Genomic DNA, 117,182 nt, shown 5'->3' with positions numbered 1-117,182 from the left:
GCTACGCTGTTCAGAGAAGACTCCCACACAACAGGTGTCGCTGTTAACAAGCATTTCTGATTCTTACAAACAGTCCCTTTAGTATATTAGGGAGGAGACCTGATCACCAGGGCTTAAATCAAATACAATGAGTGTCCAAATCATTTGCATATCTTTTGATATCGTGGGAGAATATGCAAACTCCATACAGCTGGACAGGTGGATCTCCACCTGTCTCTGTGAGGCTGCAGTGCTAATCATTAATCACTGAGCCACTGTGCCGCCCTGAAGTCGACGGGGTACATGAGGGAGGAAGGGTGGAGGTAGGATGGAGGGAGGGTGGACAGAAGGAGGAGGGATGAAAAGAGAGGAGGTGAGGTGGATGGAAGAGAGAGGTGAGGGGGGGAAGAAGTGGGAGCTACTGGTGTCAACACCCAGCAGCCTTCTCCAACCGACTGTTGCCGTCACGACTCTCTTTCATCTACGCTTTCTCCCTCTTCTCTTTCTTTAACACCTCCTTGTTGAGCATTCTGGTTTTCAACTCTTCCAGTTGTGTCTGTCTATCCTCTGTTTCCCTCCTGCGAAAGAAGAAACCCCACGTCTTCTTCTTCTTGCTCAGTTTGAGACAGAGATCCTCCAGGACCTTGTTCTCGCCATGTACCTGGCTGAACTCCGTCTCCCTGCGTTGTTGTTGTTGGGCCAGGTCGTGGTTCTTGTCCTCCACGACTTTTAATTTCATCTCCCGGCGTTGATGTTTTCCGGCCAGGTCGTTGATCTCATCCTGCAGCTTGTTGAACTCTGTCTCCCGGCGTTCATGTTTTCCCGCCAGGTCCGTGTTCTCATCCCGCAGCTTATTGACTTCCGTCTCCAACTCTGTGTTCTTGGCCAGCTCCTTTTGGAACCTTGATTCCAAAACTGGCATGTCCAAAGGGAATTTGACCACCAGTTTTATATTCTCAATCTCCACCTGATGTTTTAAGGCCAGATAGCTGTTCTCATCCCGCAGCTTGTTGACCTCCATTTCTTGGCGTTGATGTTTTAAGGCCAGATCGTTGATCTCATCCCGCAGCTTGTTGACCTCCGTCTCCCGGCGTTGATGTTTTGCGGCCAAGTCCTTGTTCTCATCCCGCAGCTTGTTGACTTCCGTCTCCAACTCTCTGTTCTTGTCCATCTCCTTTTGGAACCTTGATTCCTCACACCATTCAAGCAGCTCCTCGTACTCCTGGTTCAGGAGCTGGTAGGTTTCATTCTTCAGTTTAAGAGCTTCCTTGACTCGGGAGATTTCTGCCGCCGGGTCCTTGTTCTCCTGCAGCTTGTTGACCTCCGTCTCCTGGCGTTGATGTTTTAAGGCCAGATCGTTGATCTCATCCCGGAGCATGTTGACCTCTGTCTCCCGGCGTTGATGTTTTGCGGCCAGGTCCTTATTCTCATGCTGCAGCTTGTTGACTTCCGTCTCCAACTCTCTGTTCTTGGCCATCTCCTTTTGGAACCTTGAGTCCTCACACCATTCAAGCAACTCCTCATACTCCTGGTTCTGGAGCTGGCAGGTTTCATTCTTGAGTTGAAGAGCTCCCTTGAGTCGGGAGATTTCTGCCGCCTGCTGTGTTTTGATCACAAATCCTGTTGATGAGGTCGTTGTTGGCCTTGAGGGTCATGTTGACAAGGTCCTCGTTGGCCCTGGGGGTAATGTTGATGAGGTCCTCGTTGGCTCTGAGGGTGCTGTTGATGAGGTCCTCGTTGGCTCTGAGGGGCTTGTTGGCGAGGTCCTCGTTGGCCCTGAGGGGCTGTTTGGCAAGGTCCTCGTTGGCCCTGAGGGGCCTGTTGGCGAGGTCCTCGTTGGGTCTCAGGGTCCTGCCGATGAGTTTCATGTTCGCTCTGAAGACCGCCAACAAGCTTTTGTTTTTTCTCCTTTGCATCCAGCCATTCCAGCCACTGCTCTTTCCGCTTATTGACCTCCGTCTCCTGGCGTTGATATTTTAAGGCCAGGTCGTTGATCTCATCCCGGAGCTTGTTGACCTCCGTCTCCCGGCGTTGATGTTTTGTGGCCAGGTCCTTATTCTCATCCCGCAGCTCGTTGACTTCCATCTCCAACTCTCTGTTCTTGGCCATCTCCTTTTGGAACCTTGATTCCTCACACCATGCAAGCAGCTCCTCGTAGGTTTCATTCTTCAGTTGAAGAGCTTCCTTGAGTCTGGAGATTTCTGCCGCCTGCTGTGAGATGATCTCAAGGTCTTGTTGATGAGGTCCAGGTTGGCCCTGAGGGTCATGTTGACGAGGTCCTTGCTGGACCTGAGGGAAATGCTGACAAGGTCCCCGATGTCCCTGAGGGTCCTGATGGCGAGGTCCTCGTTGTACCTGAGGGTAATGTTGGCGAGGTCCTTGTTGGCGTTGAGGGTCATAGTGATGAGGTCCTCGTTGGCCCTGAGGGGCTTGTTGGCGAGGTCCTCGTTGGCCCTGAGGGGCTGTTTGGCGAGGTCCTCGTTGTCCCTGAGGGGCCTGTTGGCGAGGTCCTCGTTGGGCCTCAGGGTCCTGCCGATGAGGTTCATGTTCGCTCTGAAGACCGCCAACAAGCTTTTGTTTTTTCTCCTTTGCATCCAGCCATTCCAGCCACTGCTCTGCATTTGGATGTTCCATCCTGTAGCAGACTAGAGATGTACAAAGCAGACTGTGGATAATGAGAGACAAAAAACAATGAATAACATTATTATATAACAGAATAAAATAGATAATGAAATAGGTAAATTAAATAATATGGTGGTTGTGGTAATCAGATTATGGTACTGTTTACATACTGACCTCTGACTTTCAGGCAAATTATAATTAACATATTTTTCACATTTCTTAAATAAACAATAAGTTCTCAATGTAATGTCTGTAAATGCGTACATAGATATTATTGGCTGAAAATGATTGTGATGATTACACACACACACACAGACTGAGAGACAGTTACACAACTCTACACACACATTTGCAAATAGTTATGCTCCAATAACGGCCCCGTACCGATCTTCATGAATAAAATCTCTTGTGTTCACATGGAACACACTGCAATATACTGCTTATACTCAAATATAGAAACACAAAGATACTGTAATTATATACTTACACTAGTCGTTTAGACACGTTAGGTCAACAGAGGTTGTAGATCAGACTGTAGTCTATTAAAGACTATGGTCTGTGGTGGATCAGACTGTAGTGGTTTAAAGACTATGGTCTGTTGTGGATCAGACTGTAGTCTATTAAAGGCTATGGTCTGTTGTAGATCAGACTGTAGTGGTTTAAAGACTATGGTCTGTTGTAGATCAGACTGTAGTGCTTTAAAGACTATGACAGAAACAGAAATAACAATTTATGTTAAATTTTATCAATTTGTATGGCTACATTTACTTTTATTTTATTTTTCTGCATTTTTTGCTAATTTTAATGACATATTTATGTATTTATTTATCGAGTCATTTATACGTGTAATTTTTATTTTGGCAAGTTCCGTCCTCCACACTTTTGAGGTTTGAAACTGTTGACGTTTCAAAGACGGAGGCATCAGGAAATTCAATCAGAGTTGTAAACGACGACTCACTCCGTCTCCTTTACCGGGTGTCAAAATTTAAAGGACTTGTTAGCTAAATAAATAACAGGAAAAGAGAGATAACTACCCGCTGATTCTACTATTAGATTATTATTATTTCGGTTTAGGCTTGGGAAATACAAATTTAGAAAGACTGGTGTGTTACAAACTGGATACCAGGACATTTCCAGAACAAAGTCTTACAAAAGAGGAGAAACGAGATGGAGTTTGACCTTGATTTTTATTGCTGCTATAATCTGGGCATTATCACATTAATTGGTCAAAATGATCCAAAATCAAGGATCATATTCAGAGGCATGTCTGTGTGTTTTTGTTAGGTGTTGTTTTATTCAAACTATTGCATGAACATTTGTCTTTATCAGAAACAATATTACTAGAATAGAAAAAAATATTACTATTATCAAGCATCTGTCATGTGTACATTTCTGCTTTACATGATTCATTTGATTCCCTCCTGGTTTTAGTCTTTATGCTAAGCTCGGCTAAACGCATCCCAGACCAACTCTGTACTGGACACAGAAATGAAAGTGATATCCATCTTCTCATATGACTGAGCGTTTTTATATATTCAGTTAACCAAAGAGAATAATGTGATGAAATCATATTGTCAGATAGATATGTCCTTGGTGATCACTGGAATTGTAATCAAGCAAAGTGCAGTTATTTGTAATTGTACCATTATACGTATAATGAATGAAGACTATAAAGGACAAGACCTTACATGAAGGTTTGAACTGGCAAATAGAGTCCAGGATCGTTTTTATGTATCCTTATGCTTTTACATATGGAATAAAAGTGTGTGGTTCACTAATATTGTTTGTCTCGGGTCCTTTTTATTGACATTTTCTCAGATCTGGTTCAGCCACGGGTAATAAAATCAGTTATTGTGGAATTGTCAATATTACACTGGTTCTCTGTGAGATGTCTTTAATATAAAGTGGGGAAAAAAAGTTCGGAAACTTGTTATGTGTTTGGTGGATTATTTCTCTGTTGTTACAATGCTAATTGGCTTTGTATTTTACATCGTTGGAAAGCCTGTTTATTTACCTTCACAATGATGTCCAACTTGTAAGGATCATGCATTTGTGGGATGAGCAGCACAGCTGATTATGTGGGTAGCGCCCAAGAAAAATTTGCCAAAATGCTCTGCCGATGGTAAACAGTGTATTCTCCTGTTGGAATTGACTCAGTAACAGGGAAAAAACAAGACATATTGTCTATTTTACACTTTATTCATTTAATACACCGTCAGGAGCCTCTGTAGCGGTTGGAAGATCCATACGCAGCCACAACAGCCTGGTCACACGTTGCTGTGGGGTGGCGTTCCATTCCTCAACCAGGATTCATTGCAGGTCAGCCAGCGTGGTTGTGTTGGTTACTCTAACACGTACAGCACGCCCAAGCTGATCCCACAAGTGTTGAATTGGGTTGAGGTCTGGACTCTTGGCAGGCCGTTCCATTCTCTCTACTCCCACATTGTGGAGGTAGTCTGTGATGACCCTGGCTCCGTGGGGGCGAGCGTTGTCATCTTGGAGGATGAAGTTAGGTCCCAGATTGTGGAGATATGGGATCACCACTGGCTTTTATTTCCTGATAGCAAAAGAGTATTACATGTTCTTAAAAGAAAACAACACAGTTTGAACCCTCAAGACTGGGGCTTTTGCACAATTCAATCATGCAGATCTAATAATATCTAAAATACAACTTTTTAAGGGGATTAAATGTACATGCAAGTGTCTTGTCTGACCATTGTAAAGAAACATTTTGCACATAGAAACGGGAAGAAATAATGCAGGCCTGCTGTCTTGGACACAGGTTAATTCTACATTGCCGATAAAAAGAGATATATGCTGCATAATAGAGCAATGGGAAATGTATAGTGTGTTAAATATAACAGATGAAGAGAAGGGATTTTTCGTTGTCACAAAGGGGCCACATAATGTATGTCAATAAATGCATATTACTCCAGCACACTAGGTGATGCTAATCAAGCCCCCAGGAAGTGTGCCGGTCGACGATCCCGACTTTCATAGTGTCCAAATTAACCTGCAACTTCCGTGTCAGTCACGTGATGCACTGGACCCAAAAAGACTTTTTCCCATAGACTTACAGTGGGAAAGAGACGTCTGTAACTCAGCAGATCTTTTTTTTTAGGTGAATCAACTTCCCAGTAAGAACGCCTAAACAGCCCTTATTTCAAAAATTTAGTTTTTAAAGTTATAAAATGAACTAATAGCTGAATCCAGAGTTATTTTCCTCGGCATAATGAACGCGCATCAGACCTACGAGACTGCGCCACCCTGCGCGCTCATGTGACATATCCGAGTTCTGTCTAAGGCCTATGGAAAGGAGGCTGGGTCACGCGTCATATCTTTGGGGGTAAAACACAAAATCTGGTCTGCACTCGCTGAAATTGAGCCAATTCCAACGCAGGACCGCAGCTTCAGTTACACTGCGCATGTGTTATACCCAAAGAGCCATGTCCGCCCGTGACCCAGCCTCCGTTCCATAGGCCTCGGTTCTGCCCATGGATGTATTAAAAGAACGGTTCTGCCCAATGTGTTTACCGCAAAGATATGACGCGTTGATGACGCGTGACCCAGCCTCCTTTCCATAGGTCTCGGTTCTGCCCGTTTCTGCCTGCCAGTTTCCTGCTAGCTGTTTACGGCTGTAATAATGGATATATTGGCTGTAATTCATCACTTTTATTGTCTTGTAATACACCCATAGGCTGTATGATGTAAGCCTGTGCCGTGAATGTATTCATGCATTCCGTTAATGTAACGTACGTTTACTAACATCTCCGTTCCCAAACAACCGGGTAGTAACCAGTGAACGTGCTTGCTATATAATGAATTCTTACCATCTTTTAATTGAAATATAAATATAATGTAGAGCAATGGTTCTAGCTTTATTAACAGTTAATTATGGAGGACAGAACTTGCCTAAATCAGATAAAAATGAATAAATAACTCAATAAATAAATCACTCAATTTTTATGCCCAGCTCGTTCGAGAGCATAACAAAAAAGGGAAGTCCACACAGTAACAGTTTAAATATGCAAATAAGTTCTTTAAAGATAAATTTAACTGAAGCAAAATGATGTCAATAAGGGTGTAGAGTCAGTATTGAGGTGTGGGTGATGGGTGCTGTGAAACTATAGTGCTAACCTAAGATACCTTTAACATAAGGGATAACTAAATATAAGCAAAACCACAAAAAAAAAAACAAGCTGGGAGCCTGCAAGGCACCAGCCTTCCATGAGGGAGAGAGCGAGAGGCCATCTTGAGGCAATCAGGGGAACTGACAGAGGCAAACAGGCAGGCCAAGACAGAATCATACTGACAAGGCCGTAGCACAATAAATAAAAAAAAAAAGAATAATAAAAAAAAGAAAATAATAAAAGAAAATAAAAATAAAAAATATGCCATAAAATGTAGGAAAATAATATTACAAATAAATGTAGCCATTAATTAATTGATAAAACGAGAATGTGAATTTATTTGTCTGTTTTAATTTGCTCTTTTATTTATTTGTTTGTGTATTAATTTCCTTATTTATTCACTCTTGTTTATTTTTTCCTTTTATGTATTCATGTATTTATTTTTTAATGTATTTCTTTATTTTTGCACTTATTTTTTATTTTTATTTTTAAATGTATGTATGTATTTATGCTTTTACTGGCAGCCCCCTCATTTGCATAATGAGGCAGACAGGCACAAAGAATTGTATGAGGAAAAGAATACAGAAATAAATAAGTTTGTTGAAATAAATAAAATGTAAAAATGAAATGCAAAGGGAACATTATGCTGACATAAATAAATAAAGTAATTAATTAATTTAAAAATAAAAATAAAAATGAGTGCATGAATAAATAAATATAATAAAAACTTCAAGAACAAATTAATAAATAAAATAGAAATAAACAAAATATATATTAAAATACCTAAAAAATTAACAACGACCAAAAAATAAATAAATAAAAGGGAAAATTAAATAGAAGAGTAAATAAACAAATAAGTAAATAAATATATGAATAAATAAATAAATAAATAAAGGCGCAAATTAAACAGATATATCAATTTATGTGAAATCTTATCAAGTAATTAATAGCTACATTTATTTTTAATGCTGCATTTAATGACATTTATTTATTTCTCAAGTCATTTATTTATTTATTCATTCTTTTTGGCAGGTTCCGTCCTCCATACTTCTGTAGATATCAGAGTAAATATTATTTTCTTATCCTTTTTAAAGAGGTGAAATTAAATATGTTTCTAGAATTATTTGGAGACCAAATGAAAAAAATTTAGAGTGAAACATCATCCTTGAACTCGTCATCAGTCAACTCACACAATAATGGTCCACCTCATGTATTCAACACATATACCAGTGTTTCACATTCAGAAAGAAAATATGTTTACAACTGTCTGTTAATAATCAAATGTTATTAACGGTAAATAATGATAATATTAAAAATAATCATAAGCCCGTCAGTGATGAAGGTCACATGGTTTTTCCTGCAGAATATAATTATTTATTACAGAACCAGCTCTTAAAATATAATCTTTTATTATGTCACTTTGATTATTTTGTTGATCAGCTTCAGCTTCTATATCATAACTTAAACAGCTACCAGTACTTCTACTTTAAAGTCACCGAAATACAATAATGTATTTACACTGTATGTGTTTACTCAGAGTGGCAGACACATTGAACTTTTGGCAAAAATCTGAGCACCAGCAGAAAACCATATATTATTGAATATTTATTTTTATTATTGATATTTATTCATATATTTGGACTGAGGGAGAAACCTGAACAACAGGGGGAAAACTCCATGATTGATTGTATGTGATTGATTTAGGTAGTGTCAACTCACTTGACACTCTAAACTTATGAACAATTAGTTAGAGGGACTGTTTGTAACTTCTTACATGTATGAATGTATATCTTTGGGGGTAAAACACAAAATCTGGTCTGCATTCGCCGAGATTGAGCCGATTCCAACACGCGACCGCAGCTTCAGTTACACTGCGCATGTGTTATACCCAAATAGCCACGTCCGCCCGTGACCCAGCCTCCGTTCCATAGGCCTTGGTTCTGCCCATGGATGTATTAAAAGAACGGTTTTGCCCAATGTGTTTACCCCAAAGATATGACGCGTTGATGACGTGTGACCCAGCCTCCTTTCCATAGGTCTCGGTTCTGCCCGGTTCTGCCTGCCAGTTTCCTGCTAGCTGTTTGCGGCTGTCATAGTGGATATATTGGCTGTAAATCATCACTTTTATTGTCTTATAATACACCCATAGGCTGTATGATGTAAGCCTGTGCCGTGAATGTATTCATGTCCAGCTTGTTCAAGAGCATAACGAATAAGGGAAGTGCACACAGTAACAGTTTAAATATGCAAATGAGTTTATTAAAGATAATTTAACTGAAGCAAAATTAAGTGGTGAGGCCAATCTCCTAATGAGAGGGGAGGGGCCAGGCAATCAGGGGAACTGACTGAGGCAAACAGACAGGCCAAGACAGAATCATACTGACAAGGCTGTCCCACAATAAATAAAAAAAAAAACAATAATAAAAAAATAAATAAAGAATAAAAAATAAAAAAATAAATATTCCATTAAATGTAGCAAAGTAACATTACAAATAAATGTAGCCATTATTTAATTGATAAAATGTGAATGTGAATTTGTTTGTCTTTTTTAATTTGTTCTTTTATTTATTTGTTTATGTATTAATTTCCTTATTTATTCACTCTTCTGTTTATTTTTCCCTTTTATGAATTCATTTATTTATTTTTTAATGTATGTATTTATGCATTTACTGGCAGCTCCATCATTTGCATAATGAGGCAGACATGCAAAAAGAAATGTCAAAAGAAATGTATGAATGAAAAGAATACAGAAATAAATAAGTTTGGTGAAATAAATAAAATGGAAAAAATTATATGGAAAAGGAAAAATGATGCAGACATTAATAAATAAAGTAATTAATGAATTTAAAAATAGAAATAAAAAATTAGTGCATGAATAAATAAATGTAATAAAAACTTCAAGAACAAATTAATAAATAAAATAGAAACAAAAAAAATATTTTAAAATACATTAAAAATTAACAACGACCAAAACATAAATAAATAAAAGGGAAAATTAAATAGAAGAGTAAATAAATAAATAAGTAAATAAATATATGAATAAATAAATGAATAAATAACTAAAGGAGCAAATTAAAACAGATATATCAATTTATGTGACATTTTATCAATTAATTAATGGCTACATTTATTTTTAATGTTGCATTTAATGACATATTTATTTATTTCTCAAGTCATTTATTTATTTATTCATTCTTTTTGGCAGGTTCCGTCCTCCATACTTCTGTAGATATCAGAGTAAATATTATTTTCTTATCCTTTGAAAAGAAGTGAAATTAAATATGTTTCTAGAATTATTTGGAGACCAAATGAAAAAAATTTAGAGTGAAACATCATCCTTGAACTCGTCATCAGTCAACTCACACAATAATGGTCCACCTCATGTATTCAACACACATACCAGTGTTTCACATTCAGAAAGAAAATATGTTTACAACTGTCTGTTAATAATCAAATGTTATTACCGGTAAATAATGATAATATTAAAAATAATCATAAGCCCGTCAGTGATGAAGGTCACATGGTTTTTCCTGCAGAATATAATTATTTATTACAGAACCAGCTCTTAAAATATAATCTTTTATTATGTCACTTTGATTATTTTGTTGATCAGCTTCAGCTTCTATATCATAACTTAAACAGCTACCAGTACTTCTACTTTAAAGTCACCGAAATACAATAATGTATTTACACTGTATGTGTTTACTCAGAGTGGCAGACACATTGAACTTTTGGCAAAAAACTGAGCACCAGCAGAAAACCATATATTATTGAATATTTATTTTTATTATTGATATTTATTTATATATTTGGACTGAGGGAGAAACCTGAACAACAGGGGGAAAACTCCATGATTGATTGTATGTGATTGATTTAAGTAGAGTGTCAACTCACTTGACACTCTAAACATATGAACAATTACTTAAAGGGACTGTTTGTAACTTCTTACACGTATAAATCACCGGGGTCGGTGTCCCATGCGCGCACGCATATGCGCGCTCGCATATGTCGCATATGCACACTCGCATATGCGCGCTCACGTGTGGCTACGCTGTTCAGACAAGACTCCCACACAACAGGTGGCGCTGTTAACAAGAATTTCTGATTCTTACAAACAGTCCCTTTAGTATATTAGGGAGGAGACCTGATCACCAGGGCTTAAATCAAATGTGTCCAAATCATTTGCATATCTTTTGATATCGTGGGAGAATATGCAAACTCCATACAGCTGGACAGGTGGATCTCCACCTGTCTCTGTGAGGCTGCAGTGCTAATCATTAATCACTGAGCCATTGTGCCGCCCTGAAGTCGACGGGGTACGGGAGAGGGAGTAAAGGTGGAGGTGGGATGGAGGGAGGGTGGACAGAAGGAGGAGGGATGAAAAGAGAGGAGGTGAGGTGGATGGAGGAGAGAGGGTGGAGAGGTGAGGGGGGGGAAGAAGAGGGAGCTACTGGTGTCAACACCAAGCGGCCTTCTCCACCCGACTGTCCCCGTCACGACTCTCGTTCATCTACGCTTTCTCCCTCTTCTCTTTCTTTTTCACCTCCTTGTTGAGCATTTTGATTTTCAACTCCTCCAGCTGTGTCTGTCTATCCTCTGTTTCCCTCCTGCCAAAGAAGAAACCCCACGTCTTCTTTTTCTTCTTCAGTTTGAGACAGAGATCCTCCAGGACCTTGTTCTCGCCATGCAACTGGCTGAACTCCGTCTCCCGGCGTTGTTGTTGTTGGGCCAGGTCGTTGTTCTTGTCCCACAGCTTGTTGACCTCCGTCTCCTGGCGTAGATGTTTTAAGGCCAGATCATTTTTCTCATCCAACACTTTGTCGAACTCCGTCTCCCGGCGTTTATGTTTTCTGGCCATGTCCTTGTTCTCATCCTGCAGTCTTTTGAACTCTGTCTCCCGGCGTTGATTTTTTAAGGCCAAATCATTGATCTCATCCCGCAGTTTGTTGAATGCCGTCTCCCAGCGTTGATGTTTTCCGGCCAAGTCCTTGTTCTCATCCCGCAGCTTGTTGACTTCCGTCTCCAACTCTGTGTTCTTGGCCAGCTCCTTTTGGAACCTTGATTCTAAAACTGGCATGTCCAAAGGGCATTTGTCCACCAGTTTTATCTTCTCAATCTCCACCTGATTGAGTTTACTCGCCATCAGTTTGATTTGGGTCTCCAAAGCCTGTTGTTTTCCGGCCAGGTCGTTGTTGTCATCCTGCAGCTTGTTGAACTCCGTCTCCCTGCATTGATGTTTTAAGGCCAGATAGCTGTTCTCATTCCGCAGCTTATTGACCTCCGTCTCCTGGCGTTGATATTTTAAGGCCAGGTCGTTGATCTCATCCCGGAGCTTGTTGACCTCCGTCTCCCGGCGTTGATGTTTTGTGGCCAGGTCCTTGTTCTCATGCCGCAGCATGTTGACTTCCGTCTCCAACTCTCTGTACTTGGCCATCTCCTTTTGGAAATTTGATTCCTCACACCATGCAATCAGCTCCTCGTAGGTTTCATTCTTCAGTTGAAGAGCTTCCTTGAGTCGGGAGATTTCTGCCGCCTGCCTTGAGATGATCTCAAGGTCCTGTTGATGATGTTGACGAGGTCCTTGCTGGCCCTGAGGGAAATGCTGACAAGGTCCCCGATGTCCCTGAGGGTCCTGATGGCGAGGTCCTTGTTGTCCCTGAGGGTAATGTTGGCGAGGTCCTTGTTGGCCTTGAGGGTCATAGTGATGAGGTCCTCGTTGGCCCTGAGGGGCTTGTTGGCGAGGTCCTCGTTGTCCCTGAGGGGCCTGTTGGCGAGGTCCTCGTTGGCCCTGAGGGGCTGTTTGGCGAGGTCCTCGTTGGCCCTGAGGGGCCTGTTGGCGAGGTCCTCGTTGGGCCTCAGGGTCCTGCCGATGAGGTTCTTGTTCGCTCTGAAGACCGCCAACAAGCTTTTGTTTTTTCTCCTTTGCATCCAGCCATTCCAGCCACTGCTCTGCATTTTGATGTTGCATCCTGTAGCAGACTAGAGATGTACAAAGCAGACTGTGGATAATGAGAGAGAAAAAACAATGAATAACATTATTATATAACAGAATAAAATAGATAATGAAATAGGTAAATTAAATAATATGGTGGTTGTGGTAATCAGATTATGGTACTGTTTACATACTGACCTCTGACTTTCAGGCAAATTATAATTAACATATTTTTCACATTTCTTAAATAAACAATAAGTTCTCAATGTAATGTCTGTAAATGCGTACATAGATATTATTGGCTGAAAATGATTGTGATGATTACACACACACACACAGACTGAGAGACAGTTACACAACTCTACACACACATTTGCAAATAGTTATGCTCCAATAACGGCCCCGTACCGATCTTCATGAATAAAATCTCTTGTGTTCACATGGAACACACTGCAATATACTGCTTATACTCAAATATAGAAACTGTATATAGATACTGTAATTATATACTTACACTAGTCGTTTAGACACGTTAGGTCAACAGAGGTTGTAGATCAGACTGTAGTCTATTAAAGACTATGGTCTGTTGTAGATCACACTGACGTTTAGGTCTCTCTCGGATCGAGACTGTAATCGTACTGAAGTTGTGGTGAAATTCGGTTTCTAACCAGACTTCTGAGATTAAAGCCAACGTAATGTCATAAAGCCAGTTCCTGCCTGGAATATGACATAACAGTGTAATGTCATAAAGCCAGTTCCTGCCTGGAATATGACATAACAGTGTGATGTCATAAAGCCAGTTCCTGAACCGTGACATCACCATGTGATGACATCACTGAGCACTTTCACCGCCATGAAGGAGTGAACTGCGTCCATAGCAACGGTCTGTTATTCCTTTAAAACAGACCGTTGCTATGGACACAGAAATTGACCAATCAGAATGGAGTATTGTGTAAATAAGGTAGTTATAATGTGCTGTGTGAACTACTGTGTAAAGCATCAGCATGAATACTTTATAAACCTTGTTATCATTATAAATATGTATTAATAGTTTTATATAAAGCCTTATAAATACATTATAATTGAAGAAGAACAGACAATTGAAGAAACAAATTAAAACAGAAATAACAATTTATGTTAAATTTTATCAATTTTTATGGCTACATTTATTTTAATTTTATTTTTTTGCATTTTTTGCTAATTTTAATTACATATTTATGTATTTATTTATCGAGTCATTTATACGTGTATTTACATATGGAATAAAAGTGTGTGGTTCACTAATATTGTTTGTCTCAGGTCCTTTTTATTGACATTTTCTCAGATCTGGTTCAGCCATGGGTAATAAAATCAGTTATTGTGGAATTGTCAATATTACACTGGTTCTCTGTGAGATGTCTTTAATATAAAGTGGGGGAAAAAGGTTCGGAAACTTGTGTTTGGTGGCTTATTTCTCTGTTGTTACAATGTTAATTGGCTTTGTATTTTACATCGTTGGAAAGCCTGTTTATTTACCTTCACAATGATGTCCAACTTGTAAGGATCATGCATTTGTGGGATGAGCAGCACAGCTCATTATGTGGGTAGAGCCCAAGGAAAAATTTGCCCAAATACTCTGCCAATTGTAAACAGTGTATTCTCCTGTTGGAATTGACTGTTGTTTTGAGTTGTTTGGTGGATTGGATGATTGAACTCTCTTTCAGTAACAAGGAACAAACAAGACATATTGTCTGTTTTACACTTTATTCATTTAATACACCGTCAGGAGCCTCTGTAGCGGTTGGAAGATCCATACGCCGCCACAACAGCCTGGTCACACGTTGCTGTGGGATGGCGTTCCATTCCTCAACCAGGATTCGTTGCAGGTCAGCCAGCGTGGTTGTGTTGGTTACTCTAACACGTACAGCACGCCCAAGCTGATCCTCAAGTGTTCAATTGGGTTGAAGTCTGGACTATTGGCAGGCTGTTCCATTCTCTCTACTCCCACATTGTGGAGGTAGTCTGTGATGACCCTGGCTCCGTGGGGGCGAGCGTTGTCATCTTGGAGGATGAAGTTAGATCCCAGATTGTGGAGATATGGGATCGCCACTGGCTTTTATTTCCTGATGGCAAAAGAGTATTACATGTTCTTAAAAGAAAACAACACAGTTTGAACCCTCAAGACTGGGGCTTTTGCACAATTCAATCATGCAGATCTAATAATATCTAAAATACAACTTTTTAAGGGGATTAAATGTACATGCAAGTGTCTTGTCTGACCATTGTAAAGAAACATTTTGCACATAGAAATGGGGGAAGAAATAATGCAGGCCTGCTGTCTTGGACACAGGTTAATTCTACATAGCCGATTAACAGAGATATATGCTGCATAATAGAGCAATGGGAAATGTATAGTGTGTTAAATATAACATAGATGAAGAGAAGGGATTTTTCGTTGTCAGAAAGGGGCCACATAATGTATGTCAATAAATGCATATTACTCCAGCACACTAGGTGATGCTAATCAAGCCCCCAGGAAGTGTGCCGGTCGACGATCCCGATTTTCATAGTGTCCAAATTAACCTGCAACTTCCGTGTCAGTCACGTGATGCACTGGGCCCAAAAAGACTTTTTCCCATAGACTTACAGTGGGAAAGAGACGTCTGTAACTCAGCAGATCTTTTTTTTTTTTTAGGTGAATCAACTTCTCAGTACGAACACCTAAATAGCCCACATTTAAAAAAAAATTAAAGTTGTAAAATGAACTAATACCTAAATCCAGAGTTATTTTCCTCGGCATAATGAACGCGCATCAGACCCACGAGACTGCGCCACCCTGCGCGCTCATGTGACATATCCGGGTTCTGCCCAAGGCCTATGGAAAGGGGGCTGGGTCACGCGTCATATCTTTGGGGGTAAAACACAAAATCTGGTCTGCACTCGCTGAAATTGAGCCAATTCCAACGCAGGACCGCAGCTTCAGTTAGACTGCGCATGTGTTATACCCAAAGAGCCACGTCCGCCCGTGACCCAGCCTCCGTTCCATAGGCCTTGGTTCTGCCCATGGATTAAAAGAACAGTTCTGCCCAATGTGTTTACCGCAAAGATATGACGCGTTGATGACGTGTGACCCAGCCTCCTTTCCATAGGCCTTGCTGCCTGCCAGCTTCCTGCTAGCTGTTTGCGGCTGTAATAATGGATATATTGGCTGTAATTCATCACTTTTATTGTCTTATAATACACCCGTAGGCTGTATGATGTAAGCCTGTGCCATGAATGTATTCATGCATTCCGTTAATGTAACGTACGTTTATTAACATCTCCGTTACCAAACAACCGGGTAGTAACTAGTGAACGTGCTTGCTGTATAATGCATTTTTGCCATCTTTTAATTGAAATATAAATATAATGTAGAGCAATGGTTCTAGCTTTATTAACAGTTAATTATGGAGGACAGAACTTGCCGAAATCAGATATATATGAATAAATAACTCACATAAATCATTCAATTGTTATGCCCAGCTCATTCGAGAGCATAACAAATAAGGGAAGTCCACACAGTAACAGTTTAAATATGCAAATAAGTTTATTAAAGGTAATTTAACTAAAGCAAACTGAAGTCAATAAGGGTGTAAAGTCAGTATTCAGTAGTGATGTTACGTGCTGTGCCGAGGCTTCGGAGCGTGTGTCGACTAATCCAGGAAGTGTGGGTGATGGGTGCTGTGAAACTATAGTGCTAACCTAAGATACCTTTAACATAAGGGATAACTAAATATAAGCAAAACCAAACAAACCGAGCTGGGAGCCTGCAAGGCACCAGCCTTCCATGAGGGAGAGAGAGAGAGGCCATCTTGAAATGACCCTGCTTATATATGCTCCCATCAATCTCCTAATGAGAGGGGAGGGGCCAGGCAATCAGGGGAACTGACAGAGGCAAACAGGCAGGCCAAGACAGAATCATACTGACAAAGCTGTCGCACAATAAATAAAAAAAAATAATAATAAAAAAGAAAATAATAAAAGAAAACAAAAATAAAAAATATGCCATAAAATGTAGCAAAATAATATCACAAATAAATGTAGCCATAAATTAATTGATAAAATGTGAATGTGAATTTATTTGTCTGTTTTAATTTGCTCTTTTATTTATTTGTTTATTTATTAATTTCCTTATTTATTCACTCTTTTGTTTATTTTTTCCTTTTATGTATTCATGTATTTATTTTTTAATGTATTTCTTTCTTTTTTAATTTATATTATATTTATTTATTTTTGCACTTATTTTTTATTTTTATTTTTAAATGTATGTATTTATTTATGTATGTATTTATGCTTTTATTGGCAGCCCCCTCATTTGCATAATGAGGCAGACATGCACAAAGAAATGTATGAGGAAAAGAATACAGAAATAAATAAGTTTGGTGAAATAAATAAAATGAAATGCAAAGGGAAAATTATGCTGACATAAATAAATAAAGTAATTAATTAATTTAAAAATAGAAATAAAAATGAGTGCATAAATAAATAAATATAATAAAAACTTCAAGAACAAATTAATAAATAAGATAGAAATAAACAAAATATATTAAAATACCTAAAAAATTAACAACGACAAAAAAATAAATAAATGAAAGGGAAAATTAAATAGAAGAGTAAATAAATAAATAAGTAAATAAATATATGAATAAATAAATAAATAAAGGCGCAAATTAAAACAGAAAAATCAATTTATGTGAAATCTTATGAAGTAATTAATGGCTACATTTATTTTTAATGCTGCATTTAATGACATATTTATTTTTTTCTCAAGTCATTTATTTATTTATTCATTTATTCATTCTTTTTGGCAGGTTCCGTCCTCCATACTTCTGTAGATATCAGAGTAAATATTATTTTCTTATCCTTTTTAAAGAGGTGAAATTAAATATGTTTCTAGAATTATTTGGAGACCAAATGAAAAAAATTTAGAGTGAAACATCATCCTTGATCTCGTCATCAGTCAACTCACACAATGTTGGTCCACCTCATGTATTCAACACATATACCAGTGTTTCACATTCAGAAAGAAAATATGTTTACAACTGTCTGTTTATAATCAAATGTTATTAACAGTAAATAATGATAATATTAAAAATAATCATAAGCCCGTCAGTGATGAAGGTCACATGGTTTTTCCTGCAGAATATCATTATTTATTACAGAACCAGCTCCTAAAATACCATCTTTTATTATGTCACATTGATCATTTTGTTGATCAGCTTCAGCTTCTATATCATCACTTAAACAGATACCAGTACTTCTACTTTAAAGTCACCGAAATACAATAATGTATTTACACTGTATGTGTTTACTCAGAGTGGCAGACACATTGAACTTTTGGCAAAAATTGAGCACCAGCAGAAAACCCTATATTATTGAATATTTATTTTTATTATTGATATTTATTCATATATTTGGACTGAGGGAGAAACCTGAACAACAGGGGGAAAACTCCATGATTGATTGTATGTGATTGATTTAGGTAGTGTCAACTCACTTGACACTCTAAACATATGAACATTAGTTAGAGGGACTGTTTGTAACTTCTTACATGTATGAATGTATATCTTTGGGGGTAAAACACAAGATCTGGTCTGCATTCGCCGAGATTGAGCCGATTCCAACACGCGACCGCAGCTTCAGTTACACTGCGCATGTGTTATACCCAAATAGCCACGTCCGCCCGTGACCCATGTAACACTTAGATGTACATTTACAGCTAGATTCTAACAGTTACCTGTAAAATGCTTTTACTGTATATTACTGTGAAAGCAATGCATTCTGGGAGTCAGAACGCTTTCTCCCATGATCCCAGCGGTCAAGTGTATCTTTTTGCTTGCCGCTGAGAATCTCGGGAAAATAAATTAACGGCTATTTTTCTAAATTCTCCCGCGTATTTTTTTCGAGTTGACCGTTGAGCACCACAGCTCAACAGCTCAACGGTCAACAGCTCAACGGTCAACAGCTCAACGGTCAACAGCTCAACAGCTCACTCTGGCAGCAGCAGCAGCAGCATCGTTGTTCTCCAGTGCAACTTGAGGAGAGACAGCAGCAGTTTGGATAAACACTTCTTATTTTCACCACCGCCAGTTCCATTTTGATCGTCAGACCAGACGAAGGGAAACTCCAGTGGTTACATTACCTTACTTCATGGTAAGTCAAATCATCAAGTTGTATTGTACCTTTGCTAACACAGTGCATGTTCCTCAGTGTATGTACTTAAGCTAGCTAACGTTTGGTCGTTAGCTATTCTTAGCTTCGTCTATATTTCAATACTCATTAGTATCACAGGTAACAAACACCAGTAGTCTATCTTATATTCACGTTAGCTAGCGCTAGCTCGTTAGCTAGCGCTAGCTCGTTAGTTAGCGCTAGCTAACGAGCTAGCTGGTTTTAGCCTAGTCAGCATTTAAATTCTCAATAGAATTACTAATAACTACTAATAGCAACAATCTAAAAGGGAGACAAGGCAGTATCTATCTTGTGTTTCCAGAATGTTCAACTGTCAATTTTGCCGCCATGCATGTGGTACTAAATATTGTTTGGCATATGAAAGTTCACCAAAACACCCCACACATCCCATTTAAATGTGCTTTCCACGATTGTAACCGTTCATTTGGCAAAGTTACAGCTTTAAAATGCCATGTATATAGAGATCACCCAGATCAGAGGGTGTCAAGCTTGAGGGAAGGATGTTCTGGCATAAGGACATTAACATTAGACGTTTTATCATGCCACATCGATTTCTGTAGTCAAATGTGACAGTTTGTCTACATTATTTTCTCACTTGAAGACTCACATTAAAGAGGGGAAACCAGTCTTATGTCCATTCACAAATTGTGGTAAAATGTTTACTGTGATATCCACTTTTTCATCACACTTGTCAAGAACACATAAAGGTTGTGTAGTTGGTAATCTTTTGAGTCAGATCAGGTCAGGTAGAGATGATGGAGAGAATACTGTTGAGCAAGCAGGGTGCTCACATGAGCATGCAGGGTGCTCAGATGAGCAAGCAGGGTGCTTCAAATAGAAGAGAGATGTCCTCATCTTGCAGGCAGATGTGAGTATAACTGATGTAGTTTATTTCAGATTAAGACATTGAAATTATTGAAATGCAATGAGTGGAGCTCAGTGGGATTTTAAAAATAATTTCTTTAAAAAGGAAAATTGATGACGACTATAGTTAAAGCATTGTTTAATTGTATTAACATTAACTTAGAATTGCAATGCCTTTATTGTCTCCTATATAGGTGTCAGACACAGCGGCGACTGTGAAGGCATCCCTCACCCTTCCTGATAGCCCTTGGTTGATCATTCTAGGTAAGCACTAAGCCCCACGTTTCTACTTACACTGTACTAGTGCACATATGCAGAGTATTTCTATTGAGCCTGTCAGCAGGCAGTCAGAAGGTGTGGGGCAGGCAGGAAGACGCTGCTTGCCGCTGGAGTTGGAGTTCAGTTGTAGTGAGTTTCTATGGTTATGTCTTCTATATTGTATATAATACACACACCTTTACATTCTTATAAATAGATACTGATTCATAAACAGTTGTGCATACAGAAATGGATAAATAAATACATAGTTTTAGATGGTTAATAAATAGTTGACTCTATAATACATACACAGTGGGCTATGTTTTAGTTAATAAATAGTTGACTATAATACATACACAGTAAGCTACGGAATAATAATTTCTCTGATTCTTCTCTTATATATAAATAGTTTGTTTGAGCTTTTCTCTCACTCTCTTTCTGGATTAGGGTGTTCCTATAGCTTGTAAATGTGTAAATAGTTCTTTTGATATTCTCCCTCCCTTTGTAGATTTTATTTTATTTGTATTAACTTTTTTACTTGATTTCTCCTTCACTGCAGCCGACACAACCACTAAGCTTTATGCAAATGAGTGCGCGATGGTGTCGCAAGTATGTAAATGGCTACCTGGATACATCCAAGAGCAGTACAGTAGATGAGTAGCATCTCACATCCTGCATCAAGAATTCCTGATATCTAGCGGAGGCTTACATTTTTTTAGAAAGGTTTTCAAATATCAGTTGGAAATGCCAATACCATACAAAAACAATAACGCGGTAAGTGGCCACTTGATAATTCGTCAAATGGTCAATTTGGTATTCAGCCTAAAGCTTTTTGCATTGTGTTTCAGGTCCAATGATTTCCGACCAGCGCTGGATGGTAAGCATCGAGGGTCAGGTGGTGTGTGAAGGGGCATTGTCTGCGTTGGGGCTTGCTGTTGTCTTCACATCCTACTACAACTTCAACCTCCAATATCAGGATCACGCTGCCTGCACACTTGAATTCATACAGAGGTAAGTTTGAATTCCATATAGTCATTTGTGTCAGATGTTTGGGCCTTACAGCTATCCTTGCATCTATCTATGTGTGATAGACATACGATCAGAGAGTAGGGTATGGAGAGTTCATTCCAAAATAAGCTTAAATGATCACTTGGACGTTTGGGTGTGTATGTGTGGTTCTAAAATATACACAAGAAACATAAAAACAGTATTAGCCTTCAATAATATTTCATATATAAATTAATAACCCATTGCTATTAGTCTTGAATAATTAAATTAAATAGATAATTATCAAAGAGTCATCAAGTTACCAAAAACACTCAATGTTATATGCATATTCCAAAAGTGTGACACTCATAAAACATCATGCAAGTAAGCTATATTAGCAAGAAGTATTTCACCATGTCCACGTGTATCTACTCTAATATGCATTGCAAACATAAAGCATGAAAAAGAACGGTTTGGGGACTTATAATAAATCAGGTATTATTTACACTAACAATATTTAGTGGTCTAATATTAGGTAAGAGGTGGTTTGATTCACATTTGTGTCTTTTTGTTTTACCTTGCTATGCCTTGTAGAAGCCGTGTCAGGATCAACCCAGAGAGAGAGACAAAGGCACGACAGGGAAAGGTGACCAGCAAGAAGAGCGGGAAAATGGTTCATAAGAAAGTGACATCCCTGAATCCTCATGTTTGCACCCTCCTGCGGAAGCTCATGGATTTCGAGTGGGACTTTGTGTGAGTTTAACAATCACATCCCTGACTCTGTCTGTAGAGTTAAAATGCACACACACAAACCCTCCATATCTCACTCAATTACTGAAAATCCCTTTGTGTCTGTGTCTCACTTATTCACAATGTTATTTTTTATTTAATTTTGCTTAAAATGTTCAACCTGGCATTATTTATACGTTTAATAATTGACCATATTGAGCCAGCACACAGTATTGTTCAACAGTATGGTTCTGTCTAGTGAACCCCCGCAGTGTAACGGGGGAGGCTATTTCATTTTGAAACAGAAAAGTTACAGTATTTACTCAGTCCACAAAGTACAAATGTTTTAAGCCCGTCACTTACTCAGATACACTCACACATGAATTCATTCATTCACAACAGTATTTTTATTTGTAAGGGCTATTTTTGTATTTTTGTATTTTATTCTATTTACAATGTTCAACCTGCCATTATTTCTACGTTTAATATTGAAGATGTTTAGCCAGCACACAGTATTGTTCAATAGGATGGTTCTGTCTAGTGAACCCCCTCAGTGTAACAGGGGAGGCTATTTCATTTTGAAACAGAAAAGTTATGGTATTTACTCAGTCCATGGACTCAGATATTCATACACAGTCAAATATACACCCTCACTCAGTCAGTCAGATACACACACACACACACACACACACACACACTGTGTCTCTTACTCACTCACAACTCATCACACTATTTTTTATTTGTAAGGGCTTGAGTATTTGAATGTTTTATTTGGATGTTACTTTGATACAGTACAGATACTGTAAATTTTACAGTAACTTACTGGCGAAACTGCTGCCAGTATTTTACTGTAATTTTTGAATTATTACAGCAAATTACTGTATGCTTTGATTACAGTAAGCTACTGTATTCTTTGATACAGTAGAGATAGTGTAAATTTTACAGTAAAATACTGGCAGCAGTTTCTCCTGTAAGTTACTGTAATTTTACAGGAAAAAGTTTTACAGTAATATTCCATAGGCCTTGGTTCTGCCCATGGATGTATTAAAAGAACAGTTTTGCCCAATGTGTTTACCCCAAAGATATGACGCGTTGATGACGCGTGACCCAGCCTCCTTTCCATAGGTCTCGGTTCTGCCCGGTTCTGCCTGCCAGTTTCCTGCTAGCTGTTTGCGGCTGTCATAATGGATATATTGGCTGTAATTCATCACTTTTATTGTCTTATAATACACCCATAGGCTGTATGATGTAAGCCTGTGCCCTGAATGTATTCATGTCCAGCTTGTTCAAGAGCATAACGAATAAGGGAAGTGCACACAGTAACAGTTTAAATATGCAAATGAGTTTATTAAAGATAATTTAACTGAAGCAAAATTAAGTGGTGAGGCTAATCTCCTAATGAGAGGGGAGGGGCCAGGCAATCAGGGGAACTGACAGAGGCAAACAGACAGCCCAAGACAGAATCATACTGACAAGGCCGTCGCACAATAAATAAAAAAGAAAATAATAAAAGAAAATAAATAAAGAATAAAAAATAAATATGCCATTAAATATAGCAAAATAATATTACAAATAAATGTAGCCATTAATTAATTGATAAAATGTGAATGTGAATTTGTTTGTCTTTTTTAATTTGTTCTTTTATTTATTTGTTTATGTATTAATTTCCTTATTTATTCACTCTTCTGTTTATTTTCCCCTTTTATGAATTCATTTATTTGTTTTTAATGTATGTATTTATGCATTTACTGGCAGCTCCATCATTTGCATAATGAGGCAGACATGCAAAAAGAAATGTCAAAAGAAATGTATGAAGAAAAGAATACAGAAATAAATAGGTTTGGTGAAATAAATAAAATGGAAAAATTATATGGAAAAGGAAAAATGATGCAGACATTAATAAATAAAGTAATTAATGAATTTAAAAATAGAAATAAAATTAATAAATAAAATAGGAACAAAAAAAATATTTTAAAATACATTAAAAATTAACAACGACCAAAACATAAATAAATAAAAGGGAAAATTAAATAGAAGAGTAAATAAATAAATAAATGAATAAATAAAGGAGCAAATTAAAACAGATATATCAATTTATGTGACATTTTATCAATTAATTAATAGCTACATTTATTTTTAATGTTGCATTTAATGACATGTTTATTTATTTCTCAAGTCATTTATTTATTTATTCATTCTTTTTGGCAGGTTCCGTCCTCCATACTTCTGTAGATATCAGAGTAAATATTATTTTCTTATCCTTTGAAAAGAGGTGAAATTAAATATGTTTCTAGAATTATTTGGAGACCAACAAATGTAGAGTGAAACATCATCCTTGATCTCGTCATCAGTCAACTCACACAATGCTGGTCCACCTCATGTATTCAACACGTATTCCAGTGTTTCACATTCAGAAAGAAAATATGTTTACAACTGTCTGTTAATAATCATAAGCCCATCAGTGATGAAGGTCACATGGTTTTTCCTGCAGAATATCATTATTTATTACAGAACCAGCTCCTAAAATACCATCTTTTATTATGTCACATTGATCATTTTGTTGATCAACTTCAGCTTCTATATCATAACTTAAACAGATAGCAGTACTTCTACTTTAAAGTCACTGAAATACAATAATGTATTTACACTGTATGTGTTTACTCAGAGTGGCAGACACATTGAACTTTTGGCAAAAAACTGAGCACCAGCAGAAAACCATATATTATTGAATATTTATTTTTATTATTGATATTTATTCATATATTTGGACTGAGAGAGAAACCTGAACAACAGGGGGAAAACTCCATGATTGATTGTATGTGATTGATTTAAGTAGAGTGTCAACTCACTTGACACTCTAAATATATTACCAATTAGTTCATATGCTTCGAGTGTCAACTCGAAGCATATGAACTAATTGGTCGGTGTCCCATGCGCGCTCGCATATGCGCGCTCGCATATGCGCGCTCGTGAGTGGCTACGCTGTTCAGAGAAGACTCCCACACAACAGGTGTCGCTGTTAACAAGCATTTCTGATTCTTACAAACAGTCCCTTTAGTATATTAGGGAGGAGACCTGATCACCAGGGCTTAAATCAAATACAATGAGTGTCCAAATCATTTGCATATCTTTTGATATTGTGGGAGAATATGCAAACTCCATACAGCTGGACAGGTGGATCTCCACCTGTCTCTGTGAGGCTGCAGTGCTAATCATTAATCACTGAGCCACTGTGCCGCCCTGAAGTCGACGGGGTACATGAGGGAGGAAGGGTGGAGGTGGGATGGAGGGAGGGTGGACAGAAGGAGGAGGGATGAAAAGAGAGGAGGTGAGGTGGATGGAAGAGAGAGGTGAGGGGGGGAAGAAGTGGGAGCTACTGGTGTCAACACCCAGCAGCCTTCTCCAACCGACTGTTGCCGTCACGACTCTCTTTCATCTACGCTTTCTCCCTCTTCTCTTTCTTTAACACCTCCTTGAGCATTCTGGTTTTCAACTCTTCCAGTTGTGTCTGTCTATCCTCTGTTTCCCTCCTGCGAAAGAAGAAACCCCACGTCTTCTTCTTCTTGCTCAGTTTGAGACAGAGATCCTCCAGGACCTTGTTCTCGCCATGTACCTGGCTGAACTCCGTCTCCCTGCGTTGTTGTTGGGCCAGGTCGTGGTTCTTGTCCTCCACGACTTTTAATTTCATCTCCCGGCGTTGATGTTTTCCGGCCAGGTCGTTGATCTCATCCTGCAGCTTGTTGAACTCTGTCTCCCGGCGTTCATGTTTTCCCGCCAGGTCCGTGTTCTCATCCAACTCTGTGTTCTTGGCCAGCTCCTTTTGGAACCTTGATTCCAAAACTGGCATGTCCAAAGTGAATTTGTCCATCAGTTTTATCTTCTCAATCTCCACCTGATTGAGATTACTCGCCAATGCTTTGATTTGGGTCTCCCAAGCCTGTTGTTTTCCGGCCAGGTCCTTGTTCTCATCCTGCAGCCTTTTGAACTCTGTCTCCTGGCGTAGATGTTTTAAGGCCAGATCGTTGTTCTCATCCAACACTTTGTCGAACTCCGTCTCCCGCTGTTGATGTTTTCTGGCCATGTCCTTGTTCTCATCCTGCAGCCTTTTGAACTCCGTCTCCCGGCGTTGATGTTTTAAGGCCAGATCGTGGATCTCATCCCGCAGTTTGTTGAACGCCGTCTCCCAGCGTTGATGTTTTCCGGCCAGGACCTTGTTTTCATCCCGCAGCTTGTTGACTTCCGTCTCAAACTCTGTGTTCTTGGCCAGCTCCTTTTGGAACCTTGATTCCAAAACTGGCATGTCCAAAGGGAATTTGACCACCAGTTTTATATTCTCAATCTCCACCTGATGTTTTAAGGCCAGATAGCTGTTCTCATCCCGCAGCTTGTTGACCTCCATTTCTTGGCGTTGATGTTTTAAGGCCAGATCGTTGATCTCATCCCGCAGCTTGTTGACCTCCGTCTCCCGGCATTGATGTTTTTGCGGCCAAGTCCTTGTTCTCATCCCGCAGCTTGTTGACTTCCGTCTCCAACTCTCTGTTCTTGTCCATCTCCTTTTGGAACCTTGATTCCTCACACCATTCAAGCAGCTCCTCGTACTCCTGGTTCAGGAGCTGGTAGGTTTCATTCTTCAGTTTAAGAGCTTCCTTGACTCGGGAGATTTCTGCCGCCGGGTCCTTGTTCTCCTGCAGCTTGTTGACCTCCGTCTCCTGGCGTTGATGTTTTAAGGCCAGATCGTTGATCTCATCCCGGAGCATGTTGACCTCTGTCTCCCGGCGTTGATGTTTTGCGGCCAGGTCCTTATTCTCATGCTGCAGCTTGTTGACTTCCGTCTCCAACTCTCTGTTCTTGGCCATCTCCTTTTGGAACCTTGAGTCCTCACACCATTCAAGCAACTCCTCGTACTCCTGGTTCTGGAGCTGGCAGGTTTCATTCTTGAGTTGAAGAGCTCCCTTGAGTCGGGAGATTTCTGCCGCCTGCTGTGTTTTGATCACAAAATCCTGTTGATGAGGTCGTTGTTGGCCTTGAGGGTCATGTTGACAAGGTCCTCGTTGGCCCTGGGGGTAATGTTGATGAGGTCCTCGTTGGCTCTGAGGGTGCTGTTGATGAGGTCCTCGTTGGCTCTGAGGGGCTTGTTGGCGAGGTCCTCGTTGGCCCTGAGGGGCTGTTTGGCAAGGTCCTCGTTGGCCCTGAGGGGCCTGTTGGCGAGGTCCTCGTTGGGTCTCAGGGTCCTGCCGATGAGTTTCATGTTCGCTCTGAAGACCGCCAACAAGCTTTTGTTTTTTCTCCTTTGCATCCAGCCATTCCAGTCACTGCTCTTTCCGCTTATTGACCTCCGTCTCCTGGCGTTGATATTTTAAGGCCAGGTCGTTGATCTCATCCCGGAGCTTGTTGACCTCCGTCTCCCGGCGTTGATGTTTTGTGGCCAGGTCCTTATTCTCATCCCGCAGCTCGTTGACTTCCGTCTCCAACTCTCTGTTCTTGGCCATCTCCTTTTGGAACCTTGATTCCTCACACCATGCAAGCAGCTCCTCGTAGGTTTCATTCTTCAGTTGAAGAGCTTCCTTGAGTCTGGAGATTTCTGCCGCCTGCTGTGAGATGATCTCAAGGTCCTGTTGATGAGGTCCAGGTTGGCCCTGAGGGTCATGTTGACGAGGTCCTTGCTGGACCTGAGGGAAATGCTGACAAGGTCCCCGATGTCCCTGAGGGTCCTGATGGCGAGGTCCTCGTTGTACCTGAGGGTAATGTTGGCGAGGTCCTTGTTGGCGTTGAGGGTCATAGTGATGAGGTCCTCGTTGGCCCTGAGGGGCTTGTTGGCGAGGTCCTCGTTGGCCCTGAGGGGCTGTTTGGCGAGGTCCTCGTTGTCCCTGAGGGGCCTGTTGGCGAGGTCCTCGTTGGGCCTCAGGGTCCTGCCGATGAGGTTCATGTTCGCTCTGAAGACCGCCAACAAGCTTTTGTTTTTTCTCCTTTGCATCCAGCCATTCCAGCCACTGCTCTGCATTTTGATGTTCCATCCTGTAGCAGACTAGAGATGTACAAAGCAGACTGTGGATAATGAGAGAGAAAAAACAATGAATAACATTATTATATAACAGAATAAAATAGATAATGAAATAGGTAAATTAAATAATATGGTGGTTGTGGTAATCAGATTATGGTACTGTTTACATTGTGACCTCTGACTTTCAGGCAAATTATAATTAACATATTTTTCACATTTCTTAAATAAACAATAAGTTCTCAACGTAATGTCTGTAAATGCGTACATAGATATTATTGGCTGAAAATGATTGTGATGATTACACACACACACACAGACTGAGAGACAGTTACACAACTCTACACACACATTTGCAAATAGTTATGCTCCAATAACGGCCCCGTACCGATCTTCATGAATAAAATCTCTTGTGTTCACATGGAACACACTGCAATATACTGCTTATACTCAAATATAGACATACAAAGATACTGTAATTATATACTTACACTAGTCGTTTAGACACGTTAGGTCAACAGAGGTTGTAGATCAGACTGTAGTCTATTAAAGACTATGGTCTGTGGTGGATCAGACTGTAGTGGTTTAAAGACTATGGTCTGTTGTGGATCAGACTGTAGTCTATTAAAGGCTATGGTCTGTTGTAGATCAGACTGTAGTGGTTTAAAGACTATGGTCTGTTGTGGATCAGACTGTAGTGGTTTAAAGACTATGGTCTGTTGTAGATCAGACTGTAGTGGTTTAAAGACTATGGTCTGTTGTAGATCAGACTGTAGTGCTTTAAAGACTATGACAGAAACAGAAATAACAATTTATGTTAAATTTTATCAATTTGTATGGCTACATTTACTTTTATTTTATTTTTCTGCATTTTTTGCTAATTTTAATGACATATTTATGTATTTATTTATCGAGTCATTTATACGTGTAATTTTTATTTTGGCAAGTTTCGTCCTCCACACTTTTGAGGTTTGAAACTGTTGACGTTTCAAAGACGGAGGCATCAGGAAATTCAATCAGAGTTGTAAACGACGACTCACTCCGTCTCCTTTACCGGGTGTCAAAATTTAAAGGACTTGTTAGCTAAATAAATAACAGGAAAAGAGAGATAACTACCCGCTGATTCTACTATTAGATTATTATTATTTCGGTTTAGGCTTGGGAAATACAAATTTAGAAAGACTGGTGTGTTACAAACTGGATACCAGGACATTTCCAGAACAAAGTCTTACAAAAGAGAAGAAACGAGATGGAGTTTGACCTTGATTTTTATTGCTGCTATAATCTGGGCATTATCACATTAATTGGTCAAAATGATCCAAAATCAAGGATCATATTCAGAGGCATGTCTGTGTGTTTTTGTTAGGTGTTGTTTTATTCAAACTATTGCATGAACATTTGTCTTTATCAGAAACAATATTACTAGAATAGAAAAAAATATTACTATTATCAAGCATCTGTCATGTGTACATTTCTGCTTTACATGATTCATTTGATTCCCTCCTGGTTTTAGTCTTTATGCTAAGCTCGGCTAAACGCATCCCAGACCAACTCTGTACTGGACACAGAAATGAAAGTGATATCCATCTTCTCATATGACTGAGCGTTTTTATATATTCAGTTAACCAAAGAGAATAATGTGATGAAATCATATTGTCAGATAGATATGTCCTTGGTGATCACTGGAATTGTAATCAAGCAAAGTGCAGTTATTTGTAATTGTACCATTATACGTATAATGAATGAAGACTATAAAGGACAAGACCTTACATGAAGGTTTGAACTGGCAAATAGAGTCCAGGATCGTTTTTATGTATCCTTATGTTTTTACATATGGAATAAAAGTGTGTGGTTCACTAATATTGTTTGTCTCGGGTCCTTTTTATTGACATTTTCTCAGATCTGGTTCAGCCACGGGTAATAAAATCAGTTATTGTGGAATTGTCAATATTACACTGGTTCTCTGTGAGATGTCTTTAATATAAAGTGGGGAAAAAAAGTTCGGAAACTTGTTATGTGTTTGGTGGATTATTTCTCTGTTGTTACAATGCTAATTGGCTTTGTATTTTACATCGTTGGAAAGCCTGTTTATTTACCTTCACAATGATGTCCAACTTGTAAGGATCATGCATTTGTGGGATGAGCAGCACAGCTGATTATGTGGGTAGCGCCCAAGAAAAATTTGCCAAAATGCTCTGCCGATGGTAAACAGTGTATTCTCCTGTTGGAATTGACTCAGTAACAGGGAAAAAACAAGACATATTGTCTATTTTACACTTTATTCATTTAATACACCGTCAGGAGCCTCTGTAGCGGTTGGAAGATCCATACGCAGCCACACCAACCTGGTCACACGTTGCTGTGGGGTGGCGTTCCATTCCTCAACCAGGATTCATTGCAGGTCAGCCAGCGTGGTTGTGTTGGTTACTCTAACACGTACAGCACGCCCAAGCTGATCCCACAAGTGTTGAATTGGGTTGAGGTCTGGACTCTTGGCAGGCCGTTCCATTCTCTCTACTCCCACATTGTGGAGGTAGTCTGTGATGACCCTGGCTCCGTGGGGGCGAGCGTTGTCATCTTGGAGGATGAAGTTAGGTCCCAGATTGTGGAGATATGGGATCACCACTGGCTTTTATTTCCTGATAGCAAAAGAGTATTACATGTTCTTAAAAGAAAACAACACAGTTTGAACCCTCAAGACTGGCGCTTTTGCACAATTCAATCATGCAGATCTAATAATATCTAAAATACAACTTTTTAAGGGGATTAAATGTACATGCAAGTGTCTTGTCTGACCATTGTAAAGAAACATTTTGCACATAGAAACGGGAAGAAATAATGCAGGCCTGCTGTCTTGGACACAGGTTAATTCTACATTGCCGATAAAAAGAGATATATGCTGCATAATAGAGCAATGGGAAATGTATAGTGTGTTAAATATAACAGATGAAGAGAAGGGATTTTTCGTTGTCACAAAGGGGCCACATAATGTATGTCAATAAATGCATATTACTCCAGCACACTAGGTGATGCTAATCAAGCCCCCAGGAAGTGTGCCGGTCGACGATCCCGACTTTCATAGTGTCCAAATTAACCTGCAACTTCCGTGTCAGTCACGTGATGCACTGGACCCAAAAAGACTTTTTCCCATAGACTTACAGTGGGAAAGAGACATCTGTAACTCAGTAGATCTTTTTTTTTAGGTGAATCAACTTCCCAGTAAGAACGCCTAAACAGCCCTTATTTCAAAAATTTAGTTTTTAAAGTTATAAAATGAACTAATAGCTGAATCCAGAGTTATTTTCCTCGGCATAATGAACGCGCATCAGACCTACGAGACTGCGCCACCCTGCGCGCTCATGTGACATATCCGAGTTCTGTCTAAGGCCTATGGAAAGGAGGCTGGGTCACGCGTCATATCTTTGGGGGTAAAACACAAAATCTGGTCTGCACTCGCTGAAATTGAGCCAATTCCAACGCAGGACCGCAGCTTCAGTTACACTGCGCATGTGTTATACCCAAAGAGCCACGTCCGCCCGTGACCCAGCCTCCGTTCCATAGGCCTCGGTTCTGCCCATGGATGTATTAAAAGAACGGTTCTGCCCAATGTGTTTACCGCAAAGATATGACGCGTTGATGACGCGTGACCCAGCCTCCTTTCCATAGGTCTCGGTTCTGCCCGGTTCTGCCTGCCAGTTTCCTGCTAGCTGTTTACGGCTGTAATAATGGATATATTGGCTGTAATTCATCACTTTTATTGTCTTATAATACACCCATAGGCTGTATGATGTAAGCCTGTGCGTGAATGTATTCATGCATTCCGTTAATGTAACGTACGTTTACTAACATCTCCGTTCCCAAACAACCGGGTAGTAACCAGTGAACGTGCTTGCTATATAATGAATTCTTACCATCTTTTAATTGAAATATAAATATAATGTAGAGCAATGGTTCTAGCTTTATTAACAGTTAATTATGGAGGACAGAACTTGCCTAAATCAGATAAAAATGAATAAATAACTCAATAAATAAATCACTCAATTTTTATGCCCAGCTCGTTCGAGAGCATAACAAAAAAGGGAAGTCCACACAGTAACAGTTTAAATATGCAAATAAGTTCTTTAAAGATAAATTTAACTGAAGCAAAATGATGTCAATAAGGGTGTAGAGTCAGTATTGAGGTGTGGGTGATGGGTGCTGTGAAACTATAGTGCTAACCTAAGATACCTTTAACATAAGGGATAACTAAATATAAGCAAAACCACAAAAAAAAAACAAGCTGGGAGCCTGCAAGGCACCAGCCTTCCATGAGGGAGAGAGCGAGAGGCCATCTTGAGGCAATCAGGGGAACTGACAGAGGCAAACAGGCAGGCCAAGACAGAATCATACTGACAAGGCCGTAGCACAATAAATAAAAAAAAAAAGAATAATAAAAAAAAGAAAATAATAAAAGAAAATAAAAATAAAAAATATGCCATAAAATGTAGGAAAATAATATTACAAATAAATGTAGCCATTAATTAATTGATAAAACGAGAATGTGAATTTATTTGTCTGTTTTAATTTGCTCTTTTATTTATTTGTTTGTGTATTAATTTCCTTATTTATTCACTCTTGTTTATTTTTTCCTTTTATGTATTCATGTATTTATTTTTTAATGTATTTCTTTATTTTTGCACTTATTTTTTATTTTTATTTTTAAATGTATGTATGTATTTATGCTTTTACTGGCAGCCCCCTCATTTGCATAATGAGGCAGACAGGCACAAAGAAATGTCAAAAGAATTGTATGAGGAAAAGAATACAGAAATAAATAAGTTTGTTGAAATAAATAAAATGTAAAAATGAAATGCAAAGGGAACATTATGCTGACATAAATAAATAAAGTAATTAATTAATTTAAAAATAAAAATAAAAATGAGTGCATGAATAAATAAATATAATAAAAACTTCAAGAACAAATTAATAAATAAAATAGAAATAAACAAAATATATATTAAAATACCTAAAAAATTAACAACGACCAAAAAATAAATAAATAAAAGGGAAAATTAAATAGAAGAGTAAATAAACAAATAAGTAAATAAATATATGAATAAATAAATAAATAAATAAAGGCGCAAATTAAAACAGATATATCAATTTATGTGAAATCTTATCAAGTAATTAATAGCTACATTTATTTTTAATGCTGCATTTAATGACATTTATTTATTTCTCAAGTCATTTATTTATTTATTCATTCTTTTTGGCAGGGTCCGTCCTCCATACTTCTGTAGATATCAGAGTAAATATTATTTTCTTATCCTTTTTAAAGAGGTGAAATTAAATATGTTTCTAGAATTATTTGGAGACCAAATGAAAAAAATTAAGAGTGAAACATCATCCTTGAACTCGTCATCAGTCAACTCACACAATAATGGTCCACCTCATGTATTCAACACATATACCAGTGTTTCACATTCAGAAAGAAAATATGTTTACAACTGTCTGTTAATAATCAAATGTTATTAACGGTAAATAATGATAATATTAAAAATAATCATAAGCCCGTCAGTGATGAAGGTCACATGGTTTTTCCTGCAGAATATAATTATTTATTACAGAACCAGCTCTTAAAATATAATCTTTTATTATGTCACTTTGATTATTTTGTTGATCAGCTTCAGCTTCTATATCATAACTTAAACAGCTACCAGTACTTCTACTTTAAAGTCACCGAAATACAATAATGTATTTACACTGTATGTGTTTACTCAGAGTGGCAGACACATTGAACTTTTGGCAAAAAACTGAGCACCAGCAGAAAACCATATATTATTGAATATTTATTTTTATTATTGATATTTATTTATATATTTGGACTGAGGGAGAAACCTGAACAACAGGGGGAAAACTCCATGATTGATTGTATGTGATTGATTTAAGTAGAGTGTCAACTCACTTGACACTCTAAACATATGAACAATTACTTAAAGGGACTGTTTGTAACTTCTTACACGTATAAATCACCGGGGTCGGTGTCCCATGCGCGCACGCATATGCGCGCTCGCATATGTCGCATATGCACACTCGCATATGCGCGCTCGCGTGTGGCTACGCTGTTCAGACAAGACTCCCACACAACAGGTGGCGCTGTTAACAAGAATTTCTGATTCTTACAAACAGTCCCTTTAGTATATTAGGGAGGAGACCTGATCACCAGGGCTTAAATCAAATGTGTCCAAATCATTTGCATATCTTTTGATATCGTGGGAGAATATGCAAACTCCATACAGCTGGACAGGTGGATCTCCACCTGTCTCTGTGAGGCTGCAGTGCTAATCATTAATCACTGAGCCATTGTGCCGCCCTGAAGTCGACGGGGTACGGGAGAGGGAGTAAAGGTGGAGGTGGGATGGAGGGAGGGTGGACAGAAGGAGGAGGGATGAAAAGAGAGGAGGTGAGGTGGATGGAGGAGAGAGGGTGGAGAGGTGAGGGGGGGGAAGAAGAGGGAGCTACTGGTGTCAACACCAAGCGGCCTTCTCCACCCGACTGTCCCCGTCACGACTCTCGTTCATCTACGCTTTCTCCCTCTTCTCTTTCTTTTTCACCTCCTTGTTGAGCATTTTGATTTTCAACTCCTCCAGCTGTGTCTGTCTATCCTCTGTTTCCCTCCTGCCAAAGAAGAAACCCCACGTCTTCTTTTTCTTCTTCAGTTTGAGACAGAGATCCTCCAGGACCTTGTTCTCGCCATGCAACTGGCTGAACTCCGTCTCCCGGCGTTGTTGTTGTTGGGCCAGGTCGTTGTTCTTGTCCCACAGCTTGTTGACCTCCGTCTCCTGGCGTAGATGTTTTAAGGCCAGATCATTTTTCTCATCCAACACTTTGTCGAACTCCGTCTCCCGGCGTTTATGTTTTCTGGCCATGTCCTTGTTCTCATCCTGCAGTCTTTTGAACTCTGTCTCCCGGCGTTGATTTTTTAAGGCCAAATCATTGATCTCATCCCGCAGTTTGTTGAATGCCGTCTCCCAGCGTTGATGTTTTCCGGCCAAGTCCTTGTTCTCATCCCGCAGCTTGTTGACTTCCGTCTCCAACTCTGTGTTCTTGGCCAGCTCCTTTTGGAACCTTGATTCTAAAACTGGCATGTCCAAAGGGCATTTGTCCACCAGTTTTATCTTCTCAATCTCCACCTGATTGAGTTTACTCGCCATCAGTTTGATTTGGGTCTCCAAAGCCTGTTGTTTTCCGGCCAGGTCGTTGTTGTCATCCTGCAGCTTGTTGAACTCCGTCTCCCTGCATTGATGTTTTAAGGCCAGATAGCTGTTCTCATTCCGCAGCTTATTGACCTCCGTCTCCTGGCGTTGATATTTTAAGGCCAGGTCGTTGATCTCATCCCGGAGCTTGTTGACCTCCGTCTCCCGGCGTTGATGTTTTGTGGCCAGGTCCTTGTTCTCATGCCGCAGCATGTTGACTTCCGTCTCCAACTCTCTGTACTTGGCCATCTCCTTTTGGAAATTTGATTCCTCACACCATGCAATCAGCTCCTCGTAGGTTTCATTCTTCAGTTGAAGAGCTTCCTTGAGTCTGGAGATTTCTGCCGCCTGCCTTGAGATGATCTCAAGGTCCTGTTGATGAGGTCCAGGTTGGCCCTGAGGGTCATGTTGACGAGGTCCTTGCTGGCCCTGAGGGAAATGCTGACAAGGTCCCCGATGTCCCTGAGGGTCCTGATGGCGAGGTCCTCGTTGTACCTGAGGGTAATGTTGGCGAGGTCCTTGTTGGCGTTGAGGGTCATAGTGATGAGGTCCTCGTTGGCCCTGAGGGGCTTGTTGGCGAGGTCCTCGTTGGCCCTGAAGGGCTTGTTGGCGAGGTCCTCGTTGGCCCTGAGGGGCTGTTTGGCGAGGTCCTCGTTGTCCCTGAGGGGCCTGTTGGCGAGGTCCTCGTTGGGCCTCAGGGTCCTGCCGATGAGGTTCATGTTTGCTCTGAAGACCGCCAACAAGCTTTTGTTTTTTCTCCTTTGCATCCAGCCATTCCAGCCACTGCTCTGCATTTGGATGTTGCATCCTGTAGCAGACTAGAGATGTACAAAGCAGACTGTGGATAATGAGAGAGAAAAAACAATGAATAACATTATTATATAACAGAATAAAATAGATAATGAAATAGGTAAATTAAATAATATGGTGGTTGTGGTAATCAGATTATGGTACTGTTTACATACTGACCTCTGACTTTCAGGCAAATTATAATTAACATATTTTTCACATTTCTTAAATAAACAATAAGTTCTCAACGTAATGTCTGTAAATGCGTACATAGATATTATTGGCTGAAAATGATTGTGATGATTACACACACACACACAGACTGAGAGACAGTTACACAACTCTACACACGCATTTGCAAATAGTTATGCTCCAATAACGGCCCCGTACCGATCTTCATGAATAAAATCTCTTGTGTTCACATGGAACACACTGCAATATACTGCTTATACTCAAATATAGAAACACAAAGATACTGTAATTATATACTTACACTAGTCGTTTAGACACGTTAGGTCAACAGAGGTTGTAGATCAGACTGTAGTCTATTAAAGACTGGTCTGTTGTAGATCACACTGACGTTTAGGTCTCTCTCGGATCGAGACTGTAATCGTACTGAAGTTGTGATGAAATTCGGTTTCTAACCAGACTTCTGAGATTAAAGCCAACGTGATGTCATAAAGCCAGTTCCTGCCTGGAATATGACATAACAGTGTGATGTCATAAAGCCAGTTCCTGAACCGTGACATCACCATGTGATGACATCACTGAGCACTTTCACCGCCATGAAGGAGTGAACTGCGTCCATAGCAACGGTCTGTTATTCCTTTAAAACAGACCGTTGCTATGGACACAGAAATTGACCAATCAGAATGGAGTATTGTGTAAATAAGGTAATTATAATGTGCTGTGTGAACTACTGTGTAAAGCATCAGCATGAATACTTTATAAACCTTGTTATCATTATAAATATTTATTAGGAGTTTTATATAAAGCCTTATAATTACATTATAATTGAAGATGAACAGACAATTGAAGAAGCAAATTAAAATGTTATCAATTTTTTATGGCTACATTTATTTTTTAATATTATTTTTTTTTAAATTCAGAAATGCTTGTTAACAGCGACACCTGTGGCCGCTAAATCAACGAAAGTCAGCGTCGGGCTCGCGCTTGCTCGCTTTACATAGACATGAACGAGCATCGCTCAAAACAGTGAGGCGACACACGTCAGCTAAAACCACAATATCACTCTATATTTCAGCTGCTTGGCAGTAATGTTAGCTGACCAGACGAAGGGCTCTCCATGAATCATTGCTGATCCTAGTGTTGGCTTTTCCTGCTTCAGCCTCTAGGGCTGAAGCAGGAAAAGCAGGTCGGTGCCGAGGCTGAAGCAGGAAGAGAAACGTTACCGTCTCCGACCGCGGTCGGAGGGAGACACCGGCACCCGGTCGAAGACAATAACGGTTCTCTCTGCGGAGCCCCGTCATTTCACAAGACACGGAAAACCTCTGTTGGTCTGGAGGAGCTGCAGCATTTATTTCTGCGCAAACGCCCACTGTACATTCACTAGATATTCTCTAAAAACGAACTCTTCTGCAGTGTGTAGTGTGCGCGGATGCACGTCTAAGGTGGAGCGAGAACGCGCGCGGTGTGTGAGTGAAGACAAGCAGGCAGAGGAGCGGTCTGAATAGCGTAGCCACAAGCGTGCGCAAAGTTACAAACAGTCCCTTTAAATTTAATGACATATTTATGTATTTATTTATCGAGTCATTTATACGTGTATTTTTGATTTTGGCAAGTTCCGTCCTCCACACTTTTGAGGTTTGAAACTGTTGACGTTTCAAAGACAAAGGCATCAGGAAATTCAATCAGAGTTGTAAACGACGACTCACTCCGTCTCCTTTATCAAAATTTAAAGGACTAGTTAGCTAAATAAATAACAGGAAAAGAGAGATAACTACTCGCTGATTCTACTATTAGATTATTATTATTTCGGTTTAGGCTTGGGAAATACAAATTTAGAAAGACTGGTGTGTTACAAACTGGATACCAGGACATTTCCAGAACAAAGTCTTACAAAAGAGGAGAAACGAGATGGAGTTTGACCTTGATTTTTATTGCTGCTATAATCTGGGCATTATCACATTAATTGGTCAAAATGATCCAAAATCAAGGATCATATTCAGAGGCATGTCTGTGTGTTTTTGTTAGGTGCTGTTTTATTCAAACTATTGCATGAACATTTGTCTTTATCAGAAACAATATTACTAGAATAGAAAAAAATATTACTATTATCAAGCATCTGTCATGTGTACATTTCTGCTTTACATGATTCATTTGATTCCCTCCTGGTTTTAGTCTTTATGCTAAGCTCGGCTAAACGCATCCCAGACCAACTCTGTACTGGACACAGAAATGAAAGTGATATCCATCTTCTCATATGACTGAGCGTTTTTATATATTCAGTTAACCAAAGAGAATAATGTGATGAAATCATATTGTCAGATAGATATGTCCTTGGTGATCACTGGAATTGTAATCAAGCAAAGTGCAGTTATTTGTAATTGTACCATTATACGTATAATGACTGAAGACTATAAAGGACAAGACCTTACTTGAAGGTTTGAACTGGCAAATAGAGTCCAGGATCGTTTTTATGTATCCTTATGCTTTTACATATGGAATAAAAGTGTGTGGTTCACTAATATTGTTTGTCTCGGGTCCTTTTTATTGACATTTTCTCAGATCTGGTTCAGCCACGGGTAATAAAATCAGTTATTGTGGAATTGTCAATATTACACTGGTTCTCTGTGAGATGTCTTTAATATAAAGTGGGGAAAAAAAGTTCGGAAACTTATGTGTTTGGTGGATTATTTCTCTGTTGTTACAATGCTAATTGGCTTTGTATTTTACATCGTTGGAAAGCCTGTTTATTTACCTTCACAATGATGTCCAACTTGTAAGGATCATGCATTTGTGGGATGAGCAGCACAGCTGATTATGTGGGTAGCACCCAAGAAAAATTTGCCAAAATGCTCTGCCGATGGTAAACAGTGTATTCTCCTGTTGGAATTGACTCAGTAACAGGGAAAAAACAAGACATATTGTCTATTTTACACTTTATTCATTTAATACACCGTCAGGAGCCTCTGTAGCGGTTGGAAGATCCATACGCAGCCACACCAACCTGGTCACACGTTGCTGTGGGGTGGCGTTCCATTCCTCAACCAGGATTCATTGCAGGTCAGCCAGCGTGGTTGTGTTGGTTACTCTAACACGTACAGCACGCCCAAGCTGATCCCACAAGTGTTGAATTGGGTTGAGGTCTGGACTCTTGGCAGGCCGTTCCATTCTCTCTACTCCCACATTGTGGAGGTAGTCTGTGATGACCCTGGCTCCGTGGGGGCGAGCGTTGTCATCTTGGAGGATGAAGTTAGGTCCCAGATTGTGGAGATATGGGATCGCCACTGGCTTTTATTTCCTGATAGCAAAAGAGTATTACATGTTCTTAAAAGAAAACAACACAGTTTGAACCCTCAAGACTGGGGCTTTTGCACAATTCAATCATGCAGATCTAACAATATCTAAAATACAACTTTTTAAGGGGATTAAATGTACATGCAAGTGTCTTGTCTGACCATTGTAAAGAAACATTTTGCACATAGAAACAGGGGAAGAAATAATGCAGGCCTGCTGTCTTGGACACAGGTTAATTCTACATTGCCGATAAAAAGAGATATATGCTGCATAATAGAGCAATGGGAAATGTATAGTGTGTTAAATATAACAGATGAAGAGAAGGGATTTTTCGTTGTCACAAAGGGGCCACATAATGTATGTCAATAAATGCATATTACTCCAGCACACTAGGTGATGCTAATCAAGCCCCCAGGAAGTGTGCCGGTCGACGATCCCGACTTTCATAGTGTCCAAATTAACCTGCAACTTCCGTGTCAGTCACGTGATGCACTGGACCCAAAAAGACTTTTTCCCATAGACTTACAGTGGGAAAGAGACGTCTGTAACTCAGCAGATCTTTTTTTTTAGGTGAATCAACTTCCCAGTAAGAACGCCTAAACAGCCCTTATTTCAAAAATGTAGTTTTTAAAGTTATAAAATGAACTAATAGCTGAATCCAGAGTTATTTTCCTCGGCATAATGAACGCGCATCAGACCTACGAGACTGCGCCACCCTGCGCGCTCATGTGACATATCCGAGTTCTGTCTAAGGCCTATGGAAAGGAGGCTGGGTCACGCGTCATATCTTTGGGGGTAAAACACAAAATCTGGTCTGCACTCGCTGAAATTGAGCCAATTCCAACGCAGGACCGCAGCTTCAGTTACACTGCGCATGTGTTATACCCAAAGAGCCACGTCCGCCCGTGACCCAGCCTCCGTTCCATAGGCCTCGGTTCTGCCCATGGATGTATTAAAAGAACGGTTCTGCCCAATGTGTTTACCGCAAAGATATGACGCGTTGATGACGCGTGACCCAGCCTCCTTTCCATAAGTCTCGGTTCTGCCCGGTTCTGCCTGCCAGTTTCCTGCTAGCTGTTTACGGCTGTAATAATGGATATATTGGCTGTAATTCATCACTTTTATTGTCTTATAATACACCCATAGGCTGTATGATGTAAGCCTGTGCCGTGAATGTATTCATGCATTCCGTTAATGTAACGTACGTTTACTAACATCTCCGTTCCCAAACAACCGGGTAGTAACCAGTGAACGTGCTTGCTATATAATGAATTCTTACCATCTTTTAATTGAAATATAAATATAATGTAGAGCAATGGTTCTAGCTTTATTAACAGTTAATTATGGAGGACAGAACTTGCCTAAATCAGATAAAAATGAATAAATAACTCAATAAATAAATCACTCAATTTTTATGCCCAGCTCGTTCGAGAGCATAACAAAAAAGGGAAGTCCACACAGTAACAGTTTAAATATGCAAATAAGTTCTTTAAAGATAAATTTAACTGAAGCAAAATGATGTCAATAAGGGTGTAGAGTCAGTATTGAGGTGTGGGTGATGGGTGCTGTGAAACTATAGTGCTAACCTAAGATACCTTTAACATAAGGGATAACTAAATATAAGCAAAACCACAAAAAAAAACAAGCTGGGAGCCTGCAAGGCACCAGCCTTCCATGAGGGAGAGAGCGAGAGGCCATCTTGAGGCAATCAGGGGAACTGACAGAGGCAAACAGGCAGGCCAAGACAGAATCATACTGACAAGGCCGTAGCACAATAAATAAAAAAAAAGAATAATAAAAAAAAGAAAATAATAAAAGAAAATAAAAATAAAAAATATGCCATAAAATGTAGGAAAATAATATTACAAATAAATGTAGCCATTAATTAATTGATAAAACGAGAATGTGAATTTATTTGTCTGTTTTAATTTGCTCTTTTATTTATTTGTTTGTGTATTCATTTCCTTATTTATTCACTCTTGTTTATTTTTTCCTTTTATGTATTCATGTATTTATTTTTTAATGTATTTCTTTATTTTTGCACTTATTTTTTATTTTTATTTTTAAATGTATGTATGTATTTATGCTTTTACTGGCAGCCCCCTCATTTGCATAATGAGGCAGACAGGCACAAAGAAATGTCAAAAGAATTGTATGAGGAAAAGAATACAGAAATAAATAAGTTTGTTGAAATAAATAAAATGTAAAAATGAAATGCAAAGGGAAAATTATGCTGACATAAATAAATAAAGTAATTAATTAATTTAAAAATAAAAATAAAAATGAGTGCATGAATAAATAAATATAATAAAAACTTCAAGAACAAATTAATAAATAAAATAGAAATAAACAAAATATATATTAAAATACCTAAAAAATTAACAACGACCAAAAAATAAATAAATAAAAGGGAAAATTAAATAGAAGAGTAAATAAACAAATAAGTAAATAAATATATGAATAAATAAATAAATAAATAAAGGCGCAAATTAAAACAGATATATCAATTTATGTGAAATCTTATCAAGAAATTAATAGCTACATTTATTTTTAATGCTGCATTTAATGACATTTATTTATTTCTCAAGTCATTTATTTATTTATTCATTCTTTTTGGCAGGTTCCGTCCTCCATACTTCTGTAGATATCAGAGTAAATATTATTTTCTTATCCTTTTTAAAGAGGTGAAATTAAATATGTTTCTAGAATTATTTGGAGACCAAATGAAAAAAATTAAGAGTGAAACATCATCCTTGAACTCGTCATCAGTCAACTCACACAATAATGGTCCACCTCATGTATTCAACACATATACCAGTGTTTCACATTCAGAAAGAAAATATGTTTACAACTGTCTGTTAATAATCAAATGTTATTAACGGTAAATAATGATAATATTAAAAATAATCATAAGCCCGTCAGTGATGAAGGTCACATGGATTTTCCTGCAGAATATCATTATTTATTACAGAACCAGCTCTTAAAATATAATCTTTTATTATGTCACATTGATCATTTTGTTGATCAGCTTCAGCTTCTATATCATAACTTAAACAGATACCAGTACTTCTACTTTAAAGTCACCGAAATACAATAATGTATTTACACTGTATGTGTTTACTCAGAGTGGCAGACACATTGAACTTTTGGCAAAAATCTGAGCACCAGCAGAAAACCATATATTATTGAATATTTATTTTTATTATTGATATTTATTTATATATTTGGACTGAGGGAGAAACCTGAACAACAGGGGGAAAACTCCATGATTGATTGTATGTGATTGATTTAGGTAGTGTCAACTCACTTGACACTCTAAACTTATGAACAATTAGTTAGAGGGACTGTTTGTAACTTCTTACATGTATGAATGTATATCTTTGGGGGTAAAACACAAAATCTGGTCTGCATTCGCCGAGATTGAGCCGATTCCAACACGCGACCGCAGCTTCAGTTACACTGCGCATGTGTTATACTCAAATAGCCACGTCCGCCCGTGACCCAGCCTCCGTTCCATAGGCCTTGGTTCTGCCCATGGATGTATTAAAAGAACAGTTTTGCCCAATGTGTTTACCCCAAAGATATGACGCGTTGATGACGTGTGACCCAGCCTCCTTTCCATAGGTCTCGGTTCTGCCCGGTTCTGCCTGCCAGTTTCCTGCTAGCTGTTTGCGGCTGTCATAGTGGATATATTGGCTGTAATTCATCACTTTTATTGTCTTATAATACACCCATAGGCTGTATGATGTAAGCCTGTGCCGTGAATGTATTCATGTCCAGCTTGTTCAAGAGCATAACGAATAAGGGAAGTGCACACAGTAACAGTTTAAATATGCAAATGAGTTTATTAAAGATAATTTAACTGAAGCAAAATTAAGTGGTGAGGCCAATCTCCTAATGAGAGGGGAGGGGCCAGGTAATCAGGGGAACTGACTGAGGCAAACAGACAGCCCAAGACAGAATCATACTGACAAGGCTGTCCCACAATAAATAAATAAAAAAAAACAATAATAAAAAAATAAATAAAGAATAAAAAATAAAAAAATAAATATTCCATTAAATGTAGCAAAGTAACATTACAAATAAATGTAGCCATTATTTAATTGATAAAATGTGAATGTGAATTTGTTTGTCTTTTTTAATTTGTTCTTTTATTTATTTGTTTATGTATTAATTTCCTTATTTATTCACTCTTCTGTTTATTTTTCCCTTTTATGAATTCATTTATTTATTTTTTAATGTATGTATTTATGCATTTACTGGCAGCTCCATCATTTGCATAATGAGGCAGACATGCAAAAAGAAATGTCAAAAGAAATGTATGAATGAAAAGAATACAGAAATAAATAAGTTTGGTGAAATAAATAAAATGGAAAAATTATATGGAAAAGGAAAAATGATGCAGACATTAATAAATAAAGTAATTAATGAATTTAAAAATAGAAATAAAAAATTAGTGCATGAATAAATAAATGTAATAAAAACTTCAAGAACAAATTAATAAATAAAATAGAAACAAAAAAAATATTTTAAAATACATTAAAAATTAACAACGACCAAAACATAAATAAATAAAAGGGAAAATTAAATAGAAGAGTAAATAAATAAATAAGTAAATAAATATATGAATAAATAAATGAATAAATAAATAAATAACTAAAGGAGCAAATTAAAACAGATATATCAATTTATGTGACATTTTATCAATTAATTAATGGCTACATTTATTTTTAATGTTGCATTTAATGACATATTTATTTATTTCTCAAGTAATTTATTTATTTATTCATTCTTTTTGGCAGGTTCCGTCCTCCATACTTCTGTAGATATCAGAGTAAATATTATTTTCTTATCCTTTGAAAAGAGGTGAAATTAAATATGTTTCTAGAATTATTTGGAGACCAACAAATGTAGAGTGAAACATCATCCTAGAACTCGTCATCAGTCAACTCACACAATAATGGTCCACCTCATGTATTCAACACATATACCAGTGTTTCACATTCAGAAAGAAAATATGTTTACAACTGTCTGTTAATAATCAAATGTTATTACCGGTAAATAATGATAATATTAAAAATAATCATAAGCCCGTCAGTGATGAAGGTCACATGGATTTTCCTACAGAATATAATTATTTATTACAGAACCAGCTCTTAAAATATAATCTTTTATTATGTCACTTTGATTATTTTGTTGATCAGCTTCAGCTTCTATATCATAACTTAAACAGCTACCAGTACTTCTACTTTAAAGTCACCGAAATACAATAATGTATTTACACTGTATGTGTTTACTCAGAGTGGCAGACACATTGAACTTTTGGCAAAAAACTGAGCACCAGCAGAAAACCATATATTATTGAATATTTATTTTTATTATTGATATTTATTTATATATTTGGACTGAGGGAGAAACCTGAACAACAGGGGGAAAACTCCATGATTGATTGTATGTGATTGATTTAAGTAGAGTGTCAACTCACTTGACACTCTAAACATATGAACAATTACTTAAAGGGACTGTTTGTAACTTCTTACACGTATAAATCACCGGGGTCGGTGTCCCATGCGCGCACGCATATGCGCGCTCGCATATGTCGCATATGCACACTCGCATATGCGCGCTCGCGTGTGGCTACGCTGTTCAGACAAGACTCCCACACAACAGGTGGCGCTGTTAACAAGAATTTCTGATTCTTACAAACAGTCCCTTTAGTATATTAGGGAGGAGACCTGATCACCAGGGCTTAAATCAAATACAATGAGTGTCCAAATCATTTGCATATCTTTTGATATCGTGGGAGAATATGCAAACTCCATACAGCTGGACAGGTGGATCTCCACCTGTCTCTGTGAGGCTGCAGTGCTAATCATTAATCACTGAGCCATTGTGCCGCCCTGAAGTCGACGGGGTACGGGAGAGGGAGTAAAGGTGGAGGTGGGATGGAGGGAGGGTGGACAGAAGGAGGAGGGATGAAAAGAGAGGAGGTGAGGTGGATGGAGGAGAGTGGAGAGGTGAGGGGGGGAAGAAGAGGGAGCTACTGGTGTCAACACCAAGCGGCCTTCTCCACCCGACTGTCCCCGTCACGACTCTCGTTCATCTACGCTTTCTCCCTCTTCTCTTTCTTTTTCACCTCCTTGATGAGCATTTTGGTTTTCAATTCCTCCAGTTGTGTCTGTCTATCCTCTGTTTCCCTCCTGCCAAAGAAGAAACCCCACGTCTTCTTTTTCTTCTTCAGTTTGAGACAGAGATCCTCCAGGACCTTGTTCTCGCCATGCAACTGGCTGAACTCCGTCTCCCGGCGTTGTTGTTGTTGGGCCAGGTCGTTGTTCTTGTCCCACAGCCTGTTGACCTCCGTCTCCTGGCGTAGATGTTTTAAGGCCAGATCATTTTTCTCATCCAACACTTTGTCGAACTCCGTCTCCCGGCGTTTATGTTTTCTGGCCATGTCCTTGTTCTCATCCTGCAGTCTTTTGAACTCTGTCTCCCGGCGTTGATTTTTTAAGGCCAAATCATTGATCTCATCCCGCAGTTTGTTGAATGCCGTCTCCCAGCGTTGATGTTTTCCGGCCAAGTCCTTGTTCTCATCCCGCAGCTTGTTGATTTCCGTCTCCAACTCTGTGTTCTTGGCCAGCTCCTTTTGGAACCTTGATTCTAAAACTGGCATGTCCAAAGGGCATTTGTCCACCAGTTTTATCTTCTCAATCTCCACCTGATTGAGTTTACTCGCCATCAGTTTGATTTGGGTCTCCAAAGCCTGTTGTTTTCCGGCCAAGTCGTTGTTGTCATCCTGCAGCTTGTTGAACTCCGTCTCCCTGCATTGATGTTTTAAGGCCAGATAGCTGTTCTCATTCCGCAGCTTATTGACCTCCGTCTTCTGGCGTTGATATTTTAAGGCCAGGTCGTTGATCTCATCCCGGAGCTTGTTGACCTCCGTCTCCCGGCGTTGATGTTTTGTGGCCAGGTCCTTGTTCTCATGCCGCAGCATGTTGACTTCCGTCTCCAACTCTCTGTACTTGGCCATCTCCTTTTGGAAATTTGATTCCTCACACCATGCAATCAGCTCCTCGTAGGTTTCATTCTTCAGTTGAAGAGCTTCCTTGAGTCGGGAGATTTCTGCCGCCTGCCTTGAGATGATCTCAAGGTCCTGTTGATGAGGTCCAGGTTGGCCCTGAGGGTCATGTTGACGAGGTCCTTGCTGGCCCTGAGGGAAATGCTGACAAGGTCCCCGATGTCCCTGAGGGTCCTGATGGCGAGGTCCTCGTTGTACCTGAGGGTAATGTTGGCGAGGTCCTTGTTGGCGTTGAGGGTCATAGTGATGAGGTCCTCGTTGGCCCTGAGGGGCTTGTTGGCGAGGTCCTCGTTGGCCCTGAGGGGCTGTTTGGCGAGGTCCTCGTTGTCCCTGAGGGGCCTGTTGGCGAGGTCCTCGTTGGGCCTCAGGGTCCTGCCGATGAGGTTCATGTTTGCTCTGAAGACCGCCAACAAGCTTTTGTTTTTTCTCCTTTGCATCCAGCCATTCCAGCCACTGCTCTGCATTTGGATGTTGCATCCTGTAGCAGACTAGAGATGTACAAAGCAGACTGTGGATAATGAGAGAGAAAAAACAATGAATAACATTATTATATAACAGAATAAAATAGATAATGAAATAGGTAAATTAAATAATATGGTGGTTGTGGTAATCAGATTATGGTACTGTTTACATACTGACCTCTGACTTTCAGGCAAATTATAATTAACATATTTTTCACATTTCTTAAATAAACAATAAGTTCTCAACGTAATGTCTGTAAATGCGTACATAGATATTATTGGCTGAAAATGATTGTGATGATTACACACACACACACAGACTGAGAGACAGTTACACAACTCTACACACGCATTTGCAAATAGTTATGCTCCAATAACGGCCCCGTACCGATCTTCATGAATAAAATCTCTTGTGTTCACATGGAACACACTGCAATATACTGCTTATACTCAAATATAGAAACACAAAGATACTGTAATTATATACTTACACTAGTCGTTTAGACACGTTAGGTCAACAGAGGTTGTAGATCAGACTGTAGTCTATTAAAGACTATGGTCTGTTGTAGATCACACTGACGTTTAGGTCTCTCTCGGATCGAGACTGTAATCGTACTGAAGTTGTGATGAAATTCGGTTTCTAACCAGACTTCTGAGATTAAAGCCAACGTGATGTCATAAAGCCAGTTCCTGCCTGGAATATGACATAACAGTGTGATGTCATAAAGCCAGTTCCTGCCTGGAATATGACATAACAGTGTGATGTCATAAAGCCAGTTCCTGCCTGGAATATGACATAACAGTGTGATGTCATAAAGCCAGTTCCTGAACCGTGACATCACCATGTGATGACATCACTGAGCACTTTCACCGCCATGAAGGAGTGAACTGCGTCCATAGCAACGGTCTGTTATTCCTTTAAAACAGACCGTTGCTATGGACACAGAAATTGACCAATCAGAATGGAGTATTGTGTAAATAAGGTAATTATAATGTGCTGTGTGAACTACTGTGTAAAGCATCAGCATGAATACTTTATAAACCTTGTTATCATTATAAATATTTATTAGGAGTTTTATATAAAGCCTTATAATTACATTATAATTGAAGATGAACAGACAATTGAAGAAGCAAATTAAAATGTTATCAATTTTTTATGGCTACATTTATTTTTTAATATTATTTTTTTTTAAATTCAGAAATGCTTGTTAACAGCGACACCTGTGGCCGCTAAATCAACGAAAGTCAGCGTCGGGCTCGCGCTTGCTCGCTTTACATAGACATGAACGAGCATCGCTCAAAACAGTGAGGCGACACACGTCAGCTAAAACCACAATATCACTCTATATTTCAGCTGCTTGGCAGTAATGTTAGCTGACCAGACGAAGGGCTCTCCATGAATCATTGCTGATCCTAGTGTTGGCTTTTCCTGCTTCAGCCTCTAGGGCTGAAGCAGGAAAAGCAGGTCGGTGCCGAGGCTGAAGCAGGAAGAGAAACGTTACCGTCTCCGACCGCGGTCGGAGGGAGACACCGGCACCCGGTCGAAGACAATAACGGTTCTCTCTGCGGAGCCCCGTCATTTCACAAGACACGGAAAACCTCTGTTGGTCTGGAGGAGCTGCAGCATTTATTTCTGCGCAAACGCCCACTGTACATTCACTAGATATTCTCTAAAAACGAACTCTTCTGCAGTGTGTAGTGTGCGCGGATGCACGTCTAAGGTGGAGCGAGAACGCGCGCGGTGTGTGAGTGAAGACAAGCAGGCAGAGGAGCGGTCTGAATAGCGTAGCCACAGGCGTGCGCAAAGTTACAAACAGTCCCTTTAAATTTAATGACATATTTATGTATTTATTTATCGAGTCATTTATACGTGTATTTTTGATTTTGGCAAGTTCCGTCCTCCACACTTTTGAGGTTTGAAACTGTTGACGTTTCAAAGACAAAGGCATCAGGAAATTCAATCAGAGTTGTAAACGACGACTCACTCCGTCTCCTTTATCAAAATTTAAAGGACTAGTTAGCTAAATAAATAACAGGAAAAGAGAGATAACTACTCGCTGATTCTACTAAATAACTCTGATGATGTCACCAGGGTTATCTCGGTTTAGGCTTGGGAAATACAAATTTAGAAAGACTGGTGTGTTACAAACTGGATACCAGGACATTTCCAGAACAAAGTCTTACAAAAGAGGAGAAACGAGATGGAGTTTGACCTTGATTTTTATTGCTGCTATAATCTGGGCATTATCACATTAATTGGTCAAAATGATCCAAAATCAAGGATCATATTCAGAGGCATGTCTGTGTGTTTTTGTTAGGTGCTGTTTTATTCAAACTATTGCATGAACATTTGTCTTTATCAGAAACAATATTACTAGAATAGAAAAAATATAACTATTATCAAGCATCTGTCATGTGTACATTTCTGCTTTACATGATTCATTTGATTCCCTCCTGGTTTTAGTCTTTATGCTAAGCTCGGCTAAACGCATCCCAGACCAACTCTGTACTGGACACAGAAATGAAAGTGATATCCATATTCTCATATGACTGAGTAAGACAATCAAACAACAATGTGTTTCCCCAAAATATATATAATTCTCAATATGAAGCAACACTTGAGGTTTTCTGGACCATGAATGCAGCTTGTGGGTAAGACACACTGAGTGGCCAGAAAAACCAAACATATAGAGGTCGATGTGATGAAATGCAACACAACAGCCCTGTAATAAATAATGATAATAAATAAGTTGTTGTTGACACTTCAGTTGCTTGTGTGTTGACTTAATTATGTTTTTAAATTTCCATTTAACATAATTATGAATTTCGGTGTTTCAGGAAAATTCCTTCCATGCATAAAGATCCGTCTTATCTGTATAATGAGACGACTACAGCAGTGGTGGAAGAAGTATTAATACCTTTTACTTAAGTAAAAGTAGCAATTCTACTGTCTAAAAATACTTATCAAAAGTAAACATGCTCATTATGCAGAATGGCCCATTTCACATTTTGAATTGAATTATAATTAGTGATGCATTAATGTGTTCATCACTTTAATGTTGCAGCTGGTAAAGGTGGAGCTAATTTTAACTACTTTATATACTGCTGGGTAACTTTACCTGGGATAATACATCATAATGTATTAGTTGATTTATTTGTTGATTGTCTATGAATAATCTGAATATGCAAAGTAACTAGTAACTAAAGCTGTCAAATAAATGTGGTGGAGTAAAAAGTACAATATTTGCTTTCAAAATGGTACCAATATAGAATGTTACTCAAGTAAAGTACAAGTACCTCACAATTGTACTTAAGTACAGTACTTGAGTAAATGTACTTAGCTACTTTCCACCGCTGGACTACAGTAATTGTACTTAGTTGCAAGTAGTTAGATATTTACCACTTATGGTACAATAACATTAATTCTGTGCTCAACGGGCCATACCATGTTGTTTTTATAATGCGCACAATGACGTCACTGCTGCAAATATTGCCAGACTTTACATTTAAGCAACAATATAAAAATAAAACCTCTATGTAACAGCCTAATAAACTCGACAGGACAGAAAAAAATATTTTGACCCTCTAGAGGAAATGCAGTCTGGATTTTTTGTTATAATAATAAAAACTGTCCCGACAGCTGTGATGGAGCTGGACTCATCCTGAGGCGGCTGCAACAGCTTTATATTCCAAATGTTTTTACTAAATCAACCTGGAGTCTGTGTGAAACAGCAAAACCGAGCGATATGTAGAAGCCTCTCGGGAGATTTAAATAGGCCTCATTAATGAAGTTTCAGATGCAGTGCCACATGCGTAAAATACGGACAGCGCCTCTTTCCATGTGGAGACGCACATATCAGTCCTGCTGCTGTGTGACGACTACAAGGATTTACTGAACTCAAAGGAAGGAACACTAAATACAAACAGTTGGTTTCACTTAGACCAACTGGTAAAACGCATTAATTTAACCAATTAAATACTTAATCACATTCAAAATAGTATTTTAACGAGCATTTTAATCTGTAATAAAACAACATTAAAGAGCCATAACTCAACGCCATGTTGGCCTCTCTGAGATTCATACAGTAGTTAGATATGGACTTGATCTCAGGCCTTTAGCAGGCCGACTGGATGAAACTTTGGATCACACAGGTGAGACGTGACTGTGAAATCTCGTGCGTACAAAATGGACGTGAAGGATTCCATGGTTGCCATGTTTTCTCTCCAGGTGCATCATTTATAGAACAGCATTATTTAAACATACACAAAACCTCTAGCCCAAGAAGAGTTTGTCTACAAGTTTCACTCAACGGTTTCTTGGAAAGTAACGATTCAACTGAGGATTTCTTGCATCCTGATAAAGACTAAAGACTCACAGAGACTGACGACAGCAACACAACCAACTTCCATCATGGAAAATGTGAGATTTGAACACTTTGAAAGTTTGCACATCGGAGAAGTTTTGCCTGTCAGAAATAGTTTATTTTAATCCAAATCATTATCTTTTTCTAAACCAAACTAAAACCTGAGGAGATTTCTGAAGGTAGACTTCTCCAATGTGCAGTGTTTTCTGTATTTTAGAGTCAAGGCTTTCAGAGACCTCATGATACATTGTTAACAGACTCTGGGGTCACATGGTAGGCCTACACTAAATACACTGACACAGAAATCAGTTATTATTATTATATTAAAAGCCAGTTATTATTATTATATTAAAAGCCTAAAAAAATACTAATTTAATCTTTTTATGTGTCTAATAAGATCATTTAAATCACAAATGTATATCACCAGCTCCCAACTGGGACACACAGTGTTATTGTGAATTTAAGTGTAGCCATGAGTACAACTCTGAAGTACTTGAACTTAGTAATTCCCAGCAGATATATGACATTATATTTTCATACAGTGTGACAACTAGTGGTTTGTGCTAATTTAATTAATTTGTTTGTATGAATATGCAGCACTAAAACATAATACCAAACATATTAAATGTGGGTCCTGCTTTATTACCTGACCTTGATGCCCGCTCCTGGAGAAGGCCCCTGTGTACAAAAAGATAAAAAAGAAGACCATAATTATTTCAATTTTGTGCTGACATTTTGCATATTCCTGAATTAATATAGGCCTACTTATTCAGGTTACCACAGCAAATCTGGGGTCAAGTCATATTTCAGCAGAAATAAACCCAGCAGCATAAAACCGTTAAGGGTTAATCTGACCCCTTTATGGGGACCTTTTAGGGAACAACATCCCTTACAAAAAAGTCACTATAAAAGTGACATAATTAGATCTAAACAAGTTAAAATTTTAGTTTGCATGTGAAAATGTGTAAATCACATGTGAAGAAGCAAATTTCTTGTGATTTCATGTGCCATGTTTTGTTTCCACATGTGAAAAAAAGCCAGTCACATATGAATCTAAGTAATTCTCATGTGAAAATTTAAATTTCACATGTGGAAATATTCAATTCATATGTGAAATAGTGATTTTAACAGGTGATATTTTTGTAACAACATTTGACATATCTGTATGCAACAAAACAGAGAAATTAATAATGTCAATTAACATGTGTCACATTGTGCAGTTGAATTTCTCATTCTAACATGAGTGTGTATTGTTGCAGCGTGCTGAGCCGATCACCCTGCAAGACCACGACTACTGCAGAGGAAGAACAGCCTCCGCATGCCTGGCAGAGAGTGCAGGGCGTCCACGCTGCAGAGGCGACCAGGTCGGACATTTGCTTTTCATATTTTGGATAGAAAAATGTCCTAAATTGTTCACAATGTAATCCTCAAGAACTAGAGAATCAGACAGTTTTACAAAATGGTAAACACATGGTGGACTAGACTGTGAATACTGAATGTTTTGGGACACAGTTTCCTGTACAGGCCTAAAATCAAATACATGTTTCTCTAAAATCTTATAAAAGACAGAATCTGTGAAGGGTCTGTCAATCTGACAAATGAGTCCTCTGAAGTATATCTGATGTGTTTTTCTGTTGTGAGTTAACTGCAGCCTGACATCCTTTTGTATGTTACTGACCTTCCTCAGGTGCACCAGCACTCTGCTCCCACTGCCAAACCTCCCCAGAAGAGGAAGTGGACCTCCGTGGCTTGTCCTTCTGGTGAACGTCCAGAGGTGGTGAATCATCTTCCCAGTCCTCAGCCCTCCACCTCAGCTGCTGACATGCCTGGGTTGCTGGGTTTGGTTCCAACATCTTGTGCGACCATCCCACCTGCCGAGCTGCCACTGGTCTCCAAAGTGGCCCCCAGCCACCAGTCCTCCTCCGCTCCACTGCTCCACGACGGCCCTGTGAGGATCCACAACCGCTCAGTGGAAGACTACCAGAAGCTCTACCATGAAGTGGTAGACAATATGCTGATGTATGATTAAATTACAACTCTTTAAATCAGATAATTATTATATTCTTCAGTAATTGCTACAGAACAATCTATCACTGATTTGTTTTCCCTTTTTAATCACATGTATCATTATGATCAAATGTCTGTTTCTTCCGCCTTTCACAGCTACAAGAGTGGCCGGGTTCGTCCCTACACTTTGGAGCTTGGACGACGTATAAAGCAGAAACTGTGGGAGCGACTGAATCGTCCCTCATTCACGTCTTCAGTCAGTGAAGACGGGCTGGTGAGTGTGGACGCATCATACGAGGTTGGAATCAATCCTCCCCTGTATGATGTGGACACTTTGGGATAACCAAAGCTGAGGACGCCACCAGCAAACATGTAACAGTTCACTAAGATGAACTCTGTATATATAATTGTGATTTAAGAAATGTGTAAATATTATTGTGATTTTAGGGAATGTGTAAATAATATTGTGTTTTTAAGTGATCTGTTAATAATATTGTGTTTTTAAGTGATCGATCCTCCACCAACAGCCTGTTCCAGCAGCTACAGACCTAAACTCTGCCGTTATACTACAGCAGCCATCTGCTGTCCTAGCCTCCACCTGCAGTAACAGCACATGGTCCACCTAAAACCTCTTCTATCACATTCCGCCGCCGCCTCCACCTCTAACAGCTAAAACAAAAAAAATTCCATCTGCAACCTCTGTCAGCATCCTGCAGCCGCCTCAACCTGCAGATTCTGGCAGACAGCTGCAGGCCAAACCTCCACCAAAAGCCTCTGCCATCAACCTACAGCCGCCGCCTCCACCTGTAGCCTCTGCCAGCAACCTACAGCCACCTCCACCTGCAGATTCTGGCAGACAGCTGCAGGCCAAACCTCCACCAAAAGCCTCTGCCATCGACCAACAGCCACCGCCTCCACCTGTAGCCTCTGCCAGCAACCTGCAGCAACCTCCACCTGCAGATTCTGGCAGGCAGCTGCAGCACGAGCCTCCACCTGCAGATTTTGGCAGACAGCTGCAGCACGAGCCTCCACCTGCAGATTCTGGCAGACAGCTGCAGCACGAGCCTCCACCTGGTGGAGGTTCTCCGTCTACAGTCTTTTACAGGAACCTGCACCGCCTCCACCTGAAGATCCTCACAAAGTGCTGCAGCCCAGAACTCCACCTCCAGACTCTCCCAGCATCCTGCAGCCTCCGCCTGTCACCTAGAGAGCCCTTAGAACATCATGAAGACGCAGAGGTAAGACACACATTTTAAACATTTGCAAGATGAACAAAAATTAATTTCATGCATCCTTTTTAATGACTAAAACACAAATTCCCTGTTCAACATTTACAGAGAAACTGAGCTGTTTTCATCATGAATGAAAGTGAGAAGATTATCTGCATACTGATAATGCAGAGGAGGAACTATCCAATTTCCATATGAAGACCTAAGTGGAAGAGCAGAGACCAGGGACACATTCAGTATGGTAAATATTACATTTTAGATAACATGCAAATAGATAACTGTAATATTTCTACTACTGACTTTGACTGTAAAAGGATTTTTTAATGGCGGTTTGGAGCTGTATGATATTTTCATGACACATTTTCTTTGTGGTATTTCTTCAGGCCCTGGTGGACTTCACGGACGTCCTGGAAGAGGATCCCTCCTCTGTTGCTCTTCCTGAAGCTCCTTCAATTTTTTTCCCTGTTAAAAGGGTTGTTTGGGGGGAGTTTTTCCACATCCGATCCTGTACAGACGTCCTGGAAGAGGATCCCTCCTCTGTTGCTCTTCCTGAGACTTCTTCCATTTGTTTTTCCCGTTAAAAGTTTTTTTTGGGGGGGAGTTCTAAGACAATTCCTTCCACGAGAGCTGTGCATCAGAGATGCTTATTCCTCCTCCTCCTCCTCCCTTGTTCACCTCCAACTGGTGCTCTTCTCAAAGCTCAATAAATTCCAGCAATCTCTGCATTTTATCAGATCAGTCATTTGAGTCCATAGGAATTAGCATAAAACAGATTCCTTAATGTTGTAGCAACAAACCAAGCCAGTCCTCAGACTTCAGTCCTCATGGTATAAAACTTTTTGATTCAGTACAGAATGATAAAGTTTGGTTAACTTGTGTTCCTTAGATGTGGAACAATTTCAGAACTTATACAATGCACGTGTTGACTAAATGTAAAACTAATCGTTCACTGAACTCATTAAGTCCAGTTGTTTAGAAAGGTTGTTAGCACACTTCCCAGCATGCATTGTGTTTGGGTTAAATCTCTCCAGAGAACCTTGCGTTTACTAATTTGGGGAAGGTTATAATGTAGAGTTGTCATATATTGTTTTCTACACAGATTATCAAAGATATGTGATAAAGTGTTGGTCTTTATTGAAATAAGGTTTCATCAGTGAGGGAGTTTTAGGAAAATAGTACAGATGCTGATCAGCCTTCAATTCCAATTTTTAGTTTTAATGGTTATGACATTTTTTAAGAAAGGTGAACTGCCGGCTGCTTTTCACAGTAAATTTTGTGAATTTTAAATGAGACTTATTTAAATAAATTATATTGAGTATTGTGTTGAAAAAAAGATTTAGCTCACATTTTGCTTCAGATGCCTCTTTTGAACTTAAAAAACAAGGTGTTGTGTTTTCTCAGAAAAAGTGAGAGCTACATATTAAATGCTAATTGGTAATGAAACAGTCACTGCTAGGCTGTCTTAAGCATCTAAACATTACCAATGTTCACATTACATTACACAAAATATCACATTACATGTGTTCAATAGGTTATTCTTTAGCAAACAGACCTATATATAAATGTGCAAAGCCAACACATAAAGAAAATAAATCAATTATTATTTTTCTCAACAAAAATATTACAAAAATATCTGGTCATACGCCAATACATTATAGCAATGAGAAGCTATTTACGAAAATTACACAGCCAGGTATGTATATGTATTATCACTAAGATTATGCACACCTTTATAATTATAAAATTATATTATATGTAGCATTCCACATTTATTTCATAATAAGGATTTAAATAAAGAAATATGATCACTTATTTCTCAAATTAAGCAGTAAGAGTTGTCACCACATGTTACTCTCTTTTCCCTTTTTATCTGAAAATCTGTGTCGTTGATGGTGTCCACCTCCTCGTCCTGACCTGTTTCCTTTCGCTCTTTGACCTTCCCACGCTGGCATAGGTGGCTCAATTTCCCCCAGCCGTCATGAGCGTCTCCCCCATCAACGTCTAGTGAGACCAAAGAAGAATTAGAAGAAGTATCCTTAATAATTATATTCATTTTACGATGAATGTATCAATAGTTATTAATATTTATTTTATTTATTAATTTATTTAAAATAAATATTTATAACTATTCACACATTCATTTTAAAATGTAAAAAAAATATTACAGCTCAGGTCATTGTCAGGTTTATTAAAAAAATAACCAGATATTTTTGTGCTTTACGTACAGTTATAAAAAGCACCACCTGATGATTGAACAGGTGTGAGTGGCTGTAGTGTACTGCATCAAACACAGACAGAGGAGTGTAATAAAAACCTTGTAGCTCTGGACAGAGAGAGGTCAGCTGTGCAGTCAGACAGGTGAGCAGTGGACAGGTGAGTTCATCACATGTGTAATGTCTTTCTGTAATAAACAATAACAACAACAGCAACAACATAAATTACTATTGGCTGATATATCATTAACAGAATTTTTAAATTAACAAATAATGATATCAGCCTTACAAATCCGTAATCTGTCGAGGTGTAATATATTATTTTTTCGTTTTACAATGAATGTATAGTGTAAACATGTATTTATTTATTTATTTTGCTATTTATACTGAGAATCTTTGGCATGAAAACTTCCTTCTGGATGAATAAAGGTCTATCTTATTCTATCATAATAGAAGAAAAAAATACCAACCCACCACCCTCCAAAGAGGACCACACCAACAAACCCCAGACATCAACTACAGACACAGACTGTAACTGATACTAATGTTTTCACTTTGTTTCTAAATGTACACACAGTTGTAATAGATCTCAGGTCACCAGATGAGGATATGTTGTACTTTACGTACAGTTATAAAAAGCACCACCTGATGATGTAACAGGTGTGAGTGACTGTAGTTTACTGCATCAAACACAGACAGAGGAGTGTAATCAAAACCTTGTAGCTCTGGACAGAGAGAGGTCAGCTGTGCAGTCAGACAGGTGAGCAAAGGACACTACCTGCTGCTGGTCGACAAGTGTCCTGATATACTGGAAAGACCAGAATATTGATACTAAATCTCACATTTAACGAGAGTGAAGTGCTTATAGCAGCGAAAGTTAGCTAGCTTGTAGTATACTGTACCAAATATTAACTTTAAATGGGTTGCTATGGTGCAGCAAAGCCTATTGGAGGAGGCTAGGTCATACGTCATACGTCATCAACGCGTCATAACTCCGGGGGTTTAACGCATGCGCAGTAGAATCTGGTCTGCACTCGCCGAAATTGAGCCAATCGCAACGCACGACCGCAGCTTCACACTGCGCATGCGTGCACTTATTTTTAATTTTTATTTTTAAATGTATGTATTTATTTATTTATGTATGTATTTATGCTTTTACTTGCAGCCCCCTCATTTGCATAATGAGGCAGACATGCACAAAGAAATGTCAACAGAATTGTATGAGGAAAAGAATACAGAAATAAATAAGTTTGTTGAAATAAATAAAATGTAAATATGAAATGCAAAAGGAAATTTATGCAGACATAAATAAATAAAGTAATTAATTAATTTAAAAATAGAAATAAAAAATGAGTGCATGAATAAATAAATATAATAAAAACTTCAAGAACAAATTAATAAATAAAATAGAAATAAAAATATATATTAAAAAATTAACAACGACAAAAACATAAATAAATAAAAGGGAAAACTAAATAGAAGAGTAAATAAATAAATGAATAAATCTATGAATAAATAAATAAATAAATAAAGAAGCAAATTAAAACAGATATATCAATTTATGTGACATTTTATCAATTAATTAATGGCTACATTTATTTTTTATGCTGCATTTAATGACATATTTATTTATTTCTTAAGTCATTTATTTATTTATTCATTCTTTTTGGCAGGTTCCGTCCTCCATACTTCTGTAGATATAAGAGTATATCTCATAACTTCTTACATGTATGAATGTATATCTTTGGGGGTAAAACACAAAATCTGGTCTGCATTCGCCGAGATTGAGCCGATTCTAACACGCGACCGCAGCTTCAGTTACACTGCGCATGTGTTATACCCAAATAGCCACGTCCGCCCGTGACCCAGCCTCCTTTCCATAGGTCTCGGTTCTACCCGGTTCTGCCTGCCAGTTTCCTGCTAGCTGTTTGCGGCTGTAATAGTGGATATATTGGCTGTAATTCATCACTTTTATTGTCTTATAATACACCCATAGGCTGTATGATGTAAGCCTGTGCCGTGAATGTATTCATGTCCAGCTTGTTCAAGAGCATAACGAATAAGGGAAGTGCACACAGTAACAGTTTAAATATGCAAATGAGTTTATTAAAGATAATTTAACTGAAGCAAAATTAAGTGGTGAGGCCAATCTCCTAATGAGAGGGGAGGGGCCAGGCAATCAGGGGAACCGACAGAGGCAAACAGACAGGCAAAGACAGAATCATACTGACAAGGCTGTCGCACAATAAATAAAAAAAAAAAAAACAATAATAAATAAATAAATAAAGAATAAAAAATAAAAAAAATAAATATGCCATAAAAATGTAGCAGAATAATATTACAAATAAATGTAGCCATTAATTAATTGATAAAATGTGAATGTGAATTTGTTTGTCTTTTTTAATTTGTTCTTTTATTTATTTGTTTATGTATTAATTTCCTTATTTATTCACTCTTCTGTTTATTTTTCCCTTTTATGAATTCATTTATTTATTTTTTAATGTATGTATTTATGCATTTACTGGCAGCTCCATCATTTGCATAATGAGGCAGACATGCAAAAAGAAATGTCAAAAGAAATGTATGAAGAAAAGAATACAGAAATAAATAAGTTTGGTGAAATAAACAAAATGGAAAAATTATATGGAAAAGGAAAAATTATGCAAACATTAATAAATAAAGTAATTAATGAATTTAAAAATAGAAATAAAAAATCAGTGCATGAATAAATAAATGTAATAAAAACTTCAAGAACAAATTAATAAATAAAATAGAAACAAAAAAAATATTTTAAAATACATTAAAAATTAACAACGACCAAAACATAAATAAATAAATAAGTAAATAAATATATGAATAAATAAATGAATAAATAAATAAAGGAGCAAATTAAAACAGATATATCAATTTATGTGACATTTTGTCAATTAATTAATAGCTACATTTATTTTTAATGTTGCATTTAATGACACATTTATTTATTTCTCAAGTCATTTATTTATTTATTCATTCTTTTTGGCAGGTTCCGTCCTCCAGCTGTAGATATCAGAGTAAATATTATTTTCCTATCCTTTGAAAAGAGGTGAAATTAAATATGTTTCTAGAATTATTTGGAGACCAACAAATGTAGAGTGAAACATCATCCTTGATCTCGTCATCAGTCAACTCACACAATGCTGGTCCACCTCATGTATTCAACACATATACCAGTGTTTCACATTCAGAAAGAAAATATGTTTACAACTGTCTGTTAATAATCAAATGTTATTAACGGTAAATAATGATCATATTAAAAATAATCATAAGCCCATCAGTGATGAAGGTCACATGGATTTTCCTGCAGAATATCATTATTACAGAACCAGCTCCTAAAATACCATCTTTTATTATGTCACATTGATCATTTTGTTGATCAACTTCAGCTTCTATATCATAACTTAAACAGATACCAGTACTTCTACTTTAAAGTCACCGAAATACAATAATGTATTTACACTGTATGTGTTTACTCAGAGTGGCAGACACATTGAACTTTTGGCAAAAATTGAGCACCAGCAGAAAACCCTATATTATTGAATATTTATTTTTATTATTGATATTTATTCATATATTTGGACTGAGGGAGAAACCTGAACAACAGGGGGAAAACTCCATGATTGATTGTATGTGATTGATTTAGGTAGTGTCAACTCACTTGACACTCTAAACTTATGAACAATTAGTTAGAGGGACTGTTTGTAACTTCTTACATGTATGAATGTATATCTTTGGGGGTAAAACACAAGATCTGGTCTGCATTCGCCGAGATTGAGCCGATTCCAACACGCGACCGCAGCTTCAGTTACACTACGCATGTGTTATACCCAAATAGCCACGTCCGCCCGTGACCCAGCTTCCGTTCCATAGGCCTCGGTTCTGCCCATGGATGTATTAAAAGAACGGTTTTGCCGAATGTGTTTACCCCAAAGATATGACGCGTTGATGACGTGTGACCCAGCCTCCTTTCCATAGGTCTCGGTTCTGCCCGGTTCTGCCTGCCAGTTTCCTGCTGGCTGTTTGCGGCTGTAATAATGGATATATTGGCTGTAATTCATCACTTTTATTGTCTTATAATACACCCATAGGCTGTATGATGTAAGCCTGTGCCGTGAATGTATTCATGTCCAGCTTGTTCAAGAGCATAACGAATAAGGGAAGTGCACACAGTAACAGTTTAAATATGCAAATGAGTTTATTAAAGATAATTTAACTGAAGCAAAATTAAGTGGTGAGGCCAATCTCCTAATGAGAGGGGAGGGGCCAGGTAATCAGGGGAACTGACTGAGGCAAACAGACAGGCCAAGACAGAATCATACTGACAAGGCTGTCCCACAATAAATAAAAAAAAAACAATAATAAAAAAATAAATAAAGAATAAAAAATAAAAAAATAAATATTCCATTAAATGTAGCAAAGTAACATTACAAATAAATGTAGCCATTATTTAATTGATAAAATGTGAATGTGAATTTGTTTGTCTTTTTTAATTTGTTCTTTTATTTATTTGTTTATGTATTAATTTCCTTATTTATTCACTCTTCTGTTTATTTTTCCCTTTTATGAATTCATTTATTTATTTTTTAATGTATGTATTTATGCATTTACTGGCAGCTCCATCATTTGCATAATGAGGCAGACATGCAAAAAGAAATGTCAAAAGAAATGTATGAATGAAAAGAATACAGAAATAAATAAGTTTGGTGAAATAAATAAAATGGAAAAATTATATGGAAAAGGAAAAATGATGCAGACATTAATAAATAAAGTAATTAATGAATTTAAAAATAGAAATAAAAAATTAGTGCATGAATAAATAAATGTAATAAAAACTTCAAGAACAAATTAATAAATAAAATAGAAACAAAAAAAATATTTTAAAATACATTAAAAATTAACAACGACCAAAACATAAATAAATAAAAGGGAAAATTAAATAGAAGAGTAAATAAATAAATAAGTAAATAAATATATGAATAAATAAATGAATAAATAAATAAATAACTAAAGGAGCAAATTAAAACAGATATATCAATTTATGTGACATTTTATCAATTAATTAATGGCTACATTTATTTTTAATGTTGCATTTAATGACATATTTATTTATTTCTCAAGTAATTTATTTATTTATTCATTCTTTTTGGCAGGTTCCGTCCTCCATACTTCTGTAGATATCAGAGTAAATATTATTTTCTTATCCTTTGAAAAGAGGTGAAATTAAATATGTTTCTAGAATTATTTGGAGACCAACAAATGTAGAGTGAAACATCATCCTAGAACTCGTCATCAGTCAACTCACACAATAATGGTCCACCTCATGTATTCAACACATATACCAGTGTTTCACATTCAGAAAGAAAATATGTTTACAACTGTCTGTTAATAATCAAATGTTATTACCGGTAAATAATGATAATATTAAAAATAATCATAAGCCCGTCAGTGATGAAGGTCACATGGTTTTTCCTGCAGAATATAATTATTTATTACAGAACCAGCTCTTAAAATATAATCTTTTATTATGTCACTTTGATTATTTTGTTGATCAGCTTCAGCTTCTATATCATAACTTAAACAGCTACCAGTACTTCTACTTTAAAGTCACCGAAATACAATAATGTATTTACACTGTATGTGTTTACTCAGAGTGGCAGACACATTGAACTTTTGGCAAAAAACTGAGCACCAGCAGAAAACCATATATTATTGAATATTTATTTTTATTATTGATATTTATTTATATATTTGGACTGAGGGAGAAACCTGAACAACAGGGGGAAAACTCCATGATTGATTGTATGTGATTGATTTAAGTAGAGTGTCAACTCACTTGACACTCTAAACATATGAACAATTACTTAAAGGGACTGTTTGTAACTTCTTACACGTATAAATCACCGGGGTCGGTGTCCCATGCGCGCACGCATATGCGCGCTCGCATATGTCGCATATGCACACTCGCATATGCGCGCTCGCGTGTGGCTACGCTGTTCAGACAAGACTCCCACACAACAGGTGGCGCTGTTAACAAGAATTTCTGATTCTTACAAACAGTCCCTTTAGTATATTAGGGAGGAGACCTGATCACCAGGGCTTAAATCAAATACAATGAGTGTCCAAATCATTTGCATATCTTTTGATATCGTGGGAGAATATGCAAACTCCATACAGCTGGACAGGTGGATCTCCACCTGTCTCTGTGAGGCTGCAGTGCTAATCATTAATCACTGAGCCATTGTGCCGCCCTGAAGTCGACGGGGTACGGGAGAGGGAGTAAAGGTGGAGGTGGGATGGAGGGAGGGTGGACAGAAGGAGGAGGGATGAAAAGAGAGGAGGTGAGGTGGATGGAGGAGAGAGGGTGGAGAGGTGAGGGGGGGAAGAAGAGGGAGCTACTGGTGTCAACACCAAGCGGCCTTCTCCACCCGACTGTCCCCGTCACGACTCTCGTTCATCTACGCTTTCTCCCTCTTCTCTTTCTTTTTCACCTCCTTGTTGAGCATTTTGATTTTCAATTCCTCCAGTTGTGTCTGTCTATCCTCTGTTTCCCTCCTGCCAAAGAAGAAACCCCACGTCTTCTTTTTCTTCTTCAGTTTGAGACAGAGATCCTCCAGGACCTTGTTCTCGCCATGCAACTGGCTGAACTCCGTCTCCCGGCGTTGTTGTTGTTGGGCCAGGTCGTTGTTCTTGTCCCACAGCTTGTTGACCTCCGTCTCCTGGCGTAGATGTTTTAAGGCCAGATCATTTTTCTCATCCAACACTTTGTCGAACTCCGTCTCCCGGCGTTTATGTTTTCTGGCCATGTCCTTGTTCTCATCCTGCAGTCTTTTGAACTCTGTCTCCCGGCGTTGATTTTTTAAGGCCAAATCATTGATCTCATCCCGCAGTTTGTTGAATGCCGTCTCCCAGCGTTGATGTTTTCCGGCCAAGTCCTTGTTCTCATCCCGCAGCTTGTTGACTTCCGTCTCCAACTCTGTGTTCTTGGCTAGCTCCTTTTGGAACCTTGATTCTAAAACTGGCATGTCCAAAGGGCATTTGTCCACCAGTTTTATCTTCTCAATCTCCACCTGATTGAGTTTACTCGCCATCAGTTTGATTTGGGTCTCCAAAGCCTGTTGTTTTCCGGCCAGGTCGTTGTTGTCATCCTGCAGCTTGTTGAACTCCGTCTCCCTGCATTGATGTTTTAAGGCCAGATAGCTGTTCTCATTCCGCAGCTTATTGACCTCCGTCTCCTGGCGTTGATATTTTAAGGCCAGGTCGTTGATCTCATCCCGGAGCTTGTTGACCTCGGTCTCCCGGCGTTGATGTTTTGTGGCCAGGTCCTTGTTCTCATGCCGCAGCATGTTGACTTCCGTCTCCAACTCTCTGTACTTGGCCATCTCCTTTTGGAAATTTGATTCCTCACACCATGCAATCAGCTCCTCGTAGGTTTCATTCTTCAGTTGAAGAGCTTCCTTGAGTCTGGAGATTTCTGCCGCCTGCCTTGAGATGATCTCAAGGTCCTGTTGATGAGGTCCAGGTTGGCCCTGAGGGTCATGTTGACGAGGTCCTTGCTGGCCCTGAGGGAAATGCTGACAAGGTCCCCGATGTCCCTGAGGGTCCTGATGGCGAGGTCCTCGTTGTACCTGAGGGTAATGTTGGCGAGGTCCTTGTTGGCGTTGAGGGTCATAGTGATGAGGTCCTCGTTGGCCCTGAGGGGCTTGTTGGCGAGGTCCTCGTTGGCCCTGAGGGGCTGTTTGGCGAGGTCCTCGTTGTCCCTGAGGGGCCTGTTGGCGAGGTCCTCGTTGGGCCTCAGGGTCCTGCCGATGAGGTTCATGTTTGCTCTGAAGACCGCCAACAAGCTTTTGTTTTTTCTCCTTTGCATCCAGCCATTCCAGCCACTGCTCTGCATTTGGATGTTCCATCCTGTAGCAGACTAGAGATGTACAAAGCAGACTGTGGATAATGAGAGAGAAAAAACAATGAATAACATTATTATATAACAGAATAAAATAGATAATGAAATAGGTAAATTAAATAATATGGTGGTTGTGGTAATCAGATTATGGTACTGTTTACATACTGACCTCTGACTTTCAGGCAAATTATAATTAACATATTTTTCACATTTCTTAAATAAACAATAAGTTCTCAACGTAATGTCTGTAAATGCGTGCATAGATATTATTGGCTGAAAATGATTGTGATGATTACACACACACACACAGACTGAGAGACAGTTACACAACTCTACACACGCATTTGCAAATAGTTATGCTCCAATAACGGCCCCGTACCGATCTTCATGAATAAAATCTCTTGTGTTCACATGGAACACACTGCAATATACTGCTTATACTCAAATATAGAAACACAAAGATACTGTAATTATATACTTACACTAGTCGTTTAGACACGTTAGGTCAACAGAGGTTGTAGATCAGACTGTAGTCTATTAAAGACTATGGTCTGTTGTAGATCACACTGACGTTTAGGTCTCTCTCGGATCGAGACTGTAATTGTACTGAAGTTGTGATGAAATTCGGTTTCTAACCAGACTTCTGAGATTAAAGCCAACGTGATGTCATAAAGCCAGTTCCTGCCTGGAATATGACATAACAGTGTGATGTCATAAAGCCAGTTCCTGAACCGTGACATCACCATGTGATGACATCACTGAGCACTTTCACCGCCATGAAGGAGTGAACTGCGTCCATAGCAACGGTCTGTTATTCCTTTAAAACAGACCGTTGCTATGGACACAGAAATTGACCAATCAGAATGGAGTATTGTGTAAATAAGGTAATTATAATGTGCTGTGTGAACTACTGTGTAAAGCATCAGCATGAATACTTTATAAACCTTGTTATCATTATAAATATTTATTAGGAGTTTTATATAAAGCCTTATAATTACATTATAATTGAAGATGAACAGACAGTTGAAGAAGCAAATTAAAATGTTATCAATTTTTTATGGCTACATTTATTTTTTAATATTATTTTTTTTTTAAATTCAGAAATGCTTGTTAACAGCGACACCTGTGGCCGCTAAATCAACGAAAGTCAGCGTCGGGCTCGCGCTTGCTCGCTTTACATAGACATGAACGAGCATCGCTCAAAACAGTGAGGCGACACACGTCAGCTAAAACCACAATATCACTCTATATTTCAGCTGCTTGGCAGTAATGTTAGCTGACCAGACGAAGGGCTCTCCATGAATCATTGCTGATCCTAGTGTTGGCTTTTCCTGCTTCAGCCCTAGAGGCTGAAGCAGGAAAAGCAGGTCGGTGCCGAGGCTGAAGCAGGAAGAGAAACGTTACCGTCTCCGACCGCGGTCGGAGGGAGACACCGGCACCCGGTCGAAGACAATAACGGTTCTCTCTGCGGTTCTCCCCTCTACGGTTCTCATTTCACAAGACACGGAAAACCTCTGTTGGTCTGGAGGAGCTACAGCATTAATTTCTGCGCAAACGCCCACTGTACATTCACTAGATATTCTCTAAAAACGAACTCTTCTGCAGTGTGTAGTGTGCGCGGATGCACGTCTAAGGTGGAGCGAGAACGCGCGCGGTGTGTGAGTGAAGACAAGCAGGCAGAGGAGCGGTCTGAACACCGTAGCCACAAGCGTGCGCAAAGTTACAAACAGTCCCTTTAAATTTAATGACATATTTATGTATTTATTTATCGAGTCATTTATACGTGTATTTTTGATTTTGGCAAGTTCCGTCCTCCACACTTTTGAGGTTTGAAACTGTTGACGTTTCAAAGACAAAGGCATCAGGAAATTCAATCAGAGTTGTAAACGACGACTCACTCCGTCTCCTTTATCAAAATTTAAAGGACTAGTTAGCTAAATAAATAACAGGAAAAGAGAGATAACTACTCGCTGATTCTACTAAATAACTCTGATGATGTCACCAGGGTTATCTCGGTTTAGGCTTGGGAAATACAAATTTAGAAAGACTGGTGTGTTACAAACTGGATACCAGGACATTTCCAGAACAAAGTCTTACAAAAGAGGAGAAACGAGATGGAGTTTGACCTTGATTTTTATTGCTGCTAAAATCTGGGCATTATCACATTAATTGGTCAAAATGATCCAAAATCAAGGATCATATTCAGAGGCATGTCTGTGTGTTTTTGTTAGGTGCTGTTTTATTCAAACTATTGCATGAACATTTGTCTTTATCAGAAACAATATTACTAGAATAGAAAAAATATAATTATTATCAAGCATCTGTCATGTGTACATTTCTGCTTTACATGATTCATTTGATTCCCTCCTGGTTTTAGTCTTTATGCTTAGCTCGGCTAAACGCATCCCAGACCAACTCTGTACTGGACACAGAAATGAAAGTGATATCCATATTCTCATATGACTGAGTAAGACAATCAAACAACAATGTGTTTCCCCAAAATATATATAATTCTCAATATGAAGCAACACTTGAGGTTTTCTGGACCATGAATGCAGCTTGTGGGTAAGACACACTGAGTGGCCAGAAAAAACCAAACATGTAGAAGTCGATGTGATGAAATGCAACACAACAGCCCTGTAATAAATAATGATAATAAATAAGTTTTTGTTGACACTTCAGTTGCTTGTGTGTTGACTTAATTATGTTTTTAAATTTCCATTTAACATAATTATGAATTTCGGTGTTTCAGGAAAATTCCTTCCATGCATAAAGATCCGTCTTATCTGTATAATGAGACGACTACAGCAGTGGTGGAAGAAGTATTAATACCTTTTACTTAAGTAAAAGTAGCAATTCTACTGTCTAAAAATACTTATCAAAAGTAAACATGCTCATTATGCAGAATGGCCCATTTCACATTTTGAATTGAATTATAATTAGCGATGCATTAATGTGTTCATCACTTTAATGTTGCAGCTGGTAAAGGTGGAGCTAATTTTAACTACTTTATATACTGCTGGGTAACTTTACCTGGGATAATACATCATAATGTATTAGTTGATTTATTTGTTGATTGTCTATGAATAATCTGAATATGCAAAGTAACTAGTAACTAAAGCTGTCAAATAAATGTGGTGGAGTAAAAAGTACAATATTTGCTTTCAAAATGGTACCAACATAGAATGTTACTCAAGTAAAGTACAAGTACCTCACAATTGTACTTAAGTACAGTACTTGAGTAAATGTACTTAGCTACTTTCCACCGCTGGACTACAGTAATTGTACTTAGTTGCAAGTAGTTAGATATTTTATCACTTATGGTGCAATAACATTAATTCTGTGCTCAACGGGCCATACCATGTTGTTTTTATAATGCGCACAATGACGTCACTGCTGCAAATATTGCCAGACTTTACATTTAAGCAACAATATAAAAATAAAACCTCTATGTAACAGCCTAATAAACTCGACAGGACAGAAAAAAATATTTTGACCCTCTAGAGGAAATGCAGTCTGGATTTTTTGTTATAATAATAAAAACTGTCCCGACAGCTGTGATGGAGCTGGACTCATCCTGAGGCGGCTGCTACAGCTTTATATTCCAAATGTTTTTACTAAATCAACCTGGAGTCTGTGTGAAACAGCAAAACCGAGAGACATGTAGAAGCCTCTCGGGAGATTTAAATAGGCCTCATTAATGAAGTTTCAGATGCTGTGCCACGTGCGTAAAATACGGACAGCGCCTCTTTCCATGTGGAGACGCACATATCAGTCCTGCTGCTGTGTGACGACTACAAGGATTTACTGAACTCAAAGGAAGGAACACTAAATACAAACAGTTGGTTTCACTTAGACCAACTGGTAAAACGCATTAATTTAACCAATTAAATACTTAATCACATTCAAAATAGTATTTTAAGACCAGCATTTTAATCTGTAATAAAACAACATAAAAGAGCCATAACTCAACACCAGGTGGGCCCCTCTGAGATTCATACATCCATCCATCCATCCATCCATCTGCAACCGCTTATCCCGTTAGGGGTCGCGGGGGGGCTGGAGCCGATCCCAGCCGACATCGGGCGAAGGCGGGGTACACCCTGGACAGGTCGCCAGTCCATCACAGGGCTGACACATAGAGACAGACAACCATTCACACTGACATTCACACCTACGGGCAATTTAGAGTCAACAATTAACCTAACCTGCATGTCTTTGGACTGTGGGAGGAAACCGGAGTACCCGGAGAAAACCCACGCTAACACGGGGAGAACATGCAAACTCCACACAGAAGGGCCCCAAGCCAGATTTGAACCTGCAACCCTCTAGCTGTGAGGCGCCAGTGCTAACCACTGCACCACTGTGCAGCGAGATTCATACAGTAGTTAGATATGGACTTGATCTCAGGCCTTTAGCAGGCCGACTGGATGAAACTTTGGATCACACAGGTGAGACGTGACTGTGAAATCTCGTGCGTACAAAATGGACGTGAAGGATTCCATGGTTGCCATGTTTTCTCTCCAGGTGCATCATTTATAGAACAGCATTATTTAAACATACATAAAACCTCTAGCCCAAGAAGAGTTTGTCTACAAGTTTCACTCAACGGTTTCTTGGAAAGTAACGATTCAACTGAGGATTTCTTGCATCCTGACAAAGACTAAAGACTCACAGAGACTGACGACAGCAACACAACCAACTTCCATCATGGAAAATGTGAGATTTGAACACTTTTTACATCTTTTTCTAAACCAAACTAAAACCTGAGGAGATTTCTGAAGGTAGACTTCTCCAATGTGCGGTGTTTTCTGTATTTTAGAGTCAAGGCTTTCAAAGACCTCATGATACATTGTTAACAGACTCTGGGGTCACATGGTAGGCCTACACTAAATACACTGACACAGAAATCAGTTATTATTATTATATTAAAAGCCAGTTATTATTATTATATTAAAAGCCTAAAAAAATACTAATTTAATCTTTTTATGTGTCTAATAAGATCATTCAAATCACAAATGTATATCACCAGCTCCCAACTGGGACACACAGTGTTATTGTGAATTTAAGTGTAGCCATGAGTACAACTCTGAAGTACTTGAACTTAGTAATTCCCAGCAGATATATGACATTATATTTTCATACAGTGTGACAACTAGTGGTTTGTGCTAATTTAATTAATTTGTTTGTATGAATATGCAGCACTAAAACATAATACCAAACATATTAAATGTGGGTCCTGCTTTATTACCTGACCTTGATGCCCGCTCCTGGAGAAGGCCCCTGTGTACAAAAAGATAAAAAAGAAGACCATAATTATTTCAATTTTGTGCTGACATTTTGCATATTCCTGAATTAATATAGGCCTACTTATTCAGGTTACCACAGCAAATCTGGGGTCAAGTCATATTTCAGCAGAAATAAACCCAGCAGCATAAAACCGTTAAGGGTTAATCTGACCCTTTTATGGGGACCTTTTAGGGAACAACATCCCTTACAAAAAAGTCACTATAAAAGTGACATTATTAGATTTAAACAAGTTAAAATTTTAGTTTGCATGTGAAAATGTGTAAATCACATGTGAAGAAGCAAATTTCTTGTGATTTCATGTGCCATGTTTTGTTTCCACATGTGAAAAAAAGCCAGTCACATATGAATCTAAGTAATTCTCATGTGAAAATTTAAATTTCACATGTGGAAATATTCAATTCATATGTGAAATAGTGATTTTAACAGGTGATATTTTTGTAACAACATTTGACATATCTGTATGCAACAAAACAGAGAAATTAATAATGTCAATTAACATGTGTCACATTGTGCAGTTGAATTTCTCATTCTAACATGAGTGTGTATTGTTGCAGCGTGCTGAGCCGATCACCCTGCAAGACCACGACTACTGCAGAGGAAGAACAGCCTCCGCATGCCTGGCAGAGAGTGCAGGCCGTCCACGCTGCAGAGGCGACCAGGTCGGACATTTGCTTTTCATATTTTGGATAGAAAAATGTCCTAAATTGTTCACAATGTAATCCTCAAGAACTAGAGAATCAGACAGTTTTACAAAATGGTAAACACATGGTGGACTAGACTGTGAGTACTGAATGTTTTGGGACACAGTTTCCTGTACAGGCCTAAAATCAAATACATGTTTCTCTAAAATCTTATAAAAGACAGAATCTGTGAAGGGTCTGTCAATCTGACAAATGAGTCCTCTGAAGTATATCTGATGTGTTTTTCTGTTGTGAGTTAACTGCAGCCTGACATCCTTTTGTATGTTACTGACCTTCCTCAGGTGCACCAGCACTCTGCTCCCACTGCCAAACCTCCCCAGAAGAGGAAGTGGACCTCCGTGGCTTGTCCTTCTGGTGAACGTCCAGAGGTGGTGAATCATCTTCCCAGTCCTCAGCCCTCCACCTCAGCTGCTGACATGCCTGGGTTGCTGGGTTTGGTTCCAACATCTTGTGCAACCATCTCACCTGCTGAGCTGCCACTGGTCTCCAAAGTGGCCCCCAGCCACCAGTCCTCCTCCGCTCCACTGCTCCACGACGGCCCTGTGAGGATCCACAACCGCTCAGTGGAAGACTACCAGAAGCTCTACCATGAAGTGGTAGACAATATGCTGATGTATGATTAAATTACAACTCTTTAAATCAGATAATTATTATATTCTTCAGTAATTGCTACAGAACAATCTATCACTGATTTGTTTTCCCTTTTTAATCACATGTATCATTATGATCAAATGTCTGTTTCTTCCGCCTTTCACAGCTACAAGAGTGGCCGGGTTCGTCCCTACACTTTGGAGCTTGGACGACGTATAAAGCAGAAGCTGTGGGAGCGACTGAATCGTCCCTCATTCACGTCTTCAGTCAGTGAAGACGGGCTGGTGAGTGTGGACGCATCATACGAGGTTGGAATCAATCCTCCCCTGTATGATGTGGACACTTTGGGATAACCAAAGCTGAGGACGCCACCAGCAAACATGTAACAGTTCACTAAGATGAACTCTGTATATATAATTGTGATTTAAGAAATGTGTAAATATTATTGTGATTTTAGGGAATGTGTAAATAATATTGTGTTTTTAAGTGATCTGTTAATAATATTATGTTTTTAAGTGATCGATCCTCCACCAACAGCCTGTTCCAGCAGCTACAGACCTAAACTCTGCCGTTATACTACAGCAGCCATCTGCTGTCCTAGCCTCCACCTGCAGTAACAGCACATGGTCCACCTAAAACCTCTTCTATCACATTCCGCCGTCTCCTCCACCTCTAACAGCTAAAACAAAAAAAATTCCATCTGCAACCTCTGTCAGCATCCTGCAGCTGCCTCAACCTGCAGATTCTGGCAGACAGCTGCAGGCCAAACCTCCACCAAAAGCCTCTGCCATCAACCTACAGCCACCTCCACCTGCAGATTCTGGCAGACAGCTGCAGCACGAGCCTCCACCTGCAGATTCTGGCAGACAGCTGCAGCACGAGCCTCCACCTGCAGATTCTGGCAGACAGCTGCAGCACGAGCCTCCACCTGCAGATTCTGGCAGACAGCTGCAGCACGAGCCTCCACCTGCAGATTCTGGCAGACAGCTGCAGCACGAGCCTCCACCTGCAGATTCTGGCAGACAGCTGCAGCACGAGCCTCCCCCTGGTGGAGGTTCTCCGTCTACAGTCTTTTACAGGAACCTGCACCGCCTCCACCTGAAGATCCTCACAAAGTGCTGCAGCCCAGAACTCCACCTCCAGACTCTCCCAGCATCCTGCAGCCTCCGCCTGTCACCTAGAGAGCCCTTAGAACATCATGAAGACGCAGAGGTAAGACACACATTTTAAACATTTGCAAGATGAACAAAAATTAATTTCATGCATCCTTTTTAATGACTAAAACACAAATTCCCTGTTCAACATTTACAGAGAAACTGAGCTGTTTTCATCATGAATGAAAGTGAGAAGATTATCTGCATACTGATAATGCAGAGGAGGAACTATCCAATTTCCATATGAAGACCTAAGTGGAAGAGCAGAGACCAGGGACACATTCAGTATGGTAAATATTACATTTTAGATAACATGCAAAAAGATAACTGTAATATTTCTACTACTGACTTTGACTGTAAAAGGATTTTTTAATGGCGGTTTGGAGCTGTATGATATTTTCATGACACATTTTCTTTGTGGTATTTCTTCAGGCCCTGGTGGACTTCACGGACGTCCTGGAAGAGGATCCCTCCTCTGTTGCTCTTCCTGAAGCTCCTTCCATTTTTTTCCCTGTTAAAAGGGTTGTTTGGGGGGAGTTTTTCCACATCCGATCCTGTACAGACGTCCTGGAAGAGGATCCCTCCTCTGTTGCTCTTCCTGAGACTTCTTCCATTTGTTTTTCCCGTTAAAAGTTTTTTTTGGGGGGGAGTTCTAAGACAATTCCTTCCACGAGAGCTGTGCATCAGAGATGCTTATTCCTCCTCCTCATCCTCCCTTGTTCACCTCCAACTAGTGCTCTTCTCAAAGCTCAATAAATTCCAGCAATCTCTGCATTTTATCAGATCAGTCATTTGAGTCCATAGGAATTAGCATAAAACAGATTCCTTAATGTTGTAGCAACAAACCAAGCCAGTCCTCAGACTTCAGTCCTCATGGTATAAAACTTTTTGATTCAGTACAGAATGATAAAGTTTGGTTAACTTGTGTTCCTTAGATGTGGAACAATTTCAGAACTTATACAATGCACGTGTTGACTAAATGTAAAACTAATCGTTCACTGAACTCATTAAGTCCAGTTGTTTAGAAAGGTTGTTAGCACACTTCCCAGCATGCATTGTGTTTGGGTTAAATTTCTCCAGAGAACCTTGCGTTTACTAATTTGGGGAAGGTTATAATGTAGAGTTGTTATATATTGTTTTCTACACAGATTATCAAAGATATGTGATAAAGTATTGGTCTTTATTGAAATAAGGTTTCATCAGTGAGGGAGTTTTAGGAAAATAGTACAGATGCTGATCAGCCTTCAATTCCAATTTTTACTTTTAATGGTTATGACATTTTTTAAGAAAGGTGAACTGCCGGCTGCTTTTCACAGTAAATTTTGTGAATTTTAAATGAGACTTATTTAAATAAATTACATTGAGTATTGTGTTGAAAAAAAGATTTAGCTCACATTTTGCTTCAGATGCCTCTTTTGAACTTAAAAAACAAGGTGTTGTGTTTTCTCAGAAAAAGTGAGAGCTACATATTAAATGCTAATTGGTAATGAAACAGTCACTACTAGGCTGTCTTAAGCATCTAAACATTACCAATGTTCACATTACATTTCACAAAATATCACATTACATGTGTTCAATAGGTTATTCTTTAGCAAAAAGACCTATATATAAATGTGCAAAGCCAACACATAAAGAAAATAAATCAATTATTATTTTTCTCAACAAAAATATTACAAAAATATCTGGTCATACGCCAATACATTATAGCAATGAGAAGCTATTTACGAAAATTACACAGCCAGGTATGTATATGTATTATCACTAAGATTATGCACACCTTTATAATTATAAAATTATATTATATGTAGCATTCCATATTTATTTCATAATAAGGATTTAAATAAAGAAATATGATCACTTATTTCTCAAATTAAGCAGTAAGAGTTGTCACCACATGTTACTCTCTTTTCCCTTTTCTCTTTTTATCTGAAAATCTGTGTCGTTGATGGTGTCCACCTCCTCGTCCTGACCTGTTTCCTTTCGCTCTTTGACCTTCCCACGCTGGCATAGGTGGCTCAATTTCCCCCAGCCGTCCTCCTCTGTCTGGTACGCTGCCCATCAACATCTAGTGAGACCAAAGAAGAATTAGAAGAAGTATCCTTAATAATTATATTCATTTTACGATGAATGTATCAATAGTTATTAATATTTATTTTATTTATTAATTTATTTAAAATAAATATTTATAACTATTCACACATTCATTTTAAAATGTAAAAAAAATATTACAGCTCAGGTCATTGTCAGGTTTATTAAAAAAATAACCAGATATTTTTGTGCTTTATGTACAGTTATAAAAAGCACCACCTGATGATGTAACAGGTGTGAGTGACTGTAGTTTACTGCATCAAACACAGACAGAGGAGTGTAATAAAAACCTTGTAGCTCTGGACAGAGAGAGGTCAGCTGTGCAGTCAGACAGGTGAGCAGTGGACAGGTGAGTTCATCACATGTGTAATGTCTTTCTGTAATAAACAATAACAACAACAGCAACAACATAAATTACTATTGGCTGATATATCATTATCAGAATTTTTAAATTAACAAATAATGATATCAGCCTTACAAATCCGTAATCTGTCGAGGTGTAATATATTATTTTTTCGTTTTACAATGAATGTATAGTGTAAACATGTATTTATTTATTTATTTTGCTATTTATACTGAGAATCTTAAGCATGAAAACTTCCTTCAGGATGAATAAAGGTCTATCTTATTCTATCATAATAGAAGAAAAAATACCAACCCACCACCCTCCAAAGAGGAGAACCACACCAACAAACCCCAGACATCAACTACAGACACAGACTGTAACTGATACTAATGTTTTCACTTTGTTTCTAAATGTACACACAGTTGTAATAGATCTCAGGTCACCAGATGAGGATATGTTGTACTTTACGTACAGTTATAAAAAGCACCACCTGATGATGTAACAGGTGTGAGTGACTGTAGTTTACTGCATCAAACACAGACAGAGGAGTGTAATCAAAACCTTGTAGCTCTGGACAGAGAGAGGTCAGCTGTGCAGTCAGACAGGTGAGCAAAGGACACTACCTGCTGCTGGTCGACAAGTGTCCTGATATACTGGAAAGACCAGAATATTGATACTAAATCTCACATTTAACGAGAGTGAAGTGCTTATAGCAGCGAAAGTTAGCTAGCTTGTAGTATACTGTACCAAATATTAACTTTAAATGGGTTGCTATGGTGCAGCAAAGCCTATTGGAGGAGGCTAGGTCATACGTCATACGTCATCAACGCGTCATATCTCCGGGGGTTTAACGCATGCGCAGTAGAATCTGGTCTGCACTCGCCGAAATTGAGCCAATCGCAACGCACGACCGCAGCGTCACACTGCGCATGCGTTACACCCTTTTTGTCCACCCGTGTCCCATCCTGCTTTCATAGGCCTTGATGTTAAGGAAGGTACTTCCGGATAACTTCCTAGTTGCCATGTTTGAAGTCTGGTTATTCAAGAAGAATCGCTTATTGCCAAAACATAACGAGGATATTATAATAAATCTCTGTGACAGTTAACGATACGTTAAATGTAAGCTGTAAGATGAGAGAAACGGACACTTTTGCTGACTTATACAGCTCAAAGACGACTAAACTAGCTGACTGAGCTAGCTGCTAGGGCTGCCTGCTAATCTGCTTGGTCGGTGATGGAGAGAATAATAACAAAGCTCACAGAGAAACACGTCCTCTTCACGGCTTCCTTCGCTATACGGCTGGCCTTGGTGGCTTATGGAGACTACCAGGACAGGACTATGGTGGTGAAGTTCACTGACATTGACTACCATGTGTTCACAGATGCTGCTAGATTCATTACTGAGGTAATGGCAGTCTGATAATAACTTCTGACAGGAGGAAAGCTGTTACATATCTACTAATATAAAGCTGTTATATGTCTACTAATATAAAGCTGTTATATGTCTACTAATATAAAGCTGTTATATGTCTACTAATATAAAGCTTTTATATATCTACTAATATAAAGCTGTTACATATCTACTAATATAAAGCTGTTATATGTCTACTAATATAAAGCTGTTATATATCTACTAATATAAAGCTGTTATATGTCTACTAATATAAAGCTGTTACATGTCTACTAATATAAAGCTGTTACATATCTACTAATATAAAGCTGTTATATGTCTACTAATATAAAGCTGTTATATATCTACTAATATAAAGCTGTTACATGTCTACTAATATAAAGCTGTTATATGTCTACTAATATAAAGCTGTTACATATCTACTAATATAAAGCTGTTACATGTCTACTAATATAAAGCTGTTACATATCTACTAATATAAAGCTGTTATATGTCTACTAATATAAAGCTGTTACATGTCTACTAATATAAAGCTGTTACATGTCTACTAATATAAAGCTGTTACATGTCTACTAATATAAAGCTGTTACATGTCTACTAATATAAAGCTGTTACATGTCTACTAATATAAAGCTGTTACATATCTACTAATATAAAGCTGTTATATATCTACTAATATAAAGCTGTTATATGTCTACTAATATAAAGCTGTTACATGTCTACTAATATAAAGCTGTTACATGTCTACTAATATAAAGCTGTTACATGTCTACTAATATAAAGCTGTTACATGTCTACTAATATAAAGCTGTTATATATCTACTAATATAAAGCTGTTATATATCTACTAATATAAAGCTGTTATATATCTACTAATATAAAGCTGTTACATGTCTACTAATATAAAGCTGTTATATGTCTACTAATATAAAGCTTTTATATGTCTACTAATATAAAGCTGTTACATGTCTACTAATATAAAGCTGTTACATGTCTACTAATATAAAGCTGTTACATGTTGCCAGATGAAGCTGTTATATGTCTACTAATATAATGCTGGGTCAACAATAAGAAGGACCAGTGGTGGAAAGTACACTTCTTAAGTGACTTTATTATACTTAAGTATAATTTTGAGATACTACTAACGTTATTTGCCATATAATGCTAATATGATGATATGCTACTTTTACTTCACGACCAAAACAAAACTATATTTCAGAGGGAAATGTTACATTTTACTCCACTACATATTTGTTACTTTTCAGATTAAGATTTCACATACAAATCAAACATGATGCACTTTTACTTATTAAACGGCTACAACAATAAAGTACTGCTTATTGCATGTTAATGCATCAATAATAATCCCCCAATAATATGATAACATGACACTGACTGGGGCCATTCTACATAGAGACTACTTTTGATACTTTTTTAAATTTTTTATTTTGCACAATTTAAGACTATAGAACATAACAAAAAATAAATGAATACTATACAGTGCAGGAAGAGGCAAAACACCCACTGGGCTTATCTGAAGCCTCCACCTAGACACAAGATTAATATAAAGAAATAATATGACTACATAATAGTGATAACAAACAATTAGGACAAGATATATATAATAACAACAATAACAATACAGTAAATATATAAAAAAAGACAAGTGTTTGTGTTTGTGTGTGTGTTGTGTTGTTTAAGTACACTTTGTTGCTTATACTTCTGTGCTGTACTACATCATTTCAATGTGGGATACTTTTGCACAGGGTCAGTCTCCGTACAACAGATCAACCTACCGCTACACCCCTCTCCTAGCATGGCTGCTCACCCCCAACATCTACCTCAGCATGGTATTTGGCAAGATCCTCTTCATTGTGTGTGATGTGCTGTCAGGACTGCTCATCTACAGAATCCTCCGCCTGAGAGGTCTGGGCTCTGAGGTATGTTTTTATCAATCTGTTCCTTGTTGACCAGAAATCCTTTATTAGGATAGTTTATTTATAATCTCTGACTAATATAGTTGCAAATACCTCATTCATTTTTTCCTTTAAAACAACAGTTTCGAGCCTTCTTGGAAATACAAAGTGCAGATTAAGTTGTGTTTTTGGGGCATTTATTTTCAGACTGCATGTCGGGTTTGTTCTTTATGGCTCCTCAACCCGCTGCCCATGGGAGTATCCAGCCGAGGGAATGCTGAGTCAATCCTGGCAGCCCTGGTGCTGGGGACATTACTCTGTCTGGAAGGTAAGGGTGTGGATGTTGTGTGTATCTGTGGAGCTTGAAAAATACATTTTGTAAGGTAATGTAGACACGCAACTCCTCTACTAATACTTTTGACCTTTTTTCTTCTAGCCCGGCATCTGAAGTGGGCAGCCATACTCTATGGTCTGTCAGTCCATATGAAGATCTACCCCGTTACATATGCTCTGCCCATCGCTCTGACCCTGCGCACGCCAGAGACCAGATCAGAGGAAGACAAAAAGGGGTGGAGGTGGAGGAGGTTCATTGGGTTTATCGGAAGCTTCCTCAACCGGGAGCTGTTCCTCTTTGCAAGTGTGGCCGGAGGAGTTTTCTGCCTGCTCACAGCCCTCTTCTATTACATGTGAGATGAACAAAGAAATTACACAAAAACACACATTATTTTGACTCTGCATAGCAAGTATTAAATAATACAATTGATGCATAACCCTACCCAGATAGTTTTGTGCATGGAGTAAGATTTCTCCAAAATGCAGCCATGTCTTGTTTCTGTTGTTCAAGAGGAAAAAGTCCAGAGAACTTATAATTATTCAGCTGGTAACGCAAGATGTGGATATTCATTATTGATATAAATTGCTAAAAAATAAAGAACAAATAAAGTACTTTGTTAGTCTGGCTATTTGAGATATTTTAAAAGCCCCCCTTAAGTCTTCAGATGGTAAAAACAAAACATGGAACCAGGTGCTTGAAATGTCTGATTTAAGTATTTCTGATTTGACTAAATATTGCTTCTCCACATCATCCCTTATCTGAAGAAATACACATTCAAATTAAATAATTAATACTTTAATGTAATAATCTTCTCCTGTATTTTGTCAGGTATGGATGGGAGTTCCTTCATGAGACCTACTTATACCACCTGACCAGAAGGGACATCAGACACAACTTCTCTCCATACTTCTATATGCTCTACCTCACCACAGGTATTCACCCATCCAGCCATTTATAGCCTCCTACTGTGACACCTTGCTCAGACAGAACTACAGAACAAAGACCTGCAGAAAGTACATGGTCAGCAGTGATAAAGTGCTTGTTTATTTAATCAGTTATACAGTTAGAAGTATGTTTATTAGGTATTTGGGGAGTATAAACCTACAGGAGATGATGGTCAATTTGTTTTGTCTTTTGCTGGTGCAGACAGCAGGTGGAGCCAGTGGCTTGGCCTGGCAGCCTTCCTGCCGCAGCTCATTCTGCTGTTGGTAGCATCATGGGCCTTTCACTCTGACCTGGCCTTCTGCTGTTTCCTACACACTGCCATCTTTGTCTCGTTCAACAAAGTCTGCACTTCACAGGTACATCAACAACCAGAGTCTAAGTAGAGATCAGATGATGCATTGTCTTGCGGTCGTTATTAGATAAAGTTGTGTTCAGGAGAATATTAGGCCCATTTTCAACCCGCTGTTTTTTTTCCACTTATCCCTGTCAATCATCTAGTTCACTTTCAGGCTTGAGATGAGCTGTGAAAAGAAAGGGGATGCTTGTTTTGTTGAATAGGATCCAATTAAGAAGAGATACTGTATTTTTGTAGTTGCACAACTATACATAACATTATGACAGAATCTACCAATATTTGACATAGCTATCTAGCCTTTAACAATGTTGCTTGTTTTCCTTTCATAGTACTTCCTGTGGTACCTGTGTCTACTCCCTCTGGTCATCCCTCACCTCAGTCTCTCAATAAAACAGGGAGTGGGACTGCTGCTCCTTTGGTTTGCTGGACAGGTAATTCAATTTATCTCATTTTGGGTTACATTAAATATGACTTCAGATATGCACCTCGTTTAACAGCATTTTCATATCATAACAAAATGCCATTGATTATAGTGGCTTTAAAACGGTACATCTTCAGTGGCGGATGCATTGATGACTACCAGTCACTGCCTTCCAGTCTGTATCGATTCATTATATTAAAACAGAAAACTAACTGAACTACTTTTGCAATGTTTAAAATGAGGAAACAAAAATTGACTTTGGTATGAGGAAACTATTGTGTTTTCTCTCCACTATCAGGGTATCTGGTTGGGCCCAGCCTACTTCCTGGAGTTTGAAGGCTACAACACCTTCCTGTTGATCTGGCTTGCTGGATTGCTCTTTTTGATCATCAACTCCTCCATCTTGATTCAGATTATAACCCATTACCAACCAACACAAACTCCACAGAGACTGAAGGTTGAATGATGTTACAGTAATGTTAACTGAAGATGATGGACTATGGATGTTAAAAAAAATAAAGTGTGTATTTTGTTAATTCTCTGTCTCCCTTTCTGTAACCTAAATCATTTTAGGACAGAACAGATTCATGCAGTGCTATTATCTAAGTGACAAAGTCCTCTGTTTATTTTTCAGTCTGAGTTAAACCCATTGATTAAATGCTTGCCACTGCAGGTCAAAACACTTGGATCCTCAATGACTCACACATAGGGCAGAAAAGTGCTGTTGCACTGCTTTCTCTAGGGTGAAACTCTGAAGTGTGATTCACCTGTGGCCATGCCACATGACAAACCAGATGTTTTCCATTTGCTGATGAGGGGAAAACACCAGCTGTAGATCAGACAGCTCACAAAGCCCCTCGAGAGTTTAACAACCATGATGTTAAACAGCTCTGCACCAAAACACTTAAGAGGTTTTAGGTTGATATTGTCACATCTGTAGGATGGGAAGCACCTTCTTATTCCAGAGGAAGAAATAGGCAGATTGTTTATGCAGTAGCTAGGCATCACTCAGTCTGAGGGGTCTCACTTCCATGTTGGGGCTCACTTCTCACATATGAAGCAGGGATTTGGATGCACCATTCAGATTTCATATTGCACAATGCAAGGACGAAATAATCAAATCTAAATCATGTCATGTTTGTGACCTGACCAAGATGAATAGAACCTGGCCTGCACATTAGTAAGGAAATAAAATAGGAATGTTTTGAGCTCATTGCTGTGGCAGATCAGTTACATTATGTTGACGAATCATTGTGAAGAAATACCATTTGAATTCAACACTCACTGATACAACTAAATACTCTTTATAAATGTTGCTGTGTTTATAATAGGAAAGATAATTCAACATTTTACCAAAGATGTCCATTTTTCTATGTAGATTTTTAGACATGGCTTCAAAGATGTGATTTAAAAAGACGTGACTCTTCATCAGCTGCAGTGTGCAGTTGTGACCAGTAGGTAGAAGCATTCGCCAGCAGGAGAGACAGCTTGAGCATCTATCCTTGTGTAACCCTCACAGATTAATCAGTCAACTGAAGCATGAACACAACCCGAAACAGACAGTGCTGGCAGTGGCTCCATAATCTCACTGTACTCTCCCCTAATCTCACATGGAAATTATTAGAGCATTCACTAGTCCAGTAGGTTCAGATCATGTTTGCTGGCCTTGCCCCGTGGGATTGATTGTGGGAGTGCATAATAATAATAATAATAATAACATGTATGTATTTGTGGATGCATGTGAGATGCACAGTAGAGAAATTACTGGCTTTCCTGAGACATGCCTGTAAAGCACTTTGTGTGTATCTGTGTGAGAGAAAGTCCATGCTTGCCTGTTTGTTGTGTATGTGTGTGCATGTGTGTACTGTATGACTCACGGTCAGCTGCGGCCTGCATGTCTAGTTCATGAATCACCGGGTTGCACTCAGTAACCTTTCAACTGGCTAGTCGCCCCTGGGCACATACATAAAGCATTTCATTTTAACACTGCACTGAATACCATCACATTCAGCAGTTTATTTTTAAATCCCTAGGACTGAAAATATGAATGTTGTTTCTTCTTCAACTCCTTCCTTTCATCATATTTTTTAGAGCTGTCATTCCCAACCAGGGATACTTGTACATCAGAAGGTATCCAGTTCCCTGGGGGTTGGAAAGAGTGTAGAGTAGCTCAATTTATTTGACAAAATCAAAATTACGATTTTTCTAACACTTAAAGTAGCAGTAGGCAGATTTCAGAATGGCGGTGGCACAAACTTTCTAATTTTACAGCTAAACCGTGCACTACAAGATGAATCTGAAAACATTTGAGGAGAGAAATAGGCATTAACGTAACATAATATTGAATCATATTTGATCAGTGCTGCCTAATTTGACCGTTTGGTCGGAGTTCGCGAGGGATTGACAGCTGGCTTTCATAGACAGCAGATGGACAGCAGACCTCAGATCAACTCTTATTGCTTGTTTTCCTCCGGTCTGTGAAATCTTGCAGATGCTGTTAGGAGCACCGGAGGACACAGAGGCACATGTTTTTTTTCAGGTTACCTGTTTCATGTACTACTTACGTTTTATAGAAATAACTTTTTTTTAATCATATTTGCTCCAATCTCGCCTACTTCAGCTTCAATATCCACATTTTTAATCAATACAATAATATTCAATATCCACATATTGAAGTCAACTGTAACACCCGGACATATAGCGATTGAGAGTGCTTGAAAAGTAGTTAGCAAGCTCGTAGGGCAGAAACAGCTGAAAATAATGGATAAATGATTCAGAAGGAGAGCTAAGTCATGAATAAACAGTTACAATACTTGGTAAATGTATTGTATTGTGGATAGGTGGTTAATAGTTTGCTAAAAGTAATGGATGAATGGTTTTAATAGTTAAAAGCTATGTATAACCTAGGCTATGGTTGAAATAGACTGCTAAAAGTAGGATAAGTAGTTGAAATAGTTAGTTAAAATAATGGATAAATAGTTGAAATTGCTAGCTAAAAGTAGGATAGTTGCAATAGTTAGCTAATAGAAGGATAAATGGTTGTAATAGTTTGCTAAAAGTGCTGGGAAAATGGTGAAAAAACAAAAGTACTCGAGAAATGGCTAAAATAGCTTATTCATAAAGTTATGAATTGTCGGCATGGCTAAAAGTAATGGGTAAATGGTTGAAACATCAAGCTTTCATGTTGTAGTTGTACAAATGAACTTGACAAAACTGACTCAATAGTGTTAAATAACATCCAGTTTAAAATAATTTAAAATTAAAGACATTGCCAGAGCTAATGTAAGTAAAGCAATAAAGCAAGGTGCTGTTTGTTGTTCATTAGCTGATTGAAGAAGTGGCGAGGTTGTGGGGGGTTTAAGGGCGGGGGATTGCGTGACTATCTTCCATATGCTTAGCAGGGTGTGTGTATATGTGCATGATAATGTGCATATATAAGTGTATGTACATGCGTGTCTGTGAGATACCCTGAAGGATTCTCCTCATTGTCACTGGGGGATATGGGGAGAGGAGATGCGGACATTGTTGTGTCTATGTATGCATTGGTGCATCTGCCTATATGAGTGTGTATTAATGTGTGTGTGAGTGAGAGTGGGTGTGACCAATTAGGGCAAATGGTGTGCGGAGCAGCAAAGAGTGGGGTATGAACGGTCACGCAACCTTGCGTGGTGTAGGATTATAGGTCTTGGTCTGCACACACACACACACACACACACACACTCTCTCTCTCTCCTCCCCTCACAGATACAGCTGTCAACAAGCATCAAACACTTTGCTTACACTACAATTGCCCTAAGCGGTCTCTCCTCTCTCTTGATTGGATGCGCTCTTTACATTGTTTTCACCCCTTTTTTCCCATGCTAACTTCTCTTTTCTCACCTCTAGGTTTTGTCTCTTCACCTCTCACACCGTCTGTCTCTGTCTCTGTCTTTGTCACTCTCACCCCTTATCCCCCTCTCTGCACACAGAACCAGTGTCATATGGCGTGATGGCGTGATGGAAGGTTGCGTGCATGCTGATGAATATTAAACATTTAAAGTCAGCCTCATCCACCCACCCACCCCCTCTTTATTGTCACATCATCATCAGTCATGAAACTACAGTGAGACAAAAGCAAAGTCCTCCGTTGGGGAAACGTGTGAGAGAGATGCTACACACGGTTTCGCATGAGTTAGTTGTTACTCACTTGTGAAGAGAACTGTGTGTGTCTGTAAGAGAGACACATGTGCATATGTAATTCATGTTATTGAGCTTGATCCCTGTAAGGCTACGGAAAAACGCTGCGCTCTCCGCTTGTTCAGACTCAATATAACAATACACTTAGTGATGTGTATATTGATTTCCATTATACCTTTTAATATTCAGTTTGTCTATTGAGCAAAACAGAAAGTACTCTATATAGTTCTTGCTGTTAAAAAAACAACAGTTCTTTTGCAGAAAACTTCTTGTAAAGAGTGTTTTCAGGTTCAGAACTATTAAACTCTACAACGCTGTCCGTGGACCATTCATTGCTTATTACTGTATGAATCAGAATGAGATATGAACATCATTTAGCCTTTACTTTTCCTCCTGCATTGTATTTCCCCGCTCATTGCCAACTGCCAGGTAATGAATCTCATTAATTTTCTGGCAGTTACACATAACCTGTCACAACCAGCCCTGCCTTATGGACAAACATTGTTAGTTCTGCACACCACAAACAGCTCTACTCTGCACCTTTATAGACTGGTTCAGTTTTTATCCCGCATTATATCCAATATTTGACATTTCTTAATATCTATATCTCCTATATTTCATTATCCAGGACTATATCACTTTTTGCACTATATTCAAATTCTTAATAGTCCTCTATCTCAGTTGTTACCCTGCACTATATTCATTTTTAACAGTTTCTTCATCTCCTGTTATTTCTTTACTCTGTACTACTTACTTGTGTCTTTTTACTAACATGTTTTTGCACTATGGAACTGTGATGCTCGAAACTTGAATTTCCCTCGGGATCAATAAAGTTACTATATATCTATCTATCTATCTTACTCTGCATGCTATAAGGTAAATCCATAGGAACTCCCTGTTAAGGTGAAATAGATGTTAAGTCTCTGTTTTAGTGAAGGCCCCCAAAAAACAATACAGTGTTATCTCAGGACTGCAACTGGAGGAGGAAGTAGGTCTTAATTGGATAGTGCCCGTTTAAAGCGAAGAGGAAGAGAACAGTTCTTCTATACTGTACTTTCCTGGATTACATGTGTGTACAAAACATCAATGCTGACACATGTGGCCATTGTTTAACTTGTTGTATAGTGAACCAACAATATACTGTTCTCCAGAGTAATTAGCAAGGGAAGTGTACTTATGGGAAGTGTAGTTAAAAATGGAGAAATACTAGCTTTGATATCAATTATCTTTTGACAGTGATATATTGCTAAACATTTCAACACACGAACACATTCATTAGACCAACACGGACATTATTAAAAATGTGCATATTGTGTGGTTTTTGATGAACCTTCAGCTATTGTATCAACTCGAATGTTGTTGTAAATCTATCGAAGGCTATTTTAACCATAGAAGTTCTCTACTATTTTTAAAATCTTTATTGACAGCACTTTTAAAGTTAAAAACATGTGATATTTACATGAAATTACCATTTTCAGGTATCTTTTTCTTAGGTTTTGTTCTATTGTTTCCCTTAGATTATGTAAAAATCAATAAAAAAAAAAAATCAAGAAGCCACATTCTTAAAAATAGGATTATAATATATGGATGTTGGTCCTGGAACTTGCATTTTTAATCACATTTTATTTTTTATAATATAGTTGAAGATCGTAACGGGATTGTAATTTCATTAGTAGTCTGTTCGCAAACAAACAAACAAATAAGATGTAGCGATCTGGTTCTATATGACACCCTCACATGCACACTCACAATCATCCCAATAAGTAAAATCCCCACACTAACTGATCCCTTTGTATCCTGCAATTCCCTATAAGCTATTCTCTGACTGTGATGAAACAAACACAAGCTTCTGGGAGGGATTAGAGAGAGGAACGACGATCGCTGTAGAATCAGTGGGAGAACGCTTGTTCCTTCAAATCAGAGCAAACCAAGTGAGGGACCCACAGCAGGTAACAGGTGCTCTGCACGGAGTACAATTATACAACATCGAAAATCTGCTTTTTCTCGTCTCAAGATCTGTTTGACAGCAGGAAACTGCTGAAGTGAGAAGTGCTGAAGCAAGACTTTCAGTCACTAGCTACACTTGTAGTACAAATGTCTCTGTAGAGGTCAGAGGTCAGGCTCAGCTAAGGATACATGGCTGTATTAAACAATAGATGAGAAAACCAAATATGGTGGCCCAAGGGTAGCAGAACATGCCACAGCAACGTCCCAGGTTTGATTCTAACTGGGGACCTTTGCTGCATGTCATAATCCATTACATACACTGACATTTACTCCAGTGCTTAAGCAGGAAATGTGAAAAAAGTTTCTCTCACTTCCAATCATGCCTAGTGTATAACACATGCATATCATTGTCTTTCTGTGGCTCTACCAACCGCCCACACAATTTAATGATGACAATAAAATCTTTATATTTCTCTCGGTGTAAATATATACTGGACCCAATAGCTTGAATTGTGATAACTAATAGAGCAGTTATTGAATGTCTGTTTTAGTTTCTTAGTGTTACAGTAATGTTACTTTCCCAGTCCCAGGGTGTCATATAAACTGCGGTTTTGAATGTGGCCACTATGCCAAATAGGGCTGCACAAGAGAACACTACTCCTCCAGTCGCTATTCCTGTGGTGTGATTTCAGTGATTATTTTAATGCCTAATTTCCATGTTCCAGTGTTGTAATTGTTAGTCCATCAGCCTTTGCTCTATTCCTAAACCTATATTTTGGGTCCTATTATCTGCAACCACAATACCCTATAGGTTTCCTTTGACCTAATTTACATATCATATGAGAAAAATTAGATGGCTTGCAAATGGCCAGCTAGTTTATAAATGGAAAAGATTTGTATTTCACACTGAAGCTGAATGAACTGATCTATTTGATGGTTTTACACAGCCATGAAAAGCCAAAGGACATGAGTAAATGAGTCTGTATTGAACTGATTTTCATTACTGTGTAGAAAAAATGACATTTTTGGATCCTGAATCTGGCCTCAGATCCACTATAATCTGCAGTAAGGGTGGGTTGTCATTTAATGATCAAAGACCAGATTGTCTTTGTCACAATCCAACTTTTGAATTACTGATTTTTGGAAAAGGGTTAGAAAAATGTTTTGAAATCACTCCTCTGTTCAGAGGGAGGAACACTGGATAAAGAACGCTGTGAATGTTCGGGAACTATTTTAAACCCAATGTGCCAAGTGCATACAATTAACTATCCAGTAGGACATAAGTTCAGCTCTACTGGGAATCCCGAGGAGGACCAGGACTTAACCACAGCTTTTACATCTCTCTCTCTCGTCTTGTCCCCTGCTTCTATTCTCGCCCTACACCTCTCAGTGGATGCCAGCGCTCCCTTGGCTCCAGCCCTTGTCCTAGACAGTGGTGAGAGACTGGTGTCGAGTTCCCCAGATCGTGTGAAGGAGCTGTCATGCCAACTTTACAGCACATTAATCATACAGGCAATGTGGCTAGAGATACTCTGTATCCTGTACTGCTGAGTATTTATTATTAATAGAGACACAAATCTGAAGGATGAGACCACATTTGGTAGACGTGAAAAATTCAAAAGCTACTGAAGAGACAAGGACGTTAACTGAACAATAGAACTTGGCAGTTTTTCATTCTGGAAAGCGTTTATGAGAGCAGAAACCCATCAGATTAGTAGAGTGTACATTATTTCACATTATGTGTTTTGAGCTCCATGATATTCATGTGACATTATTAAAAAAAATTGATATGACATGTTGATATGTTACTCGCCCACCAAGCAGGCAGTAATTTGTTGCCTTGTTTATTATCTCCCTACTGGCAAAAGAACAACACTTCACCCAGAGATTCCATATAAAGAAAAGTCTTTTAATAGTCCCATTTGCAAAAAACACGTAGAAACATCGGAAGACATTGCATATGTACACTGTGTTCGCTACCTTGCAGCTACCTCCTCCATGAGACAAGTCTTTTTTTTAACAATTATCAAAAAATAGCGAGAAAAAAAGCCATATTTATTTACCTTAGTGAAACAGAAAAGCCTTCAAAACTGTAGTTTTTTTTTTAAATTATACACTTTTGCCTCTTACAATAAATACGAATCATCAAACATTTATTGAAATGAACACACACAGAGAGAAAAAGACAAATTCAAAAACAGTGACACCATGTACAGTTGTGCGTGTTGACTCAAAAACCTGTCTGGGTAGGCTGAACTTCAACTGATCTACTCCCAGTAGTGCAATTTAGAAACTACAACAACGGTAGCTTCACAGAACTGAGACTCTAACATTGAATCAATTTGGTGCTTTTAATTCATTTTGTGCAAAAATATTGATTGTGAAAGACAAAATGTCGACATGATGTTTTTCGGACTCAAGAGACAACATGAAAAGTGTATATTCATTTCAAAGGAAATGTGTCGTATCTGCAGTGAGACAGGCTGTATCGAGTTGAAATGCTGATCTTGCCATAAACACTAACTCAAACTGTACAACATTAGCCTTGACATAAAATTACATAAATTATTTGTATGTTCGACGAGGAGTTTCATGACTTAATATGATAAAATGATTGTACATATTCAAATAAGAATCAACATCGAACCTTTTAACAACAGACTGCCTTCTTTTCCTTCAATTCAAACTAACACTTCTACCTTGTCCAAACAAACCTTCAACTGATAATCAATATAGTCATTTAACCGGCGCATACCATCTTTCTTATAGGTCCAAGTTCATCTTAGGTCCTGCAATTTAAAGGGCAACTCTAGTGTGATCTTTATCTCAAGGAGGTCAGAGCCACGAGCACACACTTGAACCACAGGTGGTGGTGAAGGATTTGTTTCCCTACTTCCTGTGTCCCCTTATGCATGACACCATGTGTGTGATCAGTTTCTAGTTCAATGAACAGATGTAGTGAATATACTTAAAGCTTTGGCCAATAGTTTTACATGTTTTGGTCCACTAACTACAAACGTTTTCCAAAGGGTTCTGCATTTGCAAGGAGGAACCATTTTTAAAAACTGTCCCTGGTGGTGTGGTGTATTCAAGGATGCTCTCACAAAAGCACTGTATGCTTGGAAAGTCAAATTCAGGACACAGATTTTGAGTAAACAAAGATGTTGTGAAAAAGATAAAGTGGATTTGGTTAAAAATAACTGCTTTTTCTGCAGCTGCTCAGTATTAGATATCACAGTCCTTGGATGCAGAAATGAGTGTTTTCAAAACAGACCCTAGTTGCAAACAAATCATGTAACTTTGACCAAACATTTAAAACATTTTACTGCAATTGATTAAGTTTCAAGTCTCTGAAAGTTGATTTAATACAAGTCTAAAATGCATAGAAACCACTAAATTCCATTCATACATCACTGGGGGGCGGTAATGAAAAAGGTAGGCGATTCATAGTTAAAGCACTAAAACATGCAAAACCACAATCAAAGTTGTTACCACTGACTCCTAAGTGTGCTCTCATAATCAGCCGTCTCCCTTGATAAGCCCGGCAGTCGGTGTAAGTCATCTCCTGTGTACAAAAAAAACGTCTTTTTTTTTACAGCAAAAATCTTTGTTCCTCCCACAAAAGCCAGGTGTACACGACACATAAAACAAAATGAAATTGTGTTTTCTAGACATAATTTGTCTCATTGTCACTAAATCCAAAAGTGCTAGGAACCAACTACAAAATGTATTCCTTAAAAACAAAAATGATCTATCCATAAACTGGATTCAAAGTATTCTTTTTTTTGATTGTCACAACACTAACACTAGAACCTGAGCCTTGTTTTGTGACCTCTTCGTCAAATAGAAGAAGGAGTCATTTAAATGTTAACATCCTGGGAATCCTTTCTGTAATGCTGGTGCATGTGGCTTTAATGCACACTGATTGTTTGAGAGTGTGTGTGTGAAAATATGTGGTGTGTTTGCACCAATCACTCTTATGGCATATAAATGTAGGGACTAGACTTGTGGTGTCCTGTGCTCATAACACATGGCATAACGTTCCTTGGACCAACCATCATGGACTGGTTTATGTCATGAGCGTTCTCAGACCACGGCGGGGAGTCCATGGGCTCCCGCTTGATCGAATGGACCAGGCCGTGACCTTTGAACTCGTAAGTGCCGTGCTTGTTGTAGTCCGGGTGCATGTAGGCCTTGTGGGGGTCCTGTGGGTAGACGTGTGAGTCCATGAGGTTGATAGATTGGTTGCTGCATAGAGAGTCTGAGTGAGAGAGTCTCTGAGGGCTAAACTGGTTGTTATCGTTGTTATTGCCCAAGTTTTTGTCACATTTTAACAGACGTGCGTTTGTGTTGTTGACTGCATAGTTCTGATAGTTGCCGTTGTTGTACGGCGGGCTGATTCCTGCTTTCCCTCGCTGACAGGGCGAGTACTGCGGATCGTAATAATCTGCCTCTGATTTGAGATGGACGCCCGAGCTCTGGTCGTACACCCCGTTACCGTAGCGGCGGTCGATGGCCTCTGGGTCGCGGCAAGCCCAGGGTCGCCCGTAGGCGTCGCAGCCGTTCTCAGAGTCCGAGTCATGCTCTATCTTGATGGGCTGCATCTCGGGCATCAGGTGGCCGTCGTAGCATTCCCCGTAGCCGTTCTCGTTCTTCACCAGGTCCACGCAGTACGCGTCCGGGTCTGTGGGGATCTGCACGTTCCCGTAGAGCTTGGAGACAAACACCTCGCCACCTCTGCCGTTGTGGCAGCTAGGGGAGAGGCGGTATGGCTTCCCGTACTGGCCGGCCTTGTTCATGCGGTTAGATGGGATGTAGCCGACACCCTGGCCCGCTCTGAGGGGACCCGAGTTCGGCCGCAGAGGCCAGCCGCAGCCCAGGCCCGGGCTGACGCCTTTATGGGTAGCCATGGTGGACTTGCAGTAGTTGAGGGGCTCCTCCTGGTTGTAGTAACCCTCAGGGCGGTACTTGAGGTTGTCTTTGGAGAGCGGGGTCCAGGGACTGTGGTGACCCCGCTGGGTAGCGCCAGGAGTGGGACAGGAGAGGAGGAGAGGATCTGCGATGTCACCCATTCCTCCACTGAAGGAGTGCCTCCGGAGGTGTTCCCCTCGCTCTCTGTGAGGGAGAGGGATGGCGTGAAAAGAGCCGTGGGGAGGAGAGAGAGAGGAGAAGGAGATCATTAGTCACCAAAGACAAACCAATCAGTGCAGATTAGTCCTTGAGGACTTTCAAGAAGAGCTCTTGAAATATCATTGATCCACCCTGATAGTCATATGGGAATGTCCACAAACTGAATGTTTTTTCTACTGATTGATGAGTGACTCAAAGCCCAAATATCTAGGTTTGGTTCATTTAAGTTCATGAAAGAGAATCATCCCAAAAGTGACTCATCTTTTCCGGGATTCATCTCATCTGAAAATTGAGAACAGAGTCAACATCCATTAACCCAAAGATCAATGATGGGCCGCACTCCACGTTTACAAGCAGAACAATGCACTATATCTTCATTTCCTCTTAAAACCCTGAGTATTCATTGAGGCCTAAAACACATCACATTTCTAATCATACAGTACATATGTTTATTGATATGTAAGTGGAAGCTTTCACCCCGAAGGGCTCGAGATTATTAAACATGAAACTAGTGTTTACACATGTAAAACAATACAAATGTAGTTAAATTCCACCAAATGGATTGCGTTGAATCCAGTGGCTTTCTTTACGCCAGAATAAAACCCTAAAAAAAGCAAATGTGGGATATTTGAAGTGTGTAATTGTTAGTAATGAGAAATCCATCACTTGGGGTCAGCTAATGTTGGCCATTTTTCATGCTGTCTGAAGATTATTTTAGAAGAAAACCACATTGTTTGTCAATGTGACTTGAACCTTTTGCTGAGGTCATCAAGATTAGCTTATATTATTTATTCACACTTGCATTTCATCACTACATATTGGATATACTATAATCCTTATTATGAAAAAATGCCATTTCAAACTTCTGGTTTTAATGGCAAATTTGACTTTAAAACATGTTTTTTTCCTTTTTTCACCACTTTGGCCGTCTTCTGCTTCTCTCTGCTCTCTCAACAGGTCATTTTCACAGCAGCGATTTTGATTAGAGCAGGACAAACACAGGTGTAATTGATCAAGTTAATTATGGCCATTTAGTTGGGACAGGGCCAAAATGTTATTAATTACACCTGTGTGTTTACCCTGCAATGACATGTCAAAATTAGGCTTGCTCGAGATGAGCGGCGCCTCGCCTGGAAAGTAGACGAGATCAGGCGGCAGCAGCAGGGGGCGGGGACTAAAAGCCGCGGTCAAGTCGGACAGTTTCCAGCCGTTTCCAGCAGCCTTCAAAGAATTTACAGGAAGGCCACCTGTAGTTTGCAGACCACGTTCAGATTTTATTTATATTTGTTTGTAAATCTATGTGGAAATGTGCGTGTATCTGGCATTGGATTCTATCCTTTATTATTTGTATGTCTGCCTTGTTAAAGTACTTTGTAATGAGCACTATAAATAGCCTTCATTATTATAATAATTATTATTATTATCAACCACACAATATGTTTTTGTTAACAGATGAAACCTTCATTGCATAACATGAGACTAATAACCTATAATTTAGTGTTAAATAATACAATTACACAGAAAGTTCGGACTTTCTACAACACGTGGTGTTTGCTGTCTGGTCGATTCTGAGGAGCCCTGGCTCATCTCGAACGAGCCTATTATGTCTGTTGTGAAAAGGGCCTCTGGGATCATTAAACACTATAATGACGAGATAAGATAAGATAGTAACAGTAGCTAAGGCTTTGGAGTAGTATTATCCCTTTGGATCCTGGCAGCAATTGTCTATTCAGCAACATTACTTATGTAAATACACACATTTTCAAGTATTGCCTATTGCGTTATATGAGAAGATGCTCTTCATATTAGCTAAACACTGCAGTGCCATGCATATTGTACATGGCACTGCAGTGTTCTCATACTGAAGACTCAACCCTACGAGCTTCCGACCAGCCAACATGCTGTCCCCTCAGAAGTAATTGGTATTTTTTCTCACGAAACCTGGATGATGCTGAGAAGGAACGAACAGCAGAGGGGGTGGTAGGGCTCTGCTCCCTGACTACACAGCTCAACTCTTGGCCTCTCAGCCTCCCAACGTTGTTAATGATGCATGAAGCACAGAGGGCCTTATCCAAGCTGAGACATGTATTTGCTCCTAATTGGCCACAGGTAAGGCATCCAGCACTCGTGTGGTTCGGTGTCAGAGCCTGCTGGGGGAGGAAAGGGCTTATGTTTGTGTTCATAAAGCTGTTGCTGGGCAATACGTCAGTATCTCTAGAAAATAAGCTCACAAATAAATAAATAATACTTGAGGACTGATGGCCAATTAGTTTTTCCTCACTTTAACACTGTTTTGAATATGTTTTGTATACCGTTGCCTCATGGATCTTGCTCAAGGCAGTCACTAAGTATGTTTTTACAGGGACTCTGACGTAGTTGGCCCATATGAATTTTGAGGACAACTATGTATCATAACTTAACTAATGGCTGTGGCCTTTCAAGGTTTTGACCTTTACTTCTAGCTCCCCCATCAGGCAAATCAGTGTAATCTCTAGGGGAGATAACAAGCTGCCAAAATGCATCAAACCTCAAGTTTTGTGTTAAAAAGCTTGACCTTTAATTACAGTACAGCACCCCTTATTAAAACAATCAGTAGGTTTACACTAGGACACAGTGTGAATATACATCATCCCTCCAACTTATGTAACTTAACTTATGTCTGAGTTCTCTTACCCATGCTCCAGTGCAGAGATCATCCCTCCGCCTGGTCCCTTGTTCTTCCCCCGCATTAACATGTTCTTCATTTTCATCTCGGTGATGGAGGGCAGTAGGAGGGGTACACCTATGCAGAACAGGGCCAGCTGGGGAGGCATCAGAGCCCCGGAGCCTGACTTCTTTTTCTGACCATGGAGGAACTTCAACCGACCCTGGAACTGCATCGTCTGGGAGAGAAGAGAAGAAGATATTCATAGGCTGTATCCAGTTATTTTTTAACAGTCTTAAATGTTATTTTTCTGTGCATGTCCACCCATGGATAATATAGAATATATTTTTTTTTTTGTATTTAAAAAGGTTTTTAATTTGATTCCAGGAAACACTAGAGAGTGTCGACATGTCCTGAAACATGCTATAGGCCTACAGTCGAAACACTGTGTGTGTGTGTGTGTGTGTGTGTGTGTGTGTGTGTGTGTGTGTGTGTGTGTATGTAATTTAAGAAAAAGAACCATGCACACACTGGTAACCACCGCAGCTATGCTCAATAAAGCTAATTTAATTTAAATCTTGTAACAGGGGAGGAAGATTCTCTGACCATTTTATTTGCTAGCAGAACGAGGACATTACATTAAAAATGTTTGTGTCTTTAGCATCTCACCAGTATTTGCTCACTACTTGGCTACGAGTGCTTCCAGTATAAAACTGCCATCTAGAATTTCTGTTGTGCAGCCAACGTCAGTGCAACCAGAGTGGACTTGGTGACAGTGAACTCTAATGACCCTGATGAAATGGTCCAAACCCATATTCTTATTGCTCTGTCATCAGGACCTCGAACTTTTCCACTGCTGTTCTCCAAACCACTCTAGTCACAGCCACGAAGGATGAACCAGGCTCCTATTCTGCTGCTGTGTCCAGACACACAATTACCTCACAATGCCTCGCAATACAACTATAAATAACTGTACACACTAAGATTAAAAATGAAGTACCAAAGGGGTCATAACACTTTTTATAGGCCTGGGTCTTCTCCCAGAATGTGGGCAATATTTACTCTCAATATTCATTACATATTTCTGCACTTTTCTATGTGCATTGAAAACTGAAGTTAGTGTTTGCAGTTTGGTTCAGACCACTCACCAAGAATCCAGAGGTGCTGTCCAAGAGGCAGCGGACTCTGGCGATGAAACATCTGTTGAGAAAGCAGGAGAGCTCAGGAGGAATTCCCCCGGCCTCTGGAGAATGGAACAGGCTGCTCACTACAAAGTCCTCACCTGAAATGTAACAGAAGAAGATGGTGGAGGAGGAGAATAATTTAATTTGAGGTGCAATGTGTGGCAAACCTATAATGTGCTTCAGGAAAAAAACACACAACGAGCAATCAATAAAAGATAAAAAGGTGCATCTCCTTTTACATTTATCTGAGGATTTCTGTCAGTGTATCAGCTGCTATACTGATGATATACTCTAGATCTGCCCAACCGGCAGAACTTCAAAATCAAATCGTGAGTTTGCCTAAGGGAACTGGTTCATCCCTTCCCAGTAAGCTACCCACCAGTTCCTGCAGCGAGCTGGCCGTCCTGGTGTGCTGACGTCCCCTGTGGAGGACACATGGCCCAGTGGAGCTGGCGTCTGAACTCCTGACGGTCGTCTATGTGGATGTAGTCGAACACGTTCTGGTGCATCACGTCAGTCTGCGGGGAGAATTGAGAGGAATTTAGTATGTTTGTCGAGGAAATTAACAGTCAGGCACAGACATTTCTAGGTTTAGGCTCTTTGTTTCATCATCTCCTGGAAGTAATAAGAAATATGAGATTACGTGTGCACGCTACTGTCCTTCAGACTGACTTTGGAACACTGTGTTTTACTGCCATCAGTGCAGCTGGTAGCTGCTGTTTGGAGGGGGGGATTCCTGTTGTTGCTGCTCTGATACACTTAACCTGCCTCAGGATTCCCAGGGAGCGCGCTAACTTCCCCCCACCGCACACATAAGGACCGTACTGTACACACAAAGTCTATGGAAGTCACAGAAACATACATGCACACTTGTATAGATATATGTCTGCACACACAGGAGCATTTACTCAGTACAGTAAGAGTCTAAGGGCTGCTGCAGGGCCAGTGAGGGCAGCTGTGTTTGTCAAACATCGCGTGACACCAGCTCCCGAACAGCAGTCCAGCCCAGCTTGCCCTCCCCATCCACACACACTCACACACACACAGAGAGTGAGTCGGGTTCCAGCCCACTCTCGTCATGCCTCTCTCTCTTTTCCAGCAATAGCATTGCTTTCTGTCATTCCATGACAGATTCCTCACTAAAATGTTCAACCTTCTCCTCTTCCCTCCTCCCTGCGCTCTCTCCATAATTTTCCACACTGGTGGCACGCGAGGGTTTTTGATCGCTTGCCTCCGAAAACACAATCTGTTCCCACCGTCTTCGGCGGGCGCTTCGTCCTGTGGTTTGGTTCCCTACCGGCAGTCAGGCAGACAGACGGATCGAGTGACTATTGTTTATGTTTCTCGTAAAAAACACAAGAGAGGAAAAGACGAAGGGAAAAAAAGAGAATAAGTGATATTTTCGCTGACCTTCAAAGGCTAACAAATGGGATCAAAGGCCAGTGGAGGTTTTCTGCTCTTCTCTGGGGCTTTCTTGTGGTGCTACTTAGTAAAGCGTTCTCTTTTCTTTTTTTTCTGTGGTATATTAGGGATAAGTGTCCTTCTGACTACAATTGTGGGCTCAGAATTATGTGACATGTTGTCAAGGCCTTAGAGGCAAACTGTGTGACTTAAAAACAACCAATAGCTCCTTTGCGAGAATGGAACATGTGGGAAAGGCTAAGAGGATGTTTTGGTGACTCTGAAATATAACATTATGAGCTGTGAGTAGTTCTTTTATGTACTGCAAGGACAGACTGTTCAACAACACATTCTGGCACATTTTGGCTGCTTTGCGTGCTGGGATGCTTTGGCTCTTTCTCATGAGGATGTACTGTAACGTATGATTTTGAATTTGTTGAATTAAAAATATTGATGTGGAACGATTATGAATAGAACATGTCTTACATATAGAGTACTGTCACTGCTATGTTCTGTATACTAAAAGGACCTGTTGTTGTATTAGCATGACTTGGTGAATATGATTGTTTATTTGGACTATAAGATAAATTGCCATGACATTTTGTACAGACATGCATGGTCCCCAGAGGATTAATCTTGCAGACGTTGGTGATTCCCTGATTTTTCATCTAGCAAAATCATCAACTTAAAATTTCACTTTGTGCAATACTTTGGTTTATGACCAAACACCTACAAAACGAATGACATTCCCATCAGCCTCAGCTGTACATTGTATTTAGTCTTAATTAGCAAATATTAGCATGCTTCCACACTAAACTAAGATGGTAAACACGATTAACAGTATACCTGTTTATTTTCACCATGTTAGCATTGCCTTTGTTAACATGCTGACGTTAGCATTCAGCTCAAAACACCACTGTTCCTGTGTGCTGCCCATAGACTGTATATAAAGATGGACGACATGACAGCTCCCCAAAAGTGAAGCCAAAATATCTCAATCGCCCCCTGGTGGCTGGCTGCAGTATAGGTCATATAGCCTGCCTCCATGTTAGTGGATGGGACATGGGCCAAACTAAAAACTCAAAGTGCACTTCAAATACATTTTTCTCAAAGATGGTGTCATTTTAGGTAGTTCTTATCACGCTATCACGTTCTTATGTTCAACTGTTAATTTTTCTGATAAGGTGGTTGGTATGGTTTAAATGAGTTATTTGATGCTATAAAAAGGGGGTAGTCACCTAGCCGGAGGCTCGGGAATTGTACGAAAGAGGAGATGTAGCATTAACTTTCCATAACTGTCATGAGTCTGTGTAATAGAACATGTGTCAATTTGATCATAAATGTAGTTATATAGATATTATGGCTAATTGTTGTGTCTTTCTAGCCAAATAGCTACCGTGGTGCTAACGTAGCAGCTAGGTTGCTCACACTAAAAAGCTGTGGCAGTACTCGACTCGTGATTGGCTTGGGCGGGTGTGTGGACGGGACCTCAAAACCGCGGATCCAGCCCCCCATTTACTACTGCACAGACTCTGGTTCCAAATGACGTCATAATTTCAAGATGGCAGCTCCGGTATTCGGGATATTTTGGCTTCACTTTTGTGGAGACACGTCGTTAGCATGGCCGTGGAATCGTAGTCTTATTTATATGAAGTATATTGAACAGTTTTCTGTCTTTGTTTACACATGCCTACACACACATTTTGTGCACCTTAATTTCCTTTGTCTGTCTCTACTGGCTCACATACCACCCTGTACACACACACACACACACTTAGGCCTATGTGCACAAGGACACACACTGTGGCAGGATATTTCAGATTGCTGTGGTTTACATGTCGATTTCATGGCACTGGGTTACCGGCCCCGTCTGCTTGTAAGCCAAGTGGGAGCACCGTAGCAGAATAATTTCTACCCCAAAGTATCAGTGTGTGTGTGTGTGTGTGAGCAGACATGAGGGCAAAGGAGGGATTTTAACAGTGAAAAGCACTTTATTCATGGTTTTGAAGGAGGGCGATGATTTCAGCATCGCAGGACAGGCAAGCCCGTGTTGATATCATCCATAATTAATGACTGGCTGGGTATAGCCGCCGGAGAGGAAGGAAGCTAAACCGTTGGTGACTTATCAGTGCCCGCACACACACAGACATATATACACACACACACACAGAGACACCCATAGAGTGTATGTCAGGGTGAAACGGAGGTCTTCACCTTCCTGTGGCCTCTTAGCTGTGACTTAGTGGGTTCACTCTGCCCTCTAGACAGAGTTATCAGGCAGCAGGGAGGCAGACTGAAAGAGAGACTTTTAGTCTGGCTCATTAATCGTGGGATGCAAAGGGAAGAAAGTAGAAAGTATGGATGGAAGAGAATAGATCAGCTGAGGGAGAAGAAGGGGAATGGTGAACTTGCAGAATAATGGCAGAGACCTCTGACTGAGAAGGGCTATGTGAGAGGCTTCCTAGGGTGGATATATGAGCTTACCTTTGAAAAAGGGACATCAATAGGTGTTTCAATATTTTGAAAATTGTGACATTTGTTTGATTACAAATTAATTTTATAATAAATCAAAGCTATTGAAGAACTAGTTTTGGTTAATAAGTTTATTCATACTCTTGTTGAGACTAATGATGAGATGAGAAGACCACTTGAACTAGACCAGAAACAGCGGGAAACATCTCCAAAGGTAACAAAATCCATCTGCCAGCACCTCTAAAGCTCTCTAATTAACACGTTATATCTCATTTGTTTCATCTGTTCATCTGACATTTTATAGTTATGGTTATGTACTAGCCAGACTCTCTCTTTGTCAGGAGCAGTAACTTCCTGGTGTACAACCAGAGGAGACAAAGATGCAATATATTAATTAGTACGATTATTATATAAATATTACCTAAAACTGTATATTCAGAGACAACAAGACCTCAACAAAAAAAATTATGAATATTAAATAGGGGTGTAACGAATCATCCATCTGGAACGATGTATATCGATTCAATGATTGAATTCAACAATCTGATATCAACATATCAAAAAAAAGAAGTAGTAAAGGTAGTTACGTAAGGGAAAGCATGGAAAAGGAAATAAATAAATGAGCAAGTAAACATAATTAATGTAATAATAATAATAATTATAATAATGATAACAGTAGTAACAATGACAATGCCAAGGAGGACGCCGCCCCGCCCACTGGCAGCGAAGCACGATGTCCTGGCAGACTTTTTGAGACAAGCAATTATCGTATCATTGTCCAAAGAGTCAATATAATATCGTATCATGATGAAACTTGTGATTTACACCCTTAACATTAACATTGTTTTTGCATTTGTAATATTGGCATTTGTTATAGTGTTTGCTACCAGGTGCCTAAATTCCTGAAATAGTTTTATGGATTCAGGTTACATAAGCCTCAGGCACAAGCTTATTGGATGAATGACAATTAGTGAAAAACATGATAGGTTGGGCTAGTGCTGTGATCAGCTGAGTGAAGAGGGAGGAACTAACTACACACCTCTCTTTCCAGAGAAATGCTGCACATTGTGGTTTGGAAGAACATCAAGGCCTTTATGTTTTCACCGGCGTTGGTTTGTTTGTTTGTTTTTCTGTCTGTCTGTTAGCAGGATTACTCCAAAAGTTCAGAATGGATTTGAATGAAGTTTTTTGGAGGGTTGGGATGTGGCACAATGAACAATTCATTAGATTTTGGTGGCGATCTGGATCATGATTCGGATTCAGGATTTTTTTTTTTCGTAACTGATGACGCCTTGATGACGCATGACCCCGCCTTCTTCCTTCTGAGAGCAGAGGGATACGTGTGTGGATGTGTGGTGAGACTCCGAGGTGCAGTGGATGCTGCTGGCCGTCAGCGGTAGATGACGGGATGGGAGACAACGTAGTAACGTTATACAGACATAACAAGGCTGCTGACTGAGAGAGGCATCCGCCGATACGTTACACGGAAACACACCGTGTTAATAACAAGCCGACCACCTCACGGTACCGCCGGCTGTGAGCTGTGATCTGTTTTTAAAGTCAGGCACCTTGGCCGAGGTCTGCGCTCTCCGAGTGCCATTCTAGTTTGTTATTTGATATGTTCATCATACAGTATTATACCTTACAGCTTTTTACATCTAAAATATATTCTAGACGTTCAACTCACCTGATGAAATCCCAGATAGTCCACAATGGTTGACGAGGCATAGAATACCATCCCATCGCTGCTCACCACCAAGGCAAAGCCTGTAAGAGACTAAAGCGAGAGAGAGAGGAATCAGCAGTGACTCAGGACAACTCATGCAGCAAATAAACTCAAGTGCAAAAATACATAATTGACAAACACTAACAACAGCATTTAATCGGTGCCATCTTTGCAAAGCTAACTTTAGATGGCATGAGTGCACCCAGCAGAAACTCGGTATTATTTACGACCCAACTGTGGTTACAGTCATTACTGTACATTTATTTATTTTTTTAAAGCAAAACGCAGCCAGAATTTGACTCTCGCCAGGCTTTTTATAGCACATTTATATCATTCTTTCCATAATTCTCAGAACAGCAAATAACAGTAAAAAAAAGGAACAAAAGATCGAATAATACTGGACAGCGGAGCAGGAATGAAAGACAGATGGTTATGGAACCGAGTGGGCCAAATAAAACATGCTGATTTGTAATGCAAAATATTGCTTTTGAAAGACTTTTTAGAGTATTTTCTGGTGGTATTTAGATTCATGGTATTTTGAAAGCAGTTAACTTGAAGATGACATACACACCAATTTGCTCCCCTTTAAATTTATGTATTTCACAAGTTATAAACTTTGATAATGAAGTCTGTTTGACGTGCAACATGCTTTGATTTGTGATACCAAACACGTTGATTAAAAGCAGAGAAACCCCAGACACAAACACAGACTCGCTTTCCCTCTATACACACACACATGGGGGAAAAATGTGTTTGGCCAGCGCAGCTTACAGAGACAAGTGTTGATTAAAAAGAGGAAAATTTAAATAAATACATAACTGGCTTTGGTCAAATGAGGAGGGAAGGATTGGATTGAGATGGAAGCAAGAGAGTGAGAGAAAAAAGAAAACATGGGAAAGAGACGTGGTAGAGGGGGGGAGGTCCTCCAGTGTGCGTGTGTGTACGTGCACAGCTGTGATAGCGTGACAACTGCAAGGCTACTTGACTTGCGTGACTGCTGCTGCCAGAGTCTGTCATCTCCATTTTACTGCGAGACTATGCAGGTCTTCCCCTTGAGTGTGTGTGTGTGTATTCTATGTGGTATAGTATATCCCTGTGGCCTCTAAACTCACACTCACTCCCCCTCACTTTCTCCTAACATTGATCTGATTGCCTTAGCGAGCAGTGTAGTGCTCTGCTCACTGCAACACGCTACATCCTAACCACATAATAGACTCTGATACCTGTCTGTGAACACAGCAATTACTCCAAGAGATACTTGAGTCATACTGTGACAACGTAACGCTGTGACAGAACAATATCCGGACTATGATATGACAGTATGTGGGAAACATATATGATGAGGGAGGAAGGGATGCAGAGATGGGAAGGTGACTCAGGGTCTTGGCGGTGTAGATGCAGATGTTGTTTGACAACTTCAACTGGCACATGTTCACAACATCCAAGGGGGCACACAAACACACACACACACACACACACACACACACACACAGCGCTCTGCAACAAGCACTCAAACATAAATTACGCTTCCACTTTAGTTCGCAAACGTGCACTTTTCCTGATTTTGAACCTGACTCAGCACTTACTAAGATCAAAGATCTGTGTTCGAAATGAACATGGGGTAATGTAGGATCAATATTGCTTAGTATAGTCTCCAACATGCTTAATATATTGGTCACTTGGGGCTGTATAAACATCTGGTAACAGCATATCAGGGCCAAATCCAATATATTTTTAAAACAACGCTTTATGTCCAAAGCCAACATGTCAACGTTAAAAATATGAAAATGTCTGGTTTAAGGATCAGGAATTTGACTTTCTGGGATCTGTACTGTATGGAAACCTTGTGTCTAGAGAGCGATAAGTTGTTTAGGGGACATAGCATTTTGCTGTGTAATGTCGCCCAAAGCTGTGATATTTCTTGTCCAGTTAAAGGGACTGTATGTAAGCTTTTACGTATGAACGTTTTTTTTTTATTGTTTTTTTATTGCCGATGTGTGAACAGGTTGTAACCTAACCTAAACAAATAAAACCTTCGCGACTTTCTGGGTTTCCTCTATCAGCCTGTAGGCTGCTTTTAATGTGAAGAACGCGGGACGTTTTTTCCTAGAAAATCCAACAGATGTGATGTCATGCTCGCTCGTGAGTGCCTTAATTTTCAGCTACGCTTCAGGGCTAACAGTGTGCAACGATAGCTAACGTTCGGTTAGTAATTGAGTCCGCTAACGCCAACAAACGACCAGCTCCCGCCACAACTCTGTCTCCATCGCAAACTCCACAGTAGCACAAAAAAAAACAAAGTTATATCTAGTGAAGCCCGTATTACAAAACAGGACTAACGTCCGGGGAAAATTAGGATCAACATCAGCCAGGCCTTCGATTCATGGAGGGACCTTCGTTTGGTTTTGGGTATCAAAACGGACTCCGAGTAGGCAAAATTCCTATCGGACGGATAAGCTAACATTATTGCCAAGCAGGTGAAATATATAGTGATATTATGGTTTTAGCAAGCTAATGTTGCTTGTCAATCACGTTCAGTCTTGTGTGTGTCGACTCACTGCTTTGACCGATGCTTGTTTGCGTCTACGTAGTGCGAGCAACCAGACGCTGACTATCGTTGACCTAACGGCAACAGGTGTCACTGTTAACAAACAATTTCTGATTCTTACGTCTTGCCCCTTTAAGATTTCTTATCTAATTCATTCACATACTAAAAATGTACATCCAGTTACAGAGCTCGTCTTCAACAAGCGGTTGAAGTGTAAAATGTCCTGCGTGTAAAGCTCTCATAAATGACTCTGTGATCTGGGATTAGGAGAACCCGTCCAAACAATGGACATGAAAACAGCCTGAATATACTTGAATGTGATGTTGCCTTTAGGAGGTCCATAAAAAGGCCAACATTTACATGTTGGGTTCATTTAGTTTTGTTTTTAGCCGGTTCACCTTTCTCCATTCCTCTTCCAAGTCATTGAAATGCCACAGTAAATTTCTGCAACACATTTTCATTTCTATTCTTCTGGACTTGAGACCTGAAAGTGTGTGTAGGCAAAACGACTATATTTTTTACGGTTGATTACTATAATTGGCTTTGGAAAATGGGATGCTTGACAAATATATTATAGATGAATACAGTGCATTTATTTTTCACATGTCTAAACTATTATGGGAACACCCATCATTTCTGTTGGAATAGGACAGGCCATTTACAATGTAGTAAAATGCCTATACAGCCATAATCATAATTATTCTATTTTCTTTATAAAAAACAACCAAGCTAAAGACCAAGAGAGAGAGAGAGACCGTTTTATCTCTATCATAAAATAAGAAAATAGTAATAACAATGAAAGAAATAAAGAAATGTTGTACTACTACTGGCTGCATTGTGCTGCATGCTGTTTTGTGTGTGTTTTCTCCATTCACATTTCCCTCACTTCCTTGCATACTAAAGCCTTTAGGTAATGGAAACAGGCACCTGCTGCTGGCCCGCTCCGCCACATATCTGCAACTATGACGCCCCCGGCTCCCATAACCGCCCCTGGGAGACTAAAAGCTTTGACTTAAAAATCTTAAGAGGCGCTTTGCACGCAGAGCCCAAAATAAAATATTGGTTCACTGGATTTGGAAGCGAGAGAGAGGAGGGGGAAGAGGTGCGGGGCGGTGGTGGTGGGGCAGCCTTGTCTCATTGTTTCGACAGAGTTTCTTTGGTTTTCCTTCTGTCTAGCTGTCAGAGTGAGATGAAAGCAGCGACGATGAGGTCATGACAAACATGGAGACCTTTCGCCATCGGGAACACACCCGCATGCTACACACTCATACTGAGGTTAGAATAATATGGGATTCTGAAATGTTGAATGATATCTGAAAAAATGATGGATATCAGCCAACGAGTGAAACCACAGTCACACATAAGAAACAGATTCCAGCTAGCTGTGGATGGCAGAGTCTGCCTGTCAGTTGGTCGGCATTGTCCCAGATATATCCCGACAAATACTGGATGAACTGCAATGAAATTTGGTACAGATATTGATGGTCCCCAGAGGATGAATCCTACTGACTTTGGTGACCCCTTGACTATCCCTCTATAGCGCCACCATGAGGTTGATACTTCTGGTTTTGACTGAAATGTCTCGTCAGCTATTGGATGGATTGCAAGTCAATACTGTAGATTCTTGGTCTCGTTTTTTAGATGTTCTATATTGTATAGAACATATATTGCATAAATATAAATAATACAATATTGTAAATACAATAAAATATACAATATATGGTATATTTTATGAGTATTAACCTCCAAAATGCATAGACAAACATGCACAAGCATGTAAAAATGTACCTATCACACAAACATACTGTATATATACCTAAGTACAAATATCTCACACATACAGAGACGTGCAATCCCACCAAACACACACAAACACATCCGTCTCTTCATCTCCTGGGATCCCATCGCCATAACAACTAATGCACAGTTTGCTGTGAGGCCCCGGTGCGGGTCGAGTCACGCAACGGGGAGGCGGCACATCACTACGGTCAATCTATTCCTTTGTTTACCGCCCCATTGAGACAACCCAACACGTTAACAGAAGCATCAGTGGGTCAGCTTGGCTCTGTGCGTGTGTGCACGCAGTCGTTGGCCGACGATCAGTGTCATTTGTTGTTCGCCGGATAGCCATTAGGATATTGAGTGTGTAGCAATGATCTGATGCTAAAGTTATTCCCATGTAGCGGGCTGCTGTACGTGTCTGATTAGGACATCCCGTCTGCTCTGATGCCTTTAACGGACACATTAGCCTTTCTAGGAATTAAACACTTCGTCACAAGTTTTATGTAAAATGCATTCAAAACATGCATCATGTGTGTTATTGGTCATAGCAAAGTACAACTGTGTACAAAGTACAAACCTGTGTTTAAAATCTGATTAAAGGTCTGAGGTCAATTGACAAAAAACAAATCTCCCATTTGCTCTGATTAGCGTTGACAGGCTTGGTGTGTTCTTCTCACTCTCTTCTGCTCACTTTCACACACGACCACATGCATTCAGACAGAGATGCACTCATACAGACACACACACACACACACACACGCACACAATTGACTGGCTGCTCAAGCCGCCAGCGTGTGTGAATCCCCACCTCCTTCATCAGCTCTGACACTCCTGTCTCACCCTTATGTCACGCAACACCACAGCTCTGCAAAGGAGGTCAGGGCAAAGGGCGAAGGGCACACACGCACACACACACACACACACAAAAGGACCTCCCTCCCCCCCTTCCCAATTCACACTCACTCACTCAGTCACACTCACACAAAAATTGTCTCCTGAATGGCGTGAATGCAAGCAAGCGAACATTTCATGGACGGTACAACCAAAAACGCAACGATATGATAATAGTCCAGTCAATTTAGTAGGAACTGATATAATATTATATAATAATTTATGTACACACAATTATTCCAGACATACAGACAACAGCCACGTGGTTTCTTACTTCCAGAAGGAGGCCGCTTTCATTGACGCCGTTGCCCAGTGGAAGGCTCTCTTTCCTGGGTTCAGGGTTAGAGGATGCTGTGCTGATACTGTGCTTCCTGGAGGGCTTCTCATGGTTCACTATAAAAAAATAAGAAAGAAAGGGGTCAATTGACTGGAACGAGGGGCTTTAAGGATGGGTTTAAGAATGAAAAAAAACAGCTATCACAGTTGTTCAGTCTGTGGTTACAAGTGCAAGTTGAAATGAAAATAGCAGCCACAAACAAAAAAGGAAAATCATAATTTTGATTAACCTTATACAAGCAGGGATATGCGCTCATATATGCTGCGTTCAAGGTCTGGAAAATCAAATCAATCACACCTCACATCAGGTCAAATTCTGGACTTTCCATGTCAACACAGGAAAAGTTAAGGATGATAACAACAATGATTAAATTTTCATTTTAAAGAATGCTTGCCAGTTCGCCCACAGCCTCTATGATATGGCAGCGAGGGAGTTGGACCGGCCCTCAGACATGTGGCCGACACATTAACTGCATCAGTCTCCTTTTGCACTGCGCTAACACCAGGTATTAGTCTGCGTGGTGGGGCTGTCTATCAAGGCAAAACAGTGGAGGATTTCATGACTTTAGAGGATTCTTCTCACACGATACAGCCACACGCACATGCAAAGCTCACTGGTACTGTACACGCAGAGTGAGGTAGATTGTTGAACTCTTCACTGTTACAATCAGCTTATTTGCACTGAAACAATTTGTCTGCAATGTTCATTTAATTCTGTAAATACAAACAGTGAAAGTGTTCCAGTTCTAGTGCTGGTGTTCTCTAGCTGAGCCTGACCTCTGGCCTCTTTGTGGAGGGGGCTAACACAAAAGATCGCCTTTGAATCTCAAAGTAGGGTCCTCTGAAGAGTCCTTAAACTACCCAAGCTCAATAAAAACTACTTAATTTTGCTAATCCTCAATTCAACAAAAACAATCTCAAGTGTACAATGCAAAGAATGGTGATAATCTTAGTTTTTACTGTAATCTCTTCACACACTGTACTGCAATTCGAGACAATCAGCCGGACTCTTCATCACTCTCCTGCTCCTTTGTGCCATCTGATATTTAATAAAGTAGGAATTTCCGCTCACGTGCTAAATATCAGGAGTAAGTCACGCTCCATCAACCACTACACATATGCTGTGATGTAGAGTAAGGCCTACCTACTACCATGCCAGAGTGTGTACACATGCAATTAGCCCCCACGACTGTGGCGTGCAGAACTGTCACATGTGCATTGGTGACGTTTCCGTTGCGTGTTGGATGCATGTTTGCGTGTTTCTCTTATGGGTGTGCTGTCAGGGGGCATGTGGCTCACTCCAAGAGATCAGCCCATCGCTCCGTCACTCATTGTAGCAGGCACAGATTAGTCACGCAACAGACACACGCACGCACACACACACACACACACACACACCACAGCCTCATTACGAAAAACTATCTAAGTATTTATGTATGTATCTTCCGATGCTTCATATAGTCCCCACCCCCCATCGAATAACCCCATTACGGCTTCCGTTCCTCCCCCTTTAACCTTCTACCATCTCCTGTCCTCTGTCCATCCCTCCCCCCATCAACCCTTCCTCCTCCTCCTCCTCATCTCTCCACCCTTTCTTTGTTCAACTCGGCATCGCAGGCGATCGACAACCGATTTCGTGATGCTGAAAGAGTTCCACTTCTCTTAATTCCATTGAAGCACGCGAAGCTAATGCGCTTGCTTTTTTTCCCTCCTATCCATACATTTTGTCTGGATTAACTTTTTTCATCATGTATTCTCCCAGTTGCAACATCAGGTTAATTCAAGCCATGAGTGAAAATAAAGGCCGCAATGTGTGCTGAAAATCAGGTTAAACGCTGACGACTGCATTGACAGGCAGCTCAGTAAACTCATAAATGCCAGTAATAACGTTAAGTATTTTGTCACCACCTCCGCTAGGTGCAAACACATACAAACAAACAGACTCAGACAGCCACACACACACACACACACACACACACACACACACAAACACACACACACACACACACACACACAAAACCATTCCCTTCAATCACCGCAATATCATCCAACCAGTGGAAACTATAGCGGAGAGGGAAATGGATCTAATAAGCCTCTTTATTTTCCTCCTTCAACGCCTCATGTATTTTTGTTTTCTCTCTTACGGCAGCTTTTGGAGAGGATGCAGCGTCAGGAAAGACAAACACACGGGATGATTAATTATCGGCACATGGCACTTCCTCTGCCGACAATACAGGCTTTATTCATCGCCGCTCGTGTCTTCGGGTTTGCTTTTCTTTGCCTCTATTTTCTCCCTCTCTGGTCCATAAAGGAAAACAGAGTAGGTAATGGTGAGGCGCTTATGTGCTCTGTGTGAGTATGGGGTGTTAAGTAAAAAGTGACAAGCAGCGGGATGTAGATGCTGCCAAAGGGTGAGGCTGAAAGTGTCTAGCTCCTTTAGTTTAGGCCAGGTCTGTCTTTCCACTTCCACTGTATAGTGCACACAAAATATTAGGACCACCCGCCAAATATCAAGCTACAGTGTGATTCAGTTAAAGTCACAATTGGCTCAGAAGACACCTTGGAAGAGCGACTATGCAGTGTGTAATGACATCAGATGAGTCTGATTTGTTGAAATGAAAAGATAATCTGATATTACAAAAGGGACTGTGATGGAAGTGAGATAAGAAAAGAAAGACCGCTTGTAAAATGTGATACGATTTAGAAGGGATTGCTTTAGATTGCTGTGTGCCAAATGACTACTTCTAGTGCTCCTGTTTGAGTGAAAAAGCAGCTAAATGTGTCCCTCTTTTACAAAACATTCACTGCTGCTTGTTTTCAGAGAAAAAAAGGAGTGCGTGAGCGTACATATGTGTGAGTTTAGGACACAGTCCACATCAATCAGGTGTTCGTTTCTGCAACCTCCAGGGGGTGAGGTGAGTTTGGCCGTGAAGCGACAGTCTGGGTGTGTTCTTCTGTTTTCAACACCGTCTCCTTTAAAGCCACTTCCTCCCACACTACCAATAACAGACGAAAAAAGAGAAATACGAAGAGGAAACAGAGAAGAGAAAGAAGAAACCTCCGTAAGGAGGGAGAGAGAGTGGTGAAAAGAGGGGGGTGGGGGTGGGGGGGGGGGTGTCTCTATGGACCCATAGTGTCACTGACATGCTTTTATTCTGGGGATAATGGAGATAAAACACAAAGGAATGTCTCGCAAAATGATGAGAAACGCAGAGATGAATATTTCAATACAGTCCTGTACATTAGATTCAAAGATGGCATGGCATGACATTATGTTGAAGAGTGTTGCATGACTCGAAGCGCTTTTATAAATCGTGAGTACAAGAGTAGCATGCGTTTTGAGCTGAATGGTGGGTGATACTCCAGGTCTAATCTTTAGCCAATGCTCCTATCCGGAGCAAGATGCAGCGAGGAGCAGGTAAGTGTTCATACATGGCTGCTCATAGATACAACACCAGCTGCTGCACGGCTTTAACCTGGGACCTACAGTACCAGCCTGCATGCATGCTACTCCAAATCCAGTCAAACAGGTGGTTATAGCCTCCGCCAAGGCCAAGGGCCTTGAAGGAGGTTATGTTTTCAGCGGCGTTGGTTTGTTTGGTACCTCCGCCAAGGCCAAAGGCGTTGGGCCAAGGAGGTTATATTTTCACCGGCGTTGGTTTGTCTGTCTGTCTGTTAGCAGGATTACTCCAAAAGTTTGTGATGGATTTGAATGACATTTTTTGGAGGGGTGGGGTGTAGCACAATGAACAATCCATTAGATTTTGGTGATCATGATCCGGATTGCCACCAGATTATACACTAATGAAAACATAGTTATGAATATTATATTCCATTTCTGCTAATAGATCCTGCGAAATGTTACACACTGTTTCTTTAAGTGACTATTTTGATGCAGGACTTTTACTCAATGGTGTATTTTTATATCGCCATATTGCTACTTTTACTTAAGCAAGGGATCTGAATACTTTCTGCACCACAGTTATGAAGTCATTTTGTCCAAACTTATTTATTTTTGTCAGTCAGAGGGTTGATGTTTTTCAAATGTCTCAAGTATCTGAGAGACACCCAAACACATCCATGCTATCTATCTGTGTTCAGGCTCTCAGTCTCCCTCATTTCAGCAGCATGGGTGCCATCTTTTGGCAGCTGATTCCTCTGCTCCTCTGTGTGTAAAGGAGTGCTCCGGACCTGAACATGTGAGCGCTGTGCAGCACAGCAGTCCCTCCCCTTCTACAAGGCTTGCGTGAGTAGAGAAAACTGTGTGTATGTGTGTGTGTGAGTGTGTGAGTGCATATGTGTGTGTTGAGGTCGGGTTGGCTTACAGCCACTTCCTTTGCCTATTCCCGCCCCCTTCCCTCAGTGCTCTTCTTCTCTGTCTCTCTCTCTGTCTCTCTCTCTCTCCGCAGGCACAGGAAATCCACAGCGGAGAGAGCAACACCAACAGAGAGAGAGAGAGAGAGAGAGAGAGAGAGAAGCTGGCTGATCAAGGGCTGGTTGTCACGCGAGCGAGCCGTCTGTCAATCTCCCCCCCCTTCCTCCTGACAGGGCGCTGGCGGCCGGCCAAGGCCTTGCGTGCAAGCCGGCGAGCCACATTAGCCCATAAAGAATTTCATAATAGCAACAGCTGTTAAATATTGATGACTGCTGGCAAGCGCTCAATGGTGCTCCGCAAAAAGGTTAAGCCTGCACTGTAATGGAAGCTAATACTTCATTATGCCACAGATCAAATGTCCGGATCTCGGCCTGTCCAAATCCAACCCTTAGCATTTCAACTTTTTTCTTGTTTTTGCAATGTGGCAAAGAGAAAAAAAGATTCACTGAAAGACATTTTTTTATATTTTTTCTGAAGACAAACAGCTTTTTCCACTTGCCTAGTACGGTTCCAGTTGATGGGATATATACAGTATGCGTTAAACTACACAGATTCCACCCTTGATACCAATATTAAAGTTGGATCGAGGTCTATAATCTTTCTGATATTGTTTTGGAGGAGAATGTTTTCCACTGTGACATATAAGATTATATTTGACTGCCAGGATTTAGAGCAATTCGCTTTGTCTGTTAACAAAACAACATCTACAAAAAAGTACTTTTCTCGGAGGCAGGGCAGGAATCACAAATATGCATCTTTCAGAGGAGATTAGAACGTGAGTGAGTGATTTCTGAGGGGAGTGTGCATGTGGAGCTGCGAGGGGAAGTCTATCTCTGAAGGAGGAAAAAAAAAAAAATGATTCCTGCATTGAACAGAAACAACAGCGTTGGTTGTGCGCCTAGATACTGAAGTGAAGGGGAAGTGATATTATGACAAAACAAATAGGATCACACAAATTGGAGGTTGGGATGTAAACTCGATTGTTTCCACTTCTCTGTTTTGGTTGGCAAACAGACGCGCTTGTCACCATGTTGTACAGGAGTGATGTGTCTCCATGAGCCCTTGGGCAAAACAGATTTGTATAGCAACTGCTCTACAGCGTGTATACTGCTACTGTATGTGGCTTGACTACACGGTGGATCATAAAAACTGGCGCCATGCACTCACATACACACACTGGAGGACTATTATAGCAATCATGATATGAAAGCCATCTAATTGCTTCTATAAATAGAGAACATGACTGATTGTGGTGCACATGTTTTATGTGAGCGCGATGTTTGTCGGCGGAGAAAATTGTTTTTTCTGATGAACCCGTTGAAAGAGCGACACACAAGCGCAGAGCCAGCTAAAAGGCTGTCTAAACACTCCTAAATTTGCCTTGTCAAGCCTTGGGAGAATGCACCACAACATAAGGCTGACGTGGTGCAATATTTATCCAGACAATTAGAAAAACTAACAGAATGCAAGTGGATGGGGGCCCAAGAAGAATGTGCTTCAGCGTGAAATGATTACACACACTTACACAAGCTGCATTCAGGCATGTGTTGCGTGAGCTGAGCCAGTTATGCAGGAAAGCTTTTAATTTGACTGTGCCCAAATGAATGCAACAGTGTATGTCCTAATTGAAGACAACAAGACGCTCCAGTTTTCCTGCCCCGTTGCCGGGGATCTGACGTGTTCCGTCAGAGCAAACGTCGACCCCGGCCTTCAGTCTGCTCAGCGGGGGTGAACTCAGGATACAAACTCCCTCATGAGTCACACATATATCCCAGCAACAACCCTGCCCGGGGGGGAGCAGAATGACAACACGCGTGTACACACCCTGAAGCTCACATGTACAATTCGCAGAAACAAAACACACATAGTGGAAATATATTTCGTGGGAGGCGAAGGGAAACTCCATTGTTGGGCCTGTTCTCTGCTCTCTTCAGCCTTTGCTTCTATATTTATCTCAGACTTCCTCTGATATTCTCATTCAAATATAGACATAATTCATTTTGTTTTGGTGGCACCTCAGTGTCCAGACATATTGACTTTTGTGGGAAAACTATATGGATGCAAAGGGTACACTTTCTACCATGCTGAAGCACAAAAAGCATTTATTTTTAGATCGTTGGTGTTTAGTGAGGGATTTTTTTTTTCTGGTTAGCCAACTGTAAAATTGATAGTAAGAACTGATAAATTTCTAATGCAGAAATTGTATAAAATAATGGACTCTTTGTGTGCATATCTGAGATACACTGCATCACTGTAAGAGACACCAGCTCCTGCATGCATGTGTTTGCGTGGTTCCTCTATAAATAGCTTTTCCTTGGATTCCTGTTTTGATGAGGATGGCTGTGGCTTGTTGCTCTCTCAAGGAGCTGGTGGTTAATAAAAGTTGCATTCAGGAAACCCACCTGGCCACAATAAAGCACAAGCCGTCTATTTCTGTACTCGCACAATCTCCATTTTCACGAGCAGTCTGAGATCCAAGAGCTCGCGATTAACGTATACAGCGCGTCCTCTCAAACTGTAAAGTTTATGTGCACATTTGCTAGCTGCTGTAAAGCCCATCTCGCTGATTTTGAGTTTAATTAGAGACAAATTTGAAATGAAAACCTCTCGTGCTTTATAAACAAACAAGACGCCTGGAAACAGATGTGCCATGAGAGGTGAATTTAATGTTTTAAATTAGTTAAATATGATTGGAATTGCAGAGGGGGAAAAAGTGGGAGAGGAGGAGTGAAAGACTGAAAAGGCATAAATTATAAGTTGAGTTATTTAGGTCCAGGTCCAAAAAGTCTAAAGTAAATTCACTTCATCAAAATCCAGACTCGAACAAATGTACTTCAGAGCACAGGACCGTTGGCTCACAATGTATAGAATAAACAACCATAAAGTGTTTACTATAGCTCACTCATTCCAGTTTTTCATGACAAAACGCACCAGTGCCTTTGAGTCTCCTGCTTATTCGTACCGAAAAAAGAAACTCTTAACAACAACTCAGGGAATAATTATTAGTTTTCTACCCCTGTATTTGAGTCTCGCTGCATTCCTGCATGAGATGGGAGGAGGGCAACAGAAAGGCGGAGAGGAGAGCAGAGGTTGCAGTCTGCTGGCTCCTTGTGTTGCGTGCCAACTAGTGTCACTCGCATTATTGAAAATAACAGGGTGAAAGAAACAAAACAAGCCTGAGATTATCCCTCTTATTCTCCTCCCTGTTGGCCAGTTAAAAGCAATCATCACTTGTTTTGTGGTCACAGTAGAACATTCAACAGGTCTCCTGGAAAAAGAACCACACCTTTCATGAAACGTTGATTTGGTCTATGATCCTGTTAGTATTTTTTTTTTTTTTCTTAAATCCATGCAGCCTTTCCATAACGAGGGGGTAATCTGTTAAAAAGATTATGGTGCCGTTTCGGCCCATTGAGGCAAATAATAATGGGCAGATGGTCCCTCAGGCTGAATCCATATGGGAGGGAAACTACACTAATGCTGCTGCAGCACGCAATGCTAAACCAATGCTAACCGCGGAGTAGTTTACGACATCAACAAGTTGTGTTCATTTGCTGAGCTTTTATGCGAGAAGGTCAAGGAGAAGATCATTTTAGTGGAGGAAATGTGGGTACAAAGTGGCTGACATAATGTGCTAATGAGAGAAATTGGACTGAGTTAAATGTAAGGACGGAAAGAAAAGAAGTACTTTTACAGTACTGAAACTCTGCTGGGGCGAAACGTCACTGTCCTGAAAAAAACGATGTATCCAAAAACATCAACTTTTCATGAGATAAGAAAACGCACTTGTTTTTTTGCTTTGTGACGATGCATTCCAGCGAATCCAATGGGATTTTACATGGTTTATTTAGTCTGAGAACCACACCAAAACACTACACACACATGCACAGAGACACTGAAAGGCCCACCAATGTGTAATTAAATTGGTGTGAGGTGGTTAATGTGTCCAGGGTTGAGGGGGATCAAGTGATAGCCATGATGCTGATCATGCTTTATGCATGAAAGTCATTAACCTGTCAATCAGTAGACACTATCAGGTGTTATGTATCCACTGTGCTTCAGTGTGTGTGTGTGTGTGTGTGAGATCAGGACCAACCTGTGTAGCAGGTAATCTAGAGCAATAGCATAATGCAGTATTTAGGATCTCTCTCTCTCTCAACATACAGTCACAGTTCAATTTAAGGTTTGTCCCCCCACCACAGCTCTTCATAGTGTTAGAGGCATCTTTTTTCATTACAAAAAGTCAAAAAAGTTAAAGACAGACCCAGTTTCAGCCTGATCTGATCTTACTTTGCATCACCTGTCAACTCCACTTTAATATGAATGACCCGTCCTCCTGCGTTTCTCACCAGCAATATCACACAACAATTTGGCCTCTGACAGAGCTAATTCATTAAGCGACACGCTAACCCAACAGTAATCTGATTATCCCTCTCCTAACACCTCCTTGTCCCTGTGTTACACGGTTTTAGATCTGAGGCAGCAGGCAAACACTGAAACATCCCAGAGGCATCTCAGCTGCTCTTACATCAGAACATCGAATATGATGTTGCCTGGGAAATGAAAACCCGATTTAAGAATTTAGAAAATGTTTGTGGAAGTGAGGACAGATTTACAACCAGCAAAATGTCCATTTTAACAAGTGTTTTAATACTTTGTGTAAAAGTACTGAACACTGAGACAAAGTATTAGCTACAGGCAGCTTCAATCCAACAATAATACTATCAGCTTTCCCTGTTATTTACTGGAGATGTGAGCTCTGGAAGAATATAAGTGAGGTGTGTACAGCCAGATATCTATTGTCAGGTCTGGACATATCGTGACTGTCCACTTCACATTCTCCCATCTGTGCCCCTTGCATGTCATCACAACAATCTAATCCAAGCCTGTTTACACTAACAGCATTTGCTCCGATCACTTCATTTGGCTCAGGGAGGGAGGACATACGTATACCCCCTGTGCTATCGCCCAGCAGGCGATACGTGATACGTGTGTGAGGGAAGGATATAGAGGGTGGTGGGGGGGCATGATGAGGAGTGATGGTGGGATCACGCAAGCTTGCTAAAAGAGGCAAAGTCAGGAGAGAGTCACGCATGGCAGGGCTTTGCTGTGGATGCCACTCAGTCGCCACTGTACTTCCTGGCATCTGGTGTTAGCGTGATGCTACGAGTGTATATATATAAATGTATGTGTGTGTGTGTGTGTTATGTTTAATTCCCAACCAACTGAAGAGATTTCCAGAGTGTAAACAAACACCGACTTGTCTGCCCTCCCCAAACAGGCTGTCGCTGTGAATAGGAAGACTATTTTTCTCGCCTTACATGCGGCGCTGCCAACTGTAGCACACTCCGGCGTGTTCCAACACACTACTCAGCCTGTAAAACAGTTGTTAAATTACTACTGGAGGAGCTTTGTCCAGTCTGAGAAGAGAACCCTGATGATGTCATAGTGATGTGATCCAGCGCGCTAACATTGCCAGGGCATTAAATACCGAGGCTTTGTCATAGCCGGCACAGTGTTCGGTACCACCCTTTAGCGTCGGTATGAAATACACTGAGCGTTCCCGTAACTGTAATGTAAACCCATCCGCGGCAACAGTAACCGCTCAGAGAAAGTGCGCCGGGAGAGTGGTGACGTAGTTTAAAGAGCGAAAAGACACACACCGGGCTGGTGGGAGGGTTAGTGGAAGGGTCCAACAAATACAAGGCTTTCATCCAGGAGACCACTGTTTGTGTCCCGTGCGTCATGTTACAATCAGCTGTTCGTTCATGTCCTGTGTTCACGTTCAGTGTCATTTTCACTGTACAAACGTAGTTTGTTGTGTTGTTCTTTCCTAAACCTAACTATAGTGGTTTTGTTGCTTAATCCTAAAGTGACGCCAAGGGACATGACAAAGCGCCGTTTTTTATGAAGAGTTGGGATGAGAGCTAGTTGTGTGATCAGGGTTATCTCAGACAACAATTTTATAACAAAAAGCCTGCGTTACAAACAGGAAGTGTGGATTTGGAATGATGTATGCCTATATGAGAAGGGTCTAAAAAATCATATTATGGACTAAAAGTCAGTATATCCTGGGCTCTGCTGCACCAATTTTGCCTTTATGTTGGTTTCTTCAGAGTCTCTTTAACCTAAAAGGTTAGTGTTCGGGGTGCATGTGTTTGTGAGTCTATATTTTGTGTCAATGGGTCGATCAGCTTTTATTTTTGCCTGTGCTTATGACACACTAATTGTTTGTGTGCATATGTGTGTTTCACCCTGGTCATGATCTCGTCAACATGCGCTTAAATCTCCTCGTCCTCTAAGATGAGACGTACACAAAGTCGGAAGCAGTCGGAAACAGTGATCAGTGAGTGTGTGTGTGTGCTTATGTGTGTATTGGGATCAGAGAATAAAGCTAGTAGTCAGAGTACAGTAGGGCACAGCAGGGTCAGCAGACAGAATTGAGTGTTTCCATCCACTGACCCAAAAGCTTCTGTGTCCCAAACAGACACAAACCCTGACCT

At 39.6% G+C, this 117,182-nt stretch overlaps 5 protein-coding genes and 4 long non-coding RNA genes across 11 annotated transcripts in view; 5 read left to right on the top strand and 4 right to left on the bottom strand.

The window, feature by feature from the left end:
• Positions 1-315: 315 nt before the first annotated feature.
• LOC119480289 (spindle pole body component 110-like) lies at positions 316-28,339 on the bottom strand. Its single transcript, XM_037756422.1, has 4 exons — positions 28,201-28,339; positions 27,045-27,756; positions 11,822-12,009; positions 316-914 (listed from the first exon to the last, which is right to left on the bottom strand). The coding sequence occupies exons 2-4, from the start codon at positions 27,723-27,725 to the stop codon at positions 461-463; spliced, it is 1,323 nt and encodes a 440-aa protein (XP_037612350.1). The 5' UTR covers positions 27,726-27,756; positions 28,201-28,339; the 3' UTR covers positions 316-460.
• On the top strand, positions 2,195-12,739 carry LOC119480296. 2 transcript variants are annotated; one of them, XR_005204873.1, is made up of 3 exons: positions 2,195-2,255; positions 12,309-12,374; positions 12,474-12,739. It is a non-coding gene; the product is annotated as an uncharacterized LOC119480296 (long non-coding RNA). The 2 variants fall into 2 exon arrangements; XR_005204872.1 differs by having other exon boundaries at positions 2,197-2,255; positions 12,441-12,581.
• On the bottom strand, positions 26,070-26,597 carry LOC119480292 (nuclear distribution protein nudE-like 1-A). Its single transcript, XM_037756425.1, has 2 exons — positions 26,168-26,597; positions 26,070-26,104 (listed from the first exon to the last, which is right to left on the bottom strand). The coding sequence occupies exons 1-2, from the start codon at positions 26,565-26,567 to the stop codon at positions 26,085-26,087; spliced, it is 420 nt and encodes a 139-aa protein (XP_037612353.1). The 5' UTR covers positions 26,568-26,597; the 3' UTR covers positions 26,070-26,084.
• Positions 28,340-46,349: 18,010 nt separating the features above from the next.
• LOC119480295 lies at positions 46,350-64,415 on the top strand. The gene is made up of 4 exons (XR_005204871.1): positions 46,350-46,473; positions 46,573-46,644; positions 64,118-64,210; positions 64,277-64,415. It is a non-coding gene; the product is annotated as an uncharacterized LOC119480295 (long non-coding RNA).
• On the top strand, positions 54,176-54,798 carry LOC119480294. The gene is made up of 3 exons (XR_005204870.1): positions 54,176-54,358; positions 54,458-54,590; positions 54,733-54,798. It is a non-coding gene; the product is annotated as an uncharacterized LOC119480294 (long non-coding RNA).
• On the bottom strand, positions 62,303-71,137 carry LOC119480288 (paramyosin-like). Of its 2 annotated transcripts, XM_037756419.1 has the most exons (3): positions 70,779-71,137; positions 69,747-69,778; positions 62,303-64,533 (listed from the first exon to the last, which is right to left on the bottom strand). In XM_037756419.1, the coding sequence occupies exons 1-3, from the start codon at positions 70,884-70,886 to the stop codon at positions 63,054-63,056; spliced, it is 1,620 nt and encodes a 539-aa protein (XP_037612347.1). In that variant the 5' UTR covers positions 70,887-71,137; the 3' UTR covers positions 62,303-63,053. The 2 variants fall into 2 exon arrangements, with proteins under 2 accessions (XP_037612347.1, XP_037612349.1); XM_037756421.1 differs by lacking the exons at positions 69,747-69,778; positions 70,779-71,137 and adding an exon at positions 64,978-65,083.
• Positions 71,138-72,167: 1,030 nt separating this feature from the next.
• LOC119480293 lies at positions 72,168-72,790 on the top strand. The gene is made up of 3 exons (XR_005204869.1): positions 72,168-72,309; positions 72,409-72,541; positions 72,684-72,790. It is a non-coding gene; the product is annotated as an uncharacterized LOC119480293 (long non-coding RNA).
• A 2,908-nt stretch (positions 72,791-75,698) lies between these two features.
• Positions 75,699-80,603, top strand: pigm (phosphatidylinositol glycan anchor biosynthesis, class M). The gene is made up of 8 exons (XM_037756423.1): positions 75,699-76,090; positions 77,863-78,036; positions 78,220-78,340; positions 78,449-78,698; positions 79,175-79,278; positions 79,493-79,647; positions 79,976-80,077; positions 80,366-80,603. The coding sequence occupies exons 1-8, from the start codon at positions 75,920-75,922 to the stop codon at positions 80,531-80,533; spliced, it is 1,245 nt and encodes a 414-aa protein (XP_037612351.1). The 5' UTR covers positions 75,699-75,919; the 3' UTR covers positions 80,534-80,603.
• A 7,475-nt stretch (positions 80,604-88,078) lies between these two features.
• LOC119480788 overlaps positions 88,079-117,182 on the bottom strand; it is a 66,959-nt gene continuing 37,855 nt past the window's right edge. The window contains exons 4-9 of the mRNA XM_037757352.1: positions 106,243-106,361; positions 100,709-100,798; positions 95,528-95,666; positions 95,113-95,246; positions 93,994-94,202; positions 88,079-91,305 (exon numbers count right to left, since the gene is read on the bottom strand). Coding sequence (XP_037613280.1) covers positions 90,168-91,305; positions 93,994-94,202; positions 95,113-95,246; positions 95,528-95,666; positions 100,709-100,798; positions 106,243-106,361 — 1,829 coding nt within the window. The 3' untranslated portion in view covers positions 88,079-90,167. The remainder of the gene's footprint in view (positions 91,306-93,993; positions 94,203-95,112; positions 95,247-95,527; positions 95,667-100,708; positions 100,799-106,242; positions 106,362-117,182) is intronic.

Source organism: Sebastes umbrosus, chromosome 21, assembly GCF_015220745.1.
Source record: "Sebastes umbrosus isolate fSebUmb1 chromosome 21, fSebUmb1.pri, whole genome shotgun sequence".
Taxonomy (NCBI): Eukaryota; Metazoa; Chordata; class Actinopteri; order Perciformes; family Sebastidae; genus Sebastes; species Sebastes umbrosus.
This window is presented reverse-complemented; position numbering and strand designations above follow the sequence as displayed.

What these genes read in the sequence shown, in the direction of transcription:
- LOC119480292 (XM_037756425.1), bottom strand. Translation starts at nt 26,567, where the DNA reads ATGGCCAAGAACAGAGAGTTGGAGACGGAAGTCAACAAGCTGCAGCAT. An exon ending in ATCAATGCCGGGAGACGGAG is followed by an intron (nt 26,105 to 26,167) that starts GTCAACAAGCTG and finishes CAAGAAATGGAG; the next exon opens with GTCAACAAGCTGCGGGATGA.
- LOC119480289 (XM_037756422.1), bottom strand. Translation starts at nt 27,725, where the DNA reads ATGGAACATCAAAATGCAGAGCAGTGGCTGGAATGGCTGGATGCAAAG. An exon ending in ATCAACGCCAGGAGACGGAG is followed by an intron (nt 12,010 to 27,044) that starts GTCAATAAGCGG and finishes CAGGAGACGGAG; the next exon opens with GTCAATAAGCTGCGGAATGA. An exon ending in AAGATAAAACTGGTGGACAA is followed by an intron (nt 915 to 11,821) that starts ATGCCCTTTGGA and finishes ACTGGTGGTCAA; the next exon opens with ATTCCCTTTGGACATGCCAG.
- LOC119480288 (XM_037756419.1), bottom strand. Translation starts at nt 70,886, where the DNA reads ATGATTCACCACCTCTGGACGTTCACCAGAAGGACAAGCCACGGAGGT. An exon ending in TGCTGGTGCACCTGAGGAAG is followed by an intron (nt 69,779 to 70,778) that starts GTCAGTAACATA and finishes TTTTGTACACAG; the next exon opens with GGGCCTTCTCCAGGAGCGGG. An exon ending in GGAGCGGGCATCAAGGTCAG is followed by an intron (nt 64,534 to 69,746) that starts GTAATAAAGCAG and finishes CATTATCCACAG; the next exon opens with TCTGCTTTGTACATCTCTAG.
- pigm (XM_037756423.1), top strand. Translation starts at nt 75,920, where the DNA reads ATGGAGAGAATAATAACAAAGCTCACAGAGAAACACGTCCTCTTCACG. An exon ending in ACAGCCCTCTTCTATTACAT is followed by an intron (nt 78,699 to 79,174) that starts GTGAGATGAACA and finishes GTATTTTGTCAG; the next exon opens with GTATGGATGGGAGTTCCTTC. An exon ending in TCCTTTGGTTTGCTGGACAG is followed by an intron (nt 80,078 to 80,365) that starts GTAATTCAATTT and finishes CTCCACTATCAG; the next exon opens with GGTATCTGGTTGGGCCCAGC.